The 103,992-nt window shown below is 39.2% G+C and overlaps 4 protein-coding genes across 7 annotated transcripts in view; 2 read left to right on the forward strand and 2 right to left on the reverse strand.

Moving 5' to 3' along the window:
• Positions 1-1,129, forward strand: part of smndc1 (survival motor neuron domain containing 1) — a 4,605-nt gene extending 3,476 nt beyond the window's left edge. Inside the window, exon 6 of the mRNA XM_046401433.1 lies at positions 365-1,129. Within this exon, the coding sequence (XP_046257389.1) occupies positions 365-502 (138 nt within the window). The 3' untranslated portion in view covers positions 503-1,129. The remainder of the gene's footprint in view (positions 1-364) is intronic.
• A 183-nt stretch (positions 1,130-1,312) lies between these two features.
• LOC124065742 (max-interacting protein 1-like) lies at positions 1,313-9,510 on the reverse strand. The gene is made up of 6 exons (XM_046401431.1): positions 8,996-9,510; positions 7,810-7,912; positions 7,539-7,568; positions 6,030-6,144; positions 3,484-3,655; positions 1,313-3,311 (listed from the first exon to the last, which is right to left on the reverse strand). The coding sequence occupies exons 1-6, from the start codon at positions 9,222-9,224 to the stop codon at positions 3,148-3,150; spliced, it is 813 nt and encodes a 270-aa protein (XP_046257387.1). The 5' UTR covers positions 9,225-9,510; the 3' UTR covers positions 1,313-3,147.
• A 2,368-nt stretch (positions 9,511-11,878) lies between these two features.
• On the reverse strand, positions 11,879-34,285 carry add3b (adducin 3 (gamma) b). Of its 4 annotated transcripts, XM_046401429.1 has the most exons (16): positions 34,057-34,285; positions 27,554-27,625; positions 26,484-26,715; positions 24,488-24,632; positions 23,633-23,784; positions 22,853-22,933; positions 21,841-21,990; positions 21,404-21,547; positions 20,054-20,152; positions 19,223-19,396; positions 16,921-17,181; positions 16,603-16,719; positions 15,837-15,926; positions 15,418-15,541; positions 13,765-13,860; positions 11,879-13,594 (listed from the first exon to the last, which is right to left on the reverse strand). In XM_046401429.1, the coding sequence occupies exons 3-16, from the start codon at positions 26,682-26,684 to the stop codon at positions 13,344-13,346; spliced, it is 2,085 nt and encodes a 694-aa protein (XP_046257385.1). In that variant the 5' UTR covers positions 26,685-26,715; positions 27,554-27,625; positions 34,057-34,285; the 3' UTR covers positions 11,879-13,343. The 4 variants fall into 4 exon arrangements, with proteins under 4 accessions (XP_046257385.1, XP_046257384.1, XP_046257386.1 ...); XM_046401428.1 differs by lacking the exon at positions 27,554-27,625; XM_046401430.1 differs by lacking the exon at positions 34,057-34,285 and having other exon boundaries at positions 13,765-13,857; positions 27,554-28,324.
• A 21,620-nt stretch (positions 34,286-55,905) lies between these two features.
• On the forward strand, positions 55,906-102,675 carry LOC124066129 (VPS10 domain-containing receptor SorCS1-like). The gene is made up of 27 exons (XM_046402269.1): positions 55,906-56,730; positions 72,070-72,137; positions 73,927-74,026; positions 74,225-74,383; positions 76,050-76,123; positions 81,569-81,633; positions 82,201-82,319; positions 82,659-82,748; positions 83,573-83,752; positions 85,675-85,821; positions 86,835-86,937; positions 87,174-87,250; positions 87,745-87,836; positions 87,994-88,101; positions 88,401-88,518; positions 88,673-88,806; positions 90,432-90,545; positions 90,846-91,017; positions 91,295-91,481; positions 92,215-92,348; positions 92,440-92,563; positions 93,506-93,618; positions 94,517-94,651; positions 98,083-98,182; positions 98,713-98,821; positions 99,865-100,019; positions 102,317-102,675. Exons 1-27 carry the CDS (start codon positions 56,008-56,010, stop codon positions 102,373-102,375), a joined length of 3,759 nt encoding a protein of 1,252 aa, XP_046258225.1. The 5' UTR covers positions 55,906-56,007; the 3' UTR covers positions 102,376-102,675.
• The last annotated feature ends 1,317 nt before the right edge of the window (positions 102,676-103,992 follow it).

A 103,992-nucleotide genomic window follows, 5' to 3' on the forward strand; every position in this document is an offset into this window, starting at 1 on the left:
AATATAAAGGCAAAAAGCCCAAGAATAATAAAAAATAAAAAAGATTAAAAAAAAAAAAAAAAGCTTTCAAGCGTCAATTAAAAAAAAAAATCAAATTGTGAATTCATGAATGGGAAATCGTTCATATCAAGGCATGAAATTTGATTAAATTGTTAACAGACAGAGCAGGACTAGTGACATTTTGTCCAGTAGGTCACCCACCCCTTGTCCTTCACGCTGCATGGTACATGACTGGAGGGCCAAGTGAAACTAGTGACACTGTATTCCTGCTGGGAGATTGTGTGTGTTATATAGTTACCAATTAATCATTTGGAGTGTATTTTGAATCATTAATTCAGGCCTTTCTGTTTTGTGTTTTTTGTAGGTAAAGAGGAGCATATTTGCATCACCAGAAAGTGTAAATGGAAAGGTTGGAGTGGGGACGTGTGGTATCGCAGATAAACCTATGACCCAGTATCATGACACGTCAAAATACAATGTCAGGCATCTAATGCCACAATAACCTGGTATATTGTGTATATAATAATCCACTGTATACTATTTGTATCGGTGCTTTCCATTGTGTTTATACGATTTAAGTTTCTCAAGTAAAGAAGGCTTTGAAAAGAATTGCTTGCACACCATCATTAAATATTGATGTAGTGTACTTATATAATATCATGTAGGCACAACAAAGATACCCCAGTGGTGTAGATTTTCCTTGCACTGGAACAAGGACACCTGCTATGTAAGAACAGGAAGTAGTGGTGTAGAGAAGTTTTCACTGAGGCCAAATACCTGCTAAGATGTGTACAAATATAACACCTGTAGACTTGGCATGTAAATTTGAATCTGGATTCTAAACACTGGTTGATTGTGGGACAGTTTGAACCTTCATGTTGATGTTGATTTGAGATGGCTGAATTTACATTTTAATATCTGTATATATAACAGTAAAATAAACATTGTTTGGTTTTCTGTTTTTAAATATGTGCTTCCACCTCACTTTTGACTGTTTTTACATTATATTTTCATTTTGGCTGTGTGGCAGTAGGTGGCAGTAAAAGACTTGTATTCATTTCATGAGCAGCATGCTGCATCTGTTAATACAACCTGCTTTCCCATTAAAGTTAATGGAGTTTTTGTTTGATATGTTTGACTTAGTTAGCCCAAGATGCATAATCTAAAATGCTTAATACAGATTTGATTGATTTAAGTGTGATATTCTGAGCAAAGTTAAGATTGGTCAACAACTACAAAACAAGACCCCCTTGATAATCTGAATATTAATGGTAAACTTTTTTTTAAAAAAAAGACAACAGTGGTTAATATCTGGATGATATGGGTTTATTAGGATTCCAGGGACAATTATCAAGAACTGTTACAAAGTGTTAGCCGGGACCAGCAGCATGTTTTGCAAAAAAGTCACCTTGGATGGCTGATTTAAGCACGAGAGAAAACATTCTGGGGTGTGCTTCGATGTACTTCCTTAACAAAAGTCTTTTTCATAGTGCATTTTATAGTTTCCCAAACAGGCTGTGGGGAAAAAAGACCTGTAACAAGGAACTTTGTGCAAGAGTCATATAACCATATTAAGACACAATTTGGCGGTGATCTACGTAGGACTTGGACTGGGGAAAATAATGCAGATCAATGGTCTTGTTGAAATGTCCTATTTGGGTCGATGGATTCTAATGAGTCAGCAGTGCTTTTCTATGTCAAACTTTGGAAGGTTCCCATTAACAATTCAAATTTCAAGTATATTAACTTTTTTTTTTTTTTTTTTTTGCTACATTACAAAAAAAGATACAGTATTAAGCATGAAATTAAAAACAAAACTTAGCATTCTGTAGTGTTTATGTTCATGCTACAGACATTTTTTAAGACTTGTCAATTCAAAGCACATTACATGATTAGACAAGCTACATTCAATATGCATGCACCAGTGTTTTTTTTTTTAATCAGTCACAATCTGTTTTTTAAAACTTCTGATTAAAAATTGATATTATTAACTGATATCACTGCTGTAGCAAATGGAAAATTATCAAACTGCAACCGGATGTTGGACGGACAGAATAATGTGCCAACTGCAGCCAACATTGATGCTAAAATTAGACACGTTATTGCTTGAGCCTTGTGGTCAAGTGTGGGGCAGCTTATTACTGTCTCAGTTATATTTAAATTTGCACACATTGTGAAAGGGATGTGTCATTCTTTCAGAAGTAACTGAGTAATGCATTAAACCTGTAGCACTGCATATGCTTCATTGGGGATTCCGTTCATGTCAAGTAATTTGGTAAACATTAAAAAAAAAAAAAAAAAATTAACAGCAGAGTTTTCATTCAAGCATGACCAAGACCTAGCTACAGTAAAATTAAATATACCAAAAATAAATACTATTATCATATGCAAAATAAATTAGAGTAACAAGGGTGGGCTGTACCACCTGTTTGGATATGACTGTAATTCAGTCAAGAAGAGGGACACCACGTGGTTCAATGATGGTTGTGGGTCCTAAAGCAGAGGTTGTAGAAGTGTAATAAACGTTTTGGAATGCAGACATTGTAGCCCTTGCCACTGACTTGTACACTGACAAGAAGTGCCATCTGGATTTATTATCCAAAGAAAAAGGGCAATGTTTTTACAAGGCAAATGGAGCAAACGTTCCCAATGGTGAGCGTCTAGCTGGTATTGCATTTGTTTGTGTTTTTGCTGGTTTCTGAGGATCAGCTTGACTAAAGGTAGACTTTCCCCTTCAGCGTTGGACACTGGTGTGATCATGGGTCATGGGTCCTCTACAGGATTGGTATTGAGTGCGAGTATCAGTAATTCAAGGTGGTAATGGGTTAAGTCAACTTGGAAAATGAGGAAACTGTATATTGCAAGAGAAGTTAGATTTTGAGGCTCTTGTGTAAAATATTTCAGGCTGATATAGAGATGCCTCTTGGTTTTTGGAAGGAGACATTTTAAACTTTTAGACTGAGCTGAACTTAAGGCTGGTTCTCGGGGTGGAGGAGATGTTTCATTTGTCAGGTAAAGGAGGGATTGAGGCTGGTTCTCTGAAGATAGTTAACCTAAACTGCGGGGGAGAATTGAGCTGTAGGCTGGTACTTTGAAAGGTGAAAGCTGTAAAAGACTGCCGCTGAAGTGAAAGTATAGGCTGGTGTTTTAAGCAGAGAAGGCCAGTTTTAGACTGCAAGTGGAGTAGCCCTCATCACTGGCTGAGCTCTGCCGGCTGCTGTGGTCATCCAGGTCACTCGCACCACTGGTGCTAACACTGTCCATTTCTCCATGGGAGAACTCAGTGCTTTCCACATCGACTTCAATTTCCTCTGTTCAAAAAGAAAAAAAAAAAAATCATTTTCTGAATCATGCATGTCTAGATATTTGAAACTGCTTGTATATCATAAGTGTATATGGTAACAGATCTATTTAACAAATTGTTCAGAAGCACAAACCCTTATGATATAACACAAAGTTTGCCCTTGGATGAAGGACACTGACCTCTGTCAGACTCCGAGCGGTCAGAGTCCACACGGGAGCCCAGGCTGTCTGTGCGGACCCTCTCCCTCTCTCCATGAGTCTGCAGCTGGGCTAGCTGCCTCTGCAGGTGCCTCTGCTCTCTCTCTAAGGTCTCCAGTTGGTGCTGACTCCTCCGGTCCGTCTCTTCAAGTTTCTGAAAGGTGGGAAATGCAGAAAAGTCAACTTAAACTGTATTCTTGTTGCATAGAAATCTGTAGAAGAACAGATGGTGTCTTGGTGTGAGGTTGTTAAGTGAAAGATGACTAGATGAAAAAGTCAGAGGAATTAGGTTATAGGTTTCAGTATACAAAAAATGGTAAATGTAATTTTGTCCTGCACTTAGCAGAAATATTTTTTTCTTCTCAGCTCCACCTTGGTCACTGACTTTTTTGTTCCCGGTATTATTTTTACGTAAACCGTGTGTATTTCAAACGCACATACACGGCGTCAAGTGCAGTTGGACTAACAAATACCCAAAGTCCAGGAGATGCACTGTGGACCTCAGTATCACCATTAGGGAATCTGATCACTTCACACCATCAGGCCATAAATTAAAGAAGTGATTCATTCTAATCTTGTAGCCTCACAGTTAGTAATAACATTTTGTATGTAATCCAGTTGTTGATCAAGATTTACTGCTGTTGTGACATAAGTGCTGCAGTCTCTGCACTATTGGATATACCAGCAGAAGTGAAGGTGCAGAAACGGGTGACAAATAGAGATTTCTAAAGTGAATACTGATTTTGAATATTTCACAGTTTCATAAAAACGACATACTGTAATTTTCCCTGTGAAATATGCTGTATTGTTTCAGCTGCCATGCAGAATTTCCTCTAATCTCTCATGTTGAATTTATGATTGATATAAATTGCTGTGCCGTGAGGGAGATATTTGCATGAACAGCACAGAAAACTTGAAGTAGTTTAACAGTTTGAAAATGCTTATCTGGTTAGGAGCCAGATATAAAATATGACACACCAGTAGTTCTCATCCTTTCATACAAAAATAGATCATACTATTGGTCCTAATCCTGAGTAATATCTGAAGAGGGTTGTATATGTTCCACCATCAGAAATGCAGTAAAATGTTATGGCATTGTGTCTTTTCCTATAGCACAATACAACATGTTTTTGTTTTTGTTTTTTTTACTTCCTGCAGCCAAGGGCTTAATGCTGTCTGCACCTGCACCACCTTTTACTCTCATACACAACCTCTGGTTCCAAAAATACAATGCAGCAGCATTCAAAGGCCCCATTTCCTGGACTTAAAACAGACAAGTCCAAAGTCAACAGCTGACATCATAGGTGCTTTATCCTTTACACCCACTGTGATAACTCCCACAGACTGTTGCCAGGATTGTTTTCTTACTGCAACCCTCAATCATTTGTCGACGTCCTCCTACTGCTGGAGCCTGTACAGACTGGACTCAAGAAAATCATATATATGATTTTAACAATCAGGACAGATCTGGTGCCCTCAAAACCAATAGTCAGTGTTCTATTCACATTTTCCTGTATTGTGGAAAAAAGACACAAACCCTCAATCAAAGACTCATCAAGGCTCAAAATCCCACAAAGAACAGTCTTGGTAACAGTCTAATGGAGATGTGTTCAAAGGAGAAGAAATAACCAAGTAGCAACCAGAATGTCCTAGTGCCGTGACCAAAGTGCTTTAAAGTGCAATCACATCTAATGGTTCTGAGAAAACTGACCGATACTCTTCCATCCATCAGCAACTGTTGAACTAACACAACAAAGAAGAAGGTTTTGGGGTTCAACGGGAAAAAGAGTGAGAGGTAGGAGAAAAAAATATCAAAAAAATAAATAAATAAAAATAGTTGCCTAGTTAACTGGTAAGGCTTATGTTTTGTCTAATTGGGTCATGCATATGAATTACAGGGACACCAGGACCTTGTAAATCACATTGCTGTCAATTTGACATCAATTATTTTTTTATTCAAGAGAACAGCCAGATACGTCTTAATTCTAAGAATACTCGAGCAACTGGTACAAAATTTTGTGAGTGTAAAATTCAATTTTCTACAAATAGATGAGTTTACATTTATTTATTTGGCAGATGATTTTGTCCAAAATGGCATACAAAAGAGATAAATGTTTATAATGAGTGACAGACCTTTTTCACCGATGACATTTTAACATGTCGCAGTGGGAAAAGCACAGGAGTTAATGGAATTAACGATGGCCAAATTCCATTGAGCTGCTTTGGTTTCAGGATCCTGGTACTCTGCTAAAATGTCATGGCTTGCTAGGACACTTGAATAAAATGGAACCATTGTTACGTCTGCTGTGAAACAGGCCTGTTTCAGCATGATGACTAGGTGGTTATGTTGCTGCATCTGCTGGTATTCAGCCATTAACGCTTGGCCAGTCAGGAAACAGAAGCAGAGTACAGTAACAACAGTATATAAACATGTCTACGTCCTCGACCTTGAGTACAAACATAGAATGAATTTAGCCTGTGATCCAATGATGGCACAATACTTCAGGGGCTTCCTTACACTGCCATACCTTGATATGTGCTTTGGCCTTGTTGAGCAGTCCCAGTGTGGTGTGCCGACTGCAGTCTGGTCCCAGGGGGATGAGGGACTTCAACCTCTCCAAACACAGGCGGAGATGTGCTCGTCTGTGAGACAAAACACAATCAAGAAGAATAATTTCTCTTTACATTAGGCTTACACGGAGCAATGTGCATGACACAACAATTTTGTATGACAGGAAACTGAAAGACAAGATTTCCAGATTTCTCATATATTTTTGTCCTCTGCCCCGATCCTGATTATCCAGATCATAATAATATCTCCTCCTCAGTAGTTAAGGCATATGTTATAGTTAAGGGGCACAACCATTTGAGTGCTTCTGATCGATTCTAATTATGATACCATTAATCTGTCTATGATGAGCAATATGAGGTCAGGGCATTCAGGCACCTGATTTATCTGTTTATCCAGTTTGCTAGTTGGCCACACCATCTGACTCCTTTTGCAATTACATACGGATCTGTCTGGCCCCAGATTTAAAAGCTGCTGAGGTCAGCCCGATATTTTGTTTCTGATCCACCAAGGCCTCTGGGCCTCTGGGCTGACCAAATGCAGAAACTGGCAAAGGACACTCACTATTCATTCAAATAATGGAGTTAAATGTGGGTCAGGTTTTGATGTCACCTCTTCTCTGCATTGGCCAACATTTGTCATAAAGTAACCCAATGTAAAACAAGTTTTCCTTGTAAAGATGCCACTTTCCTCATAACTTAGTGCAAAGCAACCATTCTCTCACACATGAATTGCTTTTGAGGATTAACTGGGCATTTAATTTTAGGATAAATGTGTCCTGACATTTCATTTCCTGCTCAAAGCAGCGACTGCCTCGTCCTGGAGCGACAGAAGCAAGCTGCTGTTAGATTTGCAGCTGAGAACATCTCAGGAAGGAGCCCTGTTGTCTGGAAACAGACGGTTCCCATTTGCTGACTGGGGAAATGTCTGCATGTCCTCCAGGACCGGTGCTGTTACGGAGGCTGCATTACACCTCCCTTTTATTTCCTTTGTACAGTACACTCGGCAATCATTTACAAAAGGTTCATTTCCAAGTTGTTGATAAAAATGTCTTTTTTCAAGTCCTGTGGTGATAATATGCTGATTTATAGGCCTGCAGTACATCTTGGTTTGAATAGTATGGTCAACATATTTAGCATAGCACCAGGATATGCAAACGTGGCAGAATGGACAAAGCCTTTGGTTTATCAGTTAGAAGCTCCATTGGGAGGCAATTGGCCCTTGAGATAAATGACCCGTGTACCACATTTTCTGCAATAGTTTAAATGCTACACAGATTCTGTTTTTTCTCCTTCTTCCATGTGCCTTTTTCACATTCACATTTTGATCCTGTTATGCATAGAAAATAAAAGTTGGAAGTCAGCTCTATGACGATGGCCCTGACTGTCCTGTTCGTGCTTCTTATGGTGTCTTACTGTCTGTTTTTCCATAAACATGCAAATGACCTTTCCATTCTCATCTCACTCACCTGTTTTTTTCCAGTTCATTGTGTGCTGACCTGTTGTAATGATAAATATAAAAACAAAACTGTTACACAAGTCTTAATCGTGCAAAATGCAACATCAGTACAAAGCAAATCCAATAATTATATCACCTAATGCTGCATTGGTGGAATAGTCATGCTAACCCCAGAATGCTGATATGTTGTTAATGATTTCATAAATGATGAATGTGTATCGGGGAAATGTCTCATGCAATTCATACATAAATTGGGACACATATTCATAACATGGACCTACCTATTGTGAATATTGTCCAGTTTCCTGTTCTTGAATTTACGCTGTTTCTGTTGGTGTACAGTCTGGGCTGCAGGATATGTTGAAGCATACCCATGCTCACATTCTGGTGATGGAAAAGATAAAGAGGATTAAATAGGCTACATTGTGCAGTTTCTACACATGTACTCCAAGCAAAAGGCTTCATGTAGGCTTGAATTTGCATGATGGATGCGACCTTATTTGGCACGAATTGTAAATTACATTTAAACGTGACTGGAGGCATCTATGGAATTTCACTGAAACTCAGACAGACAACCGCTCTTAGAAAATTACTTTACTTTTCTTAATAGAGTTTACGCATCTTGCAAATAAAAAATATCTTGTAAAAACACATTTCTACTCAACAGTATTCTCACTGCTAAAAAAAAAAAAAATAATAAAGCCTACATTTCCCAGAAACCCACCATCGCAGTAACATAGACGTCAGACAGGAACCTGCGCGTGATTGGCTATCTGCAGTGACTCTCGCCCTGGGAACATGCATCCCGACCAATGAAAACTTTGCAATTTGTTCCATGTGGAAACCATGTGAACAACACATACAAGGAAGCAGCAGCTGCCTGTGAAAATGATAGGTGCGCTTTGAATTGGACACTTTTAGAGGAAATTAGATCTAACTCGCAGTTTGTATGTGCAGCAGGGTCTGTGAATGCCATATATTTCAGGAGCGGATGCGGCATTTTAATGAAATAACCGTGAAAGGAGCTGCGACGAACTGAAATTAAAATATTAGATAAAAAAAAATTAAACTCAAACATCAAAAAATGTCGACATGTATTAACCTTAATGTGCACATTGGCAAGCCTATACAAACCAGTGAAGACATCGAATCGTGCTTTGTCAGTGAAGTCTCCTACGGTCTGCAAAGGACCAGTTTTAATGGGAGCAGATAATTTAGCTTAAGGCTATTTTTTGAAATAAGATGCTATTTCTTCCAGAATTCAAAATGTAAGCAGTTTCCCCTCTTCTTTCCAATTTTGTATTCGTTGGGTCGATTAAACGACGGTTTGCAGAAGCAGGTGTATTATGATTCGCTGCTGTCGGGCCAGTTCATCTGTCCGCTGCGCGTCTTTTGTCGCCTTCGCCTCTATTGTTGTCTGCTCGGCGCATTACGTGTTAATATCCCCTACAGCCCGTGTTTACTTACTTCCGCTGTTCTTCTCGATATTTTCTATGTAATTTGCTGCATCAAGCAGCACTTGCACGTTCTTCATAAAAGTGCCGATTTGGTCCATTGCGGAACATTTGGAGTATAAAACGTCGCTGAAAGAATAGTCGGACATCTCTCCAAAATCCTGCTGGTCCACGGACACATCAGACTCCGACAGGACCTCTTCGTGTTTCAGCTCGCTGTGCTGTCGCATGTACTTTACCATTTTCACTTGAAGCTTTTTTTTTTGGGTGGGGGGGAACTTTGACAAATATGCAGCGCTGAAATTGCTCTCCTTGTCCCGTCTGTGCACTGAGCGGATGACTGAAATGAACTGGGCTCGATGGAATTGCAGTCCTTAGCCTCAGCCACTTGCCCTACTTGGTGGATAATCCCTCCCACTAACGCATGCACATTGCATTCATTGTCAACTGTGCCATAATAAATCCTCATTATCAATACTGCAGGAGAGTAAGAAATAACACACATAACGCCTGCTTTCATTTCCAACAATGCTACTTTATTTCAGTGGACACAAACTGGATAATTATGAGAAGTAATCATGTGCACGCAGTTGTGTCTGTGTGAGAGTAAACAGACTTTGAAAGTGAAAAGCATTAAGGCCACATGGCAGGACACGGCACTGGGTCTGATGAATAGTGCGACCTGGATACGAGGGACATAGGGACAGCGTTGGTCTCTGCATTCAGGTGTCTGATGTGATACTTTAAGGTGATTTGCAACCCAAAAAATTGGAGTGATCAAGATTGTTCCCCTGGTTGTGAATGCAATACATATGATTTCAAAGGCATTTTGTCTTCAATAATCTCATTGGTTCTTACTGGATTTGTCTCTTGAAGTCTCTTTGTTTTCACCTCAGCTCCTCTGGATGTGTTGTATAGTTCTGCAGTTCTAAAACAATATAAACTCATATATAGATTACAAGAAAATGATAAACCAGTAAAATTACGGTCAATGTGAGGACGAGTAGGGCCAATCCTCTGCGGCTGCTTTAATTCGGAATATGCATGATAGTGGAAATACTTTTCTAACCTTGAAATTGAGTTTACTTCTTGATCTTCCACTTCTGCTGTCCCCTTTTGACTGATTAAGAAGTCATTTTTTCCCCTGCACTGTGAGAGATGGAGGAGGACAGAGGGGAAAGGGCCTTGCCTTTACGAGGCCAGCCATGCATGCAGGGCTGTGTTGTGCCTCTGAGACAATGGGTGCAGATGGCTGGCCTGCTGCAGATGTGGCCAGGCCTGTAACGGACGCCTGTGAGAGAGCACACCCTCCCATGGAGTCTATTTCAGCTGTCTGGCAAGGCCTGACACACACAGACGGTGCTGATCTGTGCAGTGAAACAGAGACACACACTTTGGTGGTACAAAAAAGCAGGCTACATTTGTGGATAGATGCGAAGCTACCACATAAAATCTTAACAAATACAGGTCTATTTTTGGAATGGGATGTTTTTCTGCTAGAATGCTTTTTCAGTTTTCTGTTTATTGCTGGAGCATTTCCCACATAACACCAGTGCAAATCATCATGTGCTCAAAATGACAGATAAACAGAGTGAGACATAGAAAGTTCAGTGGGCGCTGGGCATGCAGACTGACAGCATTTCACCAGGAAAAGGCTCATCTGTGCTGTGAGGCTCGTGTGCAGGCTGCATGCTGCGCACTGGTAGCAACAGTGTGGAAAGCTGACCCGCTGTAGGTTGGTGTAGAATGTGACCCCAACTGGAGTAATCTGAAAAGCCTGAGGATTACACCAGTGGCTCGGCTGTCACAGAGGAGGCGAAGTGACACGGCGCTGGTGTGTGTGAGTGTGTGTTTTTATGAAAGAATCTAACTGTCTATCCATCTCCATCTTATCTGTCTACATTTGTCTGTCTGTGTAGTTATCTCTGTAGCCGATGTTATCCTCTCACATGCGGGTGGTCCATAAGAAGCCCGTCTCAGATGAAGCATTGTGCAGCAGCAGCAGCAGCCCCCCTGTTGTTTTAAAACAATAGCTGCACTTTGCCCTGAGGTCACAGAAGAAGGACACTCCAGCAGGCCAGACGTGTGTCACCTGCTCCGTCTCCTTAGTGCTGTCAGGACATGGAAGAGCTCAGCGCTAAGCTTTGTCATCCACGCATTGTTAAAGGGATTGTTCACATAACTCGTTCAGGGCCTGACACCTGTCATGCTTTATGGATAAAAGTATAGATAAAATAAGTTAAGAAAAGGCCTGTTTGATTATTTTTCTCATCATCACTAGACAGAACAATTTAGGCTTTTCTGCTAGCATTGCAAGTATGCCTTATTTAAAATAAAATGTTTTTATTTTTTTTGGTTCCCCTTTTTTTGTATTAAGTTACACCACACCAACTTTAAAACCTCATCTTCTTGTCCTTATGCCATCCTGTAGGGGAGTTGTGTGGCTTGGGGGTGGTGTAGGTATAGATCCTGTCACTCCCCCAACATGAACACCTGTTGGAGACACCAAATCCCCTTTGTCTCCACAGCCCCCTCTCAGTGGATTACCATGACAACGCCCATTCACATCATGGCTGAAGACTGATTATACAGCTTCACACGGTCAATTATCATTGAACAGAATGCATTGTTTTAGGGGGACGCTGCTTTTCTAAAAAGGGGAGGCCATGCAGTTTTTCTTTTTTTTTGTTTTCTTTTACAGAGCCTTATTTCATACTTGAAATGTCGTGTATTCTCTCAGGGTGGGATTTTATATTTCACATTGCATCACAGCTAAAATAAATCCGTTCAGCAACATCAGAACACCTGCTAATGTTTGAAAGTGTTTTTGAGTGAACATAAGAAAAGTTAACATCAAATGTCTTTTAGTCAATAAGCAAGAGATGAATAAAACAGCTCTGGAAACATATGGCATCTTTTATTACATCAGATGGAAGGCAATTTTAAAATGGCTGACTTTGAGGCAAGGTGATTGTAATGTAAAGCACCACAGAGGGGGGAAAGGCGTGACAAATAGCAACGTAAACAAGGAAAACACAAGCACTAGGCACACAAATTACATAAGTAATACAATTTGTAAACACGATGCACTGTGCATTAAAATGAATAAAAAAAACATTATGATAAAAGTAGTGTTAAAATATTGTTATTAGATTGTACTGTCACATTTCTACGTCTTATTGTTTAACATTTGGTTTAGCATTAACAAAATAACTTCACAAAAACAAACTATTTACAAAGGCAAAAAAGTTCACTCCCTTTGGGTCAAAACAAATCATTCACATTATTGACTGGGATGTAAATATATGGTCCTCTAATATAGTTTATATCAAACTCTGGTTATGAAGACAGGCTTTCCATAGCATATTGCCATTAAATGACTATTTGGACAAAATGATTCAAAACGTCCATCGCATTCAACTTTCTACGGTTCAGTCTTGGCACTTTCATTGTTAGCATCCAAACAACTAGTGATTTTCTGTCAGTTCTATAAAAGTCAGACTTTGTCACTAAACATCAATATGCACGAATCGTCACTTGGCTGAGTTCTTCCTGTTAGTCACAGTCGATTTCTTGTCACAATTACAATAAAGCAGCAACCATGGGAACAATACCACTGACATGAATGTAAAAACATGAATTATTACTGAATTCTCACTCACAGCATGTCTAGTATAAGAGTTAGAATGTAAGGTAAATATGTAAAGACTATCAAATCATTTATGTAACTATCAAACACTATATTGTAATATCTATAATATAAACCAACATATATTATTAGAAGATCATATACCTATGAATAGGTTCAGATACAAATCATACTTCTTAAGGCTAAACGTTGTATAATATTAATATGTTCAGCCACTGTGACACTATTAGGGTGATTGTTAGATTTTATATTGGTAAAACAATTTTCTAAGCTTTCTGTATACATTCAACAATGAACTTGTGCAAAAAGGGAAAAAAATCATTACTGTCATCTGACGTTTTGCTTACCTTAACAACTTTGTATTCCTACAATATCCATTTATAAATCCCATTAAAAATATGGGTAATAACGCCCACAAACATCGCAGTTTTTGTATTAACCTTTCATTTGATTTCAGTCTGCTGAGTCCTTCTGGCGTGGTCAATAACAAATTCTCGTGGGAAATAATAAAAACCAACATCCATTATACTATCTTAGAAAAACATTCACATGAAGTAATAGTCGTGAATGAGGGAAGATGTGTAAAAACAACACAGTCCTGGGAGACTTAAAGACTAAGTCTTATTTCACTTCTCTTCAACAAGCTGAAAATTCAGAACATAATTTTGATGTATTCCTTTCAAAACACTAATTGTTTTAACAGTAAACACCCTCAGGCTTCTGTTTTTTCTTTCTCATCCTTCTTTTTCTTGCTCTTTTTCAAAAATGAAGGTGTGCGGAACTTCTTTTTCTTTTTCTTGGGGGACTTTGTTTGGCTCTCCGGGGTCTGAGCCTCTCCCGTCTTCTCCTTCGATGTGATAGAGATTTCCACCGTTTCTGCAGTGCTCACGCTCAGCTTGGAAACCTCGATGCTCAGATCCTCCTCCAGCTCTGTCAAGTGGTCTTTCCCATTAGGAATTGTGTCTGTGAACAGATGAAAACAAGTCAGTGAAGAGGGATGTGGATGAAAAGTACAACAGACAAGACTGTAATAATACAGATTACGCCAGAGTGACAGAAAATACAGAAACAAACAAGGAACTATTTTTAACATCTAATAATTTCAATGCCGACTGAGTAACTACAGAAATTACCTTGTTTAGCTGGTGTCATTATGGGAGAAAGAGAGAGGGAGATAGTAGAGCCATCAAAGGTTGTCATCTCATCTGCATCAGTGGCATCATCATCTTCTGTAAAAAGATTAAAGTTATCACAGATCAGTCCTTCATCAAAGCTGGTATGATCATTTAACAGTCACCTTGACAGTCATGCTAGCAGCTCTGTGAGGCTGTATTTTGGCAGAGCAATGCTTTGAGCTAAATGCTGAACGCACAGTATGTAGCTGCTATGCTGTATGCTGCTAGGGGGCTTTAAATGAAAACAAAAAGGCAGGTAACATGGGATCATGGGAGATGTCGCCTTGAGGGTTAAATAACCACCATTGCAGGTGAAAAACTATCTTTACATGACTCGGGCAGAAGTGTTTGCATTAATGGACTTGCTTCCTCACCCTCCTTCTCTCTCCTCTCCTACTCTTGACAAGCAACCAACATTACAGATTTGAACATTATTGGAAACATTAAGAATAACGCAAGTACACAACTCAACAGAATATATAACATACAAGGTCTAGTCATTGTCCAAACATTTTGATACAGAAATGCTATCTGTAATGTAAACATGCCAACATGTTCACAAGGACAATGATACTATACTGATGTTTTGATGGTGAAATGTTCACCGTCTTACTTTAGCATGTTAGAATGCTAACATTGGCCAATTAGCACTGAGCACAAAGTATATTTGATGCTGATACAAATGTCATTATCAGCTAACTAGGATGCTAGCTATGAATAGCTTACTTGAATTAATAATAATCATTGCCAGGTGGTGAAATAGCTAACTGACAACTGATAAGTGAACAAGCTAACCTTTACTTCAATAAGATGACAAGGCCCCTGCTGTTAGCATTGCAAATAGAGACAAAAAAACACCCAAAAAACACTGACCACTGGTCTGGTTTAACAATTTTACAAACATCCTTGTAATCCCTTGCAGTTGATGTGTTTTGATTTGACTGACACATTATTTTAAAAGTGAAAAATAATGGTGCTACTACAATAACACAGCTGTAGACGTGTTTACCTCCCACGCACATAACTTCAGTCGCAATCAAGATTCAGTTTGACAAGACCAATGTCTTCGCAGCTCATCTCTCACTGTCCCTGTGAGCTGACTTCACATATCAGAGGAACTGTGAAACCATGGACCGACATTTTTCTCCTGCTGGCATTTTTGCAGGAATATCCTCATTTAAGTGAAAGTAGTTTCAACATTTCCTCCAGACAGGAACCACATACTCTAATTAACTGCCTGGACTACAAGCTAATGACATTGTTATTATTTGGATGCAATAACAAACTGTTGGAATATATAAAATTGTAATATTAATATTAGGCGCAAGTAACTGTGTAATTATAATTCATTTGCATTTGGCTAATGTGTGGCTAATGTGTGGCTGGAAGGCTAACTGTTAGCACTGTTAGCCTTCCAGATTACCGTTGTCCTTGCATCACTTTCTTTCATGAGCACTGTGACTCTAAAGTATTGACTTCAAAACATCATACACTTTCTTACATTCTACATGGGATTATATCAGGTGTGATTTTGTGTAAACCGAAGCACAGGATTAAATTAAGCAGAGGTTTTCCGTGCCTCTAAAGAGTAATGGTGCACTTTAAGACTACCTTCTTGGCCTTGCTGCTTTCTTTCCACCGTGTTCTTGTATTCCTCCAGCTCCCTCTCTGTGAGATTGTTAAAAGGGTTGGGAGGAAGAGAGCGAGTGTATTCCTCATCTTCAACAATGAAAGCCTGAGTGAAAGGAGAAAATAATAAAGAGACATTACGGTTATCTCTTGAAATCCTGTGCATCTCAAATCTATACGGCATTTTATGACAACAGCAGACATTTCTGGTAGCTTCCATACGTCAAATGTGCAATTATTTTAATTTGATTCAGTGATATTTTGCAACAGCAGCAGGATATTTGACTTTATTACTGGGTTTACTGTGCTGCATAAATTTAGAAAAACAACTGCAGGAACACATTCTGTATCACGCAAAGTTGTTACAACTGTGATATTTCACAAGTGGTAAATATACTCACTGGTCCTGGGATGGTGTCCACAACAATTCCTGCTAGTAACTGAGACTTTGGTCCTGGGGTCATCTGGTCCCCTCTGTGCTGTTCCTTTATCTGAACAAATGCATCCACCATAATCATACTCAGGACTGGTTCAGGAATCTTTGACATTTCATACAATATCTTAATACCATATTGCAACTGCTAATATGAAACATTCAGCAAATGAAAGTAGAGTTCTTCAGAAGATAAAGCCATCAGGCTTCTGTAGCTCAAAAAATTAACTGACAATCGATAATCAATTAAGTTATTTTTTAAAGCAAAAATGTGAATCATTTGCTGTTTCAGGCTTCTCAAATATGAGGATTTTATGTTTTTCTTTGTTGTTGTTGACAGTTAACTGAATATTGTCAAATTTTATACTTTTGGTTGAATAAAGCAGACAATGTGGCAACACCAAATTGGGATGTGGGAAATGACTATGGACAATTTTATTGTTTTATGGCATTTATTGATTTACGGACAAAAATAAATTCTGCCAAAGTTGCCCACATCAGCATAAATTTATCAAAAAACAAGTCTAGTGCTAATTTCTATGCCACACATCATAAAATATGCAATATTTAAAAGGTATATTTGGGCTTAAAACTGGGTGTAATTTTTCAAATAAAAGCTTTAGTCAACATATAATGCAGCCAGTATGAATGAATAAAATCAAGTCTTGTGAGTATGAAAATTATAACATGCAGGGACAATGTGGTGTGAAAAACATTGTGGTGTTTCTACTGACCCGGTTCCTCTTATCCTGAACCTCTGTGGGATCAGTGTTGAGTGGCACAAACTGGTTGGGGTCCTCGATCTTTATGGGTGTGCCAGTGCTGTTGCCTGGCTGTGAAGACTTCATCCACTGAGGGTAAGAATATACAGCTAATAAATTGGGGAGACAACTTAAAAGAATCAAAACATGTATGTATCAAACTGACCACAAGAGGGCAGGCCAATACAAAGGAAAAGCCGCTACTGCGACCACTGTTTCCCACACGGGCAACAACACTGACAGTTAGATTAATACATTTCTTGTTACAGTTTGACATGGAAATCAACGCACCACGGTCTTGGTCCTGGGGCTGACATCCCCGCTGGGTGACCGTTCAGGAACATTGACCTTCAAGTAGCTGTTGGGCGAGTTGAGCCACCGGGTCCTTTCTCTCTGCTGTTTCTGCACCATAAACTTGAGGGGGCTTCGCAGACCCGACTCACTGTCCTCCGGTGGCACAGCTGACACCGTGGCAGGGATCTCCACATCATTCTTAGAGCGGGGCTTTTCACGGACAATGGGGTTCCTGTAAGAGTAGCCTGTTCTGTATCCCTAGAGGGGCACACGAATAGGAAACTTTATTCTAACTGAACAGTTTTATTTGCTTGAGGTGAAACTGTTGGCAGCATTTTTCACTGCCTTTCAGCCTTCCCTCAGAAATCATTAAATAAGACATATTGACCATAATACAAACAAAAATCAAAAGATGTACGGGCCACCCACAATCCACTTACACAATGCTTCTAAATAATTAAACAAAAAACCCCCCCCCAAAAAACAAGTAGCTTTTCTGCAGACATGCCCAGTTTCGAAGGGAAAAGATAAAACTTTGGTTTCAAAGAGCATGCAGTTAACAATACATCAAAGGTGGGAGAGATCAGGAAATCAGGATTCACAGTATGTGTACAGTGTAGTCTGAAGTCAAGAGTGCATCACTACAATCAAAATCAAAATCGGCATTTTCTTGCAGGCAGAATGAAACGATTACCACAGAAAAGAAGACTTGAAAGGCTTTGGAATTGAAACATCTAAAACACAAAATATGCATCATCACATACATCATTTAAGTCCATTTATACACACAAAAAATGCATTCTGGGAGTACAGTATTACTTTTTTACTGTTGCTGGTTGTGACAGACTGCTATTTAAATATAACAAATGGATAAAAGGATGGATGCAAGAACATTTTTAATGAAACTGGTCACATTTTTCCAACAGTGAGGCATTTTCCACACTAAACAGATATTTTTCCTCTCCTGATCTTTTTCATTATTATTATTTTGACAAAATATCTCTAAAATGACTCCCTCCGCCTCAAACAAGCTTGCCAAACCAGTGGGCAGCAATAACAGCGACAATTTGTCAGTCACCAGAGAATAACATGTGTAGTGATCGTCTTCGGTTTAAGCGAAATGAACCAAAACCGTAGACCTCAAAGTTAACTTGCAAACTTGTAATTAGACCTAGCATTGCAAACAAAGATCTAACATCAGTGCTGACTAGATGACTAGATTGACTAGATGACATTATCATTTTGCAAACGCTCCATTTCATATACCCAAACACATAAACAGAAAGCAGAGTTTCAAAAAAATCTGCTGTTTAGAAATCGTTTCCAGTTCTAGCAACCTAAAAAGCTGCTTGCACGTGAACAAAAGACCAAAGGGGAAGATGGTCGTCTTGAAAAATACCCAGATACATGTGGATAAGGCCTTCGACAAGACTCTTCACACTCACACCTCATCTGTTTCTCCATTTCATCTCCGTCTTTGCTTTCAGGAAGTAATATATTGTACTGTGTGTTCTTCTGTAATATTTGTTGCTTTAAATATTTTACAGGCTTTGTTCTAAATCTTTTATTTCCCTCTGTATTATTAGCGGTGACCTTTAGTGTCTTTGACATCACTTTCAACAAGCCAACTCCACCTTCTGGCACAGACCAACCTCGCTGCAATGAGAGCAGTGGCATTTGCATCCAGCGTCATATGCAACAGTCTTAGAGAAAAGGCCAAATCCAATTTCCAAATTGAGTCCACTACAGTCCTTACACTAAGTGATTGTGTGGGCTGTGTGGCGGTAACTGCTCACAGCATGCCTCACCATCTGGAAGCTATGATTGAGAAGGCAGGCAGGCTATGATCACACAGAGCTAACACAGCTGCAGCCACAGTTGTTTGCGAGTAGCGCACTCAAACAGACGCAGTCTGACATCTTCTGTGTCCACAGAACATGTCAGGGTCTGGTCATTACCTGTGTGGTTAGAATAGCAGGACTTAACCTGACACAAGTGCAGCACAGTGGAAAAATCTTAAAGGTGTAAAAAGACCAGCAGGCAGCATGTTAGCCATAAACTGACAAATATCATGTTTATCATGGTTTCACAATAATTACAAGAGTATATGTAATTTAAGTGAAAACATATTGAGATACCGACAACCATTCATGACTTATACCATTTTCACATTAGAAAAACAGAAACGCATCCACAACTGGTTTCATTGTGTTCTCTAATCAGACACTTCCCTAGGAAGAGCCTGAGACAGGAAACTCAAAGCATGATGGGTAAAAAGCAAAGGTCAGGGTTCACTCACCAGGTTGTCCAGCATCCTCATAAGGGACTCGAACTCAGCCTCGCCGACTTTCCACTTGACCTCTTTGTCCATCACCACCCCGGCAGCAGCCACTCCCTGGGTCAGGGGTTTAAACTTCTCCCTGTCCAGGAGCATGAGGCTGTCTGCATCCCGTGAACAACTCAAAGCATTCACCTAAACAAATGCACGTGATAACAATGTTATTCTAAACGAATTTGGAGCTACAATAAAACGTATCACTCTGTGCGAAGTTACTGATGATTCCCTCTCATGTATTAAATACAATTCTGCAATTTCAAAACTTTCTTTGACAACATCCATTTCAGCAGGATGTTCATTTCACAAGAGTTGGAATTATATGTGAACTGATATGTCAATGTGTCAAAAACAATGGAAAAACAAACACAAGCCAGATACAGCAGGATGATGAAAACACTGCCTCCTCGACACAAAACAACAGGTGGCTCAGGAACACTGCAGGGCTCCATCTGACTGACTGCGCCCAGCGTTCTCGAGCACATATTTGACTTTGGCTAGCCTTACTCAAACATATTGGATGTTAGACCTCGGATTTGCTTCCATTTCAGGCACTGCTGTAACATTCATCTATCTGCAACCAAGTCTGACGTATTTGTAAGAGAAATGAAAAACATTTGATGTGACGAGTGAAATGATAAAAAATTAAACAAGTGATTTATACATGTGTAGTTAGCTTTTAAAAGTGTATCAAGGCCACGTTTGTGTTTATAAACTGCTCTGACCTGAAGGGTGCAATTGCATTTTATTATCACTCACAGGTAGCACCAAGAATAGAAATCAAGCTTTTCATACCTGGATTTCACAAGCTTGCTGTGAGTGGTACACATAGTGAAAAGCCTCTTCGATCGTTTCTCCCATAGTCAGCAGCCCGTGGTTCCTCAGCATCATCACCTGAAAAACAGGAAATCCTTGAGCTGCCCCATAATCATCATGATTCCCTAAACAAATGCAGCTGAGCCAGTGCTTATCCAGATATGCCAATGTAAATTAATTAATTTGTGTATACATTAAGTAGCAGATATTCCCACAAACAAGACACACATGTAGTGCTAATACAATCGCTGCGATCCTCCATAAGACAAACATTACTGTTCACTGTGCCATTCTACTAATTTTGGACTGTGAAATTAATAAAATATAAATGTGATGAACTGATGGTGTCGACAGGTGAGAGACAGCATCTGTGAATCCATCTGTGGGGTGAAGCTGACAGTTTAAGAGGTGCTTCTAATATTCTCTAATAGTCTCTATTGTGCATGCAAATTTGATTTCTGGGGCAGTTAGATGAGAAGATCAATACCAGTGTCACATCCGTCTGTTGAATAAGGTGACAAAAAGCAGTCAGTTAGCTTACCTTAGCATACAAACTGGTATCAGGGGAAAACAGATAGCTTAGTTTTATACAACAGCAACCTACAAAAATCCATTACAAAGGCTTCTAAAGCTAACTAATTTACGTGTTAAAACAAGCTCTTTTTAAACTGTACAAATAATGAAGAGTAAAATTCAAGTTGTGGTTTTACAGGGAGTTATGTGCCAAACTATTTATAGGGGTGCAAGAACTGGAGTTTGATTTTGAATTTGATTTTAGTCCTAACCATCTCAACCAACAAAGGCAACTAGCCAGTCAGAGGCAGAGTGGGACAGGTCATAACTCTGCCACCGTGAGAAAAAAATAATGTCAGTCTGGGTGGGGTTTTCTTAAGTTCTGCATAGAGTCAGGCTAGCTGTTTTCCACTGCTCCTTATATTTATGCTAAGCTAACCATCTCCTGGCTTTAGCCTCATATTCAGCAGACACATATGAGACTGATTTCAGTCTCTTCACCTAAATCTCAACAATTAAAGCAAATACATATATTTCCCAAAATGTCTATACCATTAGAATATTCTGCTCCCTTCATGTGCAGATATGGTGATGGTGAAGTAACTGAACAGCAAAAGACAAAGCCCCTGACAAAGCATTTGTAAGACAAACTTCATTCCTATAGTTTACACTAAATGCACATGTATTAATTCATATACATTTTCTAACCAACAGGAGCAACAACCTCATGCACAGCCAGCTGTGCGTACAGTACAATATAATAATCCCATGAGAAAGTCAGCCTGTCACTAATGAAGTCCCTTGGTTTGACGGTACCTTGGCAGTAGGGCCCAGAGCTTTCTGAAACTCCACCTTCTCCTCTTTATTATCCAAGCTGCCATGGTAACCATAGCAACTCACGTCTCCCAGAAGCAAAGCCTCCTGGGAAATGGGCAGGATGCCACATTTCATAGAGGACACCTGTTAACATGGAATAAAAACAACTAAGTCTGTGAGATACCAACATCTAAACACAGCCACGTTTTTAAATAAAACTTAACATTCCAGTTTTCATTATGTGCTGTGCATTTTACAGCCAAGCTTCAAAGGAAATGGTAAAAGTGCATTACAGGGTGCCTGCATCAGTAAGTAGGCATGCAGGGGGCTGCTTTTTATCCTGCCTTTTTCCTCTAGTGCAAAATAAGCATTTAGCACCAGCCTTTATGCTTTGATTAAGATGAAGTTCATTTAATAATGGCCTGGAGCGTACTTACTGCAGCTGTAGCAGGGGTATGTATGTGGATGATACATCTCACATCAGGGCGCATTGAGTAAATGGCAGCATGAGGAGCAAACCCAAAGTGGTCGATACCCATATCAGTAGAACCCTGGTCCACCACCTCACCGATTATGTTTACTTTCACCTACACATGACAGAAAAAAAAAGAACCAACTTATTGTTATTTCAGAGCACAAAAGATTCATAACTGAAAACACTAATAATACTGTAATTATGTACAGTGTGATTGAACCATAAACAGCACCTTGTGGAGGTTTTTGGAAACAAAGTTATGTCTACATGAATTAATTTCTTACAAAATCACATTGTGTGTGTATCCTTCATGCCTAAGAGAATAAATTTCTCTCCTTTTAAATCATTTGTAAAGCTGTTTTTTGAAAACATTTTGGAATCAGCTTTGTTTACAGCCATGTTTGCAAGTTAGTTAGTCTCCTTCATCTATAATTTCTGTCTTTACTATGTGCACGTGTATCATCTCGTGGCTGAGATGATGTGTGTTGTTGTGTGATGACTGCTGCATGTCATACAAACAAAAGAGGGGCACACACCTATAAAAACATCTACTACAAACTCCACAAAGCACCTTTAAGGCATCATCACTTAATCATGTACCACAATACACATCATCATTTATGCAGTTGTGGAACTTGCTTAATATCAAATATTGATACTCCAAATGGTCATGTCCAACGTTTACACTGTACATAGAACATAACAATACATACAATACATGTCACTTGCAGGTACCTGGCCATTTTTAATCGAATTAAGTCACAAAACCGTCTTACTGCACTTACATAACCTATTCCTCACTGATATTTTCAAATTTCTGTTTAATTTTAATTTTGAATTAACTTAATTTTAATTTTGAATTAACTTGATTTTAATTTCATCAAAAAATTAAATACATGCTGTATATTTCGCTCACAGTGCAGTCCATACAGATGATAGAAAAATAGGGAAAAACACTCAGTCATCGTACTTACCAAATTTGCTGCCGTCACCTCAGCAAAAGACAGACCTCGTGGACTGATTAGAACATGGTCCTGCTCTTTGTTGATCCGTACCTGACACAAAATGAACACATTATTAAAATCCAAAACATACCTGGATTACAATAAAAATAAATAACATGTAAATTCCAACATTATGGCTTGTCTCTGATGTGTGTGCAGCTTGTGCAGGGGAATCTGTGACTGAGGTACAGTATGTATGTATTTCTGACCCATATGATGCTTCTGCAGGTATGTTTGCCCTGTAAATACTTCTCGGGGTCAAAAACCCTGTTAAAAAGCGCTGACGCCATGGGAAACCAAATCTCTAAAAAAACTAAAACAAAGTTCTTTGGGCTGGGTTAGCAGCTAGTCAGAGCAGGGAAACCCATTTCACAGATTCAAGGGTAAAGGAAACTCTGCACCTCAAAAGAAAAGCTCTCCTCACTCTGAAAAACCCCCAAAAAATCAGTGTGTGGGTTGATAAAACTCACTTTCTAGGCATTGTCTTTGGGGAAAATATGAGCTCTACATCTTGACATCGCAGTGTGCATCACATATTTCAATGTGAATTCCTGCTGCTGGGGACCCGTACATATTCACATATGTGACTTTTATAACTATAAATAATATATGACTTCTGAAAATAAAGAGGTATTCCCCTCGAAGCATTCCAGGAGCCAGAGAACAGGAGGACCACATAAAGATACACAAACCTTGTGCAGCATTCATAAGCAGATGTGCAGTGGAGCGGGATGGTGAAGTTGTACTCACAGTAATGTAGGAGCTTGTAAAACGAGCCCAGCTGAAGAGGTCAACAAGCCTGTAGAGGCTGGCCAACTTGCAGCGACTCTGTTTCTCCCCTTTAGCAAAGGAGGGAGACTCAATGCCATACAAGTCATTGACTGGAGTCACCATCCCAAAGCCTGCCACAAGACATAACATCATCTGTAACTTGATATGCACAAACAACATTAAAATTGTATTTTCTCAAACAACTACAAGGATGTTTACATGGTTTGCCTCCCCAGTATATAAAGATAAAGCATCCCAGGCAGCTTGAGTCTCTACAGCTGAAACTTAAGAAAGACCTTTATAGGAATTTGCCACAAGAAACTGTAGGGTATTTTTGGGCTGTAATACCATATAAGGACTTAATGATACAGGACCCTATCTTTTACAGCTACTTCAGTTTTTTAAAAGAGCAAGACTGGCTCGGCGACCTCACAGCTGTTTTCTACAGGGACACTGTCCAAACATTTACAGTTTTTAAAACGGATCTTTACAGCACCAGGGTGCTCTGTGACCTCCCCGAAAACATAAGGCGAAAAGGTTACGCTAACATAATTAGCATTGCAAACTGCTGTAATTCATTATCAAGACTGGTCATGAGGGCTCCTTAATAGGAACACTGTCAATGAGGAATGTTGTCAACAACTTTCTGTCTTTTCTGCTGTTTCAGGGTTGTTCAGTGTCACAAGAGTCTGACAATTCAGCCCCTGACAATGTAGATATTCAGCCTGCATAATGCACATGGACAGGGTATACACAATGAATAACAATCAGGCCTGAACGTAGATAGATGGGGACATTCACACACATAAACACCGAACACACATTGCAACTCACTGATGGGCGAAGTCAGGGGGCCACCCCCTCCCAAGGTGCTGGCCATGACTAAGTCAGCAATCTGCCTCAGAGCCAGGAGACCTGTAGGGGTGTTGCCCTTTGTCATCTGGTCCTGAATCAGGCCTTCCAACTCATCCTTGAACACCTACATGCAAAAAAGAAAGGGTTTCCTTTAGGGCCAGGTGAGGAGGGAGGAGAAAAGAATAAATAACACAAACATCATCGCAAAGCTCCCTTAACCTAGCAACTCATATACACAAAACCTCATTCCAACACCTCCTCAGGAAGTGTCAGGAAGCACAGCACGCTTTCAGATGCTCCTTATTAAAACTGTACACAAATCACATCAGACCACTAAAAAACCTCTTTGTATGTCTGTGAAAGAAGCAGAGGGTGGAAGGGGGGCGCATTAAACCCGACTATCAATTTTTGCCTTCAAGAGTAGCCTGTGAATCTTAAAACAGCACTATTTTCCTGAGTGCTGTAGCTAAGCTCCAGCATTCTGCTTCATCTGACCACGGTTCCCATGGTGATGAGATGAGCTCCAATTGTTGGGCCTGTTATGAAATCGCAGATGAGTGTGGGCTCATCTTATTTCCATACACTTCATTGGCATGTGTTTATTGCACCTCCTTGTACTTCATCTAGCCAGACTGCACTGTTCTGTTTATCACCCATCTGGTTTATACTTTACCAAGATAAGGTATGTTATCATGAATAGCTGCAGAGTTAAAGGAAAATGCCACAATTAGGACTACAACCAAAGAATATGTCATTCTCATTGAATCATTTAAAACTATAAATGTCAGGAAAGAATGGGTGCAATATGTCTTTAAATTGCTTCTGTTTTTCCCTCCAAAACCCAAAGATGCCAGTTTAGTTATATTGGCTGACTGTCAGCACAATATTCAAATCCAAGAAGCCAGGAACAAACACTGTTTGGCATTTTTGTTTGAAAACTCCCAAATATTTAATCGGTTAAAAATCAATTTGAATAATTTGGGTATGGTTAGAATAATTATGGATCCTTTATCGATACCAGCATCCATAAAGTGATACTGATACCAACCGAACACTTCATTCGATGCTCATCATGTGAATAGAAGCATTCAGCTGCATAAAATTCCAACTATGTCCAATACACCACGCTCAACTTCATCACACCAGACTGTATAGGCTGCTGTCTTAGTGGGCCATTCATATGTCACATTAAATCAAATAACATTAGCAGTGATTGATTATGAGCAAAACCATGCAAACAGTCATTTTTTTCTAAATCTGGGTACAAAAAGGAGCGAATGCAAGTTTCGTTTGACTTGAGAAGTTTCGTTACCGCACGTTACAGGGTTGCTGACGATATGATAACGATACAGGGGTTGCGATTCTACATACTGTAATGCTGTAAGCCTGAGTTCACGTGGAAGAATCAAATGGCTGAAGATGCAAAAACTGCTGTCTAGATGTCGGGGGTTTGAGCGCAACACAAAAAGTACCACAGCCACAAATCTCTGCACACAGTGTTTTAGAGAAACGATACAGTACCACAAAACATAATATTGCGATACCCAAGTGTATTGATATCTTCTTACTCCCCAAGTTCAGAAAACCAATACCCAGTAGTAGTAATAACACTGGTGAGACGTGGAAGAGGTGAAAACTGATGTGTCAATATTTAAACACGCATTCAGTGGGGAAAGCAGCACATTTCATAGCTGTGGTTCGACACTGAGCTCCTTGATAATGTTCATGAGCGTGGACAGCAGCAATATTTCACAGCCTCAGCTCACAGCTAAATCCATATTTAAGTACAACAAAGTGTTTGAAATAACCTTCACATAAACAAGAAAAAAAAAACCCCAAAACAATTCATTTCAGTCAATCTTATGTGAAGGTACGTATGCCTCTACGGCTTTAAAAGCTCCGTTCATGACTCATCCACAGTGAAAGATTGTATGTGGGAGGAAGGGCACTTATATGGAGCTTGCAGGCTACATACTGGACTCTGCAGGATCTGGGTGACCCTCTTCTTCTGCTCCATCATGTTGAAGTCCTGCCTCAGGTCCGGCGACATGTTCCTGCTGCGGAGGTACTCGGGGTCACTCTCGTCCACGCGGTCAAAGTAGCGCTCCTTGGAGTCGTTGCTGGACAGGGACAGGGTGAGAGACCCCGCTGTCTGCCTCACCTCCACCAGACTCATGCTGTCACTGCAAGGGCCTCCTACTCGTCCTCTGGCAGAGAGGAATAAAACAACACAGCTTACTTCACATTCAGGCTGTCAAGGCAACCGGGTTGTTGTTTTTTAACAGAAAAGATACTGCCTGGCTTCTGTGGTGACTCATGTAATTACAGGGATGGAAACAAAAGCGAAAAAGAACATTGTTTTATGATTGATCTCGCTTTCAAGTACATAGCTACTGATGTGCAAAAAAAAAAAGGAGTAAGTCACAGCTGATGTGAATATAATGATAGTAATTTTTAATAGGTACATTTTAATAAGGCAATAATGAATGCGAACATCTTATCTCTCCAATAACACTCAGACATCCAACATCTCTCACTCTCACACGTAGTTATTCTTCTCTACACTGATGGATACCAAGCTCACACAGTGTGAGATGAAAGTGGCAACAGCCTCCACACTTCTACTGTTCAGCCTGCAGCTGTAAAGCTCCGCCGGCAGTAAACAAAAGGTAGGCCTCATGCAAATTAGCCAACCTGAAATCCTGTTGTCGTGTTACCTGGACGTGGGGGGTGGGAGGGACACAGGAGATTCTGCCGGGACTACAATACATTGATTTAGCACTGGAAATGAAATTGTTTCACTACAGCAAAGGAAAAATAAAACTTTTGCAACCTGATTGGGAGCAGCATGGTATCCAGAGCAATGGGTGCCATGGCATCATATTACAACTTGAAACCATCACACTACGAAAAGTAACGCGGGACTGGGTGGGGGGGGAGTCGGGGGGTTATATTAGCCGAAGCTAACTTTGAGTCTTATCAAGCTCCACACAAATAAAAGTAACACGATAAGGTAAGCAACTGTTACTGTAAGCTCTGAATTACCTGGAACAAAAATGCTGACTTGGTGAGTTAACTGGCTCCGGACGATGTGATGTCGAATTTCTCCGACAGAGACTCCAGAAATGTGAATAAAAGTAAAAGCAGACGGATGTTATCCCCTGTTCGGATACATTGTGGTAAAGAAAAAAAAAAGAAAGCTTGCAGTGCGCAACTTGATGCTGCTACAGTATCCAGACGGAGCAGACTGCCCGCTGCGGGTAAACACAGAGTTGAAGAAGAGTGAAGAGCGGCTGCATGGAAGAGGATGTGGGTGTGTTTGTGTGGGAAAAAGGAAAAGTGACCATGTGACTTCACTCATCCACCCACTAGGCCTTATGTATGCAGCGGGACAAAGGAATGGCCACTCTGGATCAGTTCTTCTTTACAGCCGCACCGCAGCTCTCCTGTAATATTCCTACGCGGGGTGCAAGTTCAGCGACCTTGTTTCTGTGGTGTTGTGTCATCTCTTGTGGTAATATCTCAGAAGGAACTTGTTATAGAGTTACAACAGTTCTTGGTGAGGATTTATTTTATGATGAGTCTTTTTTTTTCTCTCCCTCTCGCTTTCTCTCTGTGTGATTCATTAACTCCTGCCACTTCGTTGCATAAATAACCGAAGCTCCTGTGTTCCCACAGCCCCTCAGTTGAGGGTTTTCATCAAAGATATATGGCCCAGCTATACTGAAACAGAATACTTCAAAGCCAGAACAAGTGCTCCCTTCAAAAAGTGAGGGGAGAAAAAAAAAACTTTTCCAAAATATAGAAAGCAACGAAACACAGATGTTTGCTCATGTAAGGAAGGCTAAACTAATTCTGATTCTTTTATTCACACTTCCTCAAACACTATGAATTGTGATCATATATTTTAATATGTTTATTTTGGGCGTCACACTGAAATGTGCCACCCACCTCTTGTCCACTTTGAACAGTAAAATGATTTAGCTCATAAGTTCATCTGCTGATAACATCCAATTTGAGGCTCATGTTCGGTTGTTTTCAGTCGCAAGCTGCTTTTCTTCAAGTGGATTAAATTGGCTCTCCTAATGTAATCGGGAAATAAGATCAAGATTAAAGCAAATGTGAAGCTCTGCAGATTTATCCTGCTAAGAGAGCCGGGATCTCGCCTTTCAACTCTTTTCTGCCTTGCTGGTCAGTCTTTACAGACGCTATCGTAGCAATATCAAGAAGAATTTGACTGAGGAATCTCTTTTTTTTTTTCTCAATACCCTTCTCCAACCAGCCCACATGTCCTTTTGATCACCCACAGTCACACAGATATCTCGATTTTGGGAGTAAGAGAGAGAGAGAGAAGGATTGGATCACCGACTGACATGACAATTCCAGGAAAGAGAGTGGAGTCTGGGAGGTGGAGCAGATATGTGGACATATGGGTTGATGTAATGAAAAGCAGAACTTTCCCACTCTGGAGCTGCGTGACCCCCTGAAACCCTGAAACCCTGCCTCTCCTTTTCTGGCAGAGTTCCCACCGAAACCACACACTTAAATGCCTGCACACACACACACAAACACACACATCCTCAGCCCCCACATCCTTGCTGAATATTTGAACTTTTCAGCGAGGGCAGTCTATCTTGGAAGCATTGACCAAATGTCAGGTGTTATTAGTCTATGTCTCATTCATACAGATTACTGCTGAGGATATTGATGTCCACAGATAAAAGCACACCTTTGTCCTTTCACATACTCCACTGGAAATAACCTCCAAATGCAGGTATGCTGCACGGTTAAATCAATGGAAAAAAATATGTACAATAGAAATATGGAAAGGGAGAAATGAACATATTGAAGCAGTAAGTGAAATGTTGCTCTTGGGCTGAAGTAAGCATTTAGGAATAATGATAATTAGCTTTTTTCATACTCATACCACACCTAATCTGCAACATGGTGAGTCTGTTTTATCAGTTTCTTTGAAATGCCCCCATGGAGAGTTTACTGCCTTGAAATTCCTCTTTCTTTCTTTCTTTCTTTTTTTTTCTTTTTTTTTTACAGCCATCCTGGTGCATCAACACGGCGTAGATTCTCATTAGGTTTAAACACTGAAGTTGGCTGAAACTGGTGGTGGTTGAAGCAGAAGACGGCTCAACAATAAATTAACCGCTGAAAGATGTTATAAGTGTACTCCACTGATTTAACATTGGATTCCCATACAGTGATGGAATGTGGCTAAGAACATTTACTCAACTACTGTTTAGGTACAAATTCAAGCATTTTCACTTGGGCTGTAAGAAAATATCAAATTTAATTGAGTATGTTGATGTTTTCCATATCACAAAAGATCTCAAAATCACTACTTTTTTCTTTAAATTAGCAAAATTGATGCAGCATAACCAGAGATATTGTCCATCCATTTTCTACACCACTTATCCATGCAGGGTCATGGGGGGACAGGACTGGACTGTACACCCCGGACAAGTCGCCAGTCAATTGCAGGGTGGACACACAAAGACAGACAACCACACATGCACACACTCACACCTAGGGGCAATGTAGAGAAGCCAGTTAGCTTAATGTGAATGTTTTTGGGACTGTGGGAGGAAGCCGGAGTCCTTGGAGAAAACCCACTCAGGCACAGGGAGAACATCCAAAGTCCACACAGATGGGCCCAGATCCGAACTCAAACCCAGAACCCTCTTGCTGGGAGGCACCCAAGAAATCTTGTTGTTACCTACAGTTCAACTAAACTGCTGATTGTTCTTTTAGAGATCTAGTCGTGTTATTTTAACCTTAAGATGTCCAGTAAACACACTATTTTCTAACTCAATATATCAGATTTCCCACATATTCCTCAGCAGCCATGAAAGGCTTTGTACAGTTTATTTCACCAATGCAATAGTGCTCCCCAAGACCTGTAAACAGTTCCAACAAGACTCTTCAAACTAGAGACAAGAAGACAAAGTCATAGCCGAGTAAGAGAATAATGAGCAGTGTCATGTTGTGATTGAACTTAGGTTGAGCTTAAGAAAGAAGTCTGGTACTATGGTAGGCAGATATATACTAAAAAAGTAGGCATGCATGAAGACACCTTTGACCTGTGGATTCTCCCACTCTCATAATTTGGCTTCATCTTTAGGGCTCATGGGTTTTAGGAGTTTTATGGCAGCACTGGGGCTGGTGCTTTATCTGGTCTCTCTGAACAGAGAAAAGCTGAGGAATCCTTTAAGAGATCAGTAAAGTTATGGTGAGAATACAGAGAAGCCATTGAAAACTCATGATCAGCACTTATGTTAACCTCAACTGGGAGAGCAACAATAATGATAATAATGAATGGACCCATATGAAATGTAAATGTCAAATAATCAGAAAATCATAGAAATATTAATCAGTGGAACCATTGATCACAGAACCATTAAAGGTGGGGTAAGAAATTCAGGAAAAAGAAAGTACCGTAGATTGCTGAGTCACATTCCCCAGTCGGTAAAAACAACAGCCCAAAATGTCAGTATTTGACTTCAGATATCTTGACTTTGAGTTTCAAAAATCCTGGATCTTTGATCCTACCCAGTAGTATACTTCAACAGAACGATTTCATTAACGCCAATGGCATCTCAGGAACATAATATGGGTTGTTTTCTTCTCAACTTTGACAAAAGCTTCTCAGGATTCAGATTCAGTTTGTAAATCCTTGTGACAGACTTACTAATCTTTGTGTATCCAACTGATTACTCCCCTCTTAAAAACATTGAATTTTATTTACTTTATCTGTGATTTTCTATATCTGCCAGTTAATCAATGATAATTTTCAGGTTGGCACAGAAAATACTGTATGTGTACAAAATCCACACAGTATTAAAGTATACTGAGCCTGCGACAGCACTTGGCAAGAGATATTTTTGGAAAGCTGCATGAAAACCAAAGACACATTTCATTATGTTTCCTTTTTTACCATGATTCTTTAATACATCTGGACTGCTGTATTCTCAAGCCATTCATTAAATACACAATAGCTGATGCTTTGTATTAATACTGAATTACATGAAATCAGGCTTTAGGTTATAATGTCTTGGCTGTAAAATACTGTGAAACTAAAGAAGACCTTTATCTCTCTCTCTGGAGTGTCCACTTCAAATGTCATCGAGTACTGCAGGACAGGAGTAATACATACCAGAGCCTGTTTTCAGTGCATTTTTCTGATTGGGCCAAGTGCAAAATAGACTAAAATACCTTGTCTTGCAGACAAAATTATCTTCACAGTACTGCTAACATTCATAGCAACAGATGTACGTTTTATCATGATTCATTTGGAGGGGAAAAAAAAGAAAAACTTTGTCTTGTCTCAGGTCTGTAACAGGACAGTTGCCATGGTAACCAATGCCTGTTCTGTCTCTAGCTTGAGGTTGAATTAGAACAGTGAATGGCGCCCAGATAAAGTCCACTTTGACAGATGAGGGTTTGATTCACACAGCGCCTGAACTGAGAAAATAAAGAAGCAGTTCGGGGAAATACAAAGAGCAGAACAAAGCATCCCATAACCAAGTATAACACTGGTTACTCTGCCTCAACGCGTTTTTCTTCCTTGTAATTAGAGTGCAAGAGAAAGTGTTGTATTCCCTCATTAACCAAAGTCATTCTGTTCTGATTTCCTAGAAGACCGAAAGTTCAACTGTTTCTCCTCCAACTAGCAGACATCTTTGACATATTGGCTGTAACACATTCAGAGTTTTGCCACCCCCTTCTATGCTAATTGATACAGATTATATATAGTCATATTGCAGCACAACAATCTGCAAAGCTTAATTTGTGATTCCAGATAAAAGTATTTTTGAATAAGTTCACCAGTAATCTTCTCAACATAGCTGCACATTGTCTGCCCTCAAACAACCAAATGCGATCAGTGACCAAAAAGACCGCATTTTACATTCCTTCCGTAATCCAGAGTAAATGGTCTCTACCCAGTCAACTTTGGAACCACTGTCAGTACTCTTCTCCAGTGATTCAGCCAAACAGACAGCATTAGTCTAAATGAATCTGTTTAGATTTCTCTTAATGTTTATTAAAGTTACTGTCCAGCTTAATGGACATTTGGACAGTTTAATTGGCTCATCCGCCCATAAAGTCAAACTCAAACACAATCAAAGGATACTGAGCATGGAGGGATGTAGCATCTCCTTGACATTGAACAAGAACCTTCCTACTGTAGCTTTCCAGGAAAACTGTACATTAAAATACAGATTTGCATTAAGCCAAACTTGCACACAAATCTTTTGCATCAAGGATGGAAGGATTGAGAGAGCAGAAAACTTCCACAGAGTTTTTATTTTTGCTACAAAACAAAGCCATTGTTTCGATAACTTCACAGAGAATATATCACTCTGCAACTTGCTAAAAATGGTCCTGCTACACTCCCACAGCAGGGTGGGTGGCAACAACAGAGCACACTTTGAACCTGAAACAATTTACATTGTTACAGTTGGATCGGAGCCTTCACAGATTTTGGGTGTAGAAGTGCTTATGCACACAGATGCATGTAATCACACACACACACACACATACACCGCAGTGGTGTGGAAAGAGACAGACTTTGTTTACTTAAGTAGTGGAGCTGGCTGTGGTCCCTACTGTGGAGGGCCTCCATGATAGAGATCTAATGGTTAGTGTGTGGTTCAGTTTAACTCAGGGCTGAGGTCTGGCTAGCATGTTCTCATGTTGTCAGCCAATGCCATGGGAAAATTAAGTGCTGATTTTTAATTAAATATGCTGTAAAATTCCTGTAAACCTCTGACCTTCATAGAAAAACCTGGCATTTACTACAAACTGAAAAATATCCAAATGTAGTGCAGCGAAAAAGATGCCATTCATTATGGAATTCATTTAGTGAGAAGCTGATGACATCATAAAAGTTAATCTAACGTAAAATTCACAAAATGAAAACTGTGTTAAAATATAAACTGGAACAGGAACAATCCATTGCACGGGCAAAGGGGTTTGGGTCATGACCTGCCTTTTCAGTTTTACGGCTGTCTATAACTCACATCACCAGGCGCACATATTATGAAATCCTGTGCTTCCCCAGCCCCACATCTAAAGTCAACAAATGCTTGTTCGGAGTAATGTTTCTAGAGAGTGACATTAATTGAAAGCAGCTGTTTGAAGCCTCTGCAGCTGGGGTTGATACTGCAGCTGCAGAAAGGCCAGTTCAGCAATGAAGATCTATTACAATGTTAAATCTAGAAAACAATGTAAAAACAGATTGAATCAAGTCTTACTGCAGAAAAAGTTAATGCACTTTCAAACCATATACAGCATTAATGATATTTTATATTTACACAAATCTTTTCAGAAATAACATACAATTTGCAAACAAAATTCTTTATAATGCACCACAAAGTATCCTTTACCTGCTGTCAGTGTACTGAAAATAATTTCTTATTCTCCCAAAGCTTCGAAACCCATCACAAAATTGCATCATGGCACATAACTTGCTTTGATCTTAGCTCCAGTGCATGCTGCTACAATGGGTAAAAAGATAACAAAAGAATAAAACTTACAACGTTGGTCCTTTTTTGCGCTTATCCTGCAGGAGAAATCTTCACGTTTTACTTGAAACTCCCACGGTTCCATCAGTTGCTGGCTGTTTACTTTATCACTTTGAAGAGGGTCATCTGGTTTTTCCCACTAGAGAAGCAACTGCTGCTTTGCCTCTGATCTCTTGAACTCCCTCCTCCTTGCTCCTCTGTGACAGGGGCTGCCTATTCTCACAGGAGAGCAAGGAAACTTGTCAGAGGAGGTTCTGGAGACCGAGCATTCAGACAGGACTGGACTGGACTGAAAAAAATGGGAGGGACAAGCTTCCACCCACAATATAGACCAATTTTATATATCTATACATATACCGGTATCTTTCCTTGCTGTGATGCTGCTTAATTTCTTCAGTTCACATGATAGTAAAGCAGTTCAAAACTAGATTTTTTGGAAGGCAATACAAGCATTCTGTTAAGCAGGAATTCCTTACAAATCTGTATCTAACCATAAATGGAGGAAAACTACAGCAATATCCTGCCAAGCATATTTTTCCTCTGCATATTGAGCATGCCTCATGTTCAAAATTTGCTGCCTAGGAGGACATTGCACACAGTGAATACTTGCTCTCACCTCCTCCCACGTACTCTCTTACAGTGAGTGAGTAGGATGTGCTGCTCTCCTTCTGTACTGCACCACCTGAATATAGCTGGCATGTGAACAGTGCATGCTATGGCTGAGTAGATGTTAGAAATACAAGGTAATTACAGTGAGTTGCCATTTTGACCACAAATACCCAATGATGACAAATAGTATATGTTTGAGAAAGCACACCATGTGCCTGTGATAAATGGGTCTTGGTGCAGCTTGTCTTATCAAAATCGTGAACACATTGAAAACTATCATTAAACAGTCTGAACTACGTTAACTTCTTGTGCTGATTCTAGTGGTCACTATGCCAACAAGGCTCTGCTATGACATTTGCAATATGATATCTAATAATAATATTTATGCTCTCTATAAACATATATATTATATATCTAAAGAAAATTCAGATGTTTCGGAAGAGAAGTCAACAGGAAACTGTCCACCGATGATTTTATTTGAGTTGGCATCAGCAGATGAGTTAAATTTAGACATTTCTCTTTTCCTCCCCAGTACGTTGTTGTTGTTTTTGCTGAGCAGGCTGATAAAACATCCATTTCCTGAGCTTTCTGCAATCACTCAACCACACCCACAGGACCTCCCCAGCCAAGAACACACCCAGCAAGGTCATAGGTCACGGTCACATGAAGAAAACATTTATTAAAATAAACATCCCTTACGCACACACACGCACACACACACACACACACGTAAACACACACCGAGAAGGAGGGCTGAAAAAGTTTCTGAGTGATGGCATATCTGGTAAAACTTGTCAAACAATATTCCTAAACTACACTGCCATCTAGTGAGGATTTGGCAAACATAATGACTATAAAAGATGTCACCTCTCCTCCTGGGTCTCCTCCTGTCACAAATGCTCAGGCTCTCCCTCTCATTTTGGTTTTGGACAGGTTGAGCCAGCTATCTGGAAAATCAAGAAAATAAGAGCTCCAAGCAGTGGAGGCAGGAAACGTCACTCTGTGGCTGGTAACTTTAGGCTACGAGATTTCGTGCTTCAGTTTGTTTCAGTGTTGGTCAAACACTTTATGTTGCTGACATGCTGGGGAGAATGAAAGTACGATTGCAGGTTGTTAGGTTATTTGAGGTTGTTTTTTTTTTACTTTAAGATATTTCAGTAACGATTTTATATAATTAAGACACCTGAACTGCTTTATAAACAAGACCGTAAATGACAAAGAATGGCAAAATATCACAGGAAATAGTGTATATTAAAATGTTATTCAACTAAATTGTACATATTGGAGGTCAAAGAAGTCAGTCCTTCAACAATATTTTGAAGAGAAACTCCAAAATGCTTTATATTCCAGAAGAATTGTTGCTACACCAGTGTTTTCATTTCAAAAAGCTTTTCCCCCCAGCAACCTTTAACTGAATATCAGATTCATGAGTATTTAAGCATGGCTGGCTTCTATATAGGAAGGATTTTCTTCAGGTCACAGAGAAAAGTGGTGACATGATCATAAAAATTGGCTACAAGACATCAACCAGAATATGAGGGAACATGTCAGGTATGTTGATGTAACGGATGTGACAAAAATGACAAAAATAACTCAGTTTCACCTGACACAGAATGTTATATAAGCTCTGCAAATAATCTTGAAATGCATGAAAGAAACCAATGAGCAGTGATGAGCTTAACTTTTTTTGTTACACTGAGTCACATTAATTTTTGGTTAAGACGTGGGTCTAATTCTTTGATCTGAATCCTACAAAGCAATACATTAAAAAACAGAAAGAACAGATTTTCTCCTCTTGAAAGAACACTAGAATATGAGTGTTGAGGCATTCATCCCTGACAGCAATATTTAATGTAACACACTGGAACATGCTATTAAACTAAAGAAGAGTCAAAAGAGATGCACAAGTCAAAGAGATTTTTTCAGCAGAAATTCTACAGAGGAAAGTATTTGTACTCGTGACTGTCACTTGTCAAAAGCACTAGCATCAAGCCTATGTATCACTTCAAAACATGTAACCAATCACCCACACCTTTGAAAAGCTGATATGTGTAAAGCATCACCTTAATCTGGCAGTGGAGGGATCATCCTCTGATGACAGTGGCAGAGATAGTCTGGGACAAATGAGCTGCTTCTTGTCAGGAACAGACGATGGAGATGAAAGTTCTGGTTCTTTCTTGAGCAGCTTTCATGTTGACAACAACATGAGCATGCACCACCAGTGTTAGACTCCATTCCAACTCTGCTGTTGCTTATCACAGAGCCCAACAGTTTGTAAATAAATCAGAGTTTCCCCCTTGGGGCTACAAGACTGTGGCCTTTGTATTCAAGAGTCTTTGTGGTGTGCCATTCTTGCACTGTGCTCTTGTCATTCAAGCACTCGCCAAGATGTTTGCTTTGGTCATTTACACCACCAACCCCTTTGATGGAACCACACAAACAGGATGGAAATGTTAATCAGACTCCCCTCATTGACTGCCTGGACCACTCTTGGCTCCCTGTACCTCCTAACCAGGGCTCGGTGCCTGCCCTGCTCTGCTCACCACAGAGTGAAAAAGGAAGAATGGCTCTGATCTAAAAGGCAAATCCCCAACTGGGGTTTCACTTTATGCTGGAAGAAGTATAGGGTTCTGTCAGACCAAATTCCCAAGTACTTGAAAAGGCTGTCACAGACACAAAGCAATTAACTGTTGTTGTGATTGCGATGGAGCCAACTGGGATACACTGCTTACTTAATTATGGATAGATTTTGTTCTTTATTGATATTATCATAACTCATAGCATATTTCTCAGCTTTCCTTTTCCATATATATATATATATATTTACTATGTTTGGCTTGGAAGAAATGGAAAAAAAGCTCTTTATTTCTATAATGGTTTCATTACCTTTGAGCTTCAGGTAATTTGCTTGACAACAGACAACACTATAGTATTAATATTTAAATAGCAGAGGATTTACTCCTAAAATGACCCAAGGTAGCCCAATGGCTATTGTAGAGAGAGTGTAATTTCCCTCTGCAGCACTGTAATAAAGACAAAAATAGCTCTTTTCTTTATACTGTTATACCTCTGTCATCCCAAACAATACCAACAGACTGAGACAGGTTCACTCAGGAGGACACGAGGCACTTCCCTAACTCAAGCACTTTGGCTTTACCCACTGTTGTATTACCCCCCACACTGTGCCACAGATTGCCAAAGCCAGCTAGTCTGAGCAGCCACAATATCTCCTGAGGTGACTCCAAACCTTAATTACCCCAGGAACAGAGGCATAGATGGATATCTAAGATAGCATTTCACTGAGTACTACACTGCCTCAAAATCCCTCTAAGGCAATTACTACTTCTGCAAGGAATCATGAGGCAAGGATAAAGAAAAGAAAGCAAACTTAATTTGAATGAAGAGCCTTAAAAGCATATGCACCCATGTGATCATCATTTTCTTGTCCTGCGGTTCTCTAAACCTGGCTGAAGCCCAGACTCATAGCGGCTCATAAGACTTAGCTATATCAAACTGAGAGGGACTTGAATGCCGCAACCTGCCCGCCAATAAATATGCTCAAAGAAATCCTTTCTATTTTGTCACTTGTAAGTTAAATTGATTCTTTAACCCTGCAGACACCCTCAGCGTTTGAAATCAAGCTTCTACCTGCCTTAAATTATTAGTTATGGATTAAAGGAAATAACTAGATCTGGAGCGCCATCAAATTGTAATCAGTTGATCTTTGGCTCAAGGACTACATGTCCAGCTATTACCATGTAAATCCATCCCAACATTTTACGATATTTCACAGAACATAATAACTAAAAGGCAACAACATAGCCTTGTTAATGTAGGTAATAAGAGAGCTGATTTGAGATACATGTTTAATAAATTCAGAAGAGCTCTATATTTTCTAGGTCAGTGGATGGTTTCTACCATTGGGTTTTAAAACATAATTATTTTCTGGTTATATCAAGTAGAATAACAAGGGAACGTATCATTAAAAGTTACTTTCACTGACTTTTAATGACTGAGATGATGATGTGGATGATCACTCCCCTGAGAGCTGTAATACTTTGATATGCCATATAAGTCAGCTGTAAGAGTGATACAAGAACTTTCTAATGTAAAACAATGTTGAGAAAGAACATCTGGATGTGTAAAGCAGGTTTTCACACAGACAGCATAATTTGTTACCTTTTTATTGTCCCCAAAGGGCTCAGTTATTTGTTTGAGGTTCCTGGACTTTTTCAAAGGAACAAAAGTATTTATAACCTAAAATACCACACTGTGTTATCTTCGTAACACGCCTGGTCATTTGGATACATTTCTGTGAGATCAAAAACTATTGTCGGCACAGTTTCAGTTCATAGAAAAAGACTATTGCTGCAGAGTCAATTACTCAAAATAACTTCTTGTTATTTTCTTTCTAAGATCTTTGATGTAAACGTTCAGACTGTTCAGCTATACTGAACATAGCGTTGACAGTGATTATTGTGATTATTGTACTTGAGGCTTTTCACTTTGCAAGAAGACAGCTATAGATTAAATTTAGTGAGCAATGTACAGATATAAACGACTTATCTAGTCTTAAATAATGGTGTGTTTTTTCATACTGGTACTTATAGTTTTATAGTTTTCACTGTTGGGTGAGAAGCGAGGACAGTTAATTGTTATTAGGTCAGGCTGAACTGAGTTGTTACTCATTCCCATTTTCTGTTTCTCATTTGAAAAGACTAAGATTCCATGGTTACATTAACTGCTCATTGAGGCTTCTTAGCCATTGTGGTGTTTTGCGCTAAAGGTCAAAGCCAACGTGATTTAAATAATCTGTCGTGTATGGTCCAGTGTGCACGGTGCAAGTGCATTTATGGCATGTCCAACTCCCCTTTGCTCGTTAAACGGTGCATATTCTGGGTCCACATTAAGGCACAAGGTACAAAAGAGTTGTGTATCAGAATTAAAGAAGGAGGAGAAATTAAAGAACAAGAATTAAACCAATCAGAGCGTCATTTCCCCTCCCATTAAAAGCTGGGTGCGGCTGCACCTGGCACATTGCAGTTACAACAGCAGCACATCTTTGCTGAGTGAAACCCTACCAGAGTAAAACCCTCTAGTAGATTTTGAGATTCATCAAAGTTGCCAGAATTCATCCCCTGGGAGTCTAAAAAACAGATATGTCAAACTCATGGTGACATCAGGGGATCAGCAAATTTAGCTGGATTCATCTTCTGAAGACCATGAATGTCAAAGTTACATAGCAATTTGTGGAGATATTTCACTCTGAACTAAAGTGGCTGACAGACATTTACTTCTCTGGAGATATGCTACCAATAATTACTAAAAATCTTAATTACTTTATATGTGGAGCCTCCATCAGACTGGAATCTGATCTGATGTCTGTTTACTAGAAGTAAAGGTGAGACATTTTGAGCCATGTCGCTGCTCTCTTCTGTTATCTCCCACCAGGTGTTCATGTTCTGACCAACAAGAGCCTCACTGATGGAGAGGAGGTGCTAGCAAGCCTGTGTAATCAAATTCAGTCTGACTTTTGTACTGCTGTTGCCTATGCAACTTTAAAGACGAAAACAGTGAGGGAGTCACGTAGTTTTTAGGATGGAAAATAGGACCATCAATGCAGAATGCAGCAAACACAGTCTCCTGAGTTCAAACTCCACTTAACGCTGGCCACAGCTGACAGTTTAAATTCGCAGATACACTTCATCTGCAACACAGTGTTGCACACAGTCAGGAGGAAATGAGAGAAGAGGCTTAATAATTTTTTTCTTATGTTGAGTTAAACCAAGTGTGAAACCATTCAATATCAATATTCTGAAGGTTTTCATTATTCAAGATGCAACTGTTGATGCAGCTGAATTGTCTTCAATGTAAAAGTACTGGTTTTTCATAGAGGATAAAGAGCTGGACATGGGTTTATTATCACAGTGGCAAAAATGTATTCAGATGTATTTTTCAGCAGTCACACGAGGTGAGTGAAGACACAGTGTTTTGTGACACGTGTTATCAGCCAATGCTCAGTCATCCTTCTGAAAACTCTGTCTGCCCTGGAAGACATTAGTGGTGTATTTGTGTACATCAGCATATCTGCTATTGCATTTCAAGACAACATTTCTTATATACTACTATTTCTCAGCATTTCAACATATAATGAAATCTTGTCATAGCTGGCAAATGTCAGACTTGGTGTCGTGATTGTACATTAACTTGAGACAGTATTGGCAATCGATCTGGACAAGCTGTACATAAGAATAAATTGGTAACTATGGTAATACATAGTAAGAAGTGCAGGTATTTTCCCTGGTATAATAATCTCTGAATCATTATGCCTCCTTTATTTCCTGTCTCTATCTGTTAGTCATATTTCACAACATGTGGTCAATATGCAGTCTAATAATACTGATAATGCTCATAATCAGTTTTTTTCTTTGTGAGCACTTTGTGGCACCAGAGAACATAAATATACGCATCAGAACCATCAAAGTGCTGCATGAAGTGCCGGTCACATTCATCTCCTGCAATTTTTGCTTGATTAAATTAACAACACTGAAATAAATCATATTTTGTTTGTTTTCACTACAGAGATATATGTTATGGCTAGAATAGTTGAGCTGGCAATTTCATAAGCATTTATTTACTTTACTGGGACTTGTTATATTGATGGTAAGGTTGATATATACCGCATTTGCACAGGTGTATTATGTCAGAGAAATAAAAAAAAATAAGAGAAAGCTTTCAGAGCAGTAGTAAATAATATAGACTGGCGCACTAGTGTAAGCGGGAATAAGAGAATATGTGAGAAAAATTGCTTAAAGACAGAATATTATTTGTGTTAGTCCCCTGTCTGAGTACCAAATAATGTAGAGTTATGTCTTGCAGTGCAACAGCCCCTAATTTTCTCAAAAGACTTTTTTTTTTTTGTTCATATAACAATAATTTATGAGGTGGACTGTTTGCTACTTCCTTTCATTAAATAAAATTTGGGACTATTTATTAACATTGTGCTGCAGTGTAATCAGTTACCAGTGGATGTCCTGATGCCAGTCATGGCTCAAGGAGGATTAATGCTAACAACCTGAATGATCTTGTGACTTTTTCTCCCAGTCCTCCATTGGGGTCAAAGTTTTCACTTACCCTGCTCTTTCAAGGGTAACATGGCTATTAATGTAATTTCATTCCCTCTGTTTGATGAGTATATTTGACCACAACTTAGTATGAAGTCTTGTTTTGATCCACTAGTATTTCCCAACAGTTCTTGTATCTGTAAACTTAAAAGCCCTCCACAGTGTTTTGCGAGACAGAAACCCTTCAAACAAAGCTTTTATTGTGAAACATTTTCAGGAACACGGTGTGAAAAACTAATTTTTCTTGCAGTTGTTGACATGTTTGTTTGCATTTCTACACTTAATTCAAGTGCTTTTCTCATGTAAAAATGCAGGAAATTTGTTTTAAGTTACAGCTTCAATTTAAAGATCCCCCAAAACTCCTTTTGGAATATGGGAGCTAAGTTTGCTCCTTCATTTTAAAGCATAACGAGGCACCCATTACTATTAGGAACATGTGACAAAGGAGGAGGGGATCAAACCACCAACCCTGTGATCAGTGGATGGTCTGCTGTAACTCCTGAGCCAAAGCTACCTAGACATTTTGTCACTGGCAATATGTTAGCAAACACGAGCATTTGCTCAAGTACATAAGTGTAGATTAGGGTTTACTGCCTCAGCCTCAGTCAAAATTTATATTTCTATACTTTTATATATATATTTTTTAAGCTTGACTATGGATTATTGACATTTGCTGTTATTAGCACATTTATGTCATTTTCATTGTTTTTCAGTGTCTGGATGTAAACTTTCTTTAGCAAAGTAATACTGCAGTTGAAAACAAAAGAACTTGGGTGAACTTTCCTATTTTTTTGACTCGTCAGCAATGTGGAATGTGGATCAACATCTGAAATCCTCTTTTAACAGAATGAGCTTGGATTGATGCTGTTTGCTGCTCAGTTTAGTGGGTCTGCCTTTGATCCCATTAACCCATAATGTTCTTTCTAGAAAGATATTGTAGGAAATTAAAATCTTATATTTACATCACCTTTTATACATGGTTTCCTGCTTCCTTCTCCTTTGTAAAGTAAAGGGAAAAATGGAGAGGTACAAAAAAAGACAGAAACCTGAGGGGAGCTTTACCTATAATTCATAATAATGAATATAACAGATGGAAATGAAAGTCTTCTGGTTCATGAAATATAGCCCAGGGTCGGGTGCCATACCAGGTGCTCGTGGTTGTCACTGTCATTATCAAAGCACACTGCGGTTAAATGAAAGAATTAAGGTCATGACTTCAGTATCTTGGCTCTGATTCATGTTAGCCTGCTGCTATTTGAACTGTGGCTCTTTGAAGACCAACTTCAATCATTTTAATGAGTTCATCATATTGCTGCTGACTGAGATGTCCCTGATGTCACTACAGGGTCCACACTAAATATATTCCATTGTTGTAACAATTGATTTTTTTCCCCCCTCTGATACATTAATTTTTAATGAGCCGAGTCCTCTCCTTGCTCCTCAGAGGCAATCAAAAAGTGACACACATACAGAAGGTTCCCAGGAGGTGCTGAACACCACACAGCTCTATAGGTTGAAAGTGTAGAAAATCCCTTAAAATAGACCAAAAGTAAAACTGTGCGCTTTCCAGAATGTGCTTGAGTATCACCTAAACAATGCTCTGTTCTTCATGGACGTAAACATGCTGCGTTGCGTGCGAAACAGGCTAAAAGTGGCCTTCATTTAAAAATCAATCCTGCCTCCTAGAAATTTATACTACTCATTTGTAGAAACCTAATCACTGCATGGATTAAGGACCCCGAAAACCAAGATTGGTGTTAACACCTTGAATCCTGTGTGTGGTCAGGTTTCAACAACAATTGCACTTTGGCTAGTAAGAAAAGACCACTGTTTCAGCAGCAATATTCACATCTTAATTTAGCCTGTCATCATGCTAACATGGCATGCTAATTGGCACCAAAACATAGTATGGTTAACGCTGAAGGGAATGTCATTTTCAAGCATTTAGTTATAAACCAAAGTATCAGACAAGTTAAAATGTAAGATATCACAAAAATCACCACAATTGATCCTAAAAGAGGACATAAAAATTACAATGCAAGGCATCCAAAAGTTTCATTTAATTAAAAAACATAAATTGTGAGCCTCACAGTGGTGGTCCAAAAGGAAAAGATACATTATGATTAAGGGATCCAGTGGCTGCAGAGACACTTCCGTCATGGACCATTGTGTACCAATATCACCACTTCGACAGCCATGCCGCTAGTGTGGCTGAAATACACATGCGGCAGCTGCACTGAAGGTCACGCTGAAAACAAAAGAAAGATACAATATATTGTTTCACTGTTTCAAAAACATATTTTATAACGGATATCAACCTTATTTAGAGTAAAAGACCCTCACATGACTCTAATGCAGTATGAGAAATCCTGTTACTTTTATATTTTAATCACTATCACATATGAACGTAATGAAGGTAATTATAAAGATGATCCAGTCTTATCAGTGTCAATCATACACGCAAACTCACCTTGACGTTGTAATTCGGTCTCTAAACAGCACTGAATTAGAATGGTGTTAGCCTTGTTACTGCCCATCATGACTTACAACGTGCGACAGCCGCTGTGACTGATATCTTCATGAGCAGAATTAATGGGTTACACACGGCTTTATCAAAACCACCACAGGCCTGGAATCCAACAAAATGAATCAATTTTGCCTGCATCGCAATGCAATTAAATCATCATTAGGACTCTCATTTACAAAAATAATGAGATAGAAACCTTAAAAAACCTCACTTTTGATTGATTTTTTTTTTCTTTCACTATAGGGCAATAGACTCAGAGCTGCTTGAAAAGAAATACTTTGAAATTGATAATGACCTCCTGTGTATTTTTTTCCTCACAAAAGATCTATTTGAAATCATTGTAGAACAACCAGACTGCATTTCTTTTTGTTGCTTAAGCACACCCATGTGAACGTCATACTTTATTTATGAAGTCTGAAAAGTGTGCCACAGAGAAGTCTGGGCTTCCTACGTCAGGCTTCAAAAAACTGGATGGTGCTCATAAAAGTTTCAGTTCCTTTCAGAATGGAGAGTTTAGACATGTTGTCTTTAATTATTTCATTTCGCATTAAAAGTTTGAAAACATTCACTCCATGCACAAAAATGGGAATATTTCTCGGTACATTGTGAGGGTAGCCCCTACTAGACCTTCCATCTTCATTTATAAAACATATGAGAAAGGGTGGCATGTTTTCAATAACCATATCTGACTGCCTTCTCTCTTAGACTCAGTTCTTGTTTGTATCAGATGTAACCTAACTTATAACATGCAAGCTTTTCAAATTCTTTTCACATTTCCTGCAAGCAGACAAAATCATGCCTGTTTTCACTTTAGGAGCAAGTAGCTACTTCAGGCTTCAGAGTCACAATTTATTACAGTTACTGCTACCTTTTTTCTACACTTGTGCAGGTGTCTGAAGATTCCTCTCTGGATCAGAGGACATCAGAGATCTTTGAATGAAGAATCAAAAGAAAATGGATATGTCCTTGTGTATTTATTATTTAGAGGTACACTTAAAGACTCACATTTATTCCAGATTGGGTTCACTACAGTTTAATGTCCGCAAATGTATGAACACAGAGATTTGTGGAAATACAATATTGCTGGAATTCATCATTAGGAAGAGTTTGCCCCAAAATTTACAGCTTTGATGCCAGCAATATTTCCAATGCTGTCACATCAAAAATGTTCTGAGAAGCCACTGAACTCTGATAGTCTCCCATGTGAGATGCTTGTAGCTCATTTGTGACATGTTTCTTATTTCAGTCTTTCACAACAAAGTATAGGGATTGAAGCTGGATAATGATGAGGTCATGCTGTTAAATTAAGTATCAGTGTCATCACCCTAACGCCGAATACTAATGCTTCCATAAATAGAGAGTCTGTTGACGTCACAGTACGACTCCTCACATGGACTAATTTGAACCTACATTTCTGATAGCCTTGACAACTCTCTTCTGTCACACCTCCGATAAAACTCAACTGAGGAGTCTGCAAGCCTTTGTGTGTGCTTTTCACAGAGACAAATCTCAGAGGAGCAGCAGCACGTAGTGCTATGACAGTCGAGCTTGGGACGTTGAAGTCTCACACTTTTCTTCTTTTCTTTATCTTTCTCTTTTTCCCATCTTGGCTACTGAGAATAGGTTGAGTCTTCCCAATTAGCAGTTTTCTGAAGAGGTGTTGTGACAGTCAGGGAATACAATTTACAGTTGTTAAAGTATATCTGAAGCCGCTCTCATTACCTACAATATTAAGCTTGATGATAACCCAGAAAACTATATAAAGTAAATTACTGTGATGATTGATAGGATACATTTGGATCAAAGGTGATCTAATCCTCATGGCACATCTGTCCAAGCTGCTTAAACATCCCTCCTGAAATAGTTGTCTGCTGCCAGATAATGGAGACCAGTTGCAAATCACACCTGCCTATTGTAAGCTGGTGGCAGACCTATACAGCTTAGCTTAAAGCTGTAAAAGAGTTTGCAATGAGGCGTCTAAGAAAAGAAATGTGAGATTGTTGCTGTTTCCTAGAAGTAATGTGGCTCCATTTATTACTGTCTGACAGGAGACAACGAACAATGTGTGGATGAAAAATGGAAAAAAGTGTTTTCACAGATCTCACAAACTTGTGTCAGACACTGAAAAACTCATCATGTAGTAAAAGCAACAAACCGCTGCTATGTGGATTAAACATACAATTAACTTTGAATAGACCTGTGCCCACTCATATTGCTTCACTGACAGGAGAGTGGTGTTGATACTTCATCAAACTCTCAGCAAGAAAGCAAATGAGAGTATTTCACCAAACTTTTTCTTAAAACAGGATGCCGTTATCATCCACTCACACCATGCTTCAATCATGAAAATGATTTAATTGTACCTCCTGGGCCACACTGTGCGACTTTTATACTGATACAGAGACTCAATATGTGGTCTTCCACACTATTGTTCTCAGCTTTCTTAGTCAACATTTTCCTCCACTTCCTGCTCAGCTTGTCTCTGATACGACGTCGCCGGATAAAACCAGCCTGTCGATAGAATGCACGCTAACATGTTCTCAGTAGAGCCCTACCCTCTCCCATGCTGTGGAATAGATTTATTTCTTATTTATTTCTTTCCTTTATTCTCATGCCTTTCATGACAGTCACCTGCATGCTGATGACTTCCTCCTACATATTCTTGAAGCCAAAGCATTGTAAATATGAGCACACACAGCTGCAGCTAGAGTATTGTAAAGCATGGTGCAGTGCAGACCAGCTCGCTGTGTAATCGAAAAGTGGGGATGGCATCGAAGGGACTGACCTATATGAAAGGAGCTGTGCATTTTAGACCTTCAAGCCACTAAAGTAAAACCTTCATAAGTGGAGACTGACAGCACAGTTTCCTTCTGTGCTTGGGGATTCCTGGGGAAGTGCTGGCAAATGCTATACCTGCGTCCCTGAGGTGAGGTGCAGGGTCAGCCCTGGAGGTGGCCACCTCAGCTGGGTGTAAAATGGCCAGTAAATCACAGGCAATACAGGACGGTGCTTGTGTGGAAGTGTGTGTGTGTGTGTGTGTGTGTGTGTGTGTGTGCATGTGTGTGGGAAATGTGTAAATTCTCAAACATTTCAATGCTGCTTATCCTCAGAGCTCTGTCTATACAATGCATGCATGATTATCCAGGAGGTTATGCATTAGGTTGCAGAGTACACTCTGTAGTCGCTGGTGAATGTTTATTTTTGCCTCTATGCCAACATTTGCATGTGCATGTGTGTGTCTGTGTGTGCATGCAGGTCACCCTGAATCTGCCAGACCAGATGTGCAGGAGTCTGGATTGTGTGGAGTGATGAGTGGCTCCCTCGCTGACTCTGCAGACTTGGAACAATGCACACAGGTCTCTCCAACTAATGAGCTCTCTATATAGAGAGCACACAGTGAGAGCCTCCACTCTGCCTACAGTTTCAATCAGGGCTTCCATATCTGGGGAGCAAAGCTTTTTATCCTAGTGCTGGCTTCGGACCAAAGAACTTGATACAAAATGCAAATCAGCATCGAGTACCTGAGGTGGTTCCAGTTTGTTTGTGTCACAAGGTGGAGAATGACAGGTTCTGCGGATCAGGATGGAGTAGGCTTAGGAGTGCAGAGGCAGCAAGGCTATTTTTGTTTTAGACTTTCGAACAGATACAAGTTCGTATGCTTTGCAACAGCACCTTGCATTGGATTCTGTTACAAAGCACTTTCTATATCTGTGAGGGCGACCAGAAACATAAAAATACATTTCAGATAACTTCAGAGTTATGTTGTGTGGATATACTGTATTACACTTACGTGCCACAGCACAAGGACAAAAATGAATCATCTGTTTCAACGTTGCAAGCTCGTGATATTGGAAGGTTCGACTCCCCAATGGGCTGTTAAAACTGACTCAAATAAATATAGGTTACAGGAGCTTAGAGAGTGACGCAGCACCCCTTGAGGCAAGTGTCCAGACTCCTTACTGAGAAATGACTCTACATTATTCATTTCACCTCTAATGTCTTTGTTTTGCAACAGCGCTTAAAACAGAACAGGGCCACAATCTTAACTCTATGAGAAGCTGCCAAAACCATCAGAAAAAAGTTTACTCAGTGCATTAAAAAAATCTAAAAATAGATTTATCTTTTTGTCTGCTGGAATTATAAAATAAAGGCGCTATGGAAACTGCGTCTCATCATTATTAAAAGCACCCACAAGGAGGGGAAAAGTCTTTTTATCATCAGTGGTAGGAGCAGAATAACACAGGGCACAAGCTCTAATGAGTCAGGGAATTGTGGGCTTTTAACCTAGGGTAAATATTTTTACCTGCCTTGTGGTTTTTAACCTCCGGGAAGACAGTAGATAACACAGCACTACATGTTTTTGGACTGCTGGGTTCATTAAGATTTATCTGAGCTTGGTAATGATGAATTTTTTGCACAACAGGCAGTTTGGAATACAGATCTACTCTTAAGCTACCAATCATAGCCTGGTAGCAATATCATAAAATATTCATTTTCACAGGAACCCTATTCTGTGGTGGTGCAAAATCCTCTGCCTCTGATGGAGAAGTACAAAGATAAACTCACATACCCTACAGTGTTCCTGTGCCATATCGTGTACCTGTCAGGGAAATTACAAAGACTCGTGAGCTAGCGTCAAATTTCAAAAGCCTAACCCTTATGTGTTAGGTTTGTGTTTCTCTGGCAGAGCTAAATATATGAGATGCCCTCTAGTATCTTACAAGCCTGCTGTTTTGATCTATGAGGTTGTGATATAAGCTTTGGTTAATAATTGATGTCTAGAAGGATATCTCTCTCCAACTCCTTCATACAACTCAAAAATGACATTCCTCAAAATAAGAGGGGTCTTCTGCTGGATGAAATATTTCACTTTGTGAATTACTGATGCACCATGTGGGAGTTTCCACTCCCTGCTCGCTCCCTTGTTATTGTGCAAAGTTCAGTGCTTTTAAGTTCACCATGGCCTTTATGCTAGCAAGAAAAGACGGTGCTGACCTCATTAGTGGTTGCTGGCCAACACATGAAGCAAGTGTCCTGAAGTTTTTATCTGTTTGCTAAACAATAGAAATGACCTTATCTTTTTCTCATATGTGTTTCTTCATGACTAATTAAGTTAGGGAAAAGGGAACTGGAAGACAACTGCATTTCAAGGAGAAACACGAGCACAGGGTATTGCTGCCAAAGCCAAACTGCTACAAATGGGTGTGTAAGCCAAGTCCAGAAGAATAAAATTATGTTTTGGGGAATACGCTTATTTGCTTTCTTGCTGAGCTTTAGAGAGAAGATTGATAGCACTCTTTTGGGCGGGAAATATGAAGTTACAGCTGGCAGTCAGTCAGCTTAGTTTATCATAAGGACTGAAGACAAATCTGTACAAAAAAACTCAAGTCTACAAATGACAAATTTGGACAGAACTAGGCTAGTTGTTGCCATTTTTTAATACTACAGTAAGACAAATAAAGTATCTACAGTCGGTAGGCTCATATTTAATGCTCAGACATGAGTGGCATTAATCTACTTATCTAATTGTGTAGTCAAGAAGGCTAATAAGCGAGACTGTCCTCCCAAGAAAAACAACAGCATCAGTCATCTTAGCTGGGTTTGTAACCCTACCAGCGTGGTTATTACTATAACTATGGCCACAAAGACCTCTTAATTTTTTTAAATTCAGCCCTCCTAAACCCTTAAGTTCAACCCTCCTGAGCCTAACCAAAACTTGACTACTGACAAATATGAAAATGTAATTGATGAGTCTCCATCTGGTGAACACTATGTCAAATTCATTTTCAAAATAGTAATCAGTAATAGAGCAAGTCTGTGCGTCTCTTATGGTTGTGCTTCTTTTGCTGGGGGCTAATGACTAGTTGACATAAATTGCAATTCTGACTGTGCTGAAAATTGTTTAACTTGTCCAGCTGGTGGATGAGGACCCGGTTTGTTCTGAATGCCTCTTAAGCATGCCCCAGGAACAGTTTCCAAACATTTATTCGGTTCATTTATAACATTTATATGTGTTTATATTAGTCAAGCTTTCAGTGATTTCACTCTGTAGCTGCAAACTGCTGCAATCATCTCCAAAGGGAGTGGGTCAAAAAGAAAAAAAGACAAGATTTTAACGAGAAACTCTTCAGCAGGGGAGCTCAGACTCCTGTCACGACCACACAGAGTTAAAGTGGACATGATGGACTTCTAAAAGTTTTAATTACAGACTACTTCAGGAGAACTTCCGACCTGCTCTGTCGACATTTCAGTACTCCTCTCAGATATTAATGTTTACAGGCAGGGTGTCTTCAACTACAGGTTCTGCCTTATTTTTCCACTTTAAGGGTTCCCTCTGACAACTTGAAGTTGCCCCTGAGGGATCAAATTTGTTAATCTAATAAAGGATGAATCACCCTGCTATCATTTCCCAAGGTGTCCACTTTTACAAAGAATGATAAGACGTGGGGTCATTATCTGCAAACTCGTGAATTCTTTTACCTTAAAATGAACTTTACCGCAAGTCAGGAAGCATCTCCTCACAGAGTACAACTGTACTTTTTCTTAGCTTTTATGTGGGGTACCAGATAAATATTGCATTTGTAAAACAACAATGTTAACTCACACAAAGAAAGCTATCAACATCTTGCCTAGCTCTAATGTACATTCTGAAAACTGTCACATCTGTCATTGAAGTGCCAGGATAAATGCTGACACTGCATGTTTCTGGAATTACACTGAAACTTTATATTTGCTGTAATAAAACTTTGCATTTCTCTGCTTTGATGGAGGTCAAACAAGATAACTTTTCGCCTTAAATAACTGTTGTTTTTTTTTGGCACAAACACAGCTGGAAAATCTCCTGACGTGTTGTTCAAAATTCCTTCTTTTGGTGCTACAAAGATGATTGCAAAATGTCCCAACGATCGCTAAAATGACTCAGTTTGTTGGTTGATTGCAGTATTCTCTAACAGTGGTCCACTGGCAGTCCAGGCGTCACAGCACCAGAACAGTGGAATATTAATTAAAGAGATACTTTATTTTCACAGAAGGTTTGGATGGGTTCAGACTAGATCTATCATGGTGTTATGTTTTTGTTTTTTTTTTTCTTTGAGCCTGTTGGCACATATATTAACTGTTTTAAACATTTTGTTTTCTAGAAAACAAAAGTACTGGCATTTAGTTATTGAGATAGAGTTCATATAATGATTTGAAAAATGAAATTAAAGAAATAATTTTTCATTTAGTAAGGACAAGGTAATGTTCAGTTTATTTTAGAACACTTTATTCTAGTTTGTATTACTTGACAAGCTTTCATAATTCTCTGCACACTTGATGTTGAATTTAAAAAAACAAACAAACAAACAAACAAAAAAACAACCCTTTTCATTCAAATATGAAAAGGGTTGTTTTCCACTTGTTTCCACTCACAGAGACACCAACCAGTGCAACTAATACAATAGAACTTTGTGGGTGTGTGTTGTACAGTATAGTTTAACCACTTGGTCTAAATGGATTTGAGTGACCTGGTTGGACTGCTAGCAGGTGTGAATGTAAGCACATTTTCAATATCCAATCACTAATGCTGTGAATAATGAATCTTAACAGTCTGTTACATTAGTTTCTAAGTGCTTATTAGGGCTTGCATTACTTTTAATATTGCAAGTTATTCACACCATAATAGAGTAGTTCCTGACTGACTTATACACAATGTGAAAACTTTTAATGTGAGTTAAGAACAACATAATCATCATAATTGCCATATAAATATTTTAATTAGTTATGCTGTGTAGTCTTATTGGTTCACTGTCTGACTTGTTAGTACTACTCCTGCTATCTATAAAGGTACCATCTGAAAATTGGTTCAAAATATAAAACTCGCTGTATTTGAAGGGTAGTTTAACTTCTAGTTTTACAAGCAAGTCAAGTCTAATGTACTCACACTAATTTGCCACTGAGTGAAGATAATGCAACATCGGTGTATTTTAGCTTCTTAGCAACAGTGAAATGGAGATGAATTTATGTCTTGTTGCTGAAAATGTTAAGTTTTTATCAAATTTTGTGAAGAATTAGAATAGAGTGTCTTCATTGTCATTGAACAAAGTACGGTGAGATTGAAAAAGCCCTGTTAAACGGGTAATAAAACTATGTGATTGTATAAGGCTTCTGCTGTTGTCCTGAGCTGCACTGATATCCATTTTTAAACGCTGTAGGTTAAACAAAATATTTGGAAGGATGAAGATTAATGCAAGGGTAAAGAGATGCGTTAATCAATGGAGAAAACCACCTCACTGGGTACTGGACTTGTGCGAAATCAGAATTTAAGCTTGCCAGATGCCCTGCAAGAACTGAAGGTTAATGAATTAAAGACACATCTGCTGTACAAGTAAGCAGAAACTAGAGAATATATCTCTGTTAGAGGATGTGTCTTTCCAGATCTGTTTACAATGAAGTATCATTTCACCATTTACTTCACTGACATCCTATCAGACTGCAAACCTTATATCACATATTCAAAAGTGTAAAAGGATTTGAACAATCAAACAGATGCAAAACTTGCAGCATTTTCACTGGGGCCAGAGCATTTAGCCTGCTGTCTGTGTCACATTTCAACGTATCTCTTGATATTGTAATTGAAATCATTATTTGAAACTTCTGCTGTGGCATCTCAGAGGTGTGTTCAACACTAATTAAAATGAATGTCTCAGGTGTCTATTTCTACCTCAACACCTTAACATATGTGGCTCTGCAACACATCCGCATGAAGCCTTTCAGAAAAGGATTAGGTGTGGATAAATGCTGAACACTGGAGAGAGAGGGTTTTTTTTTTCTATGGCAACTGTGTGTGGCTTTTGTCATATAGACATTTTTTCTGCTGCTTTTCAATGCTAAGCATCACTGAAGGCAGATGTTAGCTTTTTAGTTGGAGCAGAAGGGTGAAACAATGTACTGCGCATGAATAATGTCCTGAGTGTCTTTGCTTTTTTGTGTGAGAGCTATAGAGCAATTAGGACGGTTGTGAAAGTGAACCAGACACCAGCGCGGAAAAGGTCTAATTTCAGAGATGATCTAACAGTGCTCTTTTCTAAGAAAACAAAACAAACCAAAATCAAACGCTGTCGTCTTGTTCCCCTGTGTGCTTTTCACACTGTCTGCTCACAAGTTTCCATCATAGAAGTATGAGCTCAGGGAGCATAACGCAGTTTGTATTCAGGCTGTGTGACAAGCGGCAAAGCAGCAATCTTGTCTGTCGAAAGACAATGATTCCACTCAGCTGCCATGTTCGGCACACAAATGTGCTACACGACACCAATCCTAAAATCTGTCACCTTGCCCAGTAAAATTTAAAGTCTATGAACAAGTCAGAAAGATCCTCCAAGGATATTTAATTTTTAATGCATACTTTCCGACTGCCAGAGTCTTGTTGTGTCACATGGTTTCTAAGTGCTCGGCTTCCTGAAAACCGATCACTGATTTTACGTATACACAACATCATCGCGCTCCAAAGAGAAGTCTGCATGATCAATAGTAACACAAGTTGTACCTTCATCTGGTTTCAACACCGAGTGTACTACCCAATCTGTCAGTTCAGAGAAAATCAGTCTGCAGCTACTCTGATACTCAATTAATTGGTTGAAAAGGAATTATTGAATTGACATGTACCAAACGTTTTGGAATTGGTCCAATAAATTGCCTCAGCCAACAGCTGCTACACAATGTAGTCCTTTAGGGGCAACTTCGGCCATCAAAGTTAAGAACAGTTTCAAGACTTTTGGTACTTGTCAGTCATTTACATACCAAAATATGTAAATGTAGGGCCCGGGTTTAAAAAATTCGAACAACAATGCCAGGCATTCTTCAGCTTCTAAGATGTGGTGTTTTTCTGCTGTTCACTGGTTTAGATCATTGTAAAATTGAATGTTTGGGTTTTGGGCCATTTTTATCAGACAGAGCATGTAATTTGAAAATGTCCCCTCAGTCACTGGGAAATTCTGATTAGCCATTTTATGACAATTTAACAATTAATTGGTGAATCTAAGAAATAATCTGATTGATTGCAAATGAAAATAACTGAGTTACATCCATCTTAAGCAGGTTATTTCAAATCGCAGGAAAATTAGAAGAAAAACAAGACAAGGCATCAAAAATGAGCCACAATCCAGCATGTGCACAGCCATCCATGTCTAAACTAAACAGACATGTCAGGCAAAAATCCATTATGATCACTCCACGATGTCACTGCAGATGTATCCCAGACACAGCATGTAAAAAATACATGTTAAAAAGTTGTGCAGGTGCCACACACAGGCATGAGTTCTTTTATAAAGCTGGGTGGTGCTTTAGTTTGCATTACAGTCAAGAACTTGAGCTTTTTAGCCAATGTTCTCCATGATTGAAATTCTCAGTCAGCCATCAATCTGCATTATAGACTGGTTTCCCCTTGTCTGGTGGGGGCTAACTGAAACAGATTGAGACAGCTCTTGCTCACTGCATCACTAATGGCTACCGATGAAAGACGTCTCTGTGCAGTTGACCCGTATGTGGAACAGGATCACGTCGCAGCTCAGGGCAATGGAGAGAACACAGCTCAATATAGGGAGTCTCTTCGGCATCAGTCACCAGTCAACACCATCCTCATCCATATTGACTAAATGTTGCACAGAAATAGAATCTAATCACTGGGTTTGGACAGGCTCTAGTTCTCCTAATGGTTTACCATTAGATGACTGGAACAAAGCCCATGTAAGTATAGAGAAATATAACAATACATCCCAGGGTGTCTGCAATGCATGGCAATAACGAGTTGACAGTTATTGCACCTGCATATTCTTCGGTGCTCTTATGCAACAGCAGAGACCAGAGGAGGTTGATACAGAAAAAGAGTACTCGCTCACCCCTGGCTTGAATCCTTCTTATTAGTTTCCGTCAGAAAATAACCTCCATTAACCTGACAGAAGAGCACAAAAAAAAAGGCAAAATTTGGGGAATATGCATTTTTTTTCCATTCAGCTGTGTTGAATGCATAATACGGGACTGCAGCCAAAGTGAAACAATTTCCAAGCCATTTTGCAGTACGGGGCCACAACAGAGTCATTACCTGCGCGGCATAATTGACAGTGAACACAGGCAATCCTGTTAATTGATTACCTAGGCCTGTGCTAATGGAAAATGCAAAGCCTCATTGTATCTTCCATAAAGCCTCTGTCGGGAGCATTTCCACACAAAGACCACCAGATGCAGACCCATTAATGTTTCCAGACTTGTCCCTGGAGAAGAAGACCTTTCGGATTGTTTAACTGCAGTGTTTAATTACATGTAGGACGATGAACCAGTCGAGTATTTAAGACACATATGGCGCGCTGCTGATCAAAATCAAAATAATAATAAATAAATAAATAAATAACAAACCTTTGGGCACCACGTGTCTCTTCAGAAACACAACTTAATTAAGAGTACGCCCCGCTGCTGTGTATTTTTTTTTCCATCCAGGTTGAGATGAGGATGCGGGGGTATGGGCCCCCCTCTCCCCTCTCGTCCAGGATTCAGCCTCCAGCTCCTCCTCTGATGCATCGTTTGCATCAGTACTTGGTAACACTTGTCCGCACGCTGCTGCACCTCCCCACAGTGCATTCACGGACTCCACTTTACCAGGTGATGACAGACAAACGCTCAAGTGTCAAAATGATATATTTTTAACACGCCTGAAGTAGGAATTAACGTAGAATGGAGACGCGTCTCGGTCACTGCTTTTTTATCATTTTTTCTGAGTGGGTTTGGCTCTTCACCCTAACTTCCATCCTGGGCGGAATAAAAGCGGAGGTAAGGTGCCTTCCCTCGTGCCAGCTACCGATAATTACAGCATTTCCCCGGGAACTCTCGGCGCTGGATTTGGCTACTTTTGGCGAGGCACCAGCTGAAGAATTTGACGGATTTATCGACGGATCACCGGGCACCAAAATTACATCTGGCGAGGACGAAAAGCACAACGTTGCGGAATTAACCGCGAGCGAAGAAAGTTCTTCCAAAGTGCAGCCACGATTAGGGGGGGATAACACAAGTTTTCTCCACGAGGACGCCTTGAACGGTCAGCAAAAACTTTCCCACCCGAAAGTGTTCTCTGGAAGTGCATCACGCGCGTCTGCCCTTTCTCCCACTGACGGTGACTTAAGCCCAAATAACGCCGATGATGGTAAACACAGCATCCTTTACGTTGAAAACTGGGCGCAGGTTGATGTAGCGGGGAAAGAGGCCACGGATGCAGTCAGTTGGAGACGAACACGAAGTGCGAGGAGCGCAGAGACTTGGTCCGGGTTCAGACCTGAGGGAGGGGAGGATGCTTCGTTTTCGGACCAGGAGGGCTTTCAGCTCACAAGTTCGACATTTGCACTCACCGGGGACACGGCCCACAACCAGGCGATGGTGCACTGGTCCGGACAGAACAGCAGCGTAAGTAGTCAATGTGCTCCAGATTTACGCACGTACCTCTTTTGACGCAGTGTGGTCAGTGTCCACTCACACATCTCGCTTGGTCATGTGAGTGATTTATTTCAAGTTTCTGACTGAGAATGACTAAGCAGGGGAGACGCAGTTAATGTGTGACTGCTGAGAGGTTGCAGAATTTGAGGGAATCAGGGAATCAACCTGCTTCATTGCCCATCTCTCACACAGACAAAACGCACATCCTCCATCTGTCCGATTGTTTAGCTGACTTGGCAGGTAGGTTGAAGTTTAAAGTCAAAAGATTCAGCATGAAACAAGTTTAATGTTCTGTATTGAGTTTAAAAAACGGCCTTTTGTCCCGTTTATGTGCTCATTCTGACAACCACTCGATGGCAGATTGTGCTGGTTTTCAATGATTTGTGGCTAAAGGCACATTCATGCATAAATGGGATCAACAAACCTTTCTATGTTGACTGTCTTCTCACCAGAGCCTTATTTGCCCTGCTCAAAAATAGAGAGAGGGGTCATAGTACAAAAGGTTAAGTATAGCTCGCTGACTGATGCCCAGTGTTCTCAGACATATACGCGGACATTAATATATGAGAGTGAGAGGACAGCTACTGAAGGGTAAAATAGAAAGCCATTATACAGCAGATAGGTTGAAGTGATAATAAAAATGATGTAACTTCACTTATAAAGAGTACAAAACTTGAGGGGCTTTACAACAAAGAGAAATGGGCAGAGCGAAGTTCAAAAAGAAGACAAATATACAGGAAGAGAGAGAGAGAGGGAGATAAACGTTCCAAGATAAAAGACAAGTTGAAAGCTGACAGAAATAGATGTGTTTTAACCTCGTGGTCGTCTCCTTTAATACCATGGTACCGACTTTCCCCATTTTTCTTACATCTGCGGTTTTGAACTTCTAACAGCTCACAGTGGAGGATGTGAGTGCATATGAAGTCTTATGAGGGGACTATATGAAGGGGTCTGCGAGCTGGTTCTAAACCGTTAAGAGATTTACTGTACCCACAAGCAAATGGATTTTAAAATCAGTTTAGACGAGAAACACAGAGCCATTTAAAGTTCAGCTAAAACCACACTCGTGCTCTCTCTGGCTTGTGTTGATCAGGTGTTGAGCAGCAGATTCTGTATTATCTGTTATCCTTTTAACAGACTTTTCAGTGAGACAAGTAAAATGCGTAGTAGTGTAACCTGCTTGAGATCGATGTAAGCATGAATTAGTTTTTAGACATCTTGCTGGCCTAAGTTGCAACTTAATATATTTCTGAGATGAAAAGACAGATGATTTGGAAGTGTGATTTAATATTAAAATCAGAGTTTAACACACTATGACAGAGAGCCTCGGCTTGATCTGGGCAACCAGAGATCCAAGACTCTTGGATAGCACATCTCTTTTGGCCTCGGGGCTAAGGAAAAGTATTTATGTTTTAGAAAATTAATACTCTGCGGTTCATTAAAAGCTAACAGGCTGCGAGCCAGTTTGAGGCATTTGCATCTGGCTCCACAGATCTGTATAATTGTGTGTCACATAGCTGTGGAAATTGACATTATGATGACATCATCAAAGGGCAGCAGCATGTAGACTGAGAAGAGATGAAGGCGGCTTGCTTCTGCTTAATCAAAATGTTGTATTTCTCCGACACATTCAGAGTCTCCTCCCAGCCATGTATTAATGAAACAGCTTTAGAGCACATTCACCAAGACCGAGCCATTTCACAGGACCAGTGATAGCAGTATTGCAGTCTAACGCAGCTGAATCTGAACCTGCGTGTTTAAAATATTCAACTAAAGTAATTCTTGATAAACAATATCAAATTTGACTTTAAAGTTTGTAAACAGATGGAAATAAATATTAAGCAAAACATTCACCAAAATAAACCCCAGCAAAGAAGTTGTTATTTTTTGTTTTTTTTAAATCTGTTGCTTACAATCTATGATGTAAATGTTGCATGATATGAGTTTGCTAACAACCAACACACCAAGACAACTCCAATTCCAAAACACACACACACACACACACTCGACCAAAATGTGACAAATATGACCAACAGGATGTGTGTTTTTTTTTCTTTTCTAATTTTATTTTTTATTTTATACAGCAAAAGGTTTTCACTTGATAAATTGGTCAAAAAAATGACTAGTTTTGTGCTTATCCAAAAGTCATGGCCCACTAGGTCCCCCTCAGGTTGGCAACCACAATTTAGGGAAATACATTTAGGCTTACTTCCTCACTCACGCATATAATTAGATAAGAAGATACCACTTGGATATCTGGACAGAAAATATAAAGCAGGTGAATAGCTTAGCTCAGAAGTAAGACTGGAATCAGGGGGAAACCGCAGGCCTGGTTCTGTGACAGGGAACTAAATCTGGCTATCGCCGCTTCTAAATTTTACCGGTTTTATCTTGTTTGTTCAATCTCTACACAAAACAGAAATGGCTGTTGCTTTACAGACCAGTTAAATGCCGGAACAATTTCTTAGCAGTTTGCTCCTGTTTCATTTCGTCATGCTAAGCTATAAGCTAAATCTGCTAGCCTTAGCCTCACAGTGAGAGAAAGCGGATAACCGTATTACTCAAAATGTCAAGCTGTTCTTTTGAAATTATTTACTTTTAATGATCAAGAAAACACACTACACATTAAAGCATAAGAGTGTAAGGACTTCGGGGGGTACAGTACATGGATCAGCAACCACATACCGCATTCTCTTTCCCAATCAACATGCATGAGTAAAAAAATACTCCTAAACCTGATGTTCAGATACTTGTCTTTAATTCGAGCCATTATTGCCAGGGTTTTGCATAATCTTTTTCACAGTTAGGTGACATTCTAGACCTGCTGTGAAAAATTTCCCACCTGATGCCACTCATCCCGCCTACTAACAATGTTTATGTGTGTGTGTGAGTGTTCTCACTTCTGCTACATACCACACCCTCCCTCTGCGTGGTGCTGGCCAGGTGGTCACCAAGAAAACTCACAGATTTTCCCATCTGGTTTGCTTTATTAGAAATCTATTTAAAGCAGTGATCTGTTCCAAAATGAGCCTTTTCTGATTTGTATAACATAAATGGCTGCAAACAGCTTCCCTGGGTATGAGATGATCTGAAAGAGGTTTGGCTAACAGTCACATATAAATAAGAAGCCTTTCCTGATGAGTGGGAGACAATTTGTAAAATGTTTAAGTATATACACTGCACAGAGGCTGGTGAATGCTTGCACTGTTTTTACGCAGTGTCTCCTCTGGCTTGTTAAAGTGACTCAGGTTGTGTGGGAAAGTGCTGCTCTGTATTGACACTTCAGGCAGTTGTCCTTGCATGTCGACTTTGTCAAACAGGTTTTCTGGCTGCCCACATTTCTCAAAAATTCAGACATTTGTAGTAGGCTTGCAGGACTTAACCGCCAGCTTTTACATTCAGTTTGTGGGATACACTGCATGAGCTTGGTATTGACTTGATATTTAATTTTCCTGTCCAATTACAGAAGCCTAGTTGGCGGATGTTACAGTTCTTTTATCATTTTCCCAATTATCGCTGGTTGAAAGCTAAGCTCCCATTGTCATTTCGGCTTTCCAATCAACATGAAAACCGACGAGAGAGTGTTCAATTGATTGCTGCTACACCACAGATTTCTATGGTTTTCATCTGCCACACACAGTCCTCTTATGTTTTAGCATACATTCAGGTCACAGAAGTAATCATCAGCAAAGTTTGTCAGTGTTCAGCCGAAACAGGTGCTAAGCTCCATTGGTGGGTGTTACTGCATCTGCTGGTCCACTACATGATGTGTTGTGTGTGTGTGTGTGTGTGTGTGTGTGTGTGTGTGTTGCCCTGTCAGAGCACCAGGTTATGATTCTCCTCACTAATGCAAAATGGAGAAAACAAGTGAGCTATGCTGAATGAATAATCATGGCACCGAACCATCCAAGAAGGAATGTAAAAAAGTATTTTGGATTCAGCAGCAAATTGTGGCTAAAGTGAAGCTTTTGAAACAGCTTTTCTGCAGGGCCAGATGTCAGACTTGACTTGGCTTCTCACACTGAACTTGGGTTGTGTCCAGTGACAATTCCAATGAAGTTATTCAAACAAGATGAATGTATACTTGATAGTGTTGAGGAGAAAGGTAGCATTAATTTGCGCAGTTTTGTATGAGTGGAAAATAAAGCAGAAAAAATGAATGTGGAACCACTGATGGATGGCCTGTTATTTTGGTTTGTTTGTTTGTTTTTTTAGCAAACTACAGTTTTGTTTGAATCACAGCACAGTCTCAGTCTACAGTAGCCACAACACAGCTTATCATGAATCTTTCAACAACATCCACGAGGAAAATCAGACCGTAGATCTGCTCACCCTGCAGTACAAATGACCAAAATTTTGAACATGGCAGTAATTTGTCAGATTATCCAACAGCCACATTGCTGATGGTTCAGTTGGTGACCCCTTCAAACTGAACATCTAACAGCAATGAATCTAACTTATATCTAAATTATACCCAAATTAAAAATTTGTCAGGTGCAACTATTTTAGGGTTAAAATCGCTCTTAGTCTGTACTGCATTATCTCTTGAAAAAGAGGTTTATATGTTCTCTTTTGTGTTTGTATGGGTTTTATTCAGGTGTCCTAGTTTTCTCTCACAGTCCAAACACATGCGAGTAAGGTGAATCAGAAAGTATAAATTGCCTGTAGCTGTGAATGTGTTTGTCATTCTGCGTTAGCCCTGTGAGACTGTCAAACTGTCCTGGGTGTTGCCCAGTGCATTCTGGGATCGGCTGCAGCCCTGCATCACCTTGAACATGTCTGTCCTATTTTGTTTCCACTCTATCCTGCTGTTTTAAATGCCACACACATAATGTTAATCACTTAAAATTCTCCACAGAAGAAAGAATGTGCAGGCAGCACACTGTATTATTTAAGAGATATCACAGGTGATAGATATTTTGACTGAAGAAGAAGATACTCACGCCCGAATTGTGTTCAGAAGCATGAAGTCGTCAGAGTGGGAAATGGACAGCATCTTCTCCTCGTTTCTCTTCTTCCTCCCTTTAGGGGTCAGAATGATGAAGGTCCCTACAGCATCCAGGACATTTTGTGGAGTTTTTGTCCACATTTTTCTGGCTTCAGGATTCAGCATGCTCTTCTTCTTTTACCGACATTTAGAGTAATTTCTTCTTTAACGTTCTCGAGGACCCTCATTAATGTTTCTGTACCTTGAGCTGAACAGCCATCTCATGGATACCCATGGGTACCACAAACCTCTGTGTCTGGAGCATATGTTGAGTTTCTCCATTTTGGCAAATACTTTATTCTCTGTCTTGAGCAACCTTGAAGATGAGAAGAGAAAGAGAGGCTACCCAGCTCTTGAAATGCGTCTTCCATATTACTGCTGTTGCATGTCTATAGGGATGGACAAACAGATGAATATATTTGCTGTTGATGACTGAGCTCATTTCTCTTTGTTTGTGTGATGTTTATCATTTTATTTTGCTAGTTTAATGGTTTACCTCTGAGTGGGAGCAGCTGATCAGTGACAGACATACAGCAAATGAAAGAAAGGAACCTGAATTCAAAAGGTGTATGGTTGTATTCATCTGTGGGCATATTTGGTTTATATATTACTGTAGAATGGAAAAAAGCTAAGAAAGCTCAGGGAAAATAGTAAACTCGTTGCTCACACACATCTTGTACAAGAAACTACGAGAGGATGGGGCCCGGAGGTGTCGTTCATGAGTTGAAATGACAGTGGCAAGTCAACAAAATGAATTGAGTTTCTTTAAAAAGACCTGATCATCTCATCACCAGTGAGGTGAGTGGAGACCCCCTACAGTCACACATCTTTTTAAATATAACAGCAATCATTTTGGGCTGACGGTGGCCTGTTGGAACAATTTAAAATATCACCCAATCCTACAGCCTTACAACCTGCTCATGGGTACTCATGTCCATGCTTTGTAGTATTTTCAGCTCCTCCATTTTCTAGCTGAGGGCATCGTCTTCGTCACAGACTTAATTCTCGATAGCCTGGCAAATAGCTTCTCCTCATCTGCTTTATTGAGCACTTGGTATAGATTGTCTCATCTGCCTCTGCAAATTGGAGACTAGCCAGATATGCAGTAGTTTCACCTGACTTCTTGGTTGCTTCTATGACTCACTAACTGCACAGTGGGTATAATACTGTATCTGGTGGCCTTGTCCAATACCACTATTTTTCTAAAGGTTCTTAAAAAAACAAAAATATTACAGCTGTCTTTCATGTTGCTGAGCTGGACTCTATGTATCTGTTAGGCTACTGTGAGATGGATAAGCTTTCAGCGCATCTCCTGCCTAGCATCTGTTTTCTTTCTTCTAAATAATTTTGTTTTATTCAATTATTATTCTCCACTGTCCTGTGGAAAGCAAGAGGCCGCCATGCTTTGATTATACATACAGCGAAGAAAAATAACACTCGATGTTACTAATACAAATGTCATGTTGTTATTGCTGCAATTATCCAGAGAGACATTTAAGGTTGTGAGTGCAAGTGTCTTCTGTCTGAGGCAAACGTTCAGTTAGAAGTCAAACAGAGCAAATGTTATTAAGTAGGAAAGGGTGAGTTTAGCTCACTATAAGATGACAGTTATAAGAGTTTGCCTTGACTCACTGCACACATCACTGTATGCACAAAAGAATTCAAATAATAACTAAAATGACTTTATGCTCAGTAGCCTTCTGCTTTGTGTGGCTTAAGGGACGGAAGAAACTATTCAGTGAGAACAATCAGTGGAAATTAACTTTCTAAAAAGACATCTAATATTTTTTTCAAGGTAACATGAACAGGAATTGTGGCGGAGAATGTAGTAATTGAAACTAAGAAAATGTTGGTATCAGAGTATTAAGGTAACCAAACAGCTACAATGAAAGTTTGATTTGTGATAATTTGAAAACTTGAATGTTTTGTCTTCTCCCTTATGGCAAGTTGAATTTCTTTTTTGGCTTTTTTGCCAAGAAAAGTTCTGCAGTTACAACAAGATTGCTATATTTTCCCAAATACTATATTCAAATGCAGTGTTTAACATGCCGCATTTGATGTTTTTTCAAGTAGAAAGCTGGCCTTACTCATAGAAAAAGGTTCATGTATAATATATATTACATAAAAATCTGTGAAAAACATTAAACAAAGTGTTGTTAAATACATGCAGTATAGTCTACAAAGGTTTTGAGGTACCTGCAAACTTGGACAGACAGCAAAGCCGTCCAAGACAAAAGGGAGACATAAGGGGCTCTGACCTTCTCATCTAACACCAGAACCAAGTTTGATCGACAGCTCTTTGGTTTCTCTTATTTTCAGTGAAAGGCTCTTGTCATGTTTGTCAAAACTGAAACCTGCAGTATATGTAGTTGAAGTTGTTTTCTGTTGAATGTACACAATATACTGTTTTCAATGAAAATATAATCAGTATTTTTGAATAACTTTGTCCAGTTGTGTCAATTTGTTGAATTTGTTCATGTCCCTGTACAAACAGAAAGCAGTATGAATCAACTGCTACACAAATTGAGGCTTGCACGACTCCTGAAACATTTAATTTGGTTTTGAAGTAATCATACCTGTTCAGTTCATACTCTCCATATTATACTTTAGGAGAAGGAATAGGAGACTTAATATGATCAATGTTTAAACTAAATGTACTCCTTAACACCTTGATAACATTTTATCTTGCATGTCTCACACTACCTCGATTCTGCCCCCCCTCAGCTTACCATCACAAACAGCCTTGTTCAGGACAGTGTGATGTATGCAGCTTCCTGCATAGCATGTTGACATATTCAGACAACGCTCTGGCTCATGCTGTCAGTGTGGATGTCCTCTCTTGGGGGACTGTGATGGACAGGCTGTGGAGGGGGTGGCGGGGGCGGGGGTGGCCGGGGTAAGGTTGCTATAGTTTTTCAGAGAGTGAACATCACACATCCTCCTAAAGGAATATAAATAAATTCATGAAATACATAATGATAAGAATTGTAACACCTCGACTGAACCTGAGAAGAGAGAAGACAAAGAATTTATTTTTCCCGTCATATTAGTGGATGTGGCATTGCCTACAACGCATGGATAAACAGAGCGGCTGGTATTTAAAGCTCAGCACTGCACTGAAACTACTGGCTGGCTGAGTGCAGCTCTGCCAAGCCACCAAGCCTTCCTGTGGTGAGGTTCTCTAACGCCTTGAAATCCTGCAGAGTGTGTTTTTTTTATTGGCAAGCTGTGCTCCCCTCCTGGGTTTCCTTTCTTCTCCATCGAGTGATGTCTAATAGAGCAGAAATTCCATAAAAACCATCCAAAGATTTCATCCTAGACCGGGATAAAGTTAATTTGGCCAGAACAATGCATAATGCATGATGAGATCTCACCTCCTTTTTTCAGTGGTGCAGACACGCCTTTGTGTTTGCACATTTTCCTGTTTGCGTAAGTCAAACTTAAGTTGTGCAGGGTCCACATTTTTGTTATATATGCCCTGCTTGTTTTCACTGTGTTTTGAGCAAGACAGATAACATAAAAAAAATTGCCTCTACCTTTGAAATGTAACTCAGCCGTTTGGTGTCTTTGAATTCGAGCCAGCACAGTCTGTATCTCAGTGCTTCATGAATCAGAAGCACGCGGTTGTCAATATAGTTTTTTTGGCTGTTGCTCAGTTGCCACCTCGTTTTGTGTTTCACAATGCTTTCACTTTACAGTTCTTACTCGCTCATACAATATTCGTTGGACCATCTGGCTGGTCTAAGACGAGTCTCTGATTTACACACTGTGGTTTCCTTTTTGGATTTGATACATTCTGGCGAACAGGAGGTTTTAAACACTGTTCCTGAGACTAATAAGACACATGGGTGAGAGAAATCCTTCTGCAGCATATTTATCTAATCAGCTGTTTTACTTTATGTCAAAGGAAATGTATGTAATTTATTAGAGTCCAGGAGGCTTTTAGCTTGTCAACATGCAACTAATATCCTGCCATCACACCCAGCGCTTCCAAATCTCAAGGAGTTCTCAAGAATTAAATGTACTTTTGAAGGAAAAAAAAAAGAAATCATTCTTGCACACCCAGCACAACTTTTTGGAGTTGGGTTGAAAAAACTCTCTACTTGCTGTCTAATCTCGCCTGCATTGATCAGACCCCCTTCCTCATGCACACTGAATCTTCCAAGCTCAGCAGGCCGCCGTAGCTTAGCTGCTGAACTAGACTGGGCTTTCATTTATGGTGAAGAAGCAAATGATGCGAGAGCAGAAGCCCAAAGAAGAAGGAAGCCGTTTCAGATGACTTATCAACCAAGGCGTTGCTTCCACACAGGGCCGTCGTCTCAACATGAGCAGTCCAATAAAGTCAGACACTTGCTGTTCTGCTTGAAATCCGTAGCTGTAGCATGGAGTGTGTGTTTGACGCCCATTTAAAATGCTGGTTGATTGCTGTTTACAGATCAATGGTATTACCATCTGCCGAAGTCACATCATAGCAGAACTTCATCCGGAATCACATCTTTCAAAAACCTTCAGTCAAATACCAAAGACGTTTTATTCATCTTTATTTATTCACTGTGCTATTACACTTGTGTGTCAGGGTTTATTGGGACATAAATAGTTTATTTGCTTGCTTTGGTAACACAGAACAATACAGTACACAAAAATATGGGTGATTACTAAAGAACAAGTGAAGCGACAGTGAAGCGACAGTGAACAATGACCCGATAAGTAAAAGCAATGGTCAGTTAATCATGAAGCGAATGAGAAATGATGAGTCATTTTATATGACGACGCACAAAAAGAGCAACTAATGATTATGTAATTAGCAATGAATGAGTGGATACTAGATTTTGTCAGTGCAGATTAAATCAGGGACAGCTCACAAAGAAAGTTATTCTGATTCACAGATATTCATAAACCTATCATTATGTTATGACTGTTAACATAGTATCACTCAGTCTTCTCTGGAGTAACACATCATTATCCTCAAATCAGAGTTATTCAGGAGTTACTTATTACCGATTCATTTATTATCAGTTTGTTTCTCACTCATTCCTCAGTAACCACTCACATTTTTGTGCATTGCATTGTGAAGTGTTACCTTTGCTTTATAATTTATGATTGCAGTGACCTGTGATCCATGGGAGAGCCAACAGTTCTGACTTCAAACAACTGAGCTTCAACACAACATCTGGTCTACGAGGAAATGTTGCCTTTGTTAATGAAGTGATATAAATTGATGTGGCAGACAAAAGCTTCTGCGCACAACATGTCTCACTGAGGTGGTATTGAAGTATACGAGGATGTGCTTTCCTGCAGGTTTTTGTTGCTGCACAGTGATTCGCAGGGCTGTAAACAATGTAATGGAAACAGACGTTTGTTTCTTTATAAAAGGTGCTAAATAATGCTCTTTAATGTGTTGAATTTATCAAATGAAGTTTCATACTTTATGCTACAACCCCTGGAATGAATTTGCTTGCTAAGCGGTGTTGCGGATATGCCTTGTAAGGCCTTCACTGCCACACTGTTAACCCTTCTGCGGTGCTTGTACTTTACAGGCAGGTGTTCTCATCCTCCTCCTCCCAAGTAGTTTGACTTATCCTTAAAAATAAAGTCACCAGTTATCACTAATTTGAATAAAATCATTGCACAAAATCTTGATGCCCCGTGAAAATGTGAGATTTACATTTTAATCGCCCATCTCTGCAGTTCCCCTCAGCTCTATGGTGAGTTGCATCTTTAAGCCTGTTGTTTTTAACAATGTTAAGTTGACAGACAAAGCCAGCGACTTGGGAATATATGGAAACATTTAGCAACTACAGAGACAGATATTTCCCTTGGGAGTTAATGGAGCACAAAGCTAAAAGGTGAATATTGGATTAACGTTCACCAGGTGGACACAAACTCGTCTCCAAATGAATCTTTAAAGTAGCAGGTGCTCACTAACACATTCACCTTATACTTGTATCTACTATATGACAGTGTTTTCTTTACAGTTAGTTGTACTGCCTCCGAAGTGCTTTCACACCTAACTCATTTGGTTTGCTTAAAACAAACTCAAGTCCGTATGTCCACATATGTGCGGTTTGTTTGGGCAGGTGTGAACCTCGTGCAGGCCAAACAACTGAACTGAGACAGCTTAAAAAGGTGGGACCAGAACTGAAATGCACTGATTTATAATTTTTTTCTCTTGGCCTTGTACAAATTGTACACTACAAGTGTCCAAATTTTTTTCAAGAAATCAAAGAGCATAGAGTTTGTTATTTTATTGGCTGGCATCTTTTTTTAAAGGGTCACTTCACGCAAGTAATAAAAAAATAAAAATAATAATCTCCCTCCTCCTTGCAGAAATAATGAATCCATTACCTTTGTATTATTTGCAGACCTTGACAGTAACAAAATGGTTTTAGTAACTGGGGGCCACATTTACAAAAATATTTTTAGATTTACATGTTTGAACTTGATCTTAAGTTAATTTGTGACAGTGTGCTTACATGGGATCCAAAAAACTTGGAACTTGTGTAAATCTCAGATCAACTTAAAATGACCTGACTTGCAACTTCCCCTTATATAATGTCTGTACAAATGAAGTTTTAGTCAGGAATAACCATGGATCAAAAGAAAAATTCAAATTTTCTGGAAGACAAGATCAGATGGAGATGGTAGAGCAGAATGAGGTCAGTTATTGGTATTATTATTATTTGCTTTATTCAGCTAACTAATCATTGGGTTTAAGCAACAAAGCCATGCATACATTTGGGAGTCTGTTGCCACTTCAGTGAATGACATGGGGCAGGAAGACAAAACTGTGGCTCAAGATCATTTCCATGTCAAAGTAAGTTTTTATAAATAACTACTTACAGATGCTTTTCTGCTTAAGTCCTACTTAAATTAAAACTAATCTGCTGTATAAACGAGGCCTCAGGACTTTGCTTCTGAAAGTAGATGCTGTTGAGCTTTTGAAAGACATTTTTAATGCTTTGTGCATCACAAATAAAAATTTATTTATTTTCACATTTTCATTGCTTACTTCTGTTAAGGGACAAAGGGGAGCTGGAGCCAATCCTAGCATGCATTGGATCAAAGGCAGGGAAATACTTTAGACACAAGTTTTTGATATGTCATATGTGTTTATTATTAGCATTCCAGTCAGTAACTCCTGTAACAATTGCTTTTATGGTATCATCCATCTGTTCTAATTGTGGTGGCTAAATATGATGACAGTTTTATTGATGAGGCAACTTAATTCCAACAGCTGATGTGGCTGGATCAACGGGTTGGAGGGAGTGGGAATGAATTGTAATGTGCGCTCTGTCATTTGTCTCAGGTGTTCATCCTTCGATAACAGAATTCACCCCTCCCTTCTGCTTTCTTCATAGCTCTAACCCTTCTATTCTTCACACATCACCTTCATTTCACAACAGTAATCTCCTCACCCCTAAGCCCTTTAAGTCACCATTAAGTCTCCTTTCATTCTTGCATAATGATCAAATTCATCCCAGTCCATTTACCTCCAAGGTTCAAGATTTACTAAGGATTAAAGGTTGAAAAATCAATTTGCTTGCTCTTGGATGTCAAATAATCCAGTTTGGAGATATGGTGGTGCTACCACAGTCTAATGGGCTGTGCACTACATAGTAGCTGGAATTAAATCTGACACCTTTGTTCAAATTCAAAAGGCAAGATATGCTAATACATATAACATTATTATTTAAATTCAGAAGTTATGTAAGAGTTTGTCCAGTAGTTTCAAATAGCAATTTAAAAGCTTATGTGACATTCTGAACTTCCAGCACCTGCTTCACACTGAAATATCTACAAAGTGAATATTGTATCACTGTATTGATGCTTTAACTGCTGCTCCGGGTCTTCACCTTACACTTTCAACATCCCTCGGAGCTCAAGAAACTTTTTCAGCAATAAGGTGGATGCAAATTATATCTGACGTTAATCCTGGATCCTTCCCAAGTGAATGCATAAAGTTAATTGCCATACAGAATGGGGGGGACCTATTTTGTCCTAATTTTCTAACTCCCGCAGGATGTTTTATTGTGTATGACAGTGTCCATGAGGGTATGACCTTTGTAGGGCCATTTCATTGGAAGACTATAAATCTGTGTGATGTAGTCTGGACATTTGGTGCCATAGTTATAACAAGCTACTTAGATTATCAGTGAACTAGCGCTCTTATAAAGGATTTTATCCATTCAGCACCAAGTAACAGCAGAGTCAGAGTTTTTCGTGGTCGGCTTGCTTTCAAAGAGAGCACATAATTAGGAAATAAAACAAAACTGTTTCAATTCATTGCATCATTAATGGCAAGAGGTTTTATAGAAACTTGTGGTGTTACAAGATGGTACATCACTTAGTACTGACAATATATAAACTTATATACAGTGCAAGTAAAGAAAATGTAAATGAGATTAATGATAAATTTAGGACCTTTTAGCACAAAATTACTGGATAGTTAATTTAATGAGCGAAAATGATTAGCAAATTCATCAGTTTCGAAAGTGAATTGACCCTTGACTTTTTCAATAATCATTTTGTCATTTAGATCATTTTGTAAAAGAAAAAATAAAATCAGATCAGTTCTCATCTGTGAGATCTTGCCGTTTTTTTGCTGTGTTTTATATCATCGTACATAGAATATCGATTGGTTTCGGACCTTTGGTGATACAAACCAATTCATTCTGAATACATAGACAGCTTTGCAGCCAGAACAGCTTCCACTCTTCTGGGAAGGCTTTCAACAAGATTTTGGAGTGTTTCTGTGGAAATTTTTGCCCATTCATGCAGTAGAGCTTTAGTGATTTCAGGCACTGATGTTGGACCAAAAGGCCTGGCTCACAATCTCCATTCCAGTTCACCCCAAAGGTGTTTGATGGGTATTGAGTTCAGGACTCTGTGTGGGCCAGTCAAGTTGCTCTACACCGAACTCATCCAACCATGTCTTTATGGAGATAATCTGGATACTTTTGTCTATATAGTGTATGTGTTGAGCATTTTCCACTGTTAGATGTTTTACAGATCAAACAGTTAATTGAGAAAATAATAATTGGTTGCTTTTTTATTGGATTTGACTGGATTTGGTGATTCTGTCTTTTCAATCTGGAATTGTTTTTCACCGGTAAAATATATCAGCATACAGTTAGTATTGACCAATTTTGATTGAAAAACATAAGCTGACTGCACCCAAGTGCCCTTGGGATGCCTTTGTCTGTGTCTGTCACAGTTCTGTCAGTTGATTAGACTTTTATCAAGCAGAGATGAGCATGATTCACTTGTTTGATTGGAGCAAAAACTCAGAAAATAATCAACTTTGTGAGAGCACACTTTCCAAAAGTTAAAATTTCCTGTTTACATCATGGAGGTCTTTCTTGTTAAAGGAATGTTACCCCAAACACTCATAACATATGATAATTAGAAGATAGATATGAACAGCATGCACAGAGGGGCATCCCAAGAGAGCTATATGATCTGCAGATTTTATGACTGCACAGCACTGGGTAGGGCATTGCTTGGGTGATTAATTTGCATAAAGGGTGAAGGTTACAATGTGAACAACAATGTGTGAAGGACTGCTGAGATTTTTAAAAAATGCAATGATGCGAACGTTGCTTAAAAATGCAATTTTTCTTTGGAAGTTCTTATGATAATTGCTTTTTTTTCCCTCATCTCACCGAGAGAAAAAGCGAATTGCTAGTTCAGTGTATGTAAACATGATTTCATGAATCAGTAATTACGTGCATATACAAACACACAGGCTTTGATTTAAGATCTGATATTTGCTGAAGCGAGTCACACAGTGAGTCATTCATTAATATCTGGGGTTATCTACAAGACATCTTGAAAGCTACAGCTTTTTATGGGTATTAAGTAAAAGCATGTGTGTGATAAACCATATAAACCACATGTGACTTGGACACTTTTTATGTTCCTCTTCAAAAAAGGTGTCCATGATATTTATGAGGTCTGTCTTTCTGCTCCTGGAATGAATTTATAATAGCGTTGACTTATTTATTCATAGAGTCAGAGTTTACCAATGGTAGCTGATGCTGGTAGTCTGCTGGGTCTTCAAAACCATTATAGCATACATATGTGATCAACGTATCCTCAGGGAATGCAGGTTTATAGCTTTACTCCGAACAGGGCGACGAGTTGACGGGCCATCAAGGTTTGTGTTTGGTTTTTAATAAAGCTGCGCTGTCAGGTAGTTTAAAAGACGTGTGCATGGGTGGCTCGGCTCTTTTGTTTCACTATGTGACATGTCAATGCTGCTGTTTTCAAAACTGATGATACGCTCACTTCGAAGCTAGTAATCTGTTTGATTTGTTTCGTAGGTGATCCTCATGTTGACAAAGTACTACGACTTCAACTCTGGCAGAGTAACAGAGAGTTCCTTATGGAGGTACGATCTTCTGTCTGATTTTACCTTCTGAAAGCTACGGAAAACCAAATGGATAAGTGATTGGTATTTTGTTGGATTCAATTTGTAATGAAGTGACTTAACTCAGTTCAGAACTCTGTTCAGTTCATTAATAAGTTAACAATCATTAAAAATCATATGTCATTTTGTTTTATCTGCTTGTTAAAGTTTCTTCATGCTTCTTCACATGACTTTCAACTGTTTCAGAAATTATCTTCAAAAAAATGACACACTGCTTCTGTTTGGACTCTCACAGACCCCCAGCAGCAGGTTTTTATTATATGCTTTAAATCTGTGATTGGTTTTGATAGCACTTTTTGCACATCGCTGATCCTCCCAACTCCCAAATAAGTCTGTTTGCACAGTTTATTTACTCTTACTCTGACAGTAGATTAAATCACTTTGCTGTTTAATTAAATCGAAGTAACATCACATGCAACACATTAAATATTTTCCTTTATTTTGTCAACATTGTCAAAGTGATCATAAAGTATAACTATGTATAACAAGTGTAGCAGCATTAAAGGGGGTCACTTCACTGGTGAAAGATTATCTCCTGAATCTTCAGCTCCTCTCAGCTTTACAGAACTTTAGAGTCAGTTTCAGCTCATTGTTTGTCCAGTCTGCAACTTCATTGTTTTGGTTCACTCTCACCACTCTCATAATGCTGTTTTTGGCCACAACATGTAGCCTTAAAAAAAGCCTTAAAAGCTGACTCTCCAATATCTGCGCAGCGCCAAACCACAACGTGATGCAGTTACCAATTAGCTGGGAAACACAGTGGAACATTTAGCAACTAAACATCCAGATATTCACCTCAGTAGAAGGTAGACACCACAGAAAAGAGAGACAAAGAGAGTGAATGTTAGATTCATCAGACGATCAGAAGCACGACTCCAAATGAACGTATTAATAATCTGTAATTGCTGGACTCAAAAATAAGATGATGATATGTGACTTGATATGTCAGTTCATATGTCATATGTATGATATGTCAGTTTATGTTCAAAATTTATTCCTGCTGCTGCAAAATACCTGAATAAAGAGAAATATTTTTTTTTCTGTATTTTTGGTTTTAATAAAGTCAGAACAAAAGAAAAAAATATTTGAAAGCATATTCAATATTGGGGTCTGTGGGACTCCAAAACAACAACAAAGTTAGCTCCATCAATATGTAAGGGTTAGAGATTAGATAATGACATAATAACATATTCCCCCCAGTGATCGCTGATTCCACATCGGCACACCATTTCATGACGGCTTGTTTCTGAAATGTCTCCAAGTCACTGAGACAAATATTTATTTTGTTGGCAGTGAATGACAAAACCATAAAACCATGCCTTTTTTTGGTGTACAGTCAAGAGTTTCGAGTTTATCTCTGGTTTTGTTTCAAAAAATGCAGCTGTTTCAGGCTCAGGCCTTTTTTCCCCAGTCAACAGCCAAAATACATCCTCTAATCCTCTGTTAGAAAACATGTAAATCATGAACATAAGAATTAAAATTTCACCCCAAAGCATCAATAATAATAATAGTAATAATAATAGTATCTCATTCCCCTGTCATACATGCCACACAGGATATTCTTACATATTTTGGTAATTAAAAAAATCTCCATTCATCTAGCAAATTGCCTCATGACTTCTGCTGTTGCAATTTTCTGCTTGCCTGATATGCTTAATGATACCATCAGCATCTTAACTAGTAGGTGTTGCTTTATTCTCGTTTCCTCTCCGCCACAACCTGTTTGCTTTATGCTATGATTGAATTTTAGGTCAACTGATTATGGGACCACATATGAGAAACTTAATGACAAAGTCGGACCAAAAGTCATACTGAGCTACTTGTACGTGAGTCCGAACAATAAGAGAAAGGTAAGTTTCCACATGCATGTTATGTTTTATATATCTTTCACTTATTATCACACTGTAATTTCACTGCATAGGAGCACTGCTGGAGCTTTGCACTGTGCATCTGCTCCGAGCATTGCACAGGCACATTTAAGCCCTGTGGAATGGATGCTGTCAAGGTGGGCCGCTGATTCCCTCGTCTCTTTTCTTGTCTCGTCTCAGATCATGTTACTTACGGACCCGGAGGTGGAGAGCAGCCTGCTCATTAGCCTTGACGAGGGGGCGTCCTATCAGAAACACAGCTTAGCCTTTGATATCCTCAGCCTGCTTTTTCACCCCGAGCAGGAGGACTGGATCCTGGCTTACAGCCACGACCAAAAGGTAGCGTGTAGCTGTCAGATGGCTTGAAATAGCTGGAATAACAACTGGAAATGTGGCAGAGAAAATGTCTGGATGGAAGTTAGGGATGTTGTTTATGGTTTACTCGCTGCTTATCACGGTCTCATTTTCCCAGTGTGACAGTTCTGCCACATTATATACAACAATTCTGTTGGGTCAAAAATAAAATTAATATCTCCTGTAAAATGACACAAACCGTAGGTTGTTGTCACAGTCAAAAACATTCATTTTGATAATAGCTAGCTAGCTTTCAGGACATGGTCTTGACGAGCAGAGACGCCTGATGCTTAAACCAAGGCCACAGTTGCCAGAAACAGAAGCAGCTGATCACCTGCTCCCCTGAACAAAGTCAAAAGGTCTGGCTGCAGATTTTTACTTTGAATAGATGTGTCCTAGACAGCACGGGGGAAAGTTAACGAGGGAGATGCCCAAACAATCAACAAGCTGACTCACAAACATACACGCACACCATTACGAGCATAAACACACACCCACCATTACTCTGTGTGAGAGCCTTGCTGTCTGCTTTGCTCAACACTGCAGACATCAAACTCAGCCTCCACAGCTTGCGACTGGAAGACTTGATTTTCAGAGAGAAAAACAGTCAAGGTCTGAGAAGTGAGATAAATGGTGCAGGGAAGAAGATGAAAGCTTAGTTGAGAGCCATCGATGGGTCAAAATAAAGATGCTCTAGAGAAGTTTGCCTTCAGGTTATTCTGTACGTCTTTGTAAAGCTAAATTTCATCAGTTTTTATCTTCTTTTTTTTTTTGATCACTGCCGAAATTTATCTTAGCTCGGTTTCATTTTACATTTATTGATTGTCTGTCTTGTCTTTAAAAAGTTTAAAGCCCTCGGATAAGTCAGGATGATGTTACTCATCCTTGTAAAGCTCCAAGCTTAAGTTGCTTGCTGCTCGATTATTATGGCAAGATGACAGGCCTTCTGAACGCTTGGACACAAATCCAACTTTACAGTAAAAAGGAATCTAACAGCTTTATTGAAGAAAGAAACAGATAACAGTGATGACAGTAAATGAGTGATTTTTATAATATCAATTAGGCTGAAATCCTGCTGAGTTATTGTAAGATGGAGGCACTCAATCTTAAATTGTACATCCTCCCTTTTATCCAAGGCATCATATTGAATAGTCTTCAATTTTTCATATATATGTAAATGTATATGAAAAACCTACCGTTAGAGCACCATGGTTTCTTTTACAGGAACTGATGCTTCCCTATATTTTCTTTCTTTTTAATATTTCTTGTACAGTGTTTTAAGTACTTCTATTTTTTAGATTATGTGCCTTATCTTTTCCTTTTAACTTACCTAACTCCAAGATGGCCCTGCACAAGAGTTCCTATGTGCCTGGATTGTTTGTTTGTGCAAAAATGGCAAGTAAAAATCTTGAATCTTGAATCTTGATGGATTTCCTCATCACTGTTGCATTTCCACATGAAGCATGCTGTCAGCGGTGCAACATTAAAAACAACATGACCGTAGTGATGACAGAAAATTCATAGATTTGACGGCTGCTTGATAATGCAATAGCACAGAAATGGGGAAGTAATTTGCTTGGATATTCTGACTCTGAGAATTATTTTTTTATACTGTTGCTCATTTGATTAATGCTTTCCTCTCATTTTTCAGCTCTACGTCTCTCTTGAATTTGGGAGAAGATGGCAGCTTGTGCATGACAACGTCGTGCCCAACAGATTCTACTGGTGAGATCAACAGTCAGTCATTTGCTGAGGACTTTTTTCTGACAAGGAGGGAAATGTTGCAATGTTGCCACATATTTTTACTTGCCCGATAAGTAAATTAATCAAGATTAAAACGCTATGAATAATAGACATGCACAGAACAATTATATATTTATACATTAATTAGCATTTTTAGAGTAGTAGTGCTGAGGGAAAGTGTTGCATGTAACTAGATTGGATGATATTTGTTGCATATGCTGACAAGTTTATTTGATGTAGTAGAAACAGGAGTAAACAATTACCAGAGGAAAGACTCATACTGCAGTATGAGTCAGTGGCTCATTTTACTATCAACAAAAATATGAACCTTATTGAGTCAGATCTTAACCAAATCACTCTGACATCTAGAATGTCAGGTGTACTTTGAATAAATGTTACATTACATCAGTACTCATGTAAGTAAAAATACTTGATTACAAGTAAAAGTCTTGGATTTAAAAGATTACTTAATCTTACATTATCAATAAAATGTATCTAATGTGCCAAATTGAATCTAACTGATAAATGATCACTTATAATGTTAATAGATTGTTAAAACTAATGTGAATTCTACTGTTGTACTGGTTGAGCTGGAGCCAGTTTTAATTAGGGGTCAGGCCCACTCTGAACTGTCACAGGGTTAATCTGAGGGGTTGTGGAAGGAAAGAAAAATGTTCTGATATACAACTTGGTAGTTATCCAAACAAAACAATGTACGGTACAAACAGTATAGTACAGTACTTGAGTAAATGCACTTAGTTTCTTCCCCCCTACTGATTAACAGTCAAGGTGAAAGTCAAGTGAAAAAAACACATTATTACACATTTGAATCCCACTGCTTTAATTATTAAATGCCAATCCAAGGTTTTTAGGGAGGCAGATCTCGCACTGATAAATAATGTGTGTTTTTCTTTGTCTTTAATAATACTTTACTTAATGTACTCAGGGTCTAGTTTACACATACTGATGAATATTTGATCTGCTGAATTCAGTGTGGGATGGTGTAGTGATACCACAGTGTACCGCAAATCATATCCCAATGTTATCCATCATTTTTCCATTTATTTTGGGTGATACCTGATGTGTGTTGCACAGAATCAGGACTGATGTTGTGGCAGGGAGCTTCTGGGGGTCTCTGTGACTGTTTCTGTGTTATTAGCTTTTGGGTGCTGGTGCAGCGATTATAGCTCAAAATAAATGTTTAATACATGTTTTTATAGTTGCTGGCTACAAAAAGCTTTCACACAAAGAACCTAAACAAGCAGAACCACAGATTAATGAAGAAAATTCGAGTGATCTACTGTACACATTGGCCACTACATGGCCAATTCAGTAACCACCATTACAGTAAATAAAAATCCCTGCAGAAAGGAGGTGATGACTAAGTAGATATTAGAGAACACAAAGACTTATCTCTTGTTTAATGAGGCTGATATTTTTATCCTCAAAGGGAAAGTGGATATCTGACATTTCTCATCTATAACATGGACCTTCAGTAATCCTTAATTTGCTTTTTCCCTCATGCATATAGAAACGGTGTTACACTTTGAATTAATAATTAATAATAATAATTAAGAGCGAAATCTTCAGTCATGGGGCAGTATGGAGTGGTAACCTTATCTTGGACCTAAATAAAAAATGTCCTGCTAGGATATGCTAAAGGAGCTCAGGATTCATGTGTAAAGCCTGTGCTTTACTACAAAGAGTTCTGCCCTATGAACCTGCAGTCTGTGTGCAACAGCCAGCCTGTGTTGCTGTGTAGCAGCGCATTAATTATCATCAGATCCTGACCGAAGCTGCGGCTGCTGAGCCACGTGTGGGAATGCTCACATCGCTCTCTCAATTTAAAGATGAGCCTATTGTTTTCAGCTGCTGTGTGATGCTGCGGGTGTTTTAATAAACTCAAAGGGAAGAATGTGACGCACAGCCAGCTGTGCACAACAAAGAAAACATCAGCACCGGTGTTTCTTACAAATGTCACACACATTAAGTGACACCTGAATGACATTATTGTGAGAGTCAGACATTAATCCAACACATTTCAGACCAGCCTGAGTTGCATTAATAGCTGCAGCAAAATGATACTAAAGTTAAAGAAGCCAAACACATGAAAGCTGGTTTGTGATGCTCTGAGATGACTAAAGCCATGTAAACTGAGGTTTTTGTGTGTTCTGCAGTTTTCATTATAGATCAATCTCTGAGCTGGAGAGACAAGTCCACTCACTGTAAAAATAACTTTACTGATCTTATAATAGCTGCAACCATGGCCTGTACAAAGTGTCTTGTCATGTGCAGCACCACATTCTGCCCCTCCCTCTGGTGCTCCACGTTAGTTTTCACTTCACCAGCTTACATTAAAATGCCCGTTCTAAGGTCCAGAAATGCGTGGCTGGCTCAAAACATCCAGGGCTGTGGCAGCGGCCCATAGGCGCTCAAAGAGGGACCCAAAGCTACAGCACCCAGCTCACAGCTGCTGTGTGTTAGCTGCGGCTGTTGACACGAACTCAAAGGAAGCACAAACGCTTGCCTATAAATAATACACATCCAGTGCATTCTGGAGTTGGTCTAACTCTAAATATGAGGGAGAACAAGTCAGCTTTCATTCAGCTATTTTGGAGAGATCTGAAGTTATGTCAATTGCAGATATAGGGACGTATTTTCAAGCTTCATATATTTGGGATACATAATCCCCTGTCTCCTACTGTGATTATGCACATGGGGTTTATTGGTACCACAGATGGCAGTTTGCTGCATGAAGTAAATCTGTATTTAGTTATTTATTGCATCGTGCACGTACAAATTCCCAGCCCACGTGGACTAAGACACCAAAAATATTGTTGCAGTGGTTACATCTCCAGTTAAATCTGCCTCTGCAGCTGATGTACTCGAGCCCAACTGTACACATGAAGATCTTTGACTTTGCGTTAATCTCTAGCTTAGTTGTCTTTCATAAGAGAATATGTTTGTAATTGAAAGCTGTACATTTCAACATGAGCAGACCACCAGGAACAGGCATCAGGAACAATTATACAAAAATTATACTGCAGCCTGTTTTGAAAAATAGAAAATATATTAGTCATAACAAATAAAGATTTCAACTGTAACCCATGGAAGCAAACTTTCCCAGTTAAAGAACTTTGTAGGAAGCTGCTGTTCAGGCATGTTCACAAGTCGGGTATAAATCTTTCACCACTAGTGTTTTACAGTATGTTTAATATCAGTATGCTGCATATTTGCCATTTGAATCATCATGCTAAATGAGGACGTGGCGTCTTCGATTTCTTTAAGATCATCTGGAGCTTGAGAAACTGATCAATCAAAAAACAGCTTTTGATATTAAAATATGTAAGCCTACTTTTGTCTTTGAGGAAATAAGTCAATCAAAACACATCAAGGAAAATAAACTGCTCCCATCACCGACACAAATCCGCTCTGAAAGAAACACTTTGATCTCACCCTGTGCTGCTCATCTTATCTTCTTATCTTCTTATCTTAAGAAAATCTGACAAAGGTGATTTACAGAAACATGTTAACAGGCACCCTGGGTACGCCGACATCATGGTATGTGTTAGTTATGGGAGAACACAGTATAACATTGGAGGGGGTTTATTTAAGAGCAAGAGCTGCTGTTCGCTGATAGAATTGGATGAAGTATTTGACAGAAAGTCCATTAAAAGAGATGGAGCTGTGAGGCAATTACAGAGTGCTGAGGGAAGCAGGATGGGGGCTTTTTATATTATAGTTCAGACACGGTATGGAAAATGAGAAGAAACCCATCTTCTGTCACAACAGCTGCTATTAATACAACAAGTGGTCACTCCTGTCACTCTGCACTTAACCGCTGTCATGAAGAATCTCTATTGAAAGTGAATGAAATGGCTAAGTACACCTTACCCATAAAGTGCAGTTCAGGTCAAATGTCTGTCAGGCCACTGTTTATAGATAAGGTTGTTGTATTATTACTCCTGAGGGAACAGTAAAGATCACGGCTGAATCTCTTATTTCCCTTGGCGCCTTACAAAATGAAAATCCAACTGAACAACAAATATTGTACTTCTGATTGCAGAAAAATAGAAATCATTACTGAGTTAAATGCTTTTAATTCATGTTTTCTCAATTTTCTTTTCTTCTCCTTTGTTATGATTATTCTCACGGTACACACTTTGTCAAATGTGCCTTGGGATAGCAAGAAAATAGTTGATAAAGCTTTTGCCTCGGTGCCTTAATAAGCTACCTGATGTTCAAAAATAAATAATAAGAAAGTGAAAATTACAAGACCAGTGCTTTGTAACCAAGTTTAATAGTCCCTCTGCATATAATCTAAACAGTGGATCCCAGCCCGGGTGTCTAAAGCGAGTGTCCCCAGATAAATCAGATGATTAACGGAAAGGAAAATGTATAATTCTGCTGCACAAAAATAATTCCTTTGCTTTGTCTCCAATGTTTGCTTCTTTTTCTGTTCATAAATCCATTTAGAAGTTTGTTTGTGAAATCCTTCCTCCGTGTTCTTCAGAACTAGCTGGCCAGTGTTTGGTTTGTCCCTTCTGCTCTGATGTAGAAATGAAAACATAATTAACATAATTATGAATATTATATTCCATTTGTGTCTGAAGATTGTCACGCCTTGTGTTTAGGTTATGCCTTGTCTTTTGGTTTCTGGTCCATGTGTTGTGTTTCATGTGTGTCTTGTCATGTGTTTCCATGTGTTATGTTCACGGGTTTTGTCATGTCCTGTTTTATTTTGAAAGTGTCACTTCCCCTGTGTGTCTCTTTTGGCTATCCTGATTGCTTGCTCCTCCCTTGATGTGTTTCACCTGTCTCTCGTCATGTTGTCCCTTTAGTCCTTGTCTTCCCTGTCTCTCTTTGTCAGGTTGTTGTTCTGTCTCCATGTATCTAAGCCAGGATTATCTTGCCTCGTCATGTTTTGCCACAGCTTTTTGTAGATTTTTGTTGATCCAAGAGTCGCAGTAAGTGTGTGCCTGTTTTGAGTTTCTTTTGTTTAAATAAAAGAATATTATTTTGGATCACCGCCTGCCTGCCCTTTTAGTCCTCTGCGTCAGCAACGCCACACTTTGTGACAAAGATCCCCCTAAATCCTACATATTGGACCTTTACTTACTGAGTATTTAGTACCAGATAATCTCTATTGTGGTGCACTCTGGTTTTATTAATTTATTTATTCATGTAAACTGCTGCAACTTACTCATTGAAAATAACTATAAGGCCTACAATTCAAATTCTAATAATCTAAGAAGGAAAAAATCAATCTTTGGCTGAACAGCTTTAAATGGTTTAAAGTATGCTTTCAGTAGGCCATAAACTTGGTCATTTTAAGGGCTTACAAGCCATAAAGGTTAGGAACCACTGGCCAAATCATGGGTATTAATGCACACAGTGTCTCTGTTAACATTGGTCCTGATGTTTCAGGTCCAGACTGGGGTTGGACAAAGAGCAAGGAATGATTCACCTGGAGATTAGCGTCTCTGATGGACGTGAGTAATAAAATGATGTTACCTTGGCAACACAGAAAGGTTTAATATGAGAAAAGATTAAACATTACATTAGCAACATTGTGTGAAAATCCTAAACCTTAATTTAGAAAAACTGTTGAAAGATTAAGTTTTTTTTTTTTTTTTTTTTTTGCTGTCTGTACTAAAAGTCTTGTCCCCATATGAATTGGCTGCAGACTCTTCATACGATTAAGCTAATTCATTTTTCAAGGGCCAGGCTGTGACTTGGCTCTTTTCTTGGCCACAGTGTGTGTGTGTGTGTGTGTGTGTGTGTCGGGTGGGAGGGCGCACTTCATAAGGCCTCGTGTGTTAATGCCCTGTCCCTGGGGACACCGCCTCATTTGGCTGATGCTAACACACTGGGACAGCTCTTCTCTACTTTATCTATTAGTGAGAATGAGGATTGGCCTCCAAAATTTTCCTCCATGGCTCTGCTGCTATCATAATATCATCAGCATAAGCAATGCTAAACCTTGATTGTGGACTACAGAAGGTTGTTTGTTTCTTCCTTTGTTATATTTTTAGCACTCAATCCTTGTTTACCCACAGGGTCACAGTACATAACTTGTAAACTTCAGAACTGCTCTGATGGAAACAAGGGCAAGCCTTTCCCTGGATTTATCATCCCTAATTCCCTGGTGGTTCAGGATGAATACGTTTTCATCCAGGTGGGTTTTTATTACAAGGTCTGGCTTCATTAAAAGACAATTAAAGCTGTAAAACCACTGCATCCAGTCGCATCTTAATGTACAGTCATGTTTTTCATTAACTAAAAAGGGCCATTATCCTGGGAAAGGGTGGCATGAAATTGAAATCACAGGGTCGTGAATTATACTAAAACTCCACTCTGCCATAATGCACTACACCCTAATTAGTAGCAAACCCAGAGTTTTGATGATTGTTTGAATTTTAAAACATGCTGCTAGCAATCAGTGCACACAATGAAGTTTTGTGAATGTTTACCTAAAATGTGATCAGCTACAAATTGCACTTTATCGCTTTTGCAGGTGCCAATAGGTGGCCAGTCAGTCCATTATGTGTCATATAAAAGAAATGCTTTCTACCCAATGAAACTTCCCAAGTACACTCTGCCAAAGGTAAGACTGCTGGAGAGGATGTCGTGTTTGATGAGCTGAGCACATGCAGAGGAACAGGCAGCAGTGCAGCATTCATTTTACTGTGAAACATTCACACTTTCAGAGGATCTTAAGTAGGTTTGTTCCCCCTTAGTCATAATGTATGCTGACAAATCTGTTAAATTTACCCCACATTACAATCCTCCTGCAAATTGATTCAGTTATGCATAATTATATCTTCAGATCTTGTGTTTATTTAAGACCCCTTGCATGGTTTTTTAACCAGTTGTCCTCCTTTCTCTGTCAACAGATATTTACTTTAAAAAAAAAATGAATCTGGAACTGCAGTTGTTGCTCCCAAGAACTGCAAAGGAACTGAATTTGGCCATTTGCATATGCACAGAACAGCGTTCGTCACTGAATTCCATTTACTAAAAGTACAGCAGAACAGCTCAGTGGTTCGAGAGACGGTGTCATAACAACAGGAGAGATTTAGTGCCCGCAGTGTTGTTTTCGATAAGTCTATCCATCCATTCATCCATCCATGTATACTGTCAATTTCCTTCAGAAGGACACTCATCCACTACCTCTCCTCATTCTGGATGAGGGATTCTGTAAAATTAAATGGAGCCTGTCTTCATTTTTAGTGCATTGCATGAAATGCCTGAGGTCTAATCGCTGCTGATCCTGACTGAATCATGTCAAGCGGTGACGAATCAATAGTTTGGCGTTTGAGCTCTGTGGCCACTATGCGCAGCCTGCAATGCAGATTCACAGATTTTATGAAAGAACTCCTTTAAATCAATGCCTAAATCCTTGTCTACTCATCAATTTCATATATTCAGGACTTGCAGATAATCAGCACAGATGATAACCAGGTGGTGGCAGCGATTCAGGACTGGCACCAGAATGACTCCTACAACCTGTACATGTCCGAGTCAAGAGGGCTGTTCTTCACCCTGATGCTGGAGAGCGTTGTGAGCAGTGGAGGACCCGAGGGCAACATCATGATAGACCTCTATGAGGTGGGCAGGGACAGCGCTGTTGGGGTGGTGCTGTCATCCTTTTTTATGTTGTCATGCTATTCAGGCATGGTGGAACAACTCAAGTTGCTGGCCTGGTTTTGTCACTGCTGCGGGTTATAGGACAATGTGTCATGTTAATTACTGTGAATTATACTCTTACTCTTTATTTATGTTACATTTAGTTAATCCCGAAATGAGTGAGTGAGTTACAAGTTAATCGACTGACAGAAAATCACTCAGCAAAAAATTTTGGTAATTGGCTAGTCATTTAAATTATTTCTCAAGCAAAAATACCAAACATTTGCAAGCTCCAGGTTGTTAAACTTTCAAATCAAAGTCTTATTTGTTTTTTTACAATGCCAAGTTGAGTAGCTGTTATTTGGTTTTAAACTGAACTATTAAGAGTAGAGCTCCAACTAACGATATTTTAAATTTTAATTTTCTAGCACCAAAGGTGATGTTGTCAAACAACTTTTTAATACGACCAACTTGTTTTCAGTGCAAAACCCAAAACTATTCAATTAACAATAACAAGACAAGTACAAGAAGGGAATTCTGACATTTAAGAGCCTGGGGCCAGTATTTGTCTGGTATTTGTGCTTGATAAATAACTTAAGAGAACCAATTTCTTTCCGTACCAACACACAGACATAAGTGTGCAACTGCTAATGGATGAGAGTCTAGCTAACGTTAAGCTCATGATTTCTAGAAAGAGAGATTGCTGTTGAGTTTTTCAAGTGTGTTTTTTCAACGTTTTGAGCACCACAATCAAAGTGTCGTGCAGTGTCGTTATGCAGGAGAGAAGGCAGGCATCTTTACAGCTGATATCGCTAGAACATGGCAACTCATACCAAAACAATCTATACATAGCCCTACAGATGTGAGAAAAAATATGTATGGTGAACGGCTCCTTTAAGTACCAGTTAAGCTTTAGTCTTCAATCCACTTTTCCATTCAAGTGCAATTTAGACTCCCCAGCCCACCTTACTGTTACGTCTTTTACCGCGGAGCAAACATGCAGATAACATGACAACAAAAAGGCCCCGTTCACCATATGAGTCTCTACAGTAAGAGCACCATTCAAATCTGAACTTTCAGAGGCAGAGTTGATCTTGATATTCTTCCATGTCTCAGATGTCCTCACCATAATGGAACAGATGTTGGTACATTGTATTCTATTCTGCCGCATCTGAGTGTCTCTCACATCCACTTCCTGTCTGCTTTTATTATCTTTTTCATGTAACAATACTGTTGCACAAAAAAAAAAAAAAAAACAAAACACTGAGTGAGTTCAGTCCTTAGGCAATACACCATGCGTACACACAAGTTTAGTGTCAGTCACAATGCGGGCAAAATAGCAGCTTTAACTTGTGCCCTGAACATTTTATCTGTGTTAGCTGTGTCGACAGATGTGCTATGAGGTTGCAGTGACCGCACATGTATGCATCGCTCCAGATTATCCTCACTTGCAGACAGCAGTAAAAGCATCACATTGTTACAAACACACACCTAATATAACCGTCAGCGTTTGTTAGTCTCACTGCTCGCTGACCTCCACCCATGTTTTTATGCCCAGAAATATTTAGCCACTGGACCAGCTGATGGTCAATCCTTTGACCGTATATGTGCTCTTTAAATGGAAGATAAGCTGAAGTGATGGATGGAGAGTTTCTGTGCACATTAACACAAAGAAGAAGAAGAAGAAATATCTCAGGGCTGCACCATATGTTGTTTTGATTCTGCAACCCTACAGATGGTCCAAAATAGTGCTCCCTGTCAGAAAAACTATCACTTTCAGACATCTCTTCGTCTCCGAACTAGGCCTTCAGCTTTACTTAAGTCTGAATAATTTACGGTTGTTTTTTTTCCTCCCTTTTTTGTTATTTTTTTCCCCCACTGCGCTCCATCTCTCATGTTCACAGGTTGCGGGGATTAAAGGGGTGTTCCTGTCAAATAAAGTTGTCGAAAACCAAGTGAAAACTTATATCACATACAACAAGGGGAGAGACTGGCGTCTTCTTCAGGCTCCAGAAACCGATATCCATGGAAATAAGGTCTACTGTGAACAGGTAAGTGGGCCACTGATGAGAAAGATTTGGATATTTTGATTTCTATTATGTGCCCCAATAAATGCTATCAGTGTAGTAAAGAGTGCAAATAAATGTGGATCTCATCAACATACCTCTGAACATCTCAGTAACTGAAGAGACCTTGAAATAACTTAACATGCCTCAGACCTTCTGTCACAATATGATCAAATTTGTATCAAACACTTAACACAAGGCCATTATGTTAGCATTTATTATCTAGTATAAAACTGATCATCTGTTTAGTTAAAACTGCTTTTTTTTTCTTTTTCTTTTTTTTTTTTTTTAAAGGAAAAGCTTTACATTATCACATGGTCACAGAAGAAGACAATACCAAATGACAAGGTGTAGAAAGATGAAAAGGCAATTAATAGTAGTTACAACATAATATTAGTTAGAAGCCAAAATAAAAATGACACAGAAAATTGGACAGCAATGAAAAGTAAAACAATCCTCTACAGAAGACCTTCTTAGCCGTTAATAAAAAAAACAGACATTTTGTGGATTTTTACAAGTCCAAAAATCATCCTATGAACACATCGCATCATTCAAACTGCCTTCCAATCTACTGTGCAGACACCCTCTGCTCCTGCATCTACTCCATGTCTTTTAGATCTGAAGCTTCAGCTGTTTTCCAGTGTCTCAAAATAATCCCGGCACTAACCATAAGAACTGAAAATACACATTTTGATATATTCGGTTTTTGAGTAAACATAAATCAGCGCCTTTATATCGAACTTCCAGGATAAACTATCCTTATTCTGTTTCGCTCTATGCAGACTTGATGCTGTATGATAATATCTAGGAACTATTTTGTATTTTGTTTTCATGTTTAAATTCCAGATTCATTTCCCAGATAATGAATTAATTTCAAATAATGAGAGTGTCACAATTAATTCAAGATGAAAATTATACGTTATGCAGGTTGGGTTGGTATTGAATCTTTCTTTTTCACATTTGTACTCCAAGAAACTAATCTCCTTTATGTTTCGCAGCCTTACTGTTCGTTGCATCTACACCTTCATGTGTCAGAGAATCCTTACACCTCAGGAAACATTGTCAGCAAAGAGTCAGCTCCAGGAATTATAATAGCATCAGGTGAGGAGATTATTTGATATGCACTTTGATTTGCACATCCACACTTGTTGTTTACTCTTGATCATATCCCTCAGTGCTCCCAGTCAAATCTGTTTCTTTATACCTCTGTTCCCAGCACTCTGTTTCTTAGCTGACAGCAGTTTACAAAATGAAATAAATCAGTCTTCCCTGCACATCTGCTGCATATTATTTCACTGGAAAGGATAAACATTTTTTGTTCTACCTTTTGTATTCAGGAGTGGTTGGACCTGAGCTGACCAGTACTAATGTCAGTATTTTCATCACATCTGATGCTGGAAACACCTGGAGAGAGGTACAGTATGACAAATCCTTTTATTATTTTTTTTAAATCCAGAGAACTGATAAATGCTGTCTTTTCCTGTGAACTTTCCCATCTATGTAACACAGAACAAAACGAGGAAGACACAGCTTTGACCAGGTTTTTTCAGAATCAGGACGAGGTGAATAGAGCTGTGAATATGACTCAGCCTTCAATGCCATGTTTAAGTTCTTGCCTTTCAGCTCTTGACGCAGTCACAGAAAAGTAAAGATTTTTTTTGACAACCAGTCTTGTGCAAGACATGAACATCTCTGACCTGTAAAACAAATAAACCCAAAGATTTTTGCCGTGGGCTTAAGATTTCAAAAATCAACAAAGAGAGCAACACTTGGCTGCAGCTTGTGTAAAAGCTGAGGTTTCTACTTGTTTAGCATGTAGGTGCATGAATGCTATGTGCTCCTTTTGTCAGCCCATAAACTTATGTAAACCTCACTGGTGTGATAAAGAGAAGCTGGTTGTGTCTGCAGGTTTTTCAGGAGGAGTACAGCGTGTTTTTCCTGAACCAAGGAGGATCTCTGGTGGCCATCCGGTACACACCTCTGCCAATTAGACATATTTGGTAAGACTCTGCAAGGATGTGCCTCATCTGTGTCATGACTTCACTCTGTATTTTAACCAAAGGAGGGAGACTGCCGTTCTGCTGAGACTTTTCTTACTGAATTCAAGGCTATTTGTGGCTGGTCTGTCTGTGATCCAACCATTGTTCTCTCCCTCAGGCTGAGTTTTGATGAGGGCAGAAACTGGGACAAATATAGCTTCACCTCGTCTCCACTCTACGTTGATGGGGTGCTCGGGGAGCCTGGAGAGGACACCCTCATAATGACGTAAGATATGGACGCAAAGAGTTCATATGTTGCTGGTTTGTTAATATCTGCACTGGGTAATTATGTATTACTCCGACGAAGTGTACATAAATATTCTTGAGTTTATTTAATGTTGTTTTGGTTTCATAAGCTCAAGATGCAAAGGAGTTTCTCAGCCCACAGAGGAACATGGATTAAAGTCAGCGCTTTAAAATTACTCAAAGTGAAGGTTTTCATACAGCAGTTTTGTTTTTTCTTTCTTGAATCTGACCCACATGCCAATTGTTTTTGAACCGGTTTTTCCTGACTTGTCTGTGCAGAATATTCGGTCATTTCAGTCATCGATCTGAGTGGCAGCTTGTCAAAATTGACTTCCGGTCCATTTTTCAACACCGATGCACATCTGAAGATTATCTGACATGGCAACTACACAACGAGGTACGAGAGTCTTTCTGCTACTTGTCCGATGATAATATGATTCAGTGGCTGATTAAACTCAAGTGAATTTCCTATATTCACTCACACAATAAAAGCAATATGATAAAAGAGAAAAAGAACCTCTGAAATGTTTATGATGCATTATTCATCACAGGGTGAAGTGTGCATCATGGGAATGAAGAGAATCTTCCAAAAACTGAAAGCAAACGTTCGATGTGTCAAGGCCAGAGATCAGTATATTTCACAGATGTCAGACTCCTGCCCGTGCACAGAGGCAGATTTTGAGTGGTGAGTTCCCTACTCTGCAGCTACTCTTTTCACTTCATTTAATCCAGTGCACAACGCTTTATCAGTCTCCGGAGGCAGAGTCTGTGAAGCAAACCTGAGGCACAACAAGAGGAGTGTTCGAAGAGTTGTGTTTTATAATTCACAACTTGTTATCATTAGGACTTAGGATGTTAGTACTATGATGTGAAATGTACAATTGGTGGAAAAGTGTGGTTGTAGTTAATATCCCATTATTAATAAAAATATTTTTTTCTGATTTCAGTATGTGTCATGGTATGGCAAATGTGTACAAAATGACAAATAAGCAGACTGGTGCTCAGTGCAGTAGACTTTGTTGAGTGGTCACACTCGGCATCAGACAAAAAAACAAAACCAAAAAACAATAATGAGTGACTAATTTTGTAAATTTTAATGATAATTTTTGTGGATTGATTAGTTAGGACAGCACAATTCCCTAAAACAGCTCTATGATCAAATCATCACAATCATCAACTGACCTGACCTGCACCAATACTGAAGCTCATTCCTCAACACACTTTCCATTTATGTCAAGTGCACTTCAAGTGCTTTATTGCCTTAAGCACAACAAAGACAGTTAGGCCTTGTTGCAAGGAAATTCTCCAATCTCAGACCCCCTCTAATAATGTGCATATAAATACAGTATTTGAAGAAAAAAAAAGTAGCAGTAATGTAGTAAGTGCATATGTGTAATGAGAACAGGTTATAGAATAGATTTGCATATTGAATAAAAGTAAACTCCAGAGTCAAATGTAATATTGTGTACTTCTCTGTGTCTTAACAAGTCAGAACTTTCAGTACATCACCTCACTGTGCCTCGTACCTTCTTTTATCTTTCTGATCTCACTGGTGCTAAATGAGCAGCACTGACTACTATATTAAACAAGCTTAACACCACTTTATTACTAAAAGATTTATTAAACTCCAATTCTGACTCCGACTCTTCTGAGACTGTGTTTCCCTGATCATGATGAAAGGAACATGAGCGGTCCCTCTGACTTTGCCAAGGTGTAATTATAGTTTGTGTACACACGCAAAATGCCTTTTCTGCTTCTTAGGTTTGATACATAAAACATCAAATACTTTGGGCTGCTGTGTTGTGAAAAGTTTTCCCAAGCTCAGAGCACCTCTGTTCACAGCAGACATGATTCTGTTTGAGATGAGTAATTGTATTTGATATTTTATATTAGTGGCGGGCTGTCTAACCAAAAAAAATAACATCACGATCTCTTTAATCACAGTCACGGACTACAGTCTAATTGTGATCTTGTCTGTAAAATTCCCTTTAGACTATAGAAAGACTAGAAATAGGCTACAGTTTTCACCATTAAAACACAGCATTACATTTTTTTGGCACAAGCTCCTCATCCATCATGGCTTGATATTGTAGTGCAGGTCTGCTAGTCAATGAGGTTATGTGAAGTTTGGAAGCAAAAGTGAGAGGACATTAAAAACTGCATTGTCTATGATTCAAATTAAAAGCAGATTGTGGTTCACAATCTAATATCATCAGAGCTGTTTTAAATAAATGATAATTAACTAACTCTACTAACTAACTAACAACACTTCACTTTATCTTTTTTCTGTACTTGTTCCAATCGAAACAGCGACTATGGGTTTGAGAGGCAGATTGACGGCAGCTGCGCTCCGGCCTTCTGGTTTGTTCCTTCGGCTACATCTAGAGACTGCATCACGGGGGACAACTTCCTCAACACCACTGGGTATACCTCATTCATTTATTCTGACATGAGCAAAGCGACTTTTGTTGCTTTTGAGCTCTTCTTTCTCAAAGAGCACCTAACCACTCTGCAGGGGTGGGAAGTCACCAAGTACATTTATTGAAATACTGTAGCCACTCAGATGCACATTTGCGGTACTTTTCTTGAGTATTTCCACTTTCTGCTACTTCATAATTCTACTCAACTGCTTCTACTTCTACTGTGTGTGTATGTGCTCTGTGTCTTCTCTTAGACTCATGTAGTGCTCATCTGTCTTTTTGGGGTGTCTTTAATGAATTTCAGATATCGCAGGGCTTTGTCTAACAACTGCACTGAGGGAACGCTGTTAAGGTACAGCCCCAGGCGACAAAAGTGTCCCAGTCAGGCCCCCAGGGGCCTCCAGCTCTTCACCAGTGAGGGAACACTGGTAGCTACGCTGGAGAAGAATGTCACTTTCTTGATCTTTCTGGAAGAGGTGCTGACTTCACTTTAACAAAGCAACAGCAGTGTGTATTACAGGGTGATACTTGCAGGCTGCATGCCCTTTCTTTAGTTTGTAGTTACTGTATAGCGAGATGCTGTCAGAGAGGTAGCAAAGAAGCTGTGTAAGTAAACATGCAGTGACATGATTCACCGCTTGACCTTGTTCTTGTAGATAAAATGGAAAATGCACTCTGTTGCGTGTCAGCAAGGACACATACAAACATCTGAAGCTTCAGTGTGAGTGACAGTATTTTGTTTTCTTTTTGAAGGGTCTCAGCTCCACAACTAGCATAACGGTGGACTTCGGTGACGGCACCGCCATATCGTATGTTAACATAAGCTCCATCGATGACGGGGTCAAGCACATCTACAGTAAAGTTGGCATCTACCAAGTTTCTGCCACAGCAACCAACATGCTGGGTTTTGACAGGGCGATACTCTACCTCCACGTTTCCTGTGAGTTTGAAAAAGTCATTTGCAGCTAAAATATGTATAGTATGACCATTCTTCCAATGACTTTTGAATGTGTTCATATGAGAAAACCAGGCCCTTTTTCCTCCAGCATACTCCATGAGTTATTTTTTTGCATCAATTGTGTAATACCCCTTTACTTTAAGGATGGTTTAGAGTGAAAGGATTGTAGATAGATAGTTGTCTCTATATCATAAAATGGCTACACTTTTAGCTATTTTTCTCGATCATTTGTCCCAGCTAATCAAGGATTATAAGCTCCAACAGACATCAAATGGGTCGAAACACTTGCGAGCCCTTAAAAGAAAAAAATTGTACAAAACACTTAGGAAAATATGCTCACAACTCTGCTGTAGTTTCAAATTGGCTCATTAAAGTTAGACTCCATCCAAAAAGTGTTGCTCACCCCGTGTAGGCGTAAAAGGCGCATGTCTGTTGTCTCCTCATTGACACAAAAGGGCAGCGGTGGACAGTGTGAATTCGGCTCATTATAATGGATACCAGTGGTGACATTTTCATGGCAGCAAAAAGCATCAAAGCATCTGGAGACTTTTGTCACCACTTCTGCAGTGCAATCAACTTCTCCACTGTCTGTGCACTCCGAGTGCTTCAGACAGTCATTGTTGTGCCAAAACCTGACTAAATTTGTGGCTTTTGCTGGAAATTTGAGCGTCATGAAAGCAGCCATTATTCTCATTTTTATGTTTTCTCTCTAAAGGTCAACTCGAACAGGTCCAGCTCTCGGCTCCTTCTGTGGTCGTCAAGAATAAAGCAGTGAACGTTACGACAGTGTTACGCCCCAGCAATGTGGGGACAGTCACCTATTACTGGTGGTTTGATAACAAAACAGAGGTCAGCCTTACTTTCTCCTTCTCCCTCGCGTAGCCTGTTGACCGAACGACATGATAGATTCACAGCAGATCTCTTTCTCTGTCTCTTTTAGCCTGTTGTGACCCTTGATGGAATAATGACCTTCACTTTCTCCAAGGAGGGAAGTCACATGCTCACTGTTCAGGCTTCAGTGGGCAACACTGTCCTCCAGGACCAAATGACTGTGGCAGTTTATGGTGAATCATTATATTACTTACTTTTCTTTACTCAGTGCACTTAAAACAGCTTTGAAATATTAGAATAAAGTGAAAGCTACAGAGTCGGTCAGAGCTTTCGTGGCCTTCATGAACCATCTAAACAAAAACATATGCACATACACAAAACAGCAGTTAATATCATAGCAATAATAATAATGTAATAACGAGTCTGAGGGTCAAAGAGAATTAACACACAGCACATTAAAGCATAATTATAATAATCAAGCCCATGTGTTAAGATTTAGATAATTTATTTTATTGCACTTTCTAAATGTTTTCAAAAATCAAAATGAAAATACCAAATTTTGTAAAATTTCTGGGCTTTCTCTTTGATTAAAAAAATGAAAGAGTTGGCAAATTAGTAGATGTAGTGAATAGCAATGCATATCTCATCTTCCAGGATTGTGAGATCAATATGTTTTCTCATGCCAGTCTTGTCTAGTAGTACAAAATAAACAAAGTCAGGGATTTAGTGATAGATCATGATGTAAAATTAAATTAGAAGGTCACAGGACAGAAATATATGTCTTTGCTTCTTTCAACACCAAGGTAGAGAATACATTTCAGTGTTAATCTTGTGCATGTTTGCAGAATAATGGCTCTTTGATGAATCTTTGCACAAGACAAGATGAAGATGAATCCTATGTATCTTTTTTTTTTTAAGATGAATGGGTTACAATATACAGCGTCTTTAAAAAAAAATTGGAACTGAAAAAGAAGCTGAAGTCGTAAATCACATGAACATTTATGAACTTTGAGAGTACTTCTGGTCCTCCTTGTCCTTTTCAATTGCGTTGGATTTATATGAGCGGCACCACAATCAGAGTCAGGGTTGTTGAAGTATCTGATTATTGAAGAGAGAGGTCCTACATCAAGTCAGACAGAAGAATGGCCTAAATTAGATTTCTGTCTGGATTTCAGATTATTTCCGCTCTCATGTTTTGGGGTTTTCTTCTAATTTGGATGAGCTGAACCCCGAGGTGTCTGAGTGGAGAGAGGACATCAGCAGAGTGGTGAAGAGCTCTGTGGTTCAGGTCAGTTCTGCAACTTCTAACTCGTGTTATACCATGACAAATGACACATTCAGGAACGCACTAAACTCCAGAAGACCTCATCGTGATTTTTGCTTTTGTTAGCAGTTTTGCACCAGCATGGAGAGAAAAAAATTGAGTCTGTGTGTAGAAAGCCATTGATATTTCCATTTCCTGCATTTGTAATGTATTTCTGTGTCAAGTGGTGCGCTCCATTACTTGCACTTCTTTGACCTCACTTGCTGCTTAATTAGTTGTTAACCTCTAAACGCTGACATGGCACATCACCCGAAATCATTATTACCCAGTACAAGCTTTCAACTGAACTTGTCAAAACACTAAAGGGCAGTAAAAGCAGTGTCATGACAGTTACCATTTGCTCTTTAAAGAACTCAGTGCCATTGCCTCAAGAGAACACCAAAACCTCAAGTAAAGAGAGCCAGACATGTGGTTAAGTGCATCTGGTTTTCCCTTCCAGACACTGTAGGGATGTCAAAAAAACAGCAGGTTATGTAAAAGACCTGGATACGGAGCAGAGCTCTATATATATCCTACAGTAGCCCTCAGTATAAAACACTCACTTTGACCTTCTGTCTTGTCAGATACGACCATGGTTTACTTGCACCAGGAAACTGACAGGAGACTGGTTATGGCATAAATGCACTAAAAGCCCTGGCATTTACCAAAGACTGTCAAATTGAACTTGCATGTTTCAGTTGATCCATGCATTATATCTTGACAGTGACTGGTACTTAGGCAAATGATGTATGATGCAGGAAGCCAACAGTATTTAATACAGACTATGCGCGTGATCATATTTCAGGGGTAAAAAACCAGAATGTCACCCCAAACATTGTCAATTAAAAACCCTTTTTAATGAGGTTTTGTTGTTATATTAAAGGTCACAGGAATCAGCGAGGAACAGCTCCTGGTCACAGTGCTTCCAGGTTTACCAACCACATCAGAGATTTTCATTGTGCCTGACAAGGGTTCCAGACATGGAGGCATGGATGAAAAGTGGGCGCACCTGGATCAGGTACTATCTAGTCAAATCATTTTAATGGCCCCTGGCAGATGCTTGTGCAGCACAATGTGGTTTTCTGTCATAATTAAAAACACACAAAAGTAAGCTGAGAAAACTAAGAGAGCGTCTCTAGACAGAGCATCCCCGGAGAATATGTCCTTAACTATAAAGCATCACACAAATCTGCTGAGTCAGTTTCAGATCTATTGTTGTTTTTGAAAGAGAACACAGTTTATGGTGTCTGGACATTTCTCTCACCAGGGGGTTACATATTATTTTACACTTTATTTTTCAAGCTAAATTTATGAGTTGACACACGCAACACAATGCTTCCACAGAAACAGTGACATCTTAAAAACACTTACACATATATAGTCCATTTCTCCCAAGGGTGATTTTTCTTTACATTTTATATCATTGAATGTTGCAGTCCAGTTGTCCTATTGGAGGATTTTCCTGCAGCCATTTATGTGATAGCTTCCCTGCTGTAACCAAAAGTCTTATGTGCCAGTCAGTTTATCCAGTGTTTCATCATTGCGTAATGCAACAAAAGAAGAGTCAACGTCTTTTCTGGATATTTTCATCATCACTTTTGCAATATATTGTGAAAAAGACACAAGAGAAGAGAAAGAGAATGGTCATTTTGTCCCAGAGAAGCCCCTTTGTGTACATTTCAATTTTCATCATCATCACCGGGCTTCCAACGCAGCAATCATCCTAAATCATCTTCAGTTCTCTCTTCAATTTCTGTTCGACATGGACATTCTCTGTCTTTCAAGTTGTGTACATTCAAGTTGTTTTTGGAGTGGTGTGTTCCACTCTATAGTCCTGATTAGATGTTCGATGTCTTGATTAGCTCCACTGTCTTTTGCTTGATAATTTCCTTACAAAAGTAATATCTGACCTGAAGATGTCAGAAGAATCTTCAAGGTTATATGTACTCGAAAAATACAGGTTACGGTACATCTTAACTGCAGTGTACTTAAACTATGTGTCCTCTGTTTGAACAGATGTACTTGCACAGATACATCCCCTCTTATCCTCTGACTACACGGGAAGGTGGTTACCAGTTTTTGTTTTTTATGCTCCTCCCCGGCCCAATTTTATTTGATTTATGTGAGATACAAAATCTCTTTTACAAGAGGCTAAAAAAGTCAAACATTATCACCTCTCATCTTCTCTTTCTTTTATGAAGTGTTTGAATTTGAATCTTTTCTTTCTTTACCTTCCTGGCAGCCATTTGTTGCCAGTCATTTCAGTGCGATATGAATATCAAGTTGTAGAGACCTTAAACTTGTTTCTGTGAGGCGATACATCACAATGAGCACGGTGTCTGCATTTATTTTTGTCAAAGTTACATTATCGTTGCGTGGTAACACATTTTTAAGTGCAGCTTTATTTGGAAAGTCTGCGCGCCATCGTCACACAACAGTAAGGCTAACTTTGACAAAAATAAATGCAGACATGATGCTCATGGTGATGGATCACCTAAGTCAGCAAAGTTTAAAGCCTCTGCAAATGTATTTTTATTCCACAATGAAATAAATGGACATCTCTGGTTGTAAGGCTGTAAACTGGGTTGGATGAATGCAAAGTTATTCCTTGGTAAAGGTCAGCAGTAGTGGGAGTGTACATTTTTGCAGTAATTGGGATAAAATTGCAAAAACTTTGGTGTGATTCATTAAGTGAAAACACATAAAGAACAAGAGGAACATGCTTTCTATACCTCCACTGTTATTAGCATGCAGACACAAAGGGCTCATTTCATCTAATATGGCTCCATAAGACACCCTCCTCATTTAGCTTCCAGGTTGTAGGGTAAAGCCATTCCCCACGGAGTCATTCAATTAAAGAACTGCTTCACAATTTTACTGTATCCATGGCTTTATATTGGTGCAATCATGCGACACAAGTTTAAATTGTTAATTTGGGTTTGTTTTTCTTTTCTTTGCCACCAAATAAAAAACAAATGTGGTTGCAATCATTGCATCACAGAGGCTCAAGTTTAAAAAATGAGATTTTGTGTCTTTATTGCTCAAGTGCTAAATGATTTAATGCTCCCATAGACGCACTTTGTTTCAAACCGTACTGAAGCGTAGTGCATAACTTCAACACTAGAGGGCAATGTCTTCCCATGTGAAAGCACTGAAACAGCATCCATCAGAACACTGAAAGCACCTCAAAACCTTACAGACTTGCTATCTCTCCCACACACACCTTTTTTTGAATTTTAAAGAGTTGGATAAATCTTTAGATAACAATAAAGAACATCATCATTTCAAGCCACCGTGCTTAATAATTGTTATTATTTTCTTACTGCAAAAATAATCCTTGATCTTCAAACCTGATCTCATATCATGTTATAGAAAGCAATTAAACAGAATGATGGGAGAGATGTTTTTAAAAGCAACAGCTAGACAAGCTCATTTATTCATCATAACGGAGAGGACCTCGATGTATCACAAGTAAACATAATTTTACTGGCTCGCAGTCAGTCTTGAACTAAGTTAATAGGTATTTAATTACGTTGATGCATCATATAATTGGCACCATCGAGAAAAGAGACAAACTGGGGCAGGCGGTTGGGATTGGGAATTAAACAGATGTATTTATCTAAAGCCTGTCTGATTACCTGGCAGAACCTCACAGACAATAGGGTAATAAATCTTCAGTTCACTGTTCTCATCTCCAGTGAATGACTTGCAATGTGGATGCATTAAGTGAGCGTGTGCCCACACATACACATGTGCACGCGTGGTGAGTGTATGTGTGCGGAGCAGCTTATTAAAATGTGTAATAGATTTACTGACCCTGATATGCCACTAGAACAAAAAGTAATTATTCATAGTGTGTAGAGCAGTCTAATTTTAACCAGTGGAAAGATTTTAGAAAGAGCGAGATGGAATTAGTGAGGCATGGCTAAGGACTCAAAAGGGCTCTGGGAAGGCATTTTGGTCTCTTGTTAAATGACTGCTTCATCTAGGTGTGAAAAGCAGGGGAACTTGAGGCATTTCATGGAGAAAAATTAAAACTGCAATTTTATGATATTAAAACATACTTTGATTTCCAATAGCTTTGCCTCACTGCATTTAAATCAGTAGGTCATATTTATCGAAAAAATAAAAAGTGAAGAATTTCCGATTTCGACTGAAATAGCAGAAGATTAATTTTCCTTTAAATGTCACTGACACACTGTAAGCAGACTGCCCTTTTACCTGATAGGGTTTCCATCGCCACTAAAAGCCTGCCAGGTTTTGTTGCAGCAGGTTTTGTTTTTCCGTGTCATATCAACATTTGCTCCTCTTTAGAAGGAAGCAAAAATTCTGATTCATAATTCAGGCTGTTGGATGAAATGACTGGGGCTGAAATATTGATGACTGTGGAATATTGCTGTGCAGCCGCCACTAACACGGTCTTCTCTGCTCTGTCACTCCTCCTCATAGCTTTCTCAGGTTCTGCTAAGTGCTTTGAACCAAGACCTCATCCAGTTCACACTCAAACCGGGGGTGCAGGTGAATGTGTATGCCACACGGCTGTCTCCAGGTGAGTCTGTTCCCTCTGTCATGCACCTACCTGAACAATCCAGCACATTTTGGCGGAAAGAGGGGTATTTTTAGGTGTTTTCCACAGTGCTATCTCTTTTTTGAGCCCAGAGTTTGTGTAGGTCTTCCAGTTTGGTTGCATTCAGTATAAATGGGAACAAAATAGTCTAAAGCTTTAAAATAATCAATACCTGATTATCAGACTGTTTTGTGTTTTAACTGTCTGATTGTTTGAACTCCAGAACTCCCTGGAGAGCAGTATTGATAGTGGGACTACTATCCTGTCCTGAATTCGCTATGAAAAAAAAAAGATAAAACTGTTAATTGGATGTTAGCTCAGACATAATTCTCAAATATTATCAGCAGGACAACAGCTGTGCATTTCCATTGTTTTTTAATGGAATTGTCAGAAAACTTATATTCATCTATATATATACACACACACATATATATATATATATATGTGTGTATATCATTTGGCCTGCATGTGCAATCAATTTCTCTTTCATTTTCATTCTTTCTCCTTCAAAGCTCCTCTTGTGGACAGCAGCGATAATGGTCACAGTGGCACTGCAGTCATCATGCTCGTGTCAGTCGTACTGATGGGCTTGGCCGTCTTCGTAATATATAAATTCAAAAGGTACAGCATACTGGAGACATTTGTAACCAAATATGAGGCATATCATGTTAGAAAGACTGTAAGAAGATTAATGCTCAGATTTTCAGACTCACATCACTGTAGATATCTAAGATAAGATGGATGTTGTTGTTGTTTTATTTGTGTGTGTGTGCATAACGACCCTGTTTAGAGCTGGACCCGTTATCTACAAGCAAGCAACCCCACTGCTGAACTCCTAAAACTTTCCACAAGTATTCAGACTCCATATATCTCTGAGTTATGGACGTCCGCGTCACAATAATAGCTCCAGGAATAAGACAATTCCCCTCTGTCTCAATCTGCAGAATATTACAGGGAATGACAGTTTAATCAATTCTCTCAGAGAGCTGAATGGGTGTCAGAGTCCTGCAGTTATCAATATTCATCTATCTGACAATGTGAGGGTTGACCTTTCGGAAATGCTAAACACAGCCATTCAAGGTGAGGCATACACTGCAGAATGGCAGGAAAGGTTGAGGCGATAAGTCCTGAGACAACATATATTATACAGTGAGGGACATACAGTAAATAGCATCCTCTGCTGCAGGTAATCCCATGCCAATCACAGGGGAATGGCTTAGTTCCTCTGTATTTTGTAGAATTTTGCTCATTATAAAACTAAAACATGACTTAGCTTTAACTTTCAGAATCATAATTACTACATTAAGAGAAAAAAAACTTTTCTCCAGCTGCCTCAGATGCCACAGCACCAGCTGCAGCACAAAATCACAGGGGGAGGATCTGAAATTAGAAATGCAAGATGTTAGTTTTAAGCAGAATTGGGGGTGCATCTGAGGGGATGAAAAATTGATTGAAAAGTGAGGTGAACAATATGAAAGTGAGAGAGCAATGCCCAGTGGAATGCAAAATGCCCTAGTTTTTAGCTTTCAAGCAATGCTCTTCCATCCTCAACAGTTAAAAATAGTGTGTGACACATTATGCATAGTGGAAGCATTAGTGAAACAGACCTGATGGCAGGTTTCCATTAATTTTTTTTTTTTTTTTACCTTCTGCATGACCTACAGGAAGATCCCAGGCATCAACACATACACAGTGGAGCAGCCTGACAAAGAACAAGAGGTCATCCCAACAGTGACCTCCATAGCCGTCCCAAACCCTGAGGGGGACAAGCTGACCTCGATGGATCATGTGGATGTACAGCTGGACTCGAAAAGCAGAGGTATCAATGTTTCTTCCTTTAAGTGATGGTTATTCCTGAAGCACATATGGGGTTTTTTCTGATTACGTTGGACAGCAAAGGTCTTTTCCTTATGTAGTGTTGTATTTTATCACTTTATTGTAAGTAATTATCAAAGTAATCACTACTACACTACAAAGCGTGCATCAGTTTTCAAAGCAATAAAAGGGGTAGCACCAAAGTGTTGGTAAACTGCTGAATTACTTTAAGGGTCAATTCATCCAAATGACAAGAAACATTTACTTCCATCCATTAGCCATTAGCTTTACCCAGAGGGGCTGGAGCCAATCACAGCTGACATTTTCTTAATTACATTTAGTGGTATCCAGTGGTTTTATTTGCCCAGGTTTTGAGATACCCCTGACATTTCTGGAATTTCTTTTGTGCTGCAGCATTAAACAAGACAAACTATAAAGAAAAAGAAAAGAAAAAACAAACACACTTTTAAATTTAGCACCATCGTCTTTCACCGGTTCCATTTTTCCATTGCTTTAAATAATACACAAAACACGCTGTCATCTGTTTTCATTTGAACTCTTTCTTAAGGAGAAGGTGTTATGTATAAAACCAGTTCAGTGAAGAGTAAACACATGTTGAACTGGACAATGTTTTTCCTGTTTCGTCCTGATCAGTTGTGGGTCAGCTGTCAGGACAGACTTCACTTTTACTGAACTTTCTCTTGTGAATTTCCAGAAACAGTGATGGACTGTGTTTGGAAATGTAGTCATTATTCTTGCTGATTAGAACAGTAGAGTTGGCTGTTGACATACATAACATTTAAGTGTGCCAGTTACTTGAAGACAGCCTGAGTGATGAGGGGGGGAGAAAGCCTTGTATTAAAATAAACTTTAAGTTAGCATTTCTTTTCTGTGCTCTGCTATTCTAGATAAGACGTGTTTGTGTCTAGACATACACTATATAGACCAAAGTATTGGGACACCCAACCATTACACAAACATGGACTTTAATGACATTCCATTCTAAATGCATGAACAGCTTTGCAGCTATAACACCTTCCACTCTTCTGGGAAGGCTTTCCTCAAGATTTTGGGGTATTTCTGTGGGAATTTTGGCCCATTCATGCAGTAGAGCTTGTTGTGAGTTGGGGGCTGCAATCTCCGCTCCAGTTCATACCAAAGGTGTTCTATAGGGTTGAGCTCAGTGCACTGTGCAGGCCAGTCAACCATGTCTTTATGGACTTTGATTAGTGGCACCGGGACACAGTCATGCTGGAATAGAAAAGGGTCTTCCCAAAACTGTTGCCACAAAGTTGGGAGCATAGCATTGTCCAAAATGTCTTTGGTATGCTGAAACATTTCCCTTCTCTTCAACAGTCCCATGTGTCTGGATACTTTTGTCTATATAATGCATGCGATTTGAAAGTATACAGAAGTACATACAATGTTGTATCTGATATTTTTCTTTTTATTCTTTTTATGATTAATGAGAACATATCTTGGCATGGAACTAGCTGGTTAAATATGTAGTCCACCAGTCTACAAACAACAGCAGCAACACTCTAATTATCCACTTGTAGCCGGTGATTGCTTCACTCATATTTGTGACGTCATATCCTTTTTTTTTTTTTTTTTGGTGGAACGAGTACTGGGGCGGTTTGATTGAACAAGATAATGTGCCCCTACTTTAACTGTTTCTGTTCCTGCTATCAGCACCACGAGTAAACCTTTATTTGCCCCCTTTGTGTTAGAGATGCAGCAATTATCTCACAGCCTTGGTACATAAAAACATAATTATCTGCTGGATATCACAAGAAAATTTTTGTAAAATGTGTGAACTGACCCTTTAGTATGGAAAAGAAAGTTGTTGCGAAAGTTAAAGCACACTGACAGGGAATTTATGCTATTCTCATGTTGTTGACTGCTGTTGCTGTTCTTCCTGTCTTTGTATTATCATATGAGTTACAAGGACACAGTCATTATTATGCACTGTATATTTATGTACTTGCTAACCTAAGTTTTGTCATGCTGAGGTATCGGTATTTACAGAAAAGTGAAGCACAGTCACAAGGGAGCTAAAGTGATGAGAATGTCTGCGTGAATTATTTGGCCCAATAAAATAATTAGTGCATCAGGAAAGTAGCGAAGTGGTGAAAGCATTTTCATCAAGAAATATCTGCGAGGTTCAAGTTGATTTACCTCTACCCATAGATAAACAATCGACCCATCCAAGATAAATGTGTTTGCCTGCAAAAATACACCCATATGCAAATGGCTACATAAAATTCCTCCTCTGTCTCTTTTCTTTTTCTCCCTTGCCAGGCTACCTGCCATCTCACACAGACATCAAGCTCTCTGATGAAGCGCCCCATGTGTTTTAATGTTGAGAGTCTATGACCGACTCCAAAGCAATACATCTTCTTTGGCAGTTACTTCCAGCAAGCTATGAAACCACGGTCACAATGAATGGTCTCGAGTGTTTTGCTACCCATGCATGGATGGACCAGCTCACACTGTGCTGCCTCATACCACTGAGGAGACTGTACAGATTTATACTTGCTTCTTGAAAAGGGACACTTTTTGACTGAAAATACTTGTATTTTTGCAAGGACATTGAACTTTTTATGTAAATAATGTACATCCATAATGGAAGAAAGTAAAAGCTATTTGTCTCAGCTGGTTATAGCTGTGTCTGCTCAAATATGAAAACATCAAACAGCAGGACAGAAGTGATGTACAATAATATCTCCAAATATGCTCCAATTTCTGTTCTTTGGGCTTGTGTTTGTGAAGTTTACTTTGTTTAACTATGTGGAAATAGCTTATCTGAGTGAGACAGTGAGGAAAGCAGATTCATTAAGCTCTGCACAATCACTAAATCTTATCACCAGATTCTCATCAAATGAAAGCTTGCAATATCCAGGAGAGGAGGAAGGGCTCCTAGTCCCAGATCTGTGTATTCCATCAAGCCTGCCGCTCAAAATGTTATACATGTCATAACAAAAGTAAGAACAGATAATTAAAGTGGGTATACTGGACAGATATATACGGTAGATGAGAAACTGAGCAACGATTCTTGTTTAGGAGACTCAAATAAGTCATTTCTGTGAGACTGGAGTGAAGGCTAACAAATTTTAAAACTACTTAAACAGATTTATGCACAAGTATTTTTCTTTATGTAAATCATACATATGAACTGTGACTGCAGCAGCAGTCTTACAGTTGATGGTTTTACAGTCAATTTCACTCTCAAACAATGCAATGACTTTTAAACTTGTGCTCCATATTTATTTGTAGCCCAGAGCACGTCTTGTACATTCGGGTTTCTACGCACTACATGCATATTTTCTGAATAATTCCTGTGTTAACAAAAGAGCTACAATACAGCAGCAAACATCTATACAAACTAATTTGTATTTTAATTAATTGCTTATTGTTTAAGATTTATTATTTATTCCTTCATCTTCTGGATTTAGTTAAAAGACTTGTGCTCCTTGACACAGTTACAACACATTTCTCATGTTTTTGTTGTTTTTCTTTGAACTGATTTCACTGTGGAGGTTGCAGTGTCTTCTTACAGGAAGTATGACAACACCAAAACTACACCAGATTTGAATGGAAACACGCTCTCTTTTTTCAGTTGTGCTAAAACACCTTTTATTTATTCTGAACTGTTTATCTACCATGATGATACCAGCATCTCCACATGGAGTTTACGACGATGCAGAGGAGCTTGTGTTCTGTTCTAGGTTTGCCCCCAAGGACTCAGCGGACAAAAGGCTGCAGATTTGTTCATCTCCTTCGCTGCGAGGGACACAGAGATAGAGAAGACGTATCTCCTGTCAACGAGGCTCAGCCTACGCACAGAGCTTTGGTCAGCTGCTGTCTCTTTGGGATAAGTACTGAAGTTCTTCTTCATCAAACTTTTCTTTTTAAGTGTTGTCAGCATCATGTGTCAGTAAGACAAATTGACTAGAGGCTTCGCCATACTCCCCTCC

Source organism: Scatophagus argus, chromosome 10 (assembly GCF_020382885.2).
Source record: "Scatophagus argus isolate fScaArg1 chromosome 10, fScaArg1.pri, whole genome shotgun sequence".
Lineage (NCBI taxonomy): Eukaryota > Metazoa > Chordata > Actinopteri > Scatophagidae > Scatophagus > Scatophagus argus.

Bases quoted from the DNA above. Each gene is read 5' to 3' on its own strand.
- LOC124065742 (XM_046401431.1), bottom strand. From the start codon at position 9,224: ATGGTAAAGTACATGCGACAGCACAGCGAGCTGAAACACGAAGAGGTC. The intron at 7,569-7,809 runs GTAGGTCCATGT...TCATTACAACAG, and splicing joins CTGGACAATATTCACAATAG to GTCAGCACACAATGAACTGG. The intron at 3,656-6,029 runs GTATGGCAGTGT...CCCACCTTTCAG, and splicing joins AGGCCAAAGCACATATCAAG to AAACTTGAAGAGACGGACCG.
- LOC124066129 (XM_046402269.1), top strand. From the start codon at position 56,008: ATGGAGACGCGTCTCGGTCACTGCTTTTTTATCATTTTTTCTGAGTGG. The intron at 83,753-85,674 runs GTGGGCAGGGAC...TCATGTTCACAG, and splicing joins TCATGATAGACCTCTATGAG to GTTGCGGGGATTAAAGGGGT. The intron at 88,102-88,400 runs GTAAGATATGGA...TTGTCTGTGCAG, and splicing joins GAGGACACCCTCATAATGAC to AATATTCGGTCATTTCAGTC.
- add3b (XM_046401428.1), bottom strand. From the start codon at position 26,684: ATGAGTCTGGTGGAGGTGAGGCAGACAGCGGGGTCTCTCACCCTGTCC. The intron at 23,785-24,487 runs GTGAGTTGCAAT...GTCTTGTGGCAG, and splicing joins CCCCCTGACTTCGCCCATCA to GCTTTGGGATGGTGACTCCA. The intron at 13,595-13,764 runs GTAATTTCTGTA...ATCTGTTCACAG, and splicing joins AATGACACCAGCTAAACAAG to ACACAATTCCTAATGGGAAA.